The sequence below is a fragment of the Setaria viridis genome, chromosome 3, assembly GCF_005286985.2.
Source record: "Setaria viridis chromosome 3, Setaria_viridis_v4.0, whole genome shotgun sequence".
Lineage (NCBI taxonomy): Eukaryota > Viridiplantae > Streptophyta > Magnoliopsida > Poales > Poaceae > Setaria > Setaria viridis.
This window is the reverse complement of record NC_048265.2, coordinates 13,745,682-13,882,322: the sequence shown is the minus strand read 5'-3', so window position 1 is coordinate 13,882,322 and position 136,641 is coordinate 13,745,682. Positions and strand designations below refer to the sequence as shown.

The 136,641-nt window shown below is 47.1% G+C and overlaps 17 protein-coding genes and 1 non-coding gene across 20 annotated transcripts in view; 11 read left to right on the top strand and 7 right to left on the bottom strand.

The window, feature by feature from the left end:
* The first annotated feature begins 8,238 nt into the window (after positions 1–8,238).
* Positions 8,239–10,608, top strand: LOC117847715 (transcription factor bHLH112). The gene is made up of 7 exons (XM_034728985.2): positions 8,239–8,769; positions 8,916–9,279; positions 9,384–9,503; positions 9,701–9,766; positions 9,902–9,967; positions 10,096–10,161; positions 10,306–10,608. Exons 1-7 carry the CDS (start codon positions 8,564–8,566, stop codon positions 10,453–10,455), a joined length of 1,038 nt encoding a protein of 345 aa, XP_034584876.1. The 5' UTR covers positions 8,239–8,563; the 3' UTR covers positions 10,456–10,608.
* A 16,180-nt stretch (positions 10,609–26,788) lies between these two features.
* LOC117847196 (NAD(P)H dehydrogenase (quinone) FQR1) lies at positions 26,789–30,248 on the bottom strand. The gene is made up of 4 exons (XM_034728357.2): positions 30,094–30,248; positions 27,762–27,855; positions 27,327–27,589; positions 26,789–27,217 (listed from the first exon to the last, which is right to left on the bottom strand). The coding sequence occupies exons 1-4, from the start codon at positions 30,114–30,116 to the stop codon at positions 26,983–26,985; spliced, it is 615 nt and encodes a 204-aa protein (XP_034584248.1). The 5' UTR covers positions 30,117–30,248; the 3' UTR covers positions 26,789–26,982.
* Positions 30,249–31,453: 1,205 nt separating this feature from the next.
* LOC117850689 (G-type lectin S-receptor-like serine/threonine-protein kinase At4g03230) lies at positions 31,454–37,745 on the top strand. 2 transcript variants are annotated; one of them, XM_072292714.1, is made up of 8 exons: positions 32,739–32,879; positions 34,992–35,113; positions 35,600–35,734; positions 35,864–36,033; positions 36,340–36,550; positions 36,626–36,863; positions 36,964–37,114; positions 37,216–37,745. In XM_072292714.1, exons 2-8 carry the CDS (start codon positions 35,029–35,031, stop codon positions 37,522–37,524), a joined length of 1,299 nt encoding a protein of 432 aa, XP_072148815.1. In that variant the 5' UTR covers positions 32,739–32,879; positions 34,992–35,028; the 3' UTR covers positions 37,525–37,745. The 2 variants fall into 2 exon arrangements, with proteins under 2 accessions (XP_034588438.1, XP_072148815.1); XM_034732547.2 differs by lacking the exon at positions 34,992–35,113 and having other exon boundaries at positions 31,454–32,879.
* Positions 37,746–39,942: 2,197 nt separating this feature from the next.
* On the top strand, positions 39,943–43,932 carry LOC117850723 (uncharacterized). Its single transcript, XM_072292361.1, has 4 exons — positions 39,943–40,065; positions 40,460–41,162; positions 42,412–43,078; positions 43,196–43,932. Coding segments are annotated over exons 1-4 (1,494 nt in total). The 3' UTR covers positions 43,197–43,932.
* Positions 43,933–49,726: 5,794 nt separating this feature from the next.
* LOC117847897 (protein ACCELERATED CELL DEATH 6) lies at positions 49,727–52,916 on the top strand. The gene is made up of 3 exons (XM_034729198.2): positions 49,727–50,516; positions 51,279–51,928; positions 52,014–52,916. The coding sequence occupies exons 1-3, from the start codon at positions 49,781–49,783 to the stop codon at positions 52,749–52,751; spliced, it is 2,124 nt and encodes a 707-aa protein (XP_034585089.1). The 5' UTR covers positions 49,727–49,780; the 3' UTR covers positions 52,752–52,916.
* A 2,063-nt stretch (positions 52,917–54,979) lies between these two features.
* LOC117851010 (universal stress protein PHOS32) lies at positions 54,980–58,519 on the top strand. Its single transcript, XM_034732909.2, has 2 exons — positions 54,980–56,007; positions 58,286–58,519. Exons 1-2 carry the CDS (start codon positions 55,197–55,199, stop codon positions 58,291–58,293), a joined length of 819 nt encoding a protein of 272 aa, XP_034588800.1. The 5' UTR covers positions 54,980–55,196; the 3' UTR covers positions 58,294–58,519.
* A 296-nt stretch (positions 58,520–58,815) lies between these two features.
* Positions 58,816–60,889, bottom strand: LOC117851009 (uncharacterized). Its single transcript, XM_072292360.1, has 3 exons — positions 60,053–60,889; positions 59,432–59,704; positions 58,816–59,281 (listed from the first exon to the last, which is right to left on the bottom strand). The coding sequence occupies exons 1-3, from the start codon at positions 60,815–60,817 to the stop codon at positions 59,075–59,077; spliced, it is 1,245 nt and encodes a 414-aa protein (XP_072148461.1). The 5' UTR covers positions 60,818–60,889; the 3' UTR covers positions 58,816–59,074.
* A 7,702-nt stretch (positions 60,890–68,591) lies between these two features.
* LOC117846882 (cyclic nucleotide-gated ion channel 4) lies at positions 68,592–73,594 on the top strand. The gene is made up of 3 exons (XM_034727996.2): positions 68,592–69,320; positions 71,789–72,004; positions 72,103–73,594. The coding sequence occupies exons 1-3, from the start codon at positions 68,709–68,711 to the stop codon at positions 73,405–73,407; spliced, it is 2,133 nt and encodes a 710-aa protein (XP_034583887.1). The 5' UTR covers positions 68,592–68,708; the 3' UTR covers positions 73,408–73,594.
* Positions 73,595–75,678: 2,084 nt separating this feature from the next.
* On the top strand, positions 75,679–77,813 carry LOC117849065 (peroxidase 40-like). Its single transcript, XM_034730668.2, has 4 exons — positions 75,679–75,837; positions 75,938–76,108; positions 76,185–76,416; positions 77,791–77,813. The coding sequence occupies exons 1-4, from the start codon at positions 75,679–75,681 to the stop codon at positions 77,811–77,813; spliced, it is 585 nt and encodes a 194-aa protein (XP_034586559.2).
* On the top strand, positions 77,094–80,608 carry LOC117851038 (probable 1-acyl-sn-glycerol-3-phosphate acyltransferase 5). The gene is made up of 4 exons (XM_034732936.2): positions 77,094–77,288; positions 78,326–79,054; positions 79,419–79,549; positions 80,030–80,608. The coding sequence occupies exons 2-4, from the start codon at positions 78,426–78,428 to the stop codon at positions 80,467–80,469; spliced, it is 1,200 nt and encodes a 399-aa protein (XP_034588827.1). The 5' UTR covers positions 77,094–77,288; positions 78,326–78,425; the 3' UTR covers positions 80,470–80,608.
* A 427-nt stretch (positions 80,609–81,035) lies between these two features.
* Positions 81,036–81,107, top strand: TRNAD-GUC (transfer RNA aspartic acid (anticodon GUC)). The gene has a single exon. It is a non-coding gene; the product is annotated as a tRNA-Asp (tRNA).
* A 500-nt stretch (positions 81,108–81,607) lies between these two features.
* LOC117851047 (uncharacterized) lies at positions 81,608–84,571 on the bottom strand. Of its 2 annotated transcripts, XM_034732948.2 has the most exons (6): positions 83,994–84,554; positions 83,231–83,308; positions 82,927–82,961; positions 82,795–82,850; positions 82,237–82,344; positions 81,608–82,047 (listed from the first exon to the last, which is right to left on the bottom strand). In XM_034732948.2, exons 1-6 carry the CDS (start codon positions 84,360–84,362, stop codon positions 81,989–81,991), a joined length of 705 nt encoding a protein of 234 aa, XP_034588839.1. In that variant the 5' UTR covers positions 84,363–84,554; the 3' UTR covers positions 81,608–81,988. The 2 variants fall into 2 exon arrangements, with proteins under 2 accessions (XP_034588839.1, XP_034588841.1); XM_034732950.2 differs by lacking the exon at positions 82,237–82,344 and having other exon boundaries at positions 83,994–84,571.
* Positions 84,572–89,507: 4,936 nt separating this feature from the next.
* LOC117848204 (uncharacterized) lies at positions 89,508–93,110 on the bottom strand. Its single transcript, XM_034729535.2, has 3 exons — positions 92,174–93,110; positions 91,651–91,728; positions 89,508–90,935 (listed from the first exon to the last, which is right to left on the bottom strand). The coding sequence occupies exons 1-3, from the start codon at positions 92,969–92,971 to the stop codon at positions 89,691–89,693; spliced, it is 2,121 nt and encodes a 706-aa protein (XP_034585426.1). The 5' UTR covers positions 92,972–93,110; the 3' UTR covers positions 89,508–89,690.
* A 1,602-nt stretch (positions 93,111–94,712) lies between these two features.
* Positions 94,713–99,836, bottom strand: LOC117848205 (secretory carrier-associated membrane protein 3). The gene is made up of 12 exons (XM_034729537.2): positions 99,675–99,836; positions 98,766–98,864; positions 98,415–98,477; positions 97,823–97,856; positions 97,260–97,382; positions 96,880–96,942; positions 96,683–96,776; positions 96,536–96,581; positions 96,366–96,433; positions 95,590–95,638; positions 95,256–95,321; positions 94,713–95,112 (listed from the first exon to the last, which is right to left on the bottom strand). The coding sequence occupies exons 1-12, from the start codon at positions 99,723–99,725 to the stop codon at positions 95,026–95,028; spliced, it is 843 nt and encodes a 280-aa protein (XP_034585428.1). The 5' UTR covers positions 99,726–99,836; the 3' UTR covers positions 94,713–95,025.
* Positions 99,837–105,841: 6,005 nt separating this feature from the next.
* Positions 105,842–106,958, bottom strand: LOC117849064 (uncharacterized). Its single transcript, XM_034730666.1, has 2 exons — positions 106,185–106,958; positions 105,842–105,862 (listed from the first exon to the last, which is right to left on the bottom strand). The coding sequence occupies exons 1-2, from the start codon at positions 106,956–106,958 to the stop codon at positions 105,842–105,844; spliced, it is 795 nt and encodes a 264-aa protein (XP_034586557.1).
* Positions 106,959–115,360: 8,402 nt separating this feature from the next.
* On the top strand, positions 115,361–116,737 carry LOC140222359 (uncharacterized). Its single transcript, XM_072292713.1, has one exon. It carries the CDS (start codon positions 115,597–115,599, stop codon positions 116,461–116,463), a length of 867 nt encoding a protein of 288 aa, XP_072148814.1. The 5' UTR covers positions 115,361–115,596; the 3' UTR covers positions 116,464–116,737.
* A 1,930-nt stretch (positions 116,738–118,667) lies between these two features.
* Positions 118,668–125,466, bottom strand: LOC117848696 (sulfite reductase [ferredoxin], chloroplastic). Its single transcript, XM_034730208.2, has 8 exons — positions 125,229–125,466; positions 122,209–122,991; positions 121,811–122,107; positions 121,317–121,514; positions 120,890–121,024; positions 120,680–120,796; positions 120,404–120,562; positions 118,668–119,007 (listed from the first exon to the last, which is right to left on the bottom strand). The coding sequence occupies exons 1-8, from the start codon at positions 125,388–125,390 to the stop codon at positions 118,948–118,950; spliced, it is 1,911 nt and encodes a 636-aa protein (XP_034586099.1). The 5' UTR covers positions 125,391–125,466; the 3' UTR covers positions 118,668–118,947.
* Positions 125,467–136,003: 10,537 nt separating this feature from the next.
* Positions 136,004–136,641, top strand: part of LOC117849479 (uncharacterized) — an 8,111-nt gene continuing 7,473 nt past the window's right edge. Inside the window, exon 1 of the mRNA XM_034731042.2 lies at positions 136,004–136,314. The gene's annotated coding sequence lies outside the window, so the exon portion shown is untranslated. The remainder of the gene's footprint in view (positions 136,315–136,641) is intronic.

Below are 136,641 nucleotides of genomic sequence, written 5' to 3'. Positions count from 1 at the left end.
AACGTCATATGGTCCACCGGCTGCTGGGTGATTCTTCTCATGTAAAGGTTCAACCACAGATTGACGAACCACCAAGGCCCGCCTTGGTTACCGATCGGCTCTCCCTTGGATAGTCTTGTGCCGATTTGATGAAGCATATGGTATACAGCCCCTAACAGATGTTTCCCGAGGGGGATACGGTTTCCTCTGGACAGTGCTTCAGCTAAGGCTTGGGTGTTGGTCGTTGGGCCGGCGGCTCTTCCGCAAAAGAAGTGCTTTTCTAGCCACATCATCAGGAAAGTCGTGTGCTCCCTGTTCTCAACGATCCCGGTCTTCTTATTACTTCTGATGAAGCCCTTCCACCCGCCGATTCCTCTTGTGTCCAGCCGATGTGATGTTGTGGTCAAAAGGCGGAAGGGTGTGTCCGGGGAGGATATGTCAAGGCCGGTCAACAGGACCACATCGGCCAGTGTGGGGGTCATAGGACCGTGCCCAAATAAGAATGCATTAAGTGCATCAGACCAAAAATAAGAAGCCGCCATCACTAACGGCTCATTTTTCTCCATTTGAGATAAGGAAAGGTTGATGCAATGGCCGATTTTGAGCTCTTCCCATGAGACGCTCCTTGATGCGGCCACCCGTTGGTACCACTCCCTCCAACCTGGGGTTTCATTCGGCCAGGATATAAAAGTACCCACCCAGTGATCTAAGTTCATATCAGACCGTTTGAAGGGTATCCGGTCAGTTTCCAAATTTATGAGATCTATTGGATCTGGGTTTCCCATGGGACCGAGACAAACAAGGCCGGGACTTCCCGTGAGGTGAATGGTAATTCTATGCCTAACTGCCTAGAAAAGAAAGGGAGTGTGGATCGGCGCCAAGAAGAAAGGGAATCGGAGAAACACAGTTGGGAATCGGCCAAATGGCGCTATAGTGCGGGATCGGCCGGTGACTTTTGTCTCGCTTTAGGTCGAATGCACCAGAGTTCCAATCGGTAATCTTTTGCCGATAAGGAATCGGCCGATTAGGAGGGTGGACTAATTGGGCCTGTATGGGCTTGAGAAGGGATAGAAGGATAAGGTGGGGGTCAGCCCACGAAGCGTAGAGTAACTAACCTAGCACGAATCGTGCTTGTAGATATTCGTTTTCTGTTTGAATTAGGGATAGAATTCTAGTCGGTTAAGAAGATATCTGTACGGGGGCTATAAATAGCTACCTTTGTAAATCTGTAATTATCAACCAATCAATACAACAAGCTACTTTTTTCCTCGTACTTACTTTCAAGCGACTTCGCTACTACTTTTCTCTTTTCCACGAGTTCGTGCGGGTTGGCAGGGCTGCATCATCTTGATCTCCGGCCAATTCTGTAAGTTCCGTTTATCGAGTAATATCTAAGCTTTAACTTCGGGCGCATCGCTGTTGTTTCGTTTAGATTTATTCACTAGTTATCGATATTTGCTAGATTCATAGGTTTTTTACCTGTTTTTCTAGTCTTTATCACCAGTTATCCAGCTAGGAATCGGTAGTGTCGGCTTTCTCTATTTTTTTTATCGTCAGATTCATCTATTGCCGATTAGATCTGTTCCTAGTGTTGTTATCATAGCTTTGTACCGATTACTTTAGCAATTTCCTGTTTACAAGGCTACAGAGATCGGGTTGTCCTATAGCCGATTTCGTTTTCATAGTAAATCGGCCGTCTTGCTGATAAACTCTCTCGAGATCGGAACATAGCCGATCGCGACTTCTGAACCTGACACGTATTCTTCCTTGCCAATCAACAGGTCAGATTGGCTGGCACGCCGCGTGAACCGCACCAGGGCATTCACCCGAACAGGAGCTAAGCAGATTCTCCCGGGTCGTGTGTCGGTCGTTGGGATTCGGTTGACCGATTTCTAACGCCAACAAGTAGATTGTTTGGTTAGTAAAAATATATTTGGTATGAGCCTCTTTGGTAGGGTTGTGCCTAGCTCCGTCTCGGACTCCCTCAACATTGTGCCCTATCGTATGCAATTGTAGTGGCTTCAGCTCTTGCTACAGAGGTGCAAAAATGAACTAGGAAAAGGAGAAGCCGGTGAATCTAGTTTTAAGGGGGTTTCAATGGCTCTCTAAAACAGTGCTTAATAGTACCCTACAGTAGTTGGAGCCGGATCATACGAAGCTGGAGGCTCCTACGTGACTTGCAGAAGTCAGTTAAACTATACAATTTTAAAGCCCGTTAGGCCCATCTAGCAAAACCATTGTAGCTTATCAATCTTCCTCTATGAATACTATTCAATATTTTCTTACACTATTCAACAATTCCTCTGTGAATACTATTCAACATTTTCTTATACTATTCAACAATTTGTAAATACTATGTCAACAGTTTGAATATGCTAACTCAACATTGCACGGTGATCGGATGTATATGTTTGACTTGTTCCCCTACCTCACCTAGATTTTCCCACCTGTGGTACATGCTTCATCATTTTTTTACAATTGATTCAACAATCTGTAAATACTATTTCAACATTTCGAATAGGCTACCTCAACGTTGCACGGAGATCGGATATGTATGTTTGACTTTTTTCTCCAACCTCACCTAAATTTTTCCACATACGATGCACGCTTCAACATTTTATTACATCTCATTCAACAATCCCCAGACCCTGATAAACATCGCATACCGTAGCATGGATCTCGACCACCGCGAGGCATGTAAAACTCGTGAAAATCATATAGGTTTTCCCGCACGAACCTGTGCTAAAGAGGCCCAATATAGACGCGTAGGCCCGCCACACATAGAAACAGCGCCCTCGGTACGGTACCGAACTGCAGGGCGCAGACACACGACATGTGCGCTTGCCCGGCCACGCAGCCCAGCTGCTTTCGTTGTCCTCGTGACAAATCGTACGTACGAAAGTACGCAGCTCCATGGCCCCGTCTGCCCGCGGAGAGAGAGACATGAGACACGTGCACGATGCACGTACGGATCGATTCGTCGCGCATGGTCCGCGGATTCTTTGGTTCAGATAAGATAAGGCGCCGTGACATGTGCAGCGTCACGGCTCAGGGATCACGGGAGCTGTAGCGTACAGTGCGGGAGCGGGCAAGTGGCCGGCACGGCAGATAGCACGCGATTCGCGACGCGATCAAGTCGAAACGGCCGATTTCACCTCTCAATTTGACAATTTCGCATACACAGCCAGCGCCCACATATTTTCCTCCTCCGCGAACGATTTGGAGTTGGGCCAAGCGTGCCAGGCGGCCGGGGCCCGTGTTAGACCTCCAACCACATCTCGTGTGGGCTGGTGGTGGTCGTGGGCTGTGTGGTAGGGCGGCCGGCCGGCCTAGCGAGAGCTAAAAGGAGAGAGAGGCCCAGCTGGTTTCTGAGCTTCTTCCGCCATTCCGTTGTGTGTGTTGCTGGACACGTACAGAATCCCTGTCTTTTTAAAAAAAATACTTACCCAAAAAGTTAAGATTATCATTCACTTCTGCGCTTTTAAACCATACGCAGCAGATTTTTTTTTTAAAATGAAAAGCTAAGTTAGCGACCAAGATGACCAACTTATGATTTGTGTTCGTTCCAAAAAGAAAAAAAAATCTTATGATTTGTGTTTACAGAGAAAACCCAAAAAGGAATTTGGACCACATATCACCCACTGACTGTATGTGTGGAATCTAGATTTATTGGCAAATGCCTTAGCCGTCGTACTTTCGTTCGACTCTTGGTATCGACTGATGGTGCTGTAATGTTAAAGCGAAGCATGCATAGCCCTAGTCAACTCCTCGAGTTGACTTCATGGACGTGTTGACTAACCGGCCAAACTAGTCCACTCACTTGCATCTCCAGGAAAATCAGATCGAGCTTGACTGAAAGAACTGGACGGCAATCAGTCAAGACGACTCTTCCTGAGAGTGGCAGTCATGGTCGCGGATCTTTAAAGGCGATCTCTGAAAGGACAAGAGGTTTCTGATTGCATTGCTGGCCATACTTTTTCTTCCCCCGAGAGGTCCTAACTTTGTGAGGACTATCTCTGTAATTCTGTATCTCTTATATAACCTCCTAACTGCATTGGTAGGTCTTCAGTTTGCAGTACTGTATAAATAAAGTTTAGACCTTGAGATGAATGGTTCACCTGAACTAAATGGAGCTCACAATAATCGAGTCAAACAAGATACCGAACTTGATCGCCGTATGGTTGATCAGTTGGTCACATCCTACCCTACCGGATAAAGCTCAAGCATATACAATAAACACTAGACATACACTCCAGCGGAAAAAAAATAAATGGCATAGATGTTTTTTTTAAAAAAAAGAAGCAAAGAAAAAAACGGCATAGATAACTAAGGGATTACATCAGAGAAGAAGGGTGGTTTTGGCACAACGATCTGATGGACTAGACATAGAATACTCCAGTTTGCAGGGATACGATGCGCAGAACGGTACAAGGTTCGTTGGCAAGGCTTATGGCGGCAGGAACAGGCATTCTCTGAAAGTGTGCAATAATGCACTTACATACAAAATCAACAGTCGCAACCACAAGAGCACAAGAACTTGTTGTCATGCTTTACTACTTGCCGGTGCGCTGTCGTTGACTCGTTGGGATAATATTCTGCAGCTAGCTAGTTCTCAGCTAGCTAGTTCTGCGAAGCAGCTAGCTAAACCCGTTGCGTTGGCTGGAACACTGAACTGACCGGGCTTAATTTCCTCATAGCAGTTGCGCTCTAGCCAGCAAGTGTCTAACTAACCCTGTCTGCTTGTATAGCCGCCATGAAGTAGTTAATTTGGTTGATTAGAGTCGTGGTCGTCGTCTCATCGACCTCCTATTGTTGTCTTGTCTTCTCCGGCGACAGCCAGTCCCCGTCCACGGCACCGGCCGCCAACCATAGCGGATTCTGGCGACGCGCATTGTCGAGAGCGTGCGATTTCCTCCCTGCTTTTGTCATTTGTGTGCAGGTGCATGTGTTTCTCTCGGTTTCGCATTGACAATTGACATGCTCCTGCACGCGGCTCTCGTTGACGATCCCTCTCCGATCTCGAGTAATTATATTAAGCAAGAAGTGGCTATTAGACCTGCTCCAAAAGTCCATTCGGTCCGTCAATTTCACCCGATCAGGCAAGCGAGTCTCGGATTGGTGCTGAACTCTGAATATCGTCAAGGCTCAATAACCAATATCTTTAGGGTTTTGTCAGGCAAAGCGGCGATACGTGCAGGGATTCCACGGCAACAGCTTGCTACAAGGTCAGACGGGTAGCAGACAACTAGTGCTGGATTAGCTGGGGTTGCAGCGCAGTGCTGTGCACTGCAGCTGGAAGGGTGCAGTGGACGGATCACGGATGGTGCAGGCGGCGGCGACGGTCGCTCTCGGGGCTTTTGACTCCGACCGGAACATATTGGTCGTCGGTCGCCGTCGGCGTCGGCCTGCCGGGCCAACGGGTATCGGCGACCACGGAGGCACGCGTGCGAGCCTTTGGGCCCCGCTCGCCGTCCCCGGCGCCACGCCATGCCGACGTCACGTACACGAAGGCCGCGATCAACAGTGCCGGCCTCATAAAGAAAAAAAAAAATGTTTGGATCCTAGAGCTAAAGTTTAGTTCGTGTCACATCGGATATTCGGATGTTAATTAGGAGGACTAAACATGAGCTAATTACAAAATTAATTGCAAAATCCCTAGGCTAAATCGCGAGATGAATCTATTAAGCCTAATTAATCCATCATTAGCGAATGTTTACTGTAGCACCATATTGTCAAATCATGAACTAATTAGGTTTAATAGATTCGTCTCACGATTTAGTCTAGGGGTTGTGAAATTGGTTTTCTAATTAGCCTATGTTTAATACTCCTAATTAATGTCCAAACATTCGATGTGACAGGAGCTAAAATTTAGCCCGGGGATCTAAACACCCTTGTACAGTCCCTGTACCCCTTTAGCTGATGGCTCGGTCTGAAAACCGGACACCCAGCAAAATATGAATGCATACATCAGCTGACATCTAGAGATTTTTTTTAAAAAAGAAAATGAAAGACACGTCTTTTTTATTTTTGAAAACGAAAGACGCGTATGAGGTTGACCGAATCTGAAGCTTCAATCCATGACCATAGTAAATCACCGTTGCTTTACACTTAATGCAAACCAGCGCGTCCAAACTAGCTAGCTTTGCTTGGTCGCAAGCGATACCATAAATCACGCGGAGCGGAGGCAAATCAAACATAAGCTACAATCATCTATATCCACGGACCATGGTCCACAAGAGAAAAGGAATAATGTTCATAACAACCTACAAAAGCTAGGTGCAAATCATCACACTGATGCTGTTTTGCTAGTCTTCAAGTGTTTGGATGGTTTTGGGTCTTAATTTGGTTCAAGTGGTCCACCATCTTACTATTACTAATTGGAGGTTCATGTTGAAACTTTCTAGGTGAAACCATCTAAGATCCTAGGTGGACACTCTAGAAAAAGAGAGAAATTCTCATAAAAAAGCAAAACATCTAGTCATCAATCGGTACACTCAAATCATCGTAGCCATTGGATATATTATATTTTTAAAAAATTACCCACCTATGCCATTATGAAAATAGTCTAAAGTAACCTCTAAATGTATATCTAAATTACCCACCTCTACCATTATATAAAATAAACTAATGTAACCCTTAATCTTCATACAAATTACCCACTTATGCCATTAGAAACAATATTTAAAATAACCCCCACATTTGAAACTAAATTGCCCACTACTAATACTTAAAAAATAACTTAAAGTAATCCTTAAATTTACATCTATATTACCCACATATGCATTATTAAAAATAACATGAGGTAACCCTACATTCGCTACAAATTACCTTAATTAAAACTATACACCAATATATGATTGTAAATTGTCCATGTCTTACACTGTTGATATATGATATAATAATTAAGGTATATAGGCATGATGTGTGTCACCATTTATATATAGAGGAAGTAATGAGAATATATATTTCTATTTAAAATTATAGATTAAACTTAAGGCCTATTAAACAAATTCAAGCGCATACCTGCGATGCAAAGCGAAAAGCTAAAGATTAAAAATATGGATGAAAATGTTATACAATAATTACTAACCAAAATCTATCACAATCAGATGAAGATTATAAGTATATATCTACATAGATATTGTGTTCGAATATTTAACAAACGAGAAATAGCTCAAGGTAATAGTCTTGTAGCAATGTGGCCTTTTTTTCATTAGAGACTCAACATTAGTTCTCACGAGACACGCCAGAAAAAAAGAGAAATCCTAGAAATTCTCACAAAAATCAGAAACATTAAATATCAATCCTGTAAACTCTAATAATCATAGTCACTGTTCTATTATATTTTCTTAAAAGTTACCCATGGCTATCATTATGAAAATATTCTAAAATAAATACTAAACATATATCTAAATTACCGAGCTATACCATTATAAAAAATAATCTAAAGTAACCTCGTAATCTTTATCCAATTTACTCATGCATATTATTATAAAAACATAACTTAAAATGCCATTCTATATTTGTATCTAAGTTACCCACGTATACCGTTATTACAAATAGCCTAAAATAAACACCTAAATCTTAATCTAATTATCTTCATGTGCATCATACGGAAATGTCCAAAAGTAAATTAATATATATATGATTCTAAATTACGTATTTATATCATTTCTAATATAGAAATACAAAGTTAAGGTATATCGACATGATGAGTGTCACCATGTAGACCATTTATACATGTATGTGAGGAAGTAATGAAAAATATTGATTTTTATGCTAAACATAATGTATGAAGGTGCGATTCACAATGAAGAGAGTGTGAATGCGGATGAAAAAGTGTATAGAATTAATCACAACTGGACAAAGTTAAATATTATGTTGAAGTATTGAAAAAATGAGAGTGTAGTGGGTAATTTTTTTTATTATTAGCGAGAAATTTAATTTCTAAATAATTTTAAAATACAATACCTTCTAAAAATATTGGTCCATGCAGGAGCACGGGTTGACAGACTAGTATATTAAATTAAAAATAAAAAATATTATTTGAAAACATTTGAAAAATAATCGCACCCTCCCCGATCGGCAATACCACGTTTGGTTATGTTCTTGTGCTCCGACCAGTAATGTCATTCTTCTCCTTCACCGGCAGCGCCATCTGCCACCGTCGCCATTGGGGCTGGCCTCATTCCCGTTCCAGAGCGTCAACTTAGCTAGGGTCCCAAAATGTCGCCGGCCGCACTGTTCATCGACACGGTTTTTTTGCTTGTGGCTACACCATGAGTGCGTGGCTGTACACGCACAGGACTAGCTAGCCTGATACCGTCCCAATCCAATCAAAAAAGGTAAGGGCCTCACGACCATAAACTATGTGTTTACCTATAGAAGTAGTCCAAAGGTCAGACGAAGTTTCAGAACTCACGAGTCAGAGACCCCTGTGCTCTCCACAAGCTGATCGATCAGAGTCCACCGTGTATGGCACGTTAACTTACTTCTGATATACACACACACACACATCATCGGCGACGAGATTCCACTGCTGCGTACAACAAGGAGCTGGCGTGCCCTCTAGCAAGCTCTCCTCATGGCAGACGAGTGGTGGAGCTCCGTGCGTGCCGGCGACGGCGCGTCGGCCTGCTCCACGGACCAGGACGCTGCCGAGCCGGGGGCGACGAGTGCCACCTCGACGGATTATTTCCGGTCAGGTTTGCACGTCGATGCCGCGGCCTCGCCACCATCGTCCTTCCTCGCCGATCCACCCCACATGGCGGATTGGACACAAGCCTACGTGTAAGTAGAGAATCTCAATTTGCCGCGCTGTGTCTGTGTGTGCCTTCGATCTTGGCGTGATCGCTTGTTACACCAAAGGCACACTGATGACTGATCGATCGACCTCTACCGTTTCTACGAGTGATTCATGGCGATTTGCACGGCAGGGGCGGCGGCAGAGCGGCTGCGGAAGCGACCGCTAGCTTCAACGCGCTCCTCCGACTCCACGGCGACGACGCGGGTCGCCACTTCCTGCTCGATCAACAGCCCGACGTCGTCGACGGCGCGGCGCCCTTGGCACCAGAAGCAGCGGCGTCGCGAAGCGCGTCCCTGTGCGCGGAAAATCAGTACTCCGGCTACGGCGACGTGCCGGCGGCGCCGATGACGACGACGAAGCCGTTCTCGCAGCAGCACTTCGTTTCCGGCTTCTTTGCCTCGTCGACGCGGAATTTCAGCGACGTGGCGTCAGAGCCACGGCCGATGACGACGAAGCCGCTTCTCTTGCAGGCCTTAGAGCAGAAAGCTTTCAGGGTACGACATGGGTTGGCAGCGGAGCCGGCGCCGCCGATTCTCTTGCACACCTACCGGATAGCTGCTACCTAGGGTTTCTTCTGACGACTCGGCCTCTGGTGCAGTCCCATAAGGAGCATGTTCAGGACGCTTGCTACTCGGCCACAAGAAGAAGCGTTCCCGACTCGCCGGCGGCGGCTAAGAAGCTCCGGATCGCGACGCCGTCTCCCATGCCGACCTTCAAGGTGTGCACCGGCCGGCTGGCCGGCCTGTGACGCAATCGATCGAAAGAGATTATATCATCTTCCACCTTCAATTGTTCGGACATCTTTCGATTTCCAGCTCAACTTGCAATTCAGGCTAGATATATGTATTCTCGTTAGCTATGATGATCATCGATTGGATTATGATTGCTTTAATTTGAATTCTTCTCTGCGGGCAGGTGAGGAAAGAGAAGCTCGGGGACAGAATCACCGCGCTCCAGCAACTCGTCTCGCCTTTTGGAAAGGTACCCTTTTCTATTTGTATTTTTTTTCCTCCTTTCGGTTTCTCTCATGTTCGTCATCCTTTGAATTTCGCTCGAGCAAATATCTCACTCCAAGTTGATCAAAATTTTCGATCCATCGCATTCCACGAAATTTAGACGGATACTGCATCGGTTCTTCACGAGGCCATCGAATACATCAGGTTCCTACACGATCAAGTAGCAGTAAGTACACGAATTTATAGCTCACGGTGATCAAATAATGACTGAACAAATTCATGGTTAATACTGGTGCATGTTTTCAACATGCACAATTTGTGTGGTTCGAGCTAATAATGAACCAACCGCTGCAGTCCCTGAGCTCTCCGTACCTGAGGTGTGGACGCCCTGTGCAGGTGCAGCAGCTACAGCAACAACAGGTAATATACATCTGCCACTTCTTAAGCATCGTTTTGAGTGTCATTATACTGTCAGAATTGTTTCCCTCACTATATTATTCAGAATTTTGTTCTTTATTTACTCTTACCATGTAAGAATCACACTTTCCCCCGTGAATTAACAAGGTTTCGTATCACGCCAAAGACGGTGGCGAGGCGAAGGAGGACCTGCGAAGCCGAGGGCTGTGCCTTGTCCCGGTGGCGAGCACTTACGCGGTGGCGAGCGAGACGGCGCCGGAGTTCTGGCACCCTAGCTTTGGGGGAACATTTCGGTAGAGACAGACAGGCTAGAAGCTTATAGCTCTAAGGTAGAGACATGTTAGTAGTGTTGAAGCAAAAGCAAATGAAAAACCTGAGCTGTAACCTGTTTATGAGGATGTTTAGTTGGATTGAACACAAGAAATACACCCACAAGAGGAGATGCTGAAAGACCACGTGCACTTGTGCACACACGCCCTGCATGAGTTCCAAAGGTTAAGATGGATATATTTGTTGGGGGCAGGTTCAAGAGAATGATATGCTAGCGCTATTATTGATAGGTTGGGGGTGGAGGATGGTGGAATGGTGCTAAAACATGGAAGCAAAACGGAGAGGTTAGCTTTGCAACCATAGTGAGCACTGAGCAGTTGGTATTTTTTAAAAAGAAGTTATCACGAATTATTAGACAAGTTGCACATTGAGTAACTTATTCAAAAGCGTACCTAGTACCTAGATACTAACTCTAAATTGGGAAAGTATTTTACTACCACCCCCACACCCTACTGATGTGTTTCTCAATTGGATAATTTATTGAAAAGTATTTGCAACTTGAAATCTTTCCTTTCAAAAAAAGTCGAAATCTTTCACGGGATGAATATGCATGTACTCCACGCTACTCCTCCGCCCTTAAGTACGTGTCACTTTTGATTAAGCGTTTAAGCTTCGACCGCCAATGCCATTTTTTGGAAGAACCACATATGTCATTTTCAATATTTAAAAATAAACTTTCAAAAAAATATCATGATTAGTTTTCTTTTAAAATTAGTTTTGATGGCACTCCATCTAATCACAAATATAAACTTTTAAGATACTGACACAGTCTATAAGGTGTACCAAAAGGCATCGATCACCAGGCGGACCCACTCCATGTGCTTTCCATTTGTTGACATCGTCATTTTGTAAAGTATGCTTCGATAATTACTCGTTACTTGTAGATAAATCTTGCATGATAATTGGTTAAATATATAAGTGTCTAAATATAGATAAGGATGCATATAGATAATTATGAAAAACAAGAGATAATCACTCTTCCTGAAAAGACCAATTGGGTAAAAAAAACCTATCTGCACACCGACCCTTGCTTGCAATCACCGTCCTTCCAAATCACATTTTCCTACAACAGGTGGCCATATCAGATGTATATATCTGACCATGCAGAGTCGCTAACAAAGTCAGGCGTTCCATTTCGTTGCTGTATCTCATGGACCTGCATGTTTCCATTCTCATACTATGATAATGTGCTAATCCTATCATCAGATTTTTAAATCGATGGATCACTTACATTTAATTTTCATTACATTTTGTTGATTCAGTTTCTGAACAATGCAAAAGACTGCGTGGCTCCACCTGTCAGATGCTGTCGGGGTTTAGACCCGGCAACCTACCAAGGGGTACCCGAGGTAGTGTTTTATGTGTGGGGCTCGCCGATATCAGGAACTCGAAGGTGAACTCGAACACACGATTTATACAGGTTTGGGCCGCTTTTATCGCGTAATACCATACGTCCTATGTGTTGGTTGGATTGTATTGATTGAACTTGTTTGGAGGGGTCCCTGCCTCGCCTTATATTGCTGGGGGTAGGGCTACATGTCGGTTGTTTATAAAAATACTAGTCGAATTCGACTAGAGAGTCCTACTCTAACTGCTACGAGTAGTTTCCTAATCCTTGACTAGTTCTTATCCTCCACGTAGACCATGCCATCCTGCACTGTAGTCTCTATATCTGACACATCTCGGTGTACAGCCCCGTACGCAGGACTGTCCAAACCTTCTGGTGGGCCCATAGATGTATAGACGACAAACCCTTGAGTACTTTTTAGTTAAATGTAGCAGTCCCGAGTAGTTTTGTAGGCTTCTCCGACTAGTTTGTGGTACTCTTTGAGTACTCCATCGGATCTTAGTCTTCAAACGCACTCGAGTATTGCTATGCGGCTAGAATGTGCTCAAGCCTCATTTAACTTGGTCTTGCTGTAGCATCCCTAGTTTTGGGTTAGTCTTTAAAATCCTAATTAGAGTGTTTAAGAGTTTGAATTTAGCACCTAAGTTTTAATTTAGCTCTAATTAAGTGCAAACTTCACTTAAACACTTAAAACATCGCAATTAGAGGGCTAAGTTGAACCAAATCAAGTCAAACCAAAGGCTAAGTTGAAAACACTCACACTAGGTTTGTTTTGTAGCAGACATACCAAAACCCCAAAAGACCAAATTGAATTGAAGTTCAAACGCTAAAAATTGCCAAAAATACGCTCAAAAGGCTTAAATTAGGGGCAGTTAATAAATTCAAATTTTATATAACAACTTTAATTTTTGCTAATAGAAAGTTATAGAATTTTTCAAAACAAACAACTTTTCTTATTTGAGATTTTACTAGTTTGGAGTGGAATGCTTTCAAAATTTGAGTCAAAGATCAGCCAAATTCAAACTCTTTTCAATTTCCTCTAAGTCCTGAAAATTGGTGTTCCGCCAAACTTTGCTGGCTTATATCTCCAAATTTATACCAGTTTTGAACTTGATGTCTTTCTAAGATTAGAGTTTGAAGTGTGGACAACAAGTTTTAGATTTCAAAATTTTCAAGTTTGGTTTAAAGTTTTTGCGCAAATCTCGTCCGAATCTTGCTGCCCCGCACGCCACGCACCTGCCCACGTGCGCCGCCGATCCGATGATCGCGAACGACGAGCCGTGGCGTGCCACGTGGCACCACCCTACCGGAATAGCCCCGCCGGCCAACCTCGCCGCCGACGCGACAGCACAGCCCCGGCCGCTCACCCAACCCGCTCACGAGCTCCGCTCCGCCCCCTGCAGCGCATCTCCTCCGGCCACTCCCGCGCACGCGCCCTGCTGCTCTGAGCGCGCTTGCCGCCACGTCGCCGCTCCCCACCCGCCGGCGCAGCTCCGCCTCTCCCCGGCGTGACGGGACAACTCGAGCCCCCCCTCTCCGCCCAACCCAAGCGCGCGACACAAAGCATCCTTGCACTTCGCAATCCTCCACAACCAATGGCCGGAGATCGCTCTCAAGTGCTCGCATCTCCACCAGCCAACCGCCGCGCTCGCCCGCCACTCCACCAGTGGCATTCCGCCCGTCCCCTCGCGCCCAACCGCCGCTGAAGCTGCCTTGAACCATTGGCTCTCCTCCTCGCAACCTCGTACCCTCTCCCAGCTATAAAAGCCTTCAAACTGCACTCGTCGGCGCTCACCCAAGCTCATCTTCCTCCGCCGCCCAAAAGCAGAGCGCCGCTGCGCCCCTCACTGTCGAGCCCCACCCTCCGGTGCCCTCCGCTGCCCTCCACTGCCCGCTAACACCTCTAGCGCATCACCGGCACCCCACCGCAGCTCACCAAGCCCCAGCCAGCTCTTCTCCGCTATCGACCTTGCCGACGCAGAACCTTCCCGCCGCCGTGACAAGCGGCGCCGCGGACAGCCATCTTCCGGCCATCTCCGCCCCTGACTCCTTCAGCGCACCTCACCGCGGTGAGCAGCACATCACGCCTGAGCCCTTCCCTCCCGCCGGCCACCCAGGGACCTATTTGAAAGGCTTCAATTCCTTTCGAGGGCCCCCACGTAAAATGTTTTATCCTTTTTATGTCTTAAATGGTTTAAATCGGCTGAAGCTTTGAAAATGTGTAGAAAAATGGGAACAATGCAAAACCAACTTTTTTAGACTCCTTGTGTTGTGTAGTTTCACTGAAAAATAATTTTGAGCATGTCACTGTTGTAATTTTTTTCTCTAGATTTTATTTTGTGTTTAAGCCAACAAATGCCCCTTTAATCACACAAAAATGATAAAAAGCCAAATCCACTTTTGTTAGTTTGGTTATGTTGAGCTTGTGTTGAATGTACTTTTTGTGGCACTAGTTTAGTCGTGAACCTCACTAAGTTGAGCTAAATGCTTGAACGCTAGGTGTGATCTTGTTATTTGGTCTACAAATGGAAGGAAACAGATAAAATGCATGATCACTTTTGTTAGGTTCTTGATGCCTCTGTGTAATTTGGAAAAATACTAGCTTATGGTTGCTACATGTTTTGCCTTACTCGAATAAATGCATGTAGTTAAATACACTTAAAATATGATGATTTGAGTTGTTTAAAAATTTAGAAATAGGATAACTTTCCAAATGAGTTTTGAGCGACCCTAAAGTGACCCCACCTTTTCTTTGTGAAATCTAAGTTTCTAAAATCTTATATGTGTACACAATCATCATCAAAGTCAACCCCTGGTTTTAAATCACAACACACCTTACTATGAAGAAAATGAACGTTGGGAATCTTGTCTGGGTGAATGTGTTCCAAAATACACCATATGCTTGTGCAATAATTAACAAGATGAAACCTAAGCATAAAAGCATGTAACTGAAATCTTGCATATGTATCTCGTCTAGAAGCGAATCTCGCAGACGGGACGTACGAACTGCTCCCGACGACCGAGGAAGTACCTGCCGAGCTACACCACGTCAAGGCCAAGCAAGACCCGAGCCAAGCTTCCAACGAGCTCCTTACTAACTTAGAACAGGAAGGCAAGCCCCAGAGCATAACCCAGTTTTCTAACTTCATGCAATATCTATGATACTTATGCTTGTGCATTTACATTCATAGGAGTTGATTGAAAACCTAGTTGCATGATCTTAGGTACCTATGGTTGAACACTAGTATGGTAGGCCAAGTAGCTGCAATGCTAAAGTAGGATTCGGTAAAAGTCGAGTGATTTCCTGTAACTCGTGAGTTGTTGGAGTTGATTGCTTACTTATGCTATAAGGATGATGGGCGGAGCTGGGATTGGTTCCGACTTGGTGGATTTGTCCCGTCTGTCTAGCGATAAATATGCTAAGGCCGGAATGTGTCAGCATTCGTGGTTAAGTGTTTGAAAGTACTAATCTTGTACTTAGTATGGGATGGGGAAGCCTAGTACTTGATCGAACCGGGGTGTGGCTTTATCCCTACTGTCTGTGGAACGGAGTTTCCCATGGTGCATCATGTGGGTACAAGTGCAGTCATGGTATGGCATCGTTCTGGGACTGTGGGGCCTTGTATCCAAGGGAAGTAGGTCCTGTCCACGTGCTCAGGGATTGACGGGGATGGCTGACATATGTGGACCCATCGTGGTACGCAATGCCGTGGGATTAGGTTCACCTTTGCAAGGTTAAGAAACTCGATTCGAATCGTTTGTGTCACACCCTAAAATTTTCAAATTTCAGGATGTGATTAAGAAGAATAATCAAACAACGATTTTCTATCATTTAAATTTTTTTCCAACATTTTTTTTCTTTACAGGAAATTTAGTATAGGAAAAGTAATTGTTTGTTTTTGGAATTAAATAGTGTTGTTCTCTGTCTGTGCATTCATGATGATATGTCTTGGTGTTTCATGAGTGAAAAAGTTTTAAAAATACGTTTAGATGTTGTCGAAGTTCTTCTGAGAATTTTCCAGCTTTTTCTGAAATTTATTCTCCTTTTCTTACAGCTAAATCCAATTTTTGGATGGTTGTAGAATCCTTTTCAAGAGCACCAAATATTTTATTTGGTTCCTCGTGTCCCAAATTGTCTCTGGAATTTTTCCTAGAACTTTTGGGATTTTTAGAGTATTTTTTGTGGTTTAAATGAATTATCTAGCTTTATCTAGATTTTCATTTACATGAGAAATTATTTCTAAAATCTTTTCTTTCTTCTTATCTCAGCCCGGCCCGTTTCCCCTTTGTTTTCCTCAGCAGGCCACCGGCCTCTCCTTTCTTCCGCCGGCCCGGCCCACTTCCTCTCCCTCTCTCTTGCTTCGCTGACCGGTGGGCCCAGCAAGTCGGGCTCATCCTCTACCTCCAGCGCCGCCCGCTCGGTTTCTACCAGACGCCGCGTCCCTCATCTCTCCTGTGCCGCTCCGGCTTCCCGAGCCCCCTCGGCTCCCTGTGCCCGTCTGCCTCCCACGCGCATGAGAGCTGCCGCCCCCTCGTTTCCTCTTCGCAACAGAATCTGCCGCTCCACTCCCAAAGGCCATTAATGGCCGGCCGGACCGTTGGCCTCCCCCGGGCGCCCTCTGCGCTCCTCCCTACACCCTATAAATCCCCCAACACCTTTGCCTGGAGCTTCCTTTTCCATTTAACCGCTCGCTCGCCAGTCTCTCGCACCAGAGCACCCCGCCCAAAAGCTTCGCCGCCGCCGGTTCCTGTTCACTGGCCTTGCGCCTCTGCTTCCTCCCCTTTGTCGCCGGTGAGGCTCCCTCCTTGCACCTCTCTCTTCTCCCTCACTAGTACCGGTCCCCCTCCTCACCGCGCCAAGCGCCAGTGAGCCGCCGGTTCTAGTGCCGCCGGCCAGAGCAGTGCAAGCCCCTGCGCAAGGAAGAAGAAAAGGATAAGATGCCGTTTTGCGTCTTAACCCTGACAAACTATGTAATTCCTTCAATATCTTTGTGCTTTGATCAATCTTTAGAAAACCCCCTAAACTTTTTAGTTCCTTGCAATCTAATCCAGCCTTATCCTTTTGTAGATCTAACCCCGAGTTTTCAGCTTTTCGCGGGCTTTGTTCTTTGCGTCTCGGTAATCTTTCTTGCTAACCCCTGTAGTCTACGGTTAATCCTGTTTAGGTCCCTAGAACCTTGTTTAGTCCGTAGATTCCATGTTTTAGCTCCGTTTAACCTCGTTCCAGTTGCGTTAGATTCTTCACAACATAAAGTACACGTTAGTAGTGATGTTGAACATAATTTCCTATCTTTGAAAATAAATTTATTGTTAATTTGATTAATGCCTATTGGAATTCCTTTTCCTAATAAGAATATAAGTAGGATTTACACCGGTTTTTCATAATCAATATTAATTTGACTAATTATTATTCAATTAGTTTTGTAAATAAAAGTGAGTAGGTTCTATCCCGATTTTCATAAACTAAGGTTTAATTGGTTAATTCCTAATTATAACTAGCTTTTCTAAATAAAAGATATCTAGGTTATACATCGATTTTCATAAATAAAGTTAAGATGCTTAATGATATCATAAATGAATTTTCAATAATAATATGTTTAGTTGAACAGGGAATACATGCTTTGAATTTCTAAAGTTATTCGATTAGATGTCTTATACATGCTCTGAATTTCTAAAGTTAATTGTTAAATTGGCATAATTCGTACTTGAATATTTACAAATAAAATATGATTAAGTTTACCGCATTTTCAATGATTAAAAATGACTTGCTTTATTCCAAATAGGGTATTTCTCTGAAATAACCTATGTTCGTGTTTTATTTAATTAAAATGGATCAAGCATATAGTCTCTTTATTTCTTTGATACATCAAACTTCTCGATAGTTCCGATCTCAGCGTTTCCTGCATTTGCATGACCTTAGATCAAGCCTTGTCCTTTAGTACGCTCTTTTAAAGCCTTTCTTTTGTTTTGGTGTATTGCTCTTAGTTGTACTTATTTGTTTGCTTGTATGTTTGTGCCGGTGTTTGCTTCGATTAGAAGGATCGCCGTTCGAAGCTTTGAAGATTAAGAGTTTCAACAAAGCAAGATCTGAAGAGGCAGTAAAAGTAACTTTACGTTGGAGAAAGGCAAGTGTCCCTAACCATCCTGCTACCTATACTTTGTTCATAATATCATGATAATGTTAATTAGAACATGGAGAACCACCCAGGAAAACAGTACAATCACAAAAACTATCATGGCTTTGGTCTTGGCTAATTAATTAGAGATCTTAGTCTGGGGTAACCTTACCGAAAGGGCAAGAGGGGTCGCAGCAGATGGGGTATAACTCGGTCCTCTTGGGAAGTGGACTTTGCTAAGACACTAAACCCACTAGGGAGGGTTTATGCCCTGTTACTGATCCAGAAACCTTAGTAGGTTACCACTTACTAGGGAATCTTTGTAAAGGCCTCGTAGCGTCTCTATGTAATCATACCTCAGAAGTGGGGTATTGTGCCTGATCAGCACAACATGGTTGGGTCCAAAGTTCTCTAAATTTTTACGCGACTTGTGGGTAAAGATGTACAACCTCTGCAGAGTGTAAACTGATACATCAGTCGTGCTCACGGTTAAGAGCGGCCTGAACCCTCACATGATTAATTAAACTTGAAGATGGACTTAAATCGTTATTCTGGTTAGTTCCTATGGCCTTGCTCAGTACCAACCAGAAGTGTACTCACCCTTGCTTACTGCTGCTTAGAAGAAGAAGCTGCTATGAAGTTGCTATGAAGATGATGCTGAGTTCTAGGCATACGCAACCCCCAGTCATTTGCCTGTGAAGTTTAGAGCCTCCGTTTCTAAGGTTTAAGATGTGTGTCTCTGATAGTCTTGTAAGTCTGTTTGTATCTTTTTACGTGATACTGTTCCTGTTATTCACTTATGATGTCACTATATGTATAAAACTTGATTCTAGCATACATATAGGTAGCACTTGGTTTTGTTTTCAAACCCGGTGTGACAGAAGTGGTATCAGAGCTGTATCGACTGTAGGACATAAGCCTAGATAGAAATGGTCGCTTTCCAAGGTCTGTTTTGCTATAATAACCATCCCTACCTTATCCTTGACCAATTTGATGAGTATTCTCACTTGTACACCTTAATTGCTTATTTCTGATCAACCTTGACTCTTAACCCTTTACCCCCACCTTGTTTTGCTATTGCTAAACCCTCAATCCTTGTCTATTGATTTACTCTCTACGTAAAAAAACTTATTTTTTCTACTCGCACCTTGATCCATTACCTTTCTTGTTTTTGTTAAATCCTCAACCCTTGTATACTTAATCTTTCTCCTTGATGCCTTTTGATCTTAATGCATATCATATCCTTGATTCATGGGTGATATTGCTACCCTCTCATCTCTTGCTTATTTATCTCCTTGACGACCTACTTATCCTTGCAAGTCTGTCTCCTTGATTTTATTTCCAATACACCCATTCCTCCCCATTGCTTTTCAAATACCTTGGAATCTTTCCCTTAAATTTTGATTTCAAAGTGTCTCTTTTATTTAAAAATGTTTAGATGATTCGCGTCACCTATCCTGAAGCCTATTCAAGTCATCTTAAGAATGAAGCTACCAGTTCACCACCAAAAGTCAAGCCTCGGCAACCGAAGAAGCCATCCCTTCTTAGGAGTACCCCTTTGCAGCCTTACTAACAACGTTTCGCGTCGTTCCTTGACTATTTGGTTGCTGGTGAAGCTCTGTGTTTGCATGATGATGCCTGTCTTTATAACTTTGATTGAGTTGGTACTTTGTATTGATTGTTGGTGTATTGTGGGTCTTCTACCTGCGATGACATCAGTTGCCTAGCTGGGTTCTTCTTTTGAATCTCCCATATCCTTGTCATCCATTCCTTTCTACCCGAGCCAGTGGAAGACATCAGAAAAGAGGGAACTGAAGTCAACACCAATGACAACAAGCAAGAGTTAACATCGCCACCACCGTCTTGCTGGAAGCAAGTTGAAGATTTGAAGGCTTTACCCTGATATCCCTAATCTTACTCTAATGATGATCACAAGAACCAAGAAGATGAAGAAAGTAGGAAGATTCTACTCGAGACAAGCAAAGATGAAAGACTATCAACTCTGCCATAAGAATCTTGTTGTCTCCCTCCTCTTCATTTCCTTTTCTCTCTCTTCGAATCTGTTTGTACCTCCCACATCCTTGTTATCTTTCTATCTCTCAATTCTGATGGACATCAAGAAAAGAAAGTGAAGGCAACACTAATGTCAACAAGCAGATGCTATCGCCACCACCACTATCGGAAAGAAGCAAGTCGAAGAAAAGAAGGCCGTACTCCAGTTTCTTTGCTACCTTGTTGCTTTCTATCCTCCCATCTATCTCACTCAGATGACAACCTAATAAAAGATGAAGATATCATGAATTACTCTACCCTGTTCTTCAATTTTGTTTATTCTCTTCTGATCCTATCCTTATCACCCAATCAGATGGCGAGTCTCAATGAAAATCATGAAGATAGAGCCAATGAAGGTGACCTCAACATTCCATCCGTAGCCTCATCATTTGAACGCAAGATGTTAGAATATGTGGCAACACAAACTCACACTTTACAAGCAATGGCTCAAACCATGGTCAATATCCATCAGGATATCACAGAGAGGGCCTCACTTCCTTGGAACTGCAACCCTATCAACAGTCATGACAATCAAGTTCTGTCTGTTCCACCACCGTTCGACAAAGAGAAGCTATTAGCCATGCAAGCTCAAGTCTTACAAGAAAGGATGCAGACTAACATGGAGATATCCAAGGATGGAATTCCCACTGAACCAGTGAAGAGACAAGTTGCTGAAGTAGGGAACTGTCAAAAGAATAAGACAGGTCGTGTAGCGCCAAAGCTGGAAATGGAAAGATAACATGAGGATGTTAAGATTCCAGGAACATGCCAATGTTGTAAACACCATGGACTTCCATGTCTCTAGAAAGAAGATAGTCTAATGACAACTGAAGTAAGACAATGTTATTATTTGAGTTGTTCTCCTTTGGAAGAGATTAAGAGTACCCCTATGCCGGCGCCTTCGAGCTTGAGTAATCCATCAAAGTACATGATCCAATGCGCTGGGCACATAGCTGGTGTTGGTACTTGATTTTCCTGCCACTTTACCATGAAATCGACTAATGCTTGTGACTTGATGGCAGTCCTTGACTTGAATTCTAGGGATAGGGCTCCGAGTTTTATTGCCCACTTGGAGATTCTTCCTGTTGCATCTCGATTGTGGAGGATTTCTTCCAAGGGGAAATATGTGAAGATGGAGATGTTGTGTTCTTGGAAGTAGTATCGTAGCTTCTGTGAGAGGAGTAGTATTGCATATAGCAGTTTTTGAACTGGCGGGTACCTGGATTTGGAATCCAATAACACCTCACTAATGAAGTAGACAAGCCTCTGTACTTCGTATACATGGCCTGGTTGTAATCTTTCGACCACGATCACCGTGCTGACGACGTTAGTAGTCGCGGTGTTGTAGAGCAACAAGTCTTTATTGGGATTAGATGCCGTGAGGATCGGTGGCTTTGATAGGAAGTCCTTTAACTATTGAAGGGCTTGATCTGCCTCCTCGGTCCACTAGAGTTTATCTTGCTGCTTGAGTAGTTTGAAGAAGGCTAGTCCCCATTCTCCCAGTCTTGAGATGAATTTGTTGAGAGCCGTCACACACCCAGTCAGTTTCTGGACGTCCTTGATGCACGATGGAGCATGCAAATTTGTGTTAACAGCGATCTTCTCGGGGTTAGCCTCAATTCCTCGGTGACCGATGATGAAACCGAGTAGTTTTCCGGAGGGAACACCGAACACGCACTTTGTCATGTTCAGCTTCCACTAGAACTCTCGTAAGTTTTCGAAAGTTTCTTCAAGATCCACAATCAAGTCATCGGGATTTCTGGTCTTTACGACCACGTCATCCACGTACACTTCTATGTTGAGGTGTAGTTGTTTCTTCAAACACTCCTGGATGGCTCGTTGATAGGTGGCGCCTGCGTTTTTCAACCCAAAGGACATAGTAGAGTAGCAGAAAGCTCCATAAGGGGTGATGAATGTGGTTTTGATTTGATCTTCTTCCTAGAGAGCTATTTGGTGATACCCCAAGTAGCAATCGAGAAAGCAGAGTAGAGCGCATCGAGCTGTCGAGTCGATGACTTGATCAATCCTAGGGAGCCTGAAGGGATCCTTTGGGTAGTGCTTGTTAAGGTCCGTGTAGTCTGCACACATCCTCCACTCATTGTTGTTCTTCTTTCGCACCAAGATAGGATTGGCCAGCCACTCTGGATGATAGACTTCTTTTATGAAGCTAACCACGAGTAGTTTGGCCAACTCTTTTTTGATTGTTTCCCTTCTGTCTTGAGCGAAACGGCGTAGTCGTTGTCGCTTTGGCGTAGCTTTAAGATCCACATTTAGTGAGTGCTCGATCAACTCCCTGAGCACCCCCGGCATATTTGATGGTTTCCATGCAAAGATGTCTCAGTTTGCCCAAAGGAAGCTGACGAGCGCGTCTTCCTTTTTGGGGTTCAGTCCTGAGCCAATCAAGGATGTCTTTGAGCTATCACCAGTCTCAAGGTCAATGGATTTAATATCAACTTCACTTGCCGGTTTGACCTTGGTTGTCCCCAACTTCTTCTCTAGAATTTCGAGTTCTACCGAGGACAATTTCTTGTAGGCGGCAAAGACTTGCATCACTGAATTAGCACTTGAGTAGTTGCTGCTAGCACCACGGCTTCTGTGTCGCAGTCATATGATCGTTTCAAGTCTCCGCGTAGGGAGAGTACTCCATTGGGTGCTAGTATTTTGAGTACTAGGTACACGTAATGCGGGGTGATCATGAACTTGGCCAGTGCAGGTCTTCCAAGGATAGCATGATATGAAGTTTCGAAATCCGCTACCTCAAACCGGATATACTCTGTCCGGTAATGTTCTTTGGTCTCAAAGCTAACTGGCAAAACCATCTGACTAAGGCGTACAGTCGCGTTGCCTGGGACAATCCCGTAGAACGGAGAGTTCGTCGAGGTGAGCACATCCATAACATCTAGGCCCATCTTCCTCAAAGTCTTGGCGAAGAGTACGTTGAGACCACTGCTGCCATCGATGAGGACCTTGGTGAGTCGAGAGCCAGCGACTACTGGGTCTAGGACGAGAGGATAGCATCCTAGGTCGGAGAAACTAGTCCACTGATTGTTCCTCAAAAAGGTGATTAGCACCTCGGACCACTTGAGGAATGTAGCCGTTGCAGGTTAAATGGACATAATCTCTCGGAGGGCTAGTTTCTGGACTGCCTGGTAGTAGTACTCGGTGTGCCGCCAAAGATGACGTTGATAGTGTTGGACAGGTTCTGGAATTTGCCGTTGTTGCCATCGTCTTTGTCTTCTTCAGCCTTGCCCTTGTCCTTGGCTCCAAAAGGTTCCGGCAGATCTTTCATGACTCTGCGCAGGCTATAGCAGTCCATCGCAGAGTGCTTAGAGTGTGGGTGCCGTGCGCAAGCCTCGACCAGGGCCACCGTCGTGGAGCTCCTTGCTCCGATTATGGTGAGCCTTGGTCTGGGAGCGCCCTGCGTAGCTTAGGTCCTACTGAAGCCTTCAGAGCTGCTTGCGGTCGTCAGGTCGCCACCATCGAGCTTCGTGTCGTCAGTAGGCCTAGCGCCGCCCACTTCGCCGCTATCTTCCGCTGCTCGCCACCGTTGTTCACCCAACCACCACTAGAGCACCATCAATAGTTGTGCTAGGTTAACGCGAGTCGAGTCATGGTATTCCCATCGCCGGAGGCCTCGCCGGCGACAAGCCATCGCGGTTACCCGCCGGTAGACCCACGGTCAAGGCTGGGAAAGCAGTTTGTTGACCGGGCCCGTGTGTCAGTTAGAGTGGGTTAGGGCGGGGATGAGTAAGAAAGGTTCCATAAGGGGGTTTTCGGGATAATGTTGATTTATAGTTTTAGAAATTAGATTTAGATTCTGTTTTCTTATTTAATTCATTATAATTTGTAGAATTGTCCAAATCTAGTGAAACCAATTTTATTAGGTGTATTTTATTTTCTTTATGCATTAGAATTTTTTAAACCCTAGGATAAGGTAATAAAAATTTAAGTATTTATTTAGTGCCTTTAATGAAGGCATTTAAATAAACACTTAATCTTTATGAAATGTATAAAATTCTAAATAATATTTTATTATTCATAAATACTTATTAATCCATAGGAATTAAGTTTTTCAGATTAGAAATTAATTATAATGCTTTTCTAAATAAAAGAAAAGGCTTAAGTTAGGTTAGTTAAAGAAATTAAATTATGGGTTAATCTTTTATGGGTAGATTATTGTTGGCTTGCAACTTTATCATGAAGATAAGTTGTATAGTCTTTATTTCCAAAAACTGTACATATCTAACTTTGGCTTGCATCATATCGTAGAAATAGAAGCCCCAGAAGTGGATATCTTGGATTTCTCAGAAGAACCTCAGGAAATTGAGGTTATTGAATTGATTCCTTGTGTTGAAGGATCTTCAGAAGAAACTATTGTTTTTTGAACCAAGGCAAGCCCCGATGCATCCACACCTATCTAATTTCTGAAATTCTTATTCATGGTCCAAATTATTGGTTATTTCCTCATTTTGCATTAATGTCTAGGAGTTGATTGAAACCTACTCTTATGCATAAAACAACCTTGTTTCTAGGACATCTTTGCCACCTGTTCAAATAATTAGTAACCATCCTATGCTTAGAAATGCTTAGATTCTCCCTTGAAGTAACTTTTGTTACTCAATCACCTAAGGTTAATATTGTCATACATGTTGATCAAGAAAAAAATAGCTTTGGATCAGTCCAATGAATTTAATCTGTTTAAGGCCCGTTCGTTGTTTTAACCGCTGATCAAGTGATTTTCACCTGGCAGCAAGCTCGGCAGGTTAGTTGGTTCTCTGATTGGAAATATTCTTACCCATGCTTGGCGTGCGGCAGAAAGGTAGGGGCGTAGCGTGAAACTCACATGGAGATTAGACCAGACGTGGGATCCCATGTGGAGGTGCGTCCTTGGGTTCGGGTAATTATAATTCAAATCTTTGGGTACGGCTAATCGAAAGGTTGTTATGCGCAACCCGATCAGTTGTGCATGGCTGGTGATTAGGTATCTTCTGCAGGATGTAAATCAGTCCAGATCGTTGCAATTCTCGGTTATGAATGCACTTGATCATCATTTAAGCATCGTAGAGTAATCAAGTTGAATATAGTATTTTCCTTGAATTAATATTGATGTATGATGTTAGTTACACTTGATTGATAAAAATATTTTGTCCACATGGACTGGTTAGGTAAAGAACTAATCTTGAATAAAATAACAAAACTAAGGTTCCACAAGTAGTAAGCTTTCGAAAAATGTGAGTCAACTAGTACACTAAAAAGCTATCATATTCCTTGAAAAGTTATTTTCAATCTACCTATTCTGGTTAGTCGGGTCAGTCTTGCCGAGTACCTTTGTACTCAAGGGATCCCTTGTTATTGTTTTCAGATGCACGGCAAGAGCCGACTGAAGAGGATGGCCCGAAGAACTAGGGTATTTACGGGTCTCGTAATACCCTAGAGTGAAACCTAGTTGTATAATCACTTTACCCCTCGGACTTGTTTGATGTTCGAAACTTTTAGAATAGTCTAACTTGCACTTTAAGTTTGTTTCAATATATGGTTTGTAATAATTCGCACCTCCAGTATATATGTAAAAATGTAATATTTGTTGATGCTTTCCCTTCGTGGAAGTGATCCTAATGTATGGCTACGATTCAAGTCGTAGATGATTCGAGGCGTCCTAGGGACACTCGACAAACTAACGGATTTAAACTGTTTTAAGTGTGTTTCGTATAATTGATGTTTTGACAGCGATTAGGCACACTTAAGCTAGTTTAAGTCGGATGGTTCCGCCACATCGTTCAACGATTAGTGGACTATATTAGTTAGTACTCTGTTGTCTTTATTAACAAAAAAAATATTAGTTATAACAAATGATTTTTATGAAATAATTTGTTGCAAACAATGCATGAGTATAAAACTAGTGATAATACAGAGAATAGAAACAACTCACGATTGAGGTTAAAGTTGTTACCTATCATCCGGCTATACTACCTAATAATAGAAACAAGTATGCATACATATGTCATATACCTTAAGGGGTTAAATAGGTGTGTGTGGGGGGGGGGGATGGTAGGGGTCTTTACGCCAAAATATTTTGGGGAAAAAATCTTAGGGTGATTTTTTATGGGGCTCCTATATGGTTTCTGGAAGGTAGACAAGTAACTTATCTTTAAACCCATATTAAATCTATGTATAATATTTTTTTAACATCTATCAATATTTGTTGACATTTATCAATATTTTTTTTAAAAAGGATGGTTTAATTGTTACCAACATTTCTTGATGTTACCAAATTTTTTAAAAAACTTTTTTACACTCATCAATATTATTACTCAACAATTTTTACATGCACCATTTTTTTTGCATTCACCAATATTTTTTTTAGCGTCTGCCAGCTACGTAAAAAAAAGAAAGAATAATGTAGATAGGAAGGAGCGAGCCCCAGAATAAATGCTGAGATAGTTCAGGTAAATGTTGAGATAGTTAGTTGGATTGTTGTGGGTTAGGCTACAACCGGGCTATAATGTTTAATTATGTATCTACCGGAAGAATATTAAAGGAAATCCAATTTTCAGGTGTCTTTTTTCTTGGGCCGGCCTGCGTATGCAGGCCGACACTCGCACGCTATATATATGAACACTTGGGCCGCGCTAGCTTCGGCTGCCTACCGGATTGCGCCCAAAAAGGGTAGTAAGTAGGCCGAAACCAAGGACTTTTGTTCCTTAGCCCAAGCAAGCGGGGGTGATATTAGAGCACAGGGAGTCAGTGATCCTGTCAAAAACGAAAATAGAAGCACACAGTGGTATATCAAGCACAAACGCACAATCCGCGTACCAAATTCACAAGCAGTTCAATCCAAACCACAACAATACCGGCCGAATAACACGCCATCGTAGTGTAGAGTAGCGAACGAGATCCACAAGAACAGCTATATATGGATGCTGCACAAGGTGTATATGTAGGTGCAGGTACGCGCGAGCACTGGCATGGCCATGGCGCTCAGGCGGATCCACCCTTGAGCCTCTTGGCGATGCCGGCGAAGTACTTGCCTTGGTGGAAGGCGTGCTCCAGCTCCACCTCCGTCGGCCACCGCGAGCCGTCCCCGGCGAACGTGCCCGCGCCGTACGGGCTGCCGCCCTGCACGCTCTCCATGCCGAACATCTTGGCGCCGAACGTGTACCCCACCGGCACGAACACCATCCCGTGGTGCGTCAGCTGCGTCACCGCCGTCAGCCTGACCAAGGGAAAACGTTAGCATGCACATACATATTACCGGCTGTCCTTATCACTCTCTGGACGTGATCGATCAGCTTGTGCGACGCGAGGTGTGCAAGACAACTCACGGCGTGGTCTCCTGCCCGCCGCCCTGGGTGCCGGTGCTGAAGAAGATGCCAGCGGGCTTGCCGGCCAGGCTCTGCTCCCGCCACAGGCCGCCGGTGGCGTCGAAGAAGGCCTTCATCTGCGCGGCCATCATGCCGAAGCGCGTGGGGAACCCGAAGAGGATCCCGTCGGCCTCCGCGAGCTCCTGCGGCGTGATGATCGGTGCGTCCGTCTTCGGGGGCGCGCCCATCTTGCCGAGCACCTCCTCGGACAGAGTCTCAGAGACCTATTGGCATGGGTTTTACATGGCTCGTCAGAAGCAGAGTGACAATTGCCAAGCATGCAGGCTGGAATGCCCACTAGAAACACGTTATTAGCTCTAGCTTTCGACAGGCATCCAAACCAGAGATTATTGCAGTGTTGCCAACTTACGACACTACATGGATGTTGAGACTGACCTGCCATATCTTCACCTCCACACCTTCGACAGAGGCGGCGCCTTTCTTGATCTCCTCAGCTAGCTTGGAAACATGCCCGTACATGGAGTAAAACCTATTGAAAAAAATGGGTACAGTTTTTTACTGCTTTTACGATGGATGCGAACGACTGTGCAATAACTAAAATGATTGAATATCGATCACTCTTACTTTCGGTATATGCACAATTTACACTCAGGGAACTCTTTAGGAAGGAAGAACAGAGTAAAGCTTACACCGAAGGAATGAGGGTATCATAAGCCAAATTGTATTGGGGATGTTTATTCATGATAAAAAAGAGGTTACATGTAAGTCCATAACTTAACACATAATATATGATATAGTTACTTCAGCAAAGATGGTATCCTATGGATACAAATTTTTGCCCCAAGCTTCCAAATGGTGTATTCTTTTTATGTAAATTACTGCTCCGCAATAACATTACTGAAAAATATTTCAAGTGTCAATTAGGTATTTAGGTGTAAAGATGTACTAGAAAGAAACACGTGCTCCCCATCTTTTATTGAAAGGTTTCTAGACGCTCTCACTTTTTCGGTAGTTGGACAATCTCATTCGGGCAGAAAAATCTAAGTGAATTACTGTTTACTTATATTAAATGATATTAGAGTGGTTGTTTACCTTTTCAAGCTGTCATATACATGTGACTTCAACTATAGAGATGTGATGTGGGCTGACAGATACACTGTTGTCTGCCAAAGTGCCAATAACAGGATCCATGCACCCAAAAACTAAACAGTCAAGTATGCCAAGTTCAAGTATTCAGTAAGACCAATGAACTTCATGGTCCTAATATTTGGATATTAGTTAATGCAATTGTTTGGGTTTGGGATGCAAATAAGAAGAGATGAAAAAGTGTGAATCAAGTAAAGGGTCCATGCGTTGATTTGCAAGTGGGAAGCAACAAGAGGTAGCAAACATGCATGCCCATCAGAAGACAGAGTGGGATTGTACTGTTGTAGTGGAAAATCCACATCAACATAAAAGGGCATATGTGGATTTCATAATTGCCCACGAAAGAAAAGTAATGTATCATTAAGGCTTTCTAGAAGTTTTGCATATACAGACAGAAACAACGGCATCAAAAGTTTAATAGGCATACAATATATGTAAGAAGCACCGATGAATTTTGATCATTGAAAGGAATAGAAATTGTAACAAGCTAGATTATTAAATCTGAAAAAAACAAAAACAGTTCTTAGGATATGCTTTAATTGTAATTTTAGGTCAGTTTGCAATTGAACTGTAGTTTCAGCTCAATGAGCAGATAAAATTTGCTCCTCTACAGAAAACAATTTTAGGACACGCTTAAAACTCCCTTTAGATGGAGACAATGTAAAATTTAATGATTCCTTCTAATTTTAAGCCAGGTTTTATTTTGCTAGGATTTTCATCTTGAATGACTGATACAAATTGGACATGATCTTGTATTGATAGATTAACCTTGACAGCAGTTAACATGTGGATTCCATCTTTTTAATGTTGAGTACTCTAACTTCTTGCAGTATGATAAAAATAGAAAATGCATCGCTATTGCTAAATGCTAAATGTTTCCGGCTCCCAGCATTGAAAAAAAATAAGAAGATGGATTTGTAATTGGTCATGACCAATTAGACTTGGTAGCTGGTGGGGAACAGGGAGTCGGTGAAGCTGTCATACATGACTAAATCAAATGTCTGTCAAAGCAGCCGTTCATGATAATAGAAACCTAATCAAATCGCCGTGAGTCTCACTATCAGTGATGATGTGAGCCACCAGTATAAAACTAGAAATCATTGCAAGAACGCTCGCGGCAACGCCAATAACTCCATCGGGGCGAAAATCTATCAGCATTTCCCACGACAAGAAAAGGTTTCGAGTAAAGCCAACCGGCCACGGCCATGACTAAACTAGTGCAGGATACGTTCCCACCATCAGGGCATCACGGAGGGGCCATTGGCCTAACCCACCCCCGTGATGGAGACATTGACAGCCAGAAACCAAATTATTCAGTAGCCTATCTAAACCCTTTCCCAACTGCCTCAAGTTCATTGATCCTGGACACAACCGGAGTGATCGAAACTGAAATTAAACCTTCTTGAAGCATCATCGAAAGTTGCAGAGCAATTTTGAAGGAAAAAGAAATGGCACAGCAATGGCCTGCGAATTCTGATTACGGGACTTTCGATTTAATTCCAAAACAACTGAGTTCAGCACCGCGCGGTCTAATTTGATTCGAAGGCATCGGCGGCTTTTTATTCGTAAAGGAAAGGAAAACAAACTATGGCAGTAGGCGGGTGGTGCGGCGGATACTTACACGACGTAGACCTTGACCGCCATTGGAGCTCTTCGGATCTGAGATCTGGAGGCAGGGGAAGGAAGGATCGAGGACGCTGGCGTTTTCTTTGTTTAATGGGTTCGAGATGCAGACGATGGGGAGAGGGAGGGCAGAGTATTTATAGGCCGCAGGTGCCGTGGCGCCAACTGTGATCCAGCGTGGCAGACGCCACGTCAGCCCATCTGTACTTCAGGGTTGCATTAGAATTCAGAAATTTGGCCTCGTGAGAAAGGAAGCAAGAAATTCAGGATCGAGATTTCGTGGTTGTACGTAAACACTTTCGGCAGCAGTTAATATTACCGCGTGCATTAGCTAAGCTTGACAGCCCTGTGCAGAGACCAAATAGCATGGAGAACCACGAATTTTGGAGCTTCCTTTGCAAGTTCGGAACATAGCAATTTCGTAATGGACCAGTTCAATCTCTGCAGGGTTCATCTCCAACCATGCCAAGATGCCTCCATGATCTCTCACTGTCGCCACCAACAACCCTGACGGCGACGGGTTCTGGAAGCTCCAAGCTATGGGCTATGGCAGGGTGGCACAGGCAGATTACTAGCTCGTCCATTGGTTTTGGCGTTTTGCAATTTCAGACAAGAAATCAGGCCGTTAAGCAGACCGATTACGTGCTCATGACCCTTTGATCGAGCCGATCGGAGGGGAGGATGCATGGATCCCGCGTGCAGGCGGAGCATTCATTCCACCTCTGAGCTGCCGTTTCACCCATCGTCCATCGCCTCCGGTGCCACGTTTCTTTGCTGTAAAGCAGCAGCGTCAATGATGGCCGTTGGAGGCGAGAAAGAACCCGTGCCGCCGACGGATTGGGCATGGCGCCTGTGCCTGTGTTGTTGCCCTGATGGATGCGACGCTCGTTCTGGTTCCGGTGTGTGTGTGTGGCTTCAACCTCAAGGCTGTCTCGCCACCCATCATTCGCGACGAGTTCTGCTCCTCTTTCGGCCGCCGGCCCAGAGGTCGGAGCACTGAATAATCGGTAGATCTCTAGCTCGTTCGTGGTCACCCACCGACAGAGAGGAGGGAAGGGAATGATGCCATCATTTTTTTTTTCAGGATTCACATTGCCCAACTATACAGTGGCCCAATTTGCTGAAGTGAACTCTATCATATCAGCACAAAGAAATAAGCACTGGGCCTATTTCTCCCAAAGAAATAATCATTGGGCTTGTGATGGCCCGCCTAGTTATTGAGATGCCATCAAAACTCGAGCAGCCCATCTTAGACTTCCTAGGCCCAAAGAATTTGTCCAGATGGACCGACCTAACCTCTCGGAGCCCAGATCTGCCTGCCACTCCGCTGGAAACAGAAGTGCGTGTCCTCCCAGTCTCCCATTGGCACTGACACGATAGAATCATAAGATGCTGTCAAGCTGCCGTCGACCAGCGACCTCGCTGCTGCTGCTGCTGCGCTAGTTCACCTCGCCGTGATGGCGCCCAACCACCGGCTCCCCCTCCGCCTCGCCGTGGTTCTCCTTCTTCTCCTGCTTCTCCCCGCGGCCTCCCGCGCCAGGGACACCATCTCGCCGGGCCAGCCGCTCCGGGGCAACGACACCCTCGTCTCCTCGGGCACCGGCACCTTCGCGCTCGGCTTCTTCTCCCCGCCGGGCTCCAACAACACCTACGTTGGCGTCTGGTACGCCAAGCTGCCCGTCCGCACCGTCGTCTGGGTCGCCAACCGCGCCGACCCTGTCCCCGGCGCGGTGTCGCACAACGCCGATGCCACGCTCTCCGTGTCCGCCGGCTGCGCGCTCGCCGTTGCGGACGCCAACGGCACCGCGGTGTGGTCGTCGCCGGCCCCGCCGCCCGACACGGCGGGGAGGCCGTGCACGGCGCGGATCCGCGACGACGGCAACCTGGTGGTGTCGGACGGGCGCGGGCGCGTGGCGTGGCAGGGATTCGACCACCCCACCGACACGCTCCTCCCGGGGATGCGCCTCGGAGTGGACTTCGCGGCGGGGAAGAACATGACCCTGACGGCGTGGGTGAGCCCCTCCGACCCGTCGCCGGGCCCCGTCGTGGCGGCGATGGACACGTCGGGGGACCCGGAGGTGTTCGTCTGGAACGGGCCCGCCAAGGTGTGGCGCTCCGGCCCCTGGGACGGCGTGCAGTTCACGGGCGTCCCCGACACCATCACCTACAAGCCCCTGGGCTTCAGCTTCCGCTTCGTCAACACCCCCCAGGAGGTCACCTACAGCTTCCAGGTCCGCGACGCCAGCATCGTGACGCGGCTGGCGCTCAACGGCACGGGCGGCGCCGCCGGGCTGATGCAGCGGTGGACGTGGCTGGAGACCGCCGGCGCGTGGAGCCTCTACTGGTACGCGCCCAAGGACCAGTGCGACGCCGTGTCGCCGTGCGGGCCCAACGGGGTGTGCGACACCAGCAGCGTGCCCCCCTGCCGGTGCCTCCAAGGGTTCGCGCCACGGTCGCCGGTGACGTGGGCGCTCCGGGACGGGCGGGACGGGTGCGCCCGGGCGACGCCGCTGGACTGCGGCAACCGCACCGACGGCTTCGCGGTGCTCCCGCACGCCAAGGTGCCCGACACGACGGAGGCGGTGGTGGACTACGGGTCCAGCCTGGAGCAGTGCCGGCAGCGGTGCCTGAGGAACTGCTCCTGCACGGCGTACGCCAGCGCCAACCTCACCGGCGGGCCGGGCCGCCGCGGGTGCGTCATGTGGACCGGCGGGCTCGACGACCTCCGCGTGTACCCGGGCTACGGCCAGGACCTCTACTTCCGGCTCGCCGCCGCCGACCTCGGTACGTTACTTACACACCTCCTCACTCGGATCACTTCGTGTCTTTTGTACGTACACATGCACAATCTTAGTTCCTCTTTAGTCGTCATGAAAAAAAACTTATTTTATTCTTCATTGTCCTGCCGTACGATGATGCACATGCTGGTTACTGGTTAGTGGAGAGAGGACGTTAACTTCTTCAGTTTCTGCCGTGCAATGATGCAGTTTGGTAGTTTCAAAAAAAAAATGATGCAGGTTGGTTGGTGACTGAAAACTGAATAACTTGGTACCAGCCAATTCAGCTGTCCACCCTGACCCCTTTTTACAGCGTGCACTGAATTACTTAGGCTATATACCACCTAAAAAAAGACTAGCCTCATTAGCAGCATGATCTGGGTTATCTTTTAGTTTCTTCAATAATTCCAGCATCTGTAGTTCGTCCCCGTCAAACAGTAAAAGAAGCATCAGCGTATGTATCGGTAGACAGACAGACCCTTAAGGCTTGTCTTTCTTTTCTCCTTCAGTTCGTGTCACTGTCATTGGGAGGCACATCCTCTGCCATCGACATCAAATGCCAGAAGACGGTCGTAACCTGCATTCGTGGATCGTAGCCATACCAACAATGAGCAAAATCCTTTACAGTTTACACTACCCCAGTAAAGTTGAGTCTCTGCACAGGAAGAGTTCCGGACCACAATCCCGGAACAGATTCTCTCAATCTCTTGTGACCTCGTTGCACGAGGTACACGTACTTGCCATACAAAATCGCGAGTCCACTGTTGACGGAGACGGGTCGAATGAGCACAATCTACGGACGAAATCGACGTACACTGACCAGTCAGCAGACTGGGTACAAGTTGAACTTCGCTACCTGAATCCGGTAGGGTTCCAATTTCCAGCGCAATGATGTTCAGGCAGGTCTCCAGGTCCCTAACCACATGTAGAAAAGCATCCGCGTCCCGTGTCTTTCAGATGTTCTGGGCACGTCTCGCACTTCCATCCCCCGATGTCACCTGATGGTGCAGCCCAACGAACTCAGGATTAGTGATGAGATAATAGATTCCATTCCAAGCAACCCTGGCCCTCTTGAGAAGACCTTCATCTCGGTGCCTGTCGTAATCAGGCAGACACGCAGTTCATAATCCACACCGCTGCACATGAGAGCACAGTGAGATTGACTTCGACGAAACTAAACAGCATCTCAGCTTCACTTTATAGCAGTGTGCTGCTGCTAGCTCTAGCTGCTGGAAGACTGTTCCAGCAGCATCTTCCTCCCAGGTCCAGTCCCACACGCGGTTTCTCGTCTAAACCCCCTGTTTTTTTTGTTTTTTTTTTTGGTGTGGAACATGATAGTGTGGTGCACGAGTACAAATTTGGCAACAGCGATGGTGACCAGATGGTAGGTTTTCTTAGGTACCATGACGAAACAATAATGAGACATTGAGAACAACGGATCGACAGCAATGCATCAGATCAGCTAGTCAACAATGTCCAGGTCGCGTGCATGTGGATGTGGTCCTGGATTGTGAATGCAGATGTGGTTTTCGCATGAGGTTGGTGTGCGGTAGACTGCAAGGCATGAGGAATCCATGGAGAAGTGTTTTAACTCTATGTTCTCTTTATGGGTCAATCAGATAAATAAGACAACAAAAGAAACGCAGGGAAGAGGAAACATCCTTATAGATAGCGACCGAGGTTCTGTTTTTACTAGATGTGCATTATATTCAGCTAGAAGATAGATAAAAAAAATAGCCAACTTTTGCATGTTCTGTGACCAAATAAAGATGCAATAGATTGGTAAATGACAAACCTGAAACATCTCCTCCTTTGCTTGCTGCAAGGCTGCATCAAAGTTAAGTAGGACTAAACCATATGCATCAAAAGAAAGAACACCAAGTCACACAAGTAACTAAGCTCCTCTCTAAGGAAATATCACAAAAGTATGCAGCAATCGTTAATAAACATACCAAGACTAGTTGTTGACATAACAAAGGGCGTCGTTTCCTTTAGAACTAATCATGGTACATATGAGCATTAACTGCAGATCACCCCCTTGTTGCATGGACATTGTAGCATCTGTTAGACTGTTGCCACTATTAGTGCCGTTATGTATGTGGATCAATCCTTCTTGCAGCTGGTAAAATTCATCGGCATGCGACTTGGCGCACCACATGGAGCTGGACCCATTCCATCAGTCAGGGCCGGGACATCATCGTGCTGATATTTTGGTTGCGAAGGACATCACTGGACCAATGGGTGCCAACAGTGATAACACTCGGCTTCTCTTTCCCCTGCAATATCATGAACAACACCTTTTCCATATGAACATAGATCGAGGCATCCCCTACTCATACTGCCATGGTCCAGGGTGGGCATGGGCCCTGTGTGCTGTATGCTTTTTTCCATGATTTAACAAACCTGGACCACATATTTAAGAGCTTGGTAATTTGGAAGAACAAGACCACCAACTGTAGTTGATCCCATGATATCCTGTTATCCACAAGCAAAATTTACAGTAAACTGATGCGACAAAATTACTTCATACATCATTACGAATGCTTCACAGCAATGAGTGAGCACTTATTTCTGCAAAATTCAAGAGCCCCATGAATGTTTACATGTCTATCAGAAACTGTAACACTCACAATTCATAAACAGCATTATATTATTGTCTACACTATTTTCTAAGATAGGTGCAAGCAAATCTGTGATCAAACTAATATGTTATGATTTGTTGTGCAGCTCCAACAAGCAAGTCAAAGAAGAAGGTCAATATTGTGATTGCAGTTGTTGTCAGCATAACTGCACTGGCAATTCTTCTAGCAGTCGCAGGGTTTTTCATTTGGAAAGCAAAGAAAACCAAAGCAAGAAAACCAGGTGACATATAATCACTACAGACTGTTGACCTCCTCTAAAGGGATCTCTATATTTTACAGTACAAATGTTAAAAGACAAAATAACTGACAACTTTATGGTTGATGCAAATTTAACTCGGCATTTTAATAGGATCAAGCACATGGAGAGCTGGTCCACGCAGTAAGGAGGGGAGTGAAGGAAAGGATCATGGGGATGATCTGGAGCTGCCAGTATACGATTATGAGACAATAGCAAAAGCCACAGAGGATTTCTCAACTGAGAACAAGCTTGGTGAAGGCGGTTTCGGGCCTGTATACAAGGTAACAATCTCAACCTAAATGATAGGTGTAGTGCCGTCGCATCATAAATTTTAGAAACAGTTCAAAGTGGCACCAGGATGGCTCAACTGCTGGCTAAATGTCTAAATGTTATATCACCATTTCAGCAAGCACAAGATTTTCAAGCATTTCCAAATAGAATGTTCTTTTATGTAATGATGATGTATTAAACATACATCACTGGTAGTCCCAAAAACTAAAAATGTGCTCTATTTTTTATATAAAAGAACTGTAGACTTACTGTGACTTTTATGTCTGATTAAAAATGCATGAAATTCATAAATACAGGGCAAGCTCGAGGATGGACAAGAAATAGCTGTTAAGACACTTTCAAGAACATCAACACAGGGTCTTGAGGAATTCAAGAATGAGATTTTGTTGATAGCTAAACTCCAGCATCGGAATCTTGTTCGATTGATTGGGTGCAGCATTTCTGGACCCGAAAAGATACTTATATATGAATACATGGAAAACAAAAGCTTGGACTGCTTTCTGTTTGGTATGTACTAACCTTTCTGAGAAACAAAATTCAAAATCTATCAAGAAACAAATAACAACCTATCTTTGTTACCAGACACAACCAAGAGCAAACTACTTGACTGGCAAACACGATATCATATAATTGAGGGGATCGCCCGAGGTTTACTGTATCTTCACCAGGACTCGAGATATAGAATCATCCACAGAGACCTCAAGACGAGCAATATTCTTCTGGATGAGGAGATGACTCCTAAAATTTCAGACTTCGGCATGGCTAGAATGTTTGGCAATGACGATACAGAAATCAATACTCTCAGAGTAGTTGGTACATAGTAAGTAACTAAGAGTTTTGACAGATCAGTTAATCATCTATTATGTTGACCGTGCAATTAAATCTCCTGATAATGATGACATTTACATGGTTTTCTACAGTGGTTATATGGCTCCTGAGTACGCAATGGATGGAGTGTTCTCGGTGAAATCAGATGTATTTAGCTTTGGTGTCATAGTGCTGGAAATCATTACTGGTATAAGGAACCGAGGTGTCTACAGCTACTCTGGCCACCTCAACCTTCTAGCACATGTGAGCATCCTCCACCCAATTCACCAATTCTATACAAGTAAACAGCCATTAATTTAACTTAACGCCTATTTGATTTGGTAACTTTTCTGAATTTTTACCAGGCCTGGAGCTTGCTGAATGAGGGGAAGGGCCTAGATTTAGTCGATGAAAATCTGGATGGCTCCTTCGATTCAGATGAAGTGCTTAAATGCCTCAAAGTAGGGCTTCTATGTGTGCAAGAGAACCCCGACGACCGTCCCCTGATGTCCCAGGTGCTGATGATGTTGGCCAGCACTGACACTGCCTCGTTGCCAACTCCCAAGCAGCCGGGCTTCGCTGCAAGAACAGCTGCTGCCGAAGACAGGTCGTGGAGCAAGCCCGACTGCAGCATTGTCGACAGCATGACCATCACCATGGTTGAGGGTCGGTAGGAGGCTGGGTCTCCTACTTATCATAGCACGAGATGAGATGTATATCTTAGAGTACTAGAGTGGCATTGGTTCCTTTGCTATCTTGTCGGCGAATGCAGGAAATGCAGGGTATTATAGTTTTGTGGATTGTGTGTTTACTTTTAGGAACAAATATAGTGTGCAAAAGATGTATAATTGGTCCTAGTATAGAGTGAAAAGAATTCTAGAGATTTTAGATCAAACTGAATGGGTGAACAGACCTTGCATTATTGCAGGCGGCGCCGAGAACCTTCTCCAATCCGCCGCAGCGGAAGTCGTGGCCAGAGAGGACGACGGTCCGGGCGGTGGCGAGGCAGGCGTTGCTCCCCGAGTCCCCGGCGCGCTGAACTGCTTGCCGCAAATCTGGCGGCGCGAGGCCGAAAAAGATCGCCGGTGCAACAGAAACTGAAATCTGCCAAAAGCCAGCCCACAAATCGGCTTTTGGCAGCTTTCCTTGGGCCGGAGGGAACAAAGAAAAGCCCACTAGAATATTCGCAAGCGAGCCCTCAGGACCAAACCTAGAAATGGCTTCATTGAAATCTTTGTGAGAACGTTTGTTCCCTCCGGCCCACAATTGAGGAGTAAAATGAACCACATGTGGAAATGGAACAATTTCAAGAAAGTTCAGTAAGGGTCCGCCTGTAGAAATGGTTCAGTTTCCTATGGCATTTTCCCAAGAATGGTGAAATACGGAAGCAAGGAAAAATCATATGGAAAAAAATATAGAAGGCTAAAGAAGATTACCGTACAGGTCAGTTCCGATATGAGCCGAGCTAGTTCGCTCAAGGAACTGCGCGCCATAAGACAAATTGACATCTTGGTTTTTGGATAAGGGCTACGACAAATTCAACTTGGCTTGTCCTTGAGGAAAAGTATCATGCCCCGCCCACCAGAGCACCCACAGACCGTAAAGGGAACGTTGCTTCGTATACTGTCACGGCGCGGCGGCTATGTATATACGAAGCTCGCGGCGGCTTGTCGCGGTATACGCCGAGGTGGCCTCTTGTTATACGCCGAGGTGATCTCTTGCAATTCACGAAAGAATAAAGACCGTATCCATTGCCACATTTCATCGATCGAGCACCACGTGGCCGCGAGCTCCGGCTGTAGAAGTACATTAGAGTTCTATAACAGTTCTATTATTTCTTGTAATCGTCTCCCATTAGGAGTCTACATTGTACCTGTTATGTCGGGTTCCTCCGACCTATGTAATCAACACCATCGGCGCCATACGGGGTAAGCCGTTCTACAACATCTTACGTGGTACAAGAGCCACTCCTCCTAACTCCTCCTAAAGGATTATTTAGTTGCGACTTTCTTTTTCCGTCGACTTCATGGCGTACGAGTTCTTCGGCTTCGACAATGTTCAATATTCCTGTCTCGTCTCTAAGAACACTAAGTAGTAGAGAACTCACCTTCCATGCGTTCCATTTTGTTCCGATTTAAAATTGGTTCGGGACAAAAGTTTCACCAACCGAAACTAAAGTTTGGTCACTGGTGGGGGGCTCACCAATCGGGACCTTTTATCCCGATTGCAAAGGCTAGTGGAAAAAAAAAACCTCGAGAGGCCTTTTATCCCGGTTTGAAACACCAACCGGGGTAAAAGACCCCCCTTTTATCCCGGTTGGTAACACCAACCCGGATAAAAGGGTCGAGAGCCTTTTATCCCGGTTTGTAATACCAACCGGGATAAAATGGGATCTTTTATCCCGGTTGGTGTTTTAAACCGGGACAAAAGGGTCCCCAACGGGGTGGTTGAAAGAGGACTAAATCCCTCGAACCCTTTTATCCCGGTTTGTAATACCAACCAGGATAAAAGAGGGTTCATCCCGGTTTGTAATACCAACCGGGATAAAAAGGTCTCCCACGAGTTAATACAAAAGGATTGCATCCTCTATATAGTCAGATGTGTTGTGTAGGTGGGATGGCAAGAAAGCTACGCGCGAGGCTGGAGGTTGTGGGTTCGAATCCCACGCAGCGAGCACGGGCATATTTCGCGTGAAAAATTGCGTGACTTTGTGACTTGCGGCGTGCGCGTGTGGGAGGGCCCTCCCGGGAGGGTTGAGTGACCCGGGACTAAAGACTCCCCTTTTGTCCCGGTTAGTTTATTCCGGATGGATTTTTGGAAGATTTGCATCCTACCAACCGGGACTAATACCGAGTTCTCTGTCAGTGAAAGCTCACGCGGGATAATATTCTTGTGTGGCGAGTACAAGTTCCGCCTTCTATTCACGATTCCCACATGCTGGAGATTCTCTAGATGGTTCCTTAACTCATCAACCGGCCGCTACTTTCCGCATCAAGAAAGTTGACAAGACTACAAAAAGGGAAGGAGAATCCAGCCTGCATGACCTGGATTGCGCAAGATCAGCAATTGCTTGCGTATCTCTGCTGTCCTCGATGACCAAGGAAATCTTGGTGCAGGTCTCCTCTTATGCCCGCCGCTCGTGTAGACTTCACGACGGTAACAGGTTAGAGATACTGCTCACCCTCCTTCTTAGTGCACGCCAAGAAGAAGAGCTGGTGAGATTCAGCAGCTCAATACCACAGCACACTTCACCGGATGCAAAAAGGAGAAAAGAAGGAATTCATGGGTGTCTCCAGGACTTCTTATAGAGAACACGGCAGAACTCTGCTGATCATTTCTGCTATAAAATCGCCCCACTAATCGGTAGTAGTAACCATCCAATTAATTCGGGATTAAGGTATCGACTGCGTGATTAACACCTCTAATGATTGTTGTCAAAAGATCATATGCAAACGGCAAAAAGGTTACACCAACTTAGTTTGGCTGTTCGCTGCGTCACAAGTCACACAGTTGGTTACACGAAAAGGAACGCAAAGACGCGCCCACGTGCATTGTATAAACCAAGCCGTATTCGGAGAAGTGGGAGTGCTATCCTATTTAAATTGACAGCGGTATGGAATTATTGAACGACACTGCACTTTCATTGCCTCTTCGTGGGCCATTTTCCGACAGCTACAAGAGATCCTCACGGGCAACAACAAGCAGGGGGAGGCGGCGCCGCCGCCGCGGGCTCCTCATGAAGTTGTCATCGACGTCGCCACCAGCAGCAGCAGCAGCGAAGCCGACGCCGACGCCGCCCCAGCCGTCACGGAGGACGCGGACTCCGCGCTCCACGTGGCGGCGGCCGCCGGGGACGGCGGGCGCTACCTCGAGAGCGCGGCCGTGATCTGCGGCAGGGCCAGGCGCCTGCTGGCCGCGCGCAACGGCGGCGGCGACACGCCGCTGCACTGCGCTGCCCCGGCCGGGCACGCCAGGATGGTGGCCCGCCTCATCGGCCTCGCCCGGGGAGACGACGGAGGCGACGAGGCGGCGGCGAGGGCGGCTCTCCTGAGGATGCGGAACGCGCGCGGGGAGACGGCCCTGCACGAGGCCGTCCGCTTCGGCGGCGACGAGATGGTGGCGGCGCTCGTGGGCGCGGACGGGGAGCTCGCTCGCGTGGTCGCGGGCGACGGCACCTCGTCGCTGTACCTCGCCAGCACGTGGGGCCGCCACCAGATGGCGCGCGAGATGCACGACAAGGACCGTGGTCTGTCTTACTCCGGCCCCGATGGACAGAACGCCTTGCATGCTGCTGTTCTCCACGACGACAGAGGTGAACAACTCTGGTTTCTTACGTGTCTGGATCTTTAGTCCGAACTAAAATTCATATCATATCGAATATTCTGAAGTTAATTAGGAGGACTAAATATGAGCTAATTATAAAATTAATTACATAGATGGAGGTTAATTCCCAAGATGAATCTATTAAGCCTAATTAATCCATCATTAGCACATGTTTACTGTAGCAGTCAAATCATGAACTAATTAGCCTTAATAGATTCGTCTCGCAAATTAGCTTCCACCTATACAATTGGTTTTGTAATTAATCTATGTTTAATATTCCTAATTAATATCTAAATATTCGATGTGATATGAATTTTAGGAGCTCCTAAGGAACCAAACGGGACCTATATACCAGCGAAAATGGCCCGTGCAATTTAATATATTCTTCATTCTGATGTATTTGTATTAGATTTAGCATATTCCTCTACGATCGTGGTGTCCACTATGGCATTTATATGTTTTCATTCTAGCATAAGGTCTCTGCTTTATGATCTGAAAAAAAAACTATCTGTTTGAAATTTATCTGCTGATTCTACGTGACTCTCAGCAGCAATATAGATGATGCAACGATGTCAGTCTGGTACTACGTAAGCCACCCGCACATTTAAATTTTTATGTACATTGAGGCAGGTTTCACATCTAGAGGTGCTTGCTTCTTTCTCCTTCATTTCTATCTCTTCTTCCTCTTTTCCTTCCTCTTTTCCTGTCTTCTCCTCATCTCCCGCATTTGATTCTAATGGAGCTTCTGGGCAGTCGGGCCCCCTAGCCCCGGCCCCTTTTGACCTGAAAGGCTGGTATTGATCCCTTATGTAGTTATGGCGATGACATTTGGAAATAGTAGTGGCTTTGAAATGAAACTTCCAATTTTATTCATCTGTATAAGTATGTTTTCCATGTGTTCATGAGTGTTCATTTTTTTTAACTTCAAAATCTTTATATTTTGATAGGAGACGTCACAAAAGTTTTCTTAGATCAATTCTTCCCTGGGGAACGTCCTAAATATATTTATAAACTTCAAAAACTTTATAATAAATCTTAATAATTTCCATGTTTCTCCGACCAAATCATTTAAACGCATTTATCTTTTGAAAAAAATATTATCATAATATTATGGATCATTGGATTTTTATAAATGTATCCTAAGAGAAAATAATTAATAGTAAGTTACAATTGGCTGGTTCAAATTAATAGTAAGTTACAAAAGGTTTCCTGAAGCTGATTTTTTTTTCTAATATACTGAATCGCAACCGCAGAAATGACAAGGTTATTGCTAGAGTGGAACAGAGACCTTATCAAACAAAGAGACATCAACGGGAGTACTCCAACGCACTTGGCTGCATCAGCAGCAGACCCCTCCCTCCAATTCACGAATTTTGTTTTCTCCGCGAGCAACCTGGAGCATTGTTCCTTGGGCTCCTACTTTTTACTATCTCAGAAATGCCTAACCAGACTCTACGAGCACATGAACCTTGCACTCCCCCAGGTGCTCCGAGCCGATCCCTCCTCCGCGTTCCAGCCGGACATCCACGGGTCGTTCCCGGTGCACGTCGCGGCGTCGGCGGACAGCATGGCGTCCGTCATCGTCCTGCTCACGAGGTGCCCTGGCTGCGCTCGACTGCGCGACGCCAGGGGGCGGACCTTCCTCCACATCGCCGTCGAGAAGAAGAGGCAGCATGTCCTGAGCTTCGTGCGCCGCTGGTGCCAGCAGCCTTCGACGTCGTCGGTGCTGAACATACAGGACGACGAAGGGAACACCGCCCTGCACCTCGCCGTCCTTGCGGGGGAGTGGAACGTCGTCAGGTGCCTCATCGGCAATCGCAGCGTTCACATAAATCTGCAGAACAAGGGAAATCCCCCATGGATCTCACCCAGGGACAAGTTCAGTACGGATTTTACTTTGGACTGGTAAAAAAGAAGAATCACACTCTGCTATTGTTCTTGCATACCCTGATAACTATTTGTTTCAATCAGAAATTTCATATGAATGAACTTTTTTGGGGTGTTAATTCTTGCTTGCTGCAGACTGCACCTCGGAGGATACTCGGCATGCTAACCTTCGCGAATGCTCAGACCGCCAACCGTCGGCGCGATCAGATAGAGGAGTACAATCCGCATCAAATAAACGAGGAGGAAGAATCGAGGAAGATAAAGGAGTTCCCGCAGATTGTGGGCATCGGCTCCGTGCTCGTCGCGACAGCGATGTTCACGGCGGCTATAACCATGCCCGGGGGCGTCAGGACCCCAGGCGACGTAGCGGCGGCGGCGGCGGGGGCCAAAGCCGCAGCCGGCGTCCCGGCGGGGCCGCCGTGCTACCCGCCGGGACGCCTGTGCTCTCCGGGAGGTACGCCTTCGACGGGTTCGTCATCTCCAGCGCGCTGGCGTTCATCTGCTCTGCCCTGGCCACCTTCAGCCTCCTCTACTGCGGGGTCGCGGCGGTGGACATGCAGCGCCGGATCAAGCTCATGCCCTTCTGCGCCGCCTTCGGGTTCTCCCTCTACCTGCTGCTTGCTCCGGTGGAGTACCGCACCGCCGTCGTGACCTGCGTGATCGTGTCCTTCGCGTTGCTCGACGGGCTCTGGTTCCTGCTGTGGAGCTTCAAAGATTTGACGGTGCTTCTGAGCAGAAGGGTTCAGAGGACGTGGCTGAAACTAGGAACCGGCTTCGTAGCCAACATCGTGTACATGTTCTGGCCGTACCTCATAATATTTGGTTATGTGTTTGTTGACTTTCTGAAAAGAAGATACTAGGGCACTTAGCTAGCACTGGACATTGTAAGAGTTTTTGTTTTTTTAATTGTCTGTCATATGTTGTTCAACCTTAAGCTCCTGCTGTATTTAAGTATTTTGTTTGTGCTTATATGGATGTATTTTTCTTTACACGACCCGTACATTGCAACAAGAAAACAAATATCCTTGCATGCACCAATGCCATTAGACATGTCTAAGGGTATCTTTGGCAAGACTTCTTGAACAGCTCCAGCACCGGCTTCTTAAGAAGCCCTGCCAAACGAGCATCCCAAAATGGCTCTGGTACATAAGCTCTAGAAAACCCGCTCTCTAGAGCAGTTCGACAGAGGGAGAGCTAAAAAACTGACTCCCCGCGGCTTCATCCTCATATGTAGGGGCCATCTTACCCTTTTGCCCACCAAGTGTTCAGTGCGCGGCAGAGCACCATGGCTTGCAGCGAGCGGAGGTGGCAGCATGGGGGTGGAGCGTCGTGGAGGTGGAGCGGCGATGGTGTGTATCAAGGCTGGAGAAGGATGGCTTGCGGGACCAAAGTAGGGCGACGCCCTGGGTGACGCGGTGGTCAGGCCGAAGCAAGGCGGCGATGTGCGCGGCGTGGTGGGGTCAGAGCAGGGCGGTGGTGTTGGCGGATGTGGTGTGGCAGCGTGGGGGGCGTGGTGGGGCTGGAGAAGGGTGGCCGCGGCACAGGCTGTAGTAGGGCGACGGCGTGGCGAGCACTGGCAGCGGGGTCGGAGCGCTGCGACCCATGTGCAGCTTGCGAGGGAAGAGGAGAAGCGGATATGGAAGAAAGAGAAGGGGCGAAGAAAGGAAGAGAAAGAAAAGAAAGAGATAAGAATGGGGAGAGGAAAGAAAAAAGGAAAAAAGTAATAAAAAGAAAAGGGAATCGATTTTAAGAATATAGCAATCTTCTCATTATTGTTAACTAGCAAACATGCCCGTGCTTTACAACGGGAGAGAAGAAAATATTGCACTTTCCTTACCTCTTAAACATGGTCCGAAGCTCAATTGATAACTTGATTTATAAGCCACGCTAATTGCTCCCAAAATTGCTCGTAATCGTAGCAGAGGTGGCTCATGTTTTCTAGTTATGTTAATGCTTCTTTCTTCTCAGATTCTCATATCTAAATGTTTTCCCTTCATTCCTTGCATTTGAGATGGTTCAGAAATAGATAGAGATTGAAACAAAGACTTTGTGACATAAGAACATCTATGTCTTATTCAATTCACTGCGAAATAGCTCGGGCGGCATGGTCTGGGTGACTAATTTTCAGCAAGGAAGAGAAATAGCTTCTAGATAAGAAATAGCTGGGGCAGCAGCTAACTTAAGGATGCTTACTGCTCACTTTGGGGTGATAGATTTTCAGCGGGCAGCAAGGTCCGGATGGTGGCCGACGGGGAATTCCAGCACTGTGCAGACTAATCCAATATGGAGTACCGGGCACACCACCGGATGTTCACCACTCCCTTCGCCCATGGCCGCCCAGTATGCCGAGCATCTACGGACACCACCTTCATTTGTGCATCTTTAACGGTATTCTGTCGAACGGCTTACCTACACACGCCATTGTGTGGCAGTTTCTTCTTGCATGCAGCTCCTCATGGTCTACGAGGCTGACACAAAGCCACAGCCCAGCCAGCGGCCGTCCTGCATCCGCGCAGCACAGCACCGCATGCCGTCCTGCCCCGTGCCACACTGTCACAAGTGCCCACAGCGCAGCAGCGCCGTGCCCTGGCCTTGCGTTGCGCATCATGGCGCTGAGCCTGGCCGCAATACCCTTGCTGCCTGCTATGCGCTTGTGTCGCGCCGGCGTGCCGTGCTGCTTGCTGTCAGGCACCGCTCGTGATTTGCGCATAGCCCACTCCGTTTGCGCTGTCGCCGCGCCTGCCTGTTGCCTGCGCCGTCGCCGTGCCTGCTACAGCCGGAGGATTGCCGCTAGCCGCGCGCGCGCCTTCGTGCCCTGCAACCTTTGCCGTGCGCGCCAGCCTTCCACGGGGCAGCCAATCCTATTTCTTCTTGACAATAACAGAACAGTATGGTTTGCTCTTGATCGTCACGGCATGTCTTTTCTTGACAAGAACGATCGTACGGAAGAAAACTCGACCTTGTCGCATCCGATGAGAAGAACGGAGAAGGAGAGAGCCATGACTGGCGAGAACTTCGATCCTGCTCGATTTCGATTCCACTTCCGATGAGAAGAACGGGGAAGGAGAGAGCCATGGCCATGACCGGTCCGATTCGCCAGCGGGCTGGAGAAGAAGGAATTGTGTACGGGAGGAGAGGAAGGAGCATTGCATAGGAAGGAATTGCGTGCGGGAAGGAGACAGCCGCCGCCGCCGCCGCCGTGCTAGGAGCGGATTCCGCTTCCAATGCCACCGCCGCACCAGGAACAAAGCCGAAGAGAAATTGCGAAAAAGGCAAAGGAAAAATCGAAACTGGTCCACTCGTCAATGGCATAACTTGGACCAAACCAACTCGTCAATAGCATAAGTTGGACCAAACAAAAATTTCAAGGTAGAAGTGTTGCTTACTTTATGGGTGTTTGGTAGCACTCCATTTCAGAAAAATTAACTCCACTCCATCAACTTCACAAAACTCACAGTTAAATATGTGTAGCTTCACCAACTTTAACTCCAGAAAAAATGTGGAGATAGGGATAATCAGATTCACGTTTATTTTGAGTACCTTAATTTAATTTAATTGCCACCCGTTACGCAAACTACCGGTGACAAAAGAAAAAAAACATCGGAGGAATCCCGTCGGCCCCCCACCCTCCCTCCCGCGAGCCCTAGCGGCGCCGCTGGTCGCCTTGGCCGCCGCAGGCCGAGTCCCCGGCGAAAATGGATGGCGATGGCGACCCTCCTCCACCCAATCCGGCGATTCCTTCCTCAACCAGCTCGATTTTGGCCTCCGCCCATGCCGCCCAGAGACAACTCGCGCTGGGCCATGGCGGCCTTGGTGGCCTGGGCGCCGCCGGCCGTGCCTCTTTAGGTTTCGTGGCGTCGAGCGGCGGCGCGCTCACGCTCGCGCTCCTCTGCAACAAGGCGCTGCTCCCCGAGAGGGTCCCCATCACCATCGCGCTCACGCCGCCCGTCGCCAGGGCCCTCAGCCGCTGGAGGCTCGTCAAGAGCTGATCTGTGAGTCCGTCCACTGATTCGGATTCTTTGCAATTCTAGGACGAGAGCAAAAATTGATGCAACCTTCACCTACTTGTAGAATGATGTGGCTGTTGTTTAATTCGAAAGAGTTCCTGTCGAATAATGGTGCTGTGAAGCTGAATTCTGTTCTAGAGAAACATGAAATTGGAGAGCAACAGATCAAATTTTTTGGCCTTGTTAGTGATACTGTCATTTGTCACTCTGTTGTTATACATAGTATTCACCATAACTGATTGGATTTCTGAACAATTATCTTTGGATCATAGCAATGCTCCAGATGTCTATGTTTACTTCTTTTTTATAGTTTCTGGGAACTATTTAGTTGATGTCCAACAAACCTTCAGCCATCTATTGGCCAATTTTATTCCTTTTATGCAGAGTCTATGGGGATGAGATGCTTGCATGACCAGAGCCCAAAGACTGAAAATGCTGTAAAGTACTCGTGCTGCTATGCGGTGCTGCAGATGCGTTTGTTAAATTTTGTATCTTATCACGGATGAAAGCCTTGGAGCAAATGTCTCGTTTTATATCTTGCCATGTTCATTGTTGAGCTAGTTTTTATTTTTTTTCCCCGAAGTACTGGCAATAATACTGTAGCAACAAAAAAACAAAATAAGAACTCTCCAAAATATTTAAAACACAATAGCCATCCACCATGGGCAAAATAGAACATTCCCACCAAATCCTCGTATTTCTGGAGCTGAACCACTACAATCTGTCAAACACGTACAACAGCTCCATATTTTTCTGGAGTTGGTTGAGTGGAGCTGGAAAAGTGTGGAGCTGGTGGAGTGGAGCTAATTTTTATGAGGTGGAGTGCTGACAAACACCCCTTAATAATAGGTAAGATAAGATCTAACTTCTATTCGTTAATTTTTTATTTCATATGAAAATAATACATTATAATTGAGGGCAAACATGTACTTATGTGTACATCCAAATCACATAGATGAAGGTATAATTGACATTTGATCACTTTTATCCATTCATGAAAAGATGTGGGAAATCGTTTTGCAAACGCTATTCAAAACAGCCTCAGCTCCACTGGAGAAGTTGCTCCACCGGAGGAGACACAATCGGAACCATTTCAACCACCGCCAGTCCTACCAAACAAGCACTAAAACTTAAAGGATAACTTGATTCCACATAGATTATTCCTGAACATAGCCAACATGGGTTTTATTATTGCAAATTTACCTTCGGGCTTGTCTGTCTCATTTTTGAAATGTCTCTGGTCTAAGTCGGGCGATGACTTCATTATTTCACACGTGGCTTGAGCGCCGTTGGCCCGTTGCTCAGCCCAAGTCGCAGCCATCGTGTGGCTGGCCCACAAAACGCTGCGCGGCATGTGTCAGCCATAAGCTACCACTTTTAGAGGTACACACAACATGCAAGATATGAACCTAAGAATCAGCCTCCTTCGTATATGGACATCAGTACTGATGTCTATATTGGATATGGAAATCGGCATGATTCACTTACCGGCGATAACTTTATAGGTTTTTGCAATGTTGGATGTTGATTAATTTGAAATGACATAAAATAAAATAACCGAGACAGTTCAAAGAATTTGATCTCATTTGGAGAGAATTATGGGCCTGAGGTTCTATATGGACTTTGCAAGGTAAGGTTCCTTGATTTCTTTTAGGGCTAGATGATTACAAAGAGGAAATAAAGAGGACGAAACTCCTTATTTAACACCGGAACATAACTCAATTTCTTTTGTGACTCTGAAATTATTTCCTTCGACACCAAGTTTTAACTTTCATGACTCTGAAAATTTTTCCTCTGACACCAAATTTTAACTTGCATTCCTTATTTGAAAGTTAGTTAAGTCAGCTAAAACAGTCTTCCAAATCACCTTCAAAATCATAAAACTTTTTGTTGAAAAGAACAAATTATGAACCCATTCTTCTTAAAAACATACACATGGCACATGCATGTTTCCAGTTTTAATAAAATTAAAATTCACCAGTTTAGACTACGTTTAAAACTTATTTGACACACATTCTGCCTTGGATATGTTGGGTTTTTCTTGATTGTCTCCATGTGCTCCTTCGACTCCGACGACTGGGTGTTTGGATCTTTAGTCCGGACTAAAGTTCAAGTCACATTGAATATTTGAAGGCTAATTAGGAGGGCTAAATATGAGCTAAGTATAAAACTAATTACGCAGATGGAGGCTAATTCGTGAGACAAATCTAATAAGCCTAATTAATCCATCATTGGCACATGTTTGTTGTAGTATCACATTATCAAATTATGAACTAATTAGGCTTAATAGATTCATCTCTCAAATTAGCCTCCATCTGTGCAATTGATTTTATAATTAATCTATATTTAATACTCCTAATTAGTATCTAAATATTCGATGTGACAGCAGCTTAAAAACCGGGCCTGCATCATAAGGCTACTGGCGCATCTCCTCTTGTTCACGTAAGAATAAAGAAAGACTGCCGTACCTGTTAGATATGGTCCATGGGCATCTAGTCCTGCTGTCATTGCCTACTCTCATCGCCGGAAGCAACGAACATATTTTATGAGAAGAACAATCGAGAAATAGCTTATGGCCATACGCAATGCACAACGGCTTTACGTGGTGGCCATCTATATATACACACATGCATACGCAGCCTGCTGTTGTCCTGGGACGGTGTGGTATAGCCTCGATCGATCAGGCCATCATACACATACAAAACCTGCAGCCATGGAGTCGAAGCCAAGCATAGCGCCGTGGAAGGAACCAAGGGAGCTGTGCGCGCGAGACGACCGCGCCTCGGCCGCCGCGCGTCGAGCCAGCATGCTCATGGCCGCGAGCTCGGGCGACCGCCGGCAGCTGTGCCTGTGGCGGGGGGACATCCTGGCGGCGGCGGCGGCGGCACCGCCAACTCATGAAGTTGGCATCGACGTCGTCGTTGCCGACGATGATCCCGCGCTGGAGGCCATCGTCACGGACGAGACGGGCTCCTCCCCGCTGCACGTGGTGGCGGCCGCCGGGGACGACCGGCGCTACCTGGAAAGCGCCAGCGAGATCTGCCGCAGGGCCAGGCGCCTCCTGGACACGCCGAACCGCGACGGCGACACGCCGCTGCACTGCGCCGCCCGGGCCGGGAACGCCGGGATGGTCGCGCACCTCGTCGAGCTCGCCGGGGCCGAGGACGAGGCGAGGGCGCTGGTGCGCGCGCAGAACAGGCGCGGGGAGACGGCCCTGCATGAGGCCGTCCGTTTTGGCGGCCCGGAGATGGTCCGAGCGCTGATGGCCGGGGACAGGGGGCTCGCCTGCGTCGTCGCGAACGATGGCACCTCGCCGCTGTACCTCGCCTGCTCGTTGGGCCGTGGAGGTATTGCTCGCGAGCTGCACCAAAAAGCCGACGGGCACGGGTTGTCCTACTCCGGCCCGGATGGACAAAATGCCTTGCATGCTGCTGTCATCCACCATAAAGGTGAACTGCCCCTTGTTTTGTTGAAGTACTGTATGTCTTCTTTCGGAATGTTATATGCGCAAACATTCCAGATACACGCACACACCTAACCCCACACCACAATTGAATGTATAAGTTGTTTTATGATTTTTGTCGGTCAAACTTTTTTCTAACTTGATAGTCAACATGGAAAGAAATAAGAAGAGTGAAAATTAATCGCATAAATGTATACTACATTACTACTTATCATTCTGAATAATCATTACTCAAATTTCACCTTGCATACTGAGTTACTATGGGGTGTTTGGTTCCTCCCCCTAAACTTTAGCTCTCGTCACATCGAATGTTTAGATACTAATTAGATGTATATTAAACGTAGACTATTTACAAAACCCATTACATAAGTGGAGGCTAAACGGCGAGACGAATCTATTAAGCCTAATTAGTCCATGATTTGACAATGTGTTGCTACAGTAAACATTTACTAATGATGAATTAATTAGGCTTAATAGATTCGTCTCTTCGTTCAGCCTCTATATGTGCAATTAGTTTTATAATTAACTTATATTTAATTCTCCTAATTAGCCTCCGAATATTCGATGTGACACGGACTAAACTTTAGCTCGAGAAACCAAACGTCCCATATATCCTTTCGATCTAATGGAGCATATTTCGTAGTAGTATCATTCTAAAGGTTTTCTAAATAATGCAGTGCATTGTATTTATTTATTTATTTTATTTCTACTCTTCCTTTATCTAATGCACAATTCATTGCAACTGCAGGTATAACAAAGCTGCTGCTGGAGTGGAACAAGGACCTTGTCAACCAAAGAGACATCAACGGAAGCACACCGATGCACTTCGCTGCATCAGCCGCAGACCCTTCCTTCCAATTTACAAGTTTCGTTTTCACCACGAGCAACTTGGAGAGCCATTTCTTGGGCTCCTCCTTCCTTCTACCTCAGAGATGCTTAACAAGATTCTACGAGTGGAAGGAGCTCCCTTTCCCCCTGCTGCTCGACGCCGAGCCATCCCTAGCGTTCCAGCCGGACGTCCAAGGGTCGTACCCGGTGCACGTCGCCGCGTCGGCGGAGAGCATGGTGGCCATCATCGTCCTGCTCACCAAGTACCCCGGCTGCGCCGGGCTGCGCGACGCCATGGGACGGACCTTCCTCCACGTCGCGGTCGAGAAGAAGAGGTTCCATGTCGTGAAGTTCGTGTGCCACCGCGCGAGCTCTTTCAAGCCGATGCTCAACGTGCAGGACAAGGATGGGAACACCGCCTTGCACCTGGCTGTCAAGCAAGGGGAGCTGGACATCTTCAGATGCCTCATCAGGAACCGCAATGTCAAAATAAACCTGCAGAATAACCAAGGGAACACTCCCATGGATCTCGCCCTGGGGAAAGTCCGCTCTGGATTTTACTTCGGACTGGTAAAAAAATCACCAATTTGGCCGTATGAGAGAAGGCTTTTTTTTTTTTTTGCTGTGTCTGTTAACTAATTCTTGCTTGCTGCAGACTGCACCTCGGAGGATACTCGGCATGCTAACCTTCGCGAACGCTCAGACTTCCAGCGCCAACCGCCGGCGCGATCAGATGGAGGAGTACAACCCGAGCCTGAACGAGGAGGAAGAATCGAGCAAGATAAAGGACTTCGCGCAGATCGTGGGCATCGGCTCCGTGCTCGTCGCGACGGCGACGTTCGCGGCGGCCATAACCATACCGGGGGGCGTCAGGACCCCCGGCGACGCCGCGCCGACGCCCGCCCCCGCCCCCGCCCCCGCCGGGACGCCGTTACTCACGGGGAAGTACGCCTTCGACGGGTTCGTGGTCTCCAACACGCTGGCGTTCATCTGCTCCACCCTGGCCACCTTCAGCCTCGTCTACTGCGGGGTCGCCGCCGTCGACATCCAGCGGCGGTTCACGCTGGTGTCCTTCTCCCTGGCGCTCCTGCTCTGCGCGGCGCGGAGCTTCTGCGCCGCCTTCGCCTTCTCCCTCTACCTGCTGCTCGCGCCGGTGGAGCGTGGCACCGCCATCGCGGCCTGCGTGATGACGTCGCTCGCGCTGCTCGACGGGCTCTGGTTCCTCATCACCAGCTTCCACGACACCACGGTCCTCCTTAGCGGAAGAACTAAGCTGACGTTCCTGAAACTAGGTACCGGATTCGTCGCCAATATCATATATCTCTTCTGGCCCTACCTCGTGATCTTCGGCTACCTGTCCATCGATGATGCAAAAAATCTAGGAGACTTTTAAGTCGTTCTAGCTCGCCACGACCATTATGCTTTTTGCAAGCACCAGGGAATTGACTCAAAAGATGGGTTAAGAACTATTCAAATTAAATTGTTTTGTTTGTGTATGTGTGTATTTTTTTATATACAACTATGTTACATGGAACTTGAACGATTGTTCTTTCCTTCACATGTGCTTTAAATACTACTGCCATTTTATTTGATATAAACTTATCTCATACAAGAAACACGGTGGAACAACGAGCATCTGTCTTGTACGTGGGCATCCAGATGTTCAAGCCAGTGCTTAGTGCTACTTCACAAAGTTTCGTTGAACTTTTTTCTTCAGGGACTAGTTTGAACTGTAGTACATGCATCGGTTTCGTTTACTGCTTTTGTTGGAGGCGACGAAAATTATCGATTTATCGAACAAGCTTTTTTCTTAGTCTAGCGAGGTTTTCTTTGCCCGTGCGGGCATGTAAAAATCGACGTCCTCACTTATCCAATGTTTGCTCATTGTCCACTGCTCTCTTATGCTTACTTGAATCATCACCTCTCTTGGTGGAAGTACTCCTCGCGTAAATTTGCATCTTTTTGGTCGGGATCGAGCTTCTACACACCTGAATCAGCATAATTTTCATTGGGGTCGAGCTTGTTCTCGCTAGCTTCTTCGTTGGTGAAGTGGAGAGCATAGCTCAGCGAGCGGCAATTGTCAAAGACCTTAGAGTACTGAGACATGCCTGTAAAGGACCTCAATGCAACCTCTCTATGCAAGTTTTATGCGATCCAAACAGTTTAAACTTTCCATTCCCATGTTTTAGAATCCCGTAGTTTTTCACTTTTCACTCATCCTTCTTATTATGTTCTGGATTTCTTTGTTCCAACAGATCTCTACTTTATTTTTAAACCTGCCTATGAGAGGGAGCAGCAGCAAAATCAAATGCATATTTAGGAGGTGTTTGGTTCCAGCCTCCTAAAATTTTAACTCCTAAAAGGTGACTAAAAAGGGACTAAATAGCCAAACGCATTGACTAAAATTAACTAAAAACTTTTAGAAGGCTCCAACTTTTTTATTCCCTCCACCCCTCCTAAAAGTGACTAATATCCTCTCTGGACTCCCACTGCCCCTCATTTATTGCCCCTCTCTCTCCCTCCCACCCTCCATCCCTCCCACCCAACCTTTCATCGCCATTCAACTCGCCGCCGGCGTCCCTCCCGCCCGGCCTCCACCGGCGGCGTCCCTCCCGCCACCCACCGCCGCCCAAGGCCGTGCAACCGGTCCAGCTCCACCCCGTTTGTGCCGCCGCCCTTCGCTACTCGCTCTCCGGGATGGCAGTCAAGTCGGGGGAGAACCTCGTCGCCGCCCTCCCGCCGCGGCACGCCACCCTCTGCGGCGTACTCATCCTTCGCCGTGGCGAGACGGGCGAGACCGGGTTCGCTGCCGCGTACTCCTCCTTGGGGACCGCCTCCCTCACGCCAGAGGGTGGCCATGGCAGGCGTCCTCCCCCGCCTCCCTTCATCGACGGGCCGCCCCTCTCCTCCTCCTCCGACGGGTCGTGCTGCCTCTCTCCTACCTCCCTCCACCGGCACGGAGGAGGACAGGAAGCTAGAGCACGGCAGGGAGGAGGCTGAGGCTGGGAGCCGCCAGGGTTGCTGCACCTGTGCCATCGCCGCAATGCGATCGGAGGACCGCTGCCGGCCGCCACACGCGCCTGCCTCTCCATCACTGAGGGGCCGACGGCGGGGTGCACCCCAGCGGCACTGCCGCTGCAAATCACCGGATCTGGTGGGGAGAGTGGCGGTAAAGGCATAGGGGTAGCCGGATCTGCTGCCACCGGATGTAGGGGTAGCCGGCGCGCGCATTTGAGGAGTGGGAAGGAGACTGGAGGGAGAAAGAGAGGTGTGCGGAGCTGAGTGGGATGCGACCAGAGGGAGAAAGAAGAGGGCAGGTAGAGAGTAGCGCCAGGGGTAATTAGGAAGGGCGATATGGTAATTTTCTCACAATATTTATGGACTTGACTTGAACCAAACATCTTTAGTTCATTTAGTCCATTCATTAGTCCATGGACTAAAGTAGCACTAAAACTTTTTAGGCTGAACCAGTACCTTAATTAAAAAAATCCGATGCAGACTACTAGTAGTATTTCATTGGCGAAAGCACAAAGCGACGAGTGAGCGCAGGCAGTCGGCAGCCACGTGTAGCATCGGCACCGTCCATTCCCCCAAACCAACACCATCATTAATCACTAACAAACCACGCTCATCAGAGACAGAGTCCACTCCACTGGTCGCTGTCTCCGCAAGTCCGCGTCATTTGCAGCCAAAACCATCGCCGCCTCGCCTCCCCTCTCTCCCCGTCCCCGTCGCCCTCCTCGATCGACCGCAAGCCCGATTCGATTCGGTTCGAGCCGCCGCGGCCGGAAGGAATCTCGCGGGCCAGAGGAGGAACAACCCCCTGGCCGAATCGGCGATGGCGACCCACCCGGCCTCCCCGACCGCCGGCGCCGGCGGGGACAGGTCGCCGTCCGGGCCGCCGCCGGTGCGCCTGTCCGCGGCGCAGGCGATGGCGGCGATCCAGCCCACCTCACCGCGGTTCTTCTTCTCCTCGCTGGCCGCGGCCTCAGCCGCGGCGTCCTCCCCGCACCGCCGCATCGGCATCGCGGTGGACCTCTCGGACGAGTCCGCCTTCGCCGTCAAGTGGGCCGTCCAGAACTACCTCCGCCCCGGGGACGCCGTCGTGCTGCTCCACGTCCGCCCCACCTCCGTGCTCTACGGCGCCGACTGGGGCTCCATCCCGGTCTCCGTCGACGACGAGCCCGACGCCGGCATCGCCGAGGGCGCGGCGCGCGCCGCGGCCGCCTCCGGGGAGGAGGAGACCGAGCCCGAGGAGGCGAAGAAGAAGCGGGAGGAGGACTTCGACGCCTTCACCTCCACCAAGGCGCAGGACCTCGCGCAGCCGCTCGTCGTCGCGCAGATCCCCTTTAAGATCCACATCGTCAAGGACCACGACATGAAGGAGCGCCTCTGCCTCGAGGCCGAGCGCCTCGGCCTCTCCGCCTTGATCATGGGCAGCCGCGGCTTCGGCGCATCGCGCAGAGCCGGCAAAGGGAGGCTCGGGAGCGTCAGCGACTACTGCGTGCACCACTGCGTCTGCCCCGTGGTGGTTGTGCGCTTCCCGGATGATGCTGCGGGAGCTGGTTGCGGCCATGCTTTCGGGGATGAGCTGCGCACGGTGCCTGAAAATGAACCTGTGTACCATGAGGCCCCAGAGGCGCAGAAAGGTATGTCCATTTGCTTATCTTTCCCGTGCAATAGTTAATGGAATGGTTTAGCATTGGAGTGTATAATGACATTCACAAGGAGAAAAGGGAGGTAGAGTATCTGTTGCAAACTAAGGCATTGCATTACAAGAATAGAGCTAGTTTTAGCAAGAAAGCCTAATCCGCAATGGTTTCCTTTTGTCTTCATATTATGTTACAAGTACCTGGTGGTAACCGGCCTTGCTGTACTGCTGGCCAATAGTAGGCATTGTTGTGTATTGATGGTAAGGAGAGGGAATTGCATTAGAAGTGTTGAACTAATCCAGCAAGAACGTTCCCTAGAATGTTTGATCCATTTTGTGTTGATATGGCAAGTGAGTACCCAGTCTGAGCATCTTCCCTTGTCGCATAGCTTTCCACTAGAGGTATAACTTTCTCATTTGTTGACAAGAAGTTCAGGCAAAATCAATTGACAGCTATTACACAGACATTGCGATGTTTATAGCAGGACAAATTCATAGCCTGGTAGAATTTCCTTATCGTGGAAACAATCACCCATATATAACTGTGAACATAGTGCGTGAAATTATAATTTCAACCATGTTCTTCTTGATCTGACATTTGTTTCATTGTAGGATTGATCCGTAGTTCTTTTTATGTTTTTGGACAGAACAATGCTAATAATTGCATGATTGAGCATTGATTTTCTGTTTATATCCAAATGTACAATAGTCATGTTCATATATATGACGTGAAAGGGAATTGCCAAGTACTCCCTCTGTTTTTAAATATATGAGATTTAGGACTAGCTAACTAGTTGAACTAATTAGCTTGCCCTAAATGTCATATATTTAAAAACAGAGGAAGTACTAATTGCAATTGTCAAAATAAGCATTAACATAGAATGTACACGAAGTGATTTTTTCCTGCTCAACATTTGCATAATAATTGAATAGCTATGAAAAGTATTGGCCGCTTGACATTACTAGTCTGGTTTTATGTTCACCTTTATCCCCAAGAGAATTATTCTCAAAACTATTTTTTATAGGATATAGGGAGGAAGAATGAATGAGGTATTGCATTATTTTGTAATGTTTAGCTCAATGGGACACAAAAGCACAGCTAGAGAACTTTACTTTAAGTTCCCGCATGCCATGGTATTATAAAACCCTTTTATGAAGAAGCTAAATTCTGTTATGCTTATAAGCTTGCAAGAGCTTGCGTGCTATTTGGAAGAAGTTTGAGGTTTTATGTAATTAAGTACCTTATTTTCCTGACAAATTTACTCATAGGGTAAGTCAATCTAGGTCTCCCTAGTCCTGAGATATTGAGTGTGGAGTTCTGATTCTGCACCACCAGCTCAATGTCATAGCCACAATTGGTGCATTCAGGCTAAAACACACCAGCTCAATGTCACAGGCACAATAGGTGGATTCATGCTAAAACATGATGGATTAGAAGTGCTGTATATCTATGTATGTGCAGCTGTGCACTCTTTTGCCTTGGCAGATGAATTTGTTCAATATTTCCATAGATGACTTATTTTAGCTTTTTAAAATGTAGCTGCACTATGCAAATTGTTACCTTTTGTTTGGCATTAGATAACTTCCAGTTCAGATCATGTTGCGTTCTTTCATTTATTAACATTTTGCATTCATATGCCTCCGTGGCCACTGTTTCAGCAAATGCTTGCAGTATATGCACAAACTTGCCTCACAGCTTCATTCCAAACAAATGCTGGACTGATTGATGTAGCAACCAAGATGCATGAGCATGACAACTTCTGCATGCAGCATCTCTGGTCCAACATGAAAGTGAAACTGCTGACTTGACTAGCCTGAGTGCTATCTTTCACATGTATAAGTCAGATCACAAAGTTCAAACTTGGAAGTCCTTTCCATGCATGGAGCAGAGCATGCTTTGGCCATGTTCCTTTGATTCTAAATCCTATGAACTATGATTCAACGTGGATACAGGAAAACAAGAGTTATTCAGTTATTCCAAACACTGAACATTGTCATATTCTGCATGGTGCTACAGCATGCTCTATTTTCGTCAGTTCTGGTGTCATTGACATTGTAAAAACTGCTCCTTAACATTTCCAGGCAAATTATTTCCAGCTCAATTTTTTTTCTTTCCCTGCTTTTTCTTCCTTAAGCTATTGGCAGTGTTTTGCATGCTTGATTGACAAGCTTTTTGCTACCTGCATATATGCTCCTGTTTGATTGACAAGTTGTTTATTACTGTACTTGCACATATGCTCGGATCACGCCTTGATGTTTTCCTCGTTTGTTTGCAGAGAAATGAGGGAAAGAGCAGGGCACCCGGCCACGAGAAGGAGGAAGCAGAGGCCTTCACGTCGGCAGCTAGCCCTTGGTGTATTATGAGTGCCCGCTCCGGTGGCCACCCATGCTCCTCTGCACCTTTGCGTTTGTAACAGAAACTGTAGATCATGGACGATTCCCCGCTGTTTTTGCTTCTTGACGTGTTTCGTGTGTTGTTAGTAAAATGAAATGACTGTTTGCTGAGTGCATCGCCGCCGTGTTCCTTTGCCTGTCGGGGTGGGGTGTGTTGTGTTTCGGCTTGGCTCTCTACGCCACCAGCTCTTGCATAGTGCTCCATCTGTTACAAATTGTAGATTGTTTTGATTTTTGTCATAAATTTTTCTATAGAGGTTTTTCTAGATAGTCAGATGCAGAAGGTGGTGCAAATACCCATGCCAGAATTTTCGTCATGCTTGTTACCGCACCATGGCGTCTTGTGCTGTGAGCCTGTGATTGATGAGTGGTGACCAACGCCTAGCCTGGTCAATGATCATTGGCTATTGGGGTCTCACTGTCGGTTAAATTAACCCTCATGTAAACAGTACATAAATACATATTTGATGTGTCCATCCATGATCATAGATTCGGCAGCATTTTAGCAAATCAAAAGAACGGCAATAGCACGACGTGTCTAGAATCCAAAACTACAAGAACAAACCAAATATCTAGAACCGTATTATAGCACAGTAGGATAGAACCCATTTAAGCAACAACACAAGCTAAAACCCTACGCCGCCGAACAGGTACAGCGATCGATCGACCCCCTACAGCCTCAGAGACAGGTCCAGCTTCGGTGGGGTGCGGCCGGCGGCGGCGCCGTACGGGGAGGAGAAGGGCGCCGCGAGCTCCGACACGTCGTGGGCGGAGGAGACTCGGCCACCGCCGCCAGCGTGGTGCGCGCTTGCCGCTGGGAAGAACTCGATCTCCCTCACCTCCTTCTTCGCCGGCGCCTCGGCCGCCGCCGCTCCGCCCTTCCTCTCCAGGGCCAAGAACGCGTCTCCCTGCACAGAGCGTACATCGCAACTGAGTGAAGCTTTCACCAAGCAGGCAAATACAGTATTGTGCGCACGAGCTGATGAGCGGACTAGACGAGCAATTGCATTGTTGATAGACGTTGTTACCTGGCGAGCGGTGGCCATGGCCGCGGCGAGATCGTAGATGGAGTAGTCTGACATGGTGTTGGTGTTGGCCCCGGTGTTCGGAGACGCAGGAGGCGTCGGTGCCAGTGCTCCTCTCTCTGCCAAGGCCCTCATCCTCTGTGGAAGAGTCACGAAATGCAGATGCAACAGAAACAAGGAGACCAGATTAGTTCTTGTCAAGATAAGGGATCGTCGCGTGACAGGGTTCACATTATCACTGATAGATTTCCGATAACTCCGATATATCTGTTTTGCCTGTAGGATCCGATAGAATTAGTTTATCACCCAAAAATATTAGTGGTTTGAATTTAGCCTTACTATTTGCTATTTTATGAACGCTCATGTACACTTTTGGCCTACTACCGGATCTCCGACCCTTATTTTTCTACATTATTATGTGTGTTTTTCAAACTACATAGTTTGGAGAGAATCTATATTTATTTCTGCATAAATTGAGAGTTTATTTTAATAAATTTTGTCCGAAAAAATTTCTCTATCACCGATAGAATTCCGGTATATCCGAAAAACGATATTTTTTATCTATCGATAATGTAAACCCAGCGCGCGTGATCACAGGGAGGAATTCAGAAGTTTGCAGCTTACCCTGCAGCAGAAGTCGCAGCGGTGGCCGGTCTGGAGGCAGGAGGAGGAGGAGGAGGGCACAGCAGGACGCCAGATGGTGTTTTGGCTTGAAGGGTGCTCTGGCGCCGGCAGCAGCAGGGGCTGGTGGTCGGCGCCACCGCCGGAGCCATTGCCCGCCGGGGAGAAGCCCCCCATGCGACCCCACCGGTCCCTGAAGTACTGCTGCTCCGGCGCCACGAGCGGAGCCCTCTGGCAGCCGGCCGCCGCGGGCGGGTGGAGGAAGCACACGGCACCCGGTGGAGTCGGAGGCGCCGGGGCCAGCAGCTGCGAGCAGTAGCGCGCGCCGCCGCCGGTGGCTTCGAACGCCGAGGGTGGCATCTGCAGGTGGTGATGGGGGTGGTAGTGGAGCAGCGGGTGTCCCTGCGCGCCGGCGGCGGCGTCAACGACCACGGCGGAGAGCTCGCGCAGCGGGTCGCCCCCGCAGCGGAGGCGCTCGAGCTCCGCGACGCCGAGCCCGCGCTGCGGCGGCTTCCTGGCCCCGCCGCCCGCCTGCTGCTGCGGCTGCTTCCCGGACCCGGACGAGTTCCGGCGCAGCCGCGGGCGCGCCACCGCGGCGGCCCCAAGCTCCTGCGAGACAGCGGCCACGTCGCCCGCCGCCGTCGCGGCCGCAGCCAGCAGCGCCGTCTCCGGAGCGCCCGAGCCGAAGACGGCCGCGAGGTCGGGGTCGGATGCCGCGGCGGAGGAGGCGTGCGTGTCCCCCCAGAGGAAGCAGGGCTTGGTCGCCATGGGAATGGGAGGAGGAAGGCAAGGAGGTTGCGGTACTTTGTCGGAGAGCGGGCGGCGGCTGTGTTGCGTTGCGTGCTGTGTCCTGTGTGGGCTGTGGGGCAAGAGGGAGTTGTCTCCTCCTGGGAGGTGCTGCGCTTTATAGCCGGAGGAAGAAGGGGAGACCATGAACAAAAAACCGAACCGGTTCACCGGTTGAACCGGGAAAACCGTTAACAGGTGACCAGACCAGTTCGCGTTGGTGCAATTGGATCGGTGTGAACCTTACAAACCATTCGAACCGGCCGGTTTTTATCGAACTAGAACTAGTGAACCAGTTGTTTTAACCAGTGAAGAGTTTGACATTTGCGCATTGGTTTTGGAACTTTGGGGAGTAGACTATTACGTTATTTCTCTATAATCCCATCTATTATGCCATATATGATATGCTTTGCAATAAAACTTGCAAAATACTCATATAAATCATGAGAAATAAGTATTATATTAACAAATCATGAACTTGGACCGAAAAACCATGAACCAGTAGCATGATCGGTTCGATCTCTGGTCCGGTTTTTCGTTCTATGGGGGAAGACAGGTGGTCTTGGTCCTCTGGCAGATGGGGCCGTACGTGGAATCCCAGGGATGTACAAGGACTAGCGAGTAGCAACGTAGACGTACAGGTACAATATACGGTTTGCACATATTGCATGCAGTATACGTATCCATCCAATATACCTATACGTATGCCATGGACAAGCCTGGCAAGTGGGCCCTAAGATTTTGTACGCTCCTGTGTGCTGCGTCTCCCAAGCACTCTGGCGGCCGTTTGCCCGTTTGTCATTTAGCTACCCACTGGATTCAATCCTAGCCGTCCATTTGCACCTTACCTTTGCCACCAAGCAAGGACATCCAGAGTTCCCGACCCTTTTCCATGAACATCTTGCAGTAACTCACCATTGCTCGATTTTCATTTCACCACGGACAAAGAAACCCACTAGGGGTAACAAAAACAAACGGCATGGCAACGTGCCCAGTGCACCCCAAAATCCATGTGTGTATAGCTGCGGTATCTTTGACCTGAAGCGAGGGGGTCCGGCCGGGGCAGGTGACGCCGCATATTGCGCTCATCATCGTGTCCCGGCAGTCGGCACCACGCCGCCGCGCAGTAGTGCTGCAGTAGATCACGAGCCGGGTGCAGAAGGTTCAGGGCCACCTTGTGCTTTGTGCTTGTGCATGCATGCACACAACAGAGCACACCACCAGGTTTTCATGGGACATCATGGCCCGGATCACGCGTCTCCAGAGAGAGTATCCGGTAGGTCGCATCACAGGATCAAGCGTGCTGCGTGCTCTAGATTGGGTGCTGCTCTAATAGATTGCACGCGCTTCATTTTCTCTCCCTCTATTTTGCTTGTTTTCTTGAATCACATTTCCTTCCCCTTTTTTAATGTTCGAGTTAAAGAAAATAGTGATTAGTGAATGATCGATGGAAAGAAGATTACAGTGGTTGGTTTGCCTCAGTGTGCAGAGCAGCAGTTGGTGTTCATTTAAGAGGAGAGGATCTCTGTTCTTGATGCCTTGTTCCCATTCGCAGCCATGCACACTCTGTACTTGATCGTCTGCTCATTTGGATCCTACCTTACAGTGAATGATTGGGTCTACCCTACAGAAACGTTGTTGTTTTTCTTGTTACAAAGAAATGGAGAATCACGGCGACAGGGAGACGCGTCATAACCTTGCAGGCTTGAAGGTTGAAGCACGGCAGCAGCCTTCATCCTGAGTCAGTAGTAGTCAGTACAAAGATGCCCCTCCACCCAGCATCTCCCTCTTTTATGTGGGGACAACTATTTTGCATGCATATTTTGCAATAAGTTGAAGAGGTAATCAGGTCAGAATGTCAGCTCATGGATACCGCCCGTATCTGCCCGCTTCATTTTTCGTCTCTAGACCCGTAGCTCTTGAAGAGCCTGGGATCTCAATTTACTCTGGCGCAGATGCAGTGTTTGCACAAACGTAACGCGGACGCATGGCAAGATCACTGGAGCAGATCATCCATGCTGGAACAGGCACGGTAAATACTAGCAACTCAAACTCAATTATGCCCTAGCTACCCTAGATTTGCTTGGTACTAGTAGTATGAGTCTATGAGCTATGACACGGAGTATCTCTCGGCATCAACGGCAAGCTACAGTCCAATTTGCAAGCCATAGGTTCCGGTGAATTTGGTGATAGGAGGCAGGAGGCAAGCAAAGCAAAAGGGGCACCCCCTTTTGCACCTGACACTGGGGGCAGGGCAGGGCTCACAGGTCAGCTTTCCTCCCCTGGAGTCCCTCCTGCGCTGCGCTGCCCAGGCTTGGAAAAGCAAACGGTAGCCGCCCCAAAAGGAGAAGCTCCGGCCAAAGCGCCAGTGCCAGATGGTTAAAGCAAAGCACTGGCGAGAACTGCCACTGCTTGCGCGGCCTGGGCCACTGCCACAGATTTCGCCGGCCGGCCGGACGGGCTCCCTGGCCCCTGGTGTGATCAGTTGCAGGCTTGGCTTGGCCTGTGACCCCAGCGATGAACGCGGAGTGGACTCGTGGCCTGTGAGAGAGATGAGGAGGGAGGAACTGCACGAGAGGGGTGGCCAGAACCAGGAGGGCACCTATGACCGTGCTGGAACGGGGAGGGGGCAGGGCCGGCTTTAGGCGCTGGCCACGCGGGCGCAGGAGGCCCCGAAGAAGAAAACGCTAGCTGCTGGTGGCGCTGGGCCACCGCCACGGGATCACGCACAGATCACCGCGGATACAGGCAGCCAGGCGTGGGGTAGCAGCAGCAGCAGTAGTGGTACTCGAGAAGATCGGGTGCATCTGAACTGGGATTCGCGTCGCATCCAGCAAGGCCGGGCAGCCGGCCACCCATCAACACTTTTGCTCTGCCCTGCCCCTGGAGGCCGGAGCATGCCATCCGCGCCGCGGCACCGTCATGGCTGCTGGCCAGTAGTAGGCTGTAGGCTAGCGTTGCGTTGATCAGTCGGCGCCCGGCATTGGGGATCGGGGGGTCTCGAGGATCGATGCCGATGCTGCTCTTGCTCATAGGCTTTGGCCTGGTCCCGCTCTTCCACGGGGAAAGAAAGGCTGCTTTTGTTTTGTCTGCCGAGAAAGGCTGCCGTCCTGCGTCCGTGACAACGGAATGCATGTGGCTGTTGCGACGTTCACCTTGAACGTGGACCGTGGCTCGTCGATTTCCTCTCTTTTCCCACCTTTGTCCGAAAAGAATCGTGTTCTTAGAAACAGAAAAGATTTTGAATTTTGAATTAGGAGGAGGAGGAGGGAGGTGACAGCGCAGCATTGACTGGAGTTGGAATCAGAGGCGCGCCGTAGAGACCACATTGACTGTTTGACGCGGGAGCGAAAGTGCCGATAAATACAGCACCAGATCGGAAGGTGCGGGTGCAGGCACCGTGGCAGCAGGATGCTAGCCGCTGAACCAGTTTTTGGTGCCCTGACGTTTACGCGCACGCCGGCCGGCCGGCCGAAAAGGAGGGCGTATGCTCAATGGCGCGGATCGGTCTCGATGTCGATAGTTACTGCTCCGGCAGCCGGGCGAGGCACGGCCGGCATGGCTGGTCGAGGACGCAGTGATGGCCGATCCGCGCGCAGAGGATCTTTTCCGGAAGAAGAAACCGCATCGGCACATGGTTAAATTTCCTTGCGGACTCGCGCATCGGGGATGCCAGGGAGACAACCCGCGAGAACCTAGCGGAAGCGGTGCACCGGCGCCACCGCGTCGCCCCTGGCCGAGATCACATGCCAAATTTAAGGTGGCTGTCTGGCTGACATGCCGCCGGGGATCGGCACGCATTTATACGTGCAGGCCGGGAGCATAGTGGGATCAGAATTTTTCTGTGGTGGGCTGAAATCATAGTGGTTGGGCTTTGCAGCAGCCCGATGATGCGTTGAGCTCTTTGCCGAGGCTAGTTCATCCATTGTAGTGGTGCACGACGTTTTCTGCATTACTCTCTTCTGCGCCTCGTCAGTTAAATCTGTTTGCCGAGGAACCTCATCAATTTATTATTCTCCATTTACGCATCCTCTCGGTTTCCCACCGATCAAAACCGCTACATCCACCTGTAACCCCTGCACGTTACAGCAAAAATTGATGCCTTGCTTGCTCCGTTTGCTGCTCGTTCCGGGCTAGCAATATATAAGCGCGCGCGCTCCTCCGACCAACCCACCCACCCCAGCATAAGCTAGCTCCACATACAGATGGCGGCAACAAAGGCAAGCCACCGCGCCGTGGCCGCGATCCTTCTCCTGGCTATTGCCGTTGGCACGGCCCAGGCGGCGGTGAGTGAGCCAGGCGCGGGCGGCCGCGGCCAAGGGGCGACAACGACGACGACGAGCGCCCGGGTGCCGCTGCCGCTGGCCGTCACGGTGCGCTGCACCAAGGTGCACGTCGTGAAGGCGGGCGAGACGTGCGCCTCCGTGGCTCGGGACTTTCGGTTGACCGTGGCCCAGTTCATGGTGCTCAACCAGGAGTACACCTGCACCGCCGCGCCGCTGCCCCACGGCCGGTGGGTCTGCGTCCGCGGCTCCGCCATCGGCTGACGACCTGCTCTCCGCATGCACACCGTGCGTGGACTATCTATTCCGCTTGCAGTACTAGCTGCTTTGTTTACCACGCCACATGGTTATATGTTGTCACCTAATAATAAAACGATCTGATGACCACGTGTCAACGTGCGTGATTTTTACAGTAATGTTTCTACGCTGTTGCTGTCGATCTGCTGGAAGCCTGAAACCGTACCAATGCAACCTCACAGTCACGGGGATCACCACACGATGAGAACAAATATGCCGTACGGAACCGCGACGCGACCAGACCATCAGGCTCGGACAAAGCGCATGCCACATGCTATCTTATCGTGCTTCGGTCGCCGACGAACCCTGAGTGGCTGTGACTGACTACTCGTACGGTACATTCTTGCTCGCGCTAGACTCCACGGACACACGGCGATCGACCTATCACCCCCAAATCCTAACTTTAGCACTATGCAAAAAGAAAACTTCCCATCACATCAAACTTGCGGTACATGCATGGAGTAATAAATGTAGATGAAATTAAAAACTAATTGCACAGTTTTGTTGTACTTTACGAGATGAATCTTTTAAGTCTAATTAGTCAATATTTGGACAATAATTTACAAATACAAACGAAACGCTACAGTGTTGCTACAGTAATTTTAACACGTTAAAGTTGGGCTAAACAAGGCCCTAACAAGACGGCACGCGAAGCTGCTCAGAAACTTCCCCTGATGTCCTGTCCAGCGCCGGTTACGGTCGTCGTCTCATAAAAACTTTTGCACAGCGACGTTCGGTGACTGATAGCAAAAGAAGCCCTGGTTTTCCGTCACCTAAACATGGAGTATCATCTAGATGTCGTCTTCTCTCCAGCGACAGATCAGGTCATCGCATCACCGAACGTCCCTGTGCAAAGGTTTTATGGGAAGTGAAATCCAAGTGCCCACACGGTGGCTCGTCGTTTTCCAGTGCAAGTACACGCATCCCCACGCAATGGTCCTGCACCCCTGCCCTGCTTCTTGGTGGTGTGGTGGCTTGTACTTTATTTTTTTTTTAAAGATTTGCAGGAGCACTGCATTGTCGCTTGTATTTTAAAGTGTTTCTGGTACTAGCAGGGAGGCTAGTGAATTGGCGAATCCGGACGTCATTGTCCTAGGAGATTTCTGGAAAAAAGGAATTACTATAGTTAGGTGCTGCGATTGCAGATTAGCTAACGAGTCTCGGAGCGACACATGTGTCGATCCCTCTTCCCGTATCTTCAGATAATATAAAGATTAGCGAGCTCCAGTAGACGGGATCTCCAATAATGCGGCTTCGATCACAATGTTACATGGCACAAATGACAAATGTAAACGAGCCACATTTGATACTGCTCCAATATTCTGATGTCCCTCTTCGATCTTTTTTTTTTCTGTTTCTTTATGAATTGCGATCGGCATCTATCTCATCCGTGAATGATCACGCTCCTGCTTACCTTCCGGCCGGCGAATAATTTAGTCTCGAGGTTTTGTCAAATTTTGCTAAGACCGGATTTTTTTAAAACGACAGAAATAGAAATCAACTTTCAGTTGTACTCGTTCACGTTCATCGCCCAATAATTGGCCAACCCTGCAGGTCCAAATGCGACTCCTCAGGTACGGAAGGGCGCCGCTCAGGTTCTGATGCCAAAACCCCGCCACGTACTCCCAGTACGTACGTCGATCGGGCCGCGGTCTCCGAGCGTACTCCCAGTCCTAAAATACTCCGTAAAATGCAGTTGCTTGGTTCTTCATTTTGTTGTTGGCTTGTTTGGAACAGTCATTATTTCAGGGAAAAAAACTGTTTGGAACGCAAAGAATTCATATAACTGAGTCTGAGAATTCGGACTTCAATACTTGCTTAGTAACATCCGAGCATGCATTTCTCCGTTCTTCTTCTTGTTGTTTTTTTTAAAAGCTCAAAGTGCACAGGGGAAAGGGGGTGATCAGATCAGACCAGATCGATCAATTGGTGAGCAGAGAGTCAACCAGTGACCCAGTGTGATGGGGCGGGGGTGGCACGTTAATCCTCAGACGTCGGGCCCAATGCCCAACTGCTGACAGGAGCCTCGTAGGCCTTCCATGCACGTTGTCACTGCTGCCCTGCACAGCACAATTATGCAAGACGTCCTCTCCTTTTATCCGGAACAAGAATATTCGTTTCGCGGGTAGGGAAATTCTGCTTTATGCAGAACATCACTGTGCGAAATTGCAAACAAATTTCATGGCTCTTTTACTTTCTCCATCAGAAGGACACCGCTGGGATTTGGAATAATTAGTATTAGTGCTATATATTATGAGACAGAAGAAGTGCAATTATTTCATCTGGCTTGACACCCATGTAATAGTGTTCACCGCACCCATATTTTCAACCCATGGATCCAAAATCCATCAACTGTCTCCCCTGTCCGAGTGTCCCGATGTACGAACCTCCCATCCGTTGCCACCAATCCAGACGTCACAACTCACAACCACTCTCCTCCTTTCCTACCGAATGACCACCTCTCAGCTTCTCACTACAATGCTTTGAGATTGCATGTTGTTAGCCTTTCAGGCTCCTTTGTTTTATATAGCATCCGCCAAATCCCATCTATTTATACATAACATATAAAACCTATTTCTTACACGAACTCTAACTTGTAAAACAAAGGATATCGTTGTTGTTGACGAAGAAGCACAACATTGAAGATGTTGAGGAATTTAGCGCTACATCCCACCCATCTGTCTGTCATGAAACTTCCATCTATAGTAGAGAATAAAAGGAAGGAGAAAAACCCTCGCTTTTCCTTCTAGGAGGTTTTGAAGGATTATAATCATGTGGTGCAAAACCCATTCCTTACGTGAGGAGTCTTCACAGAGGCTTTAGGGGTGGATGCGGCACCCATACCGCATCTATGCCCCCGTGTACCACATCCTTGTGTAGAATTTTATCATCCTAGTCATAATTTTTCGCTAAATCTGCTTGGATCGTGTGTTGCACGGCACTGCTTTATCGGCCAACAGTTTTTATCTTTTGCCCAACACAAGAGGAGCTGAGCTTCGTTGTTTTGAAAATAAGTGATTGCTTCTCTGGAATTCTGCAAATTAGAATTCATGTTTGCACTTGCACACAGCCAAACACAAGTTGCAACGCAAAACGGTGAGGGCAATCTGGTCATTTCAGGCGCTGTACAGTAGCACAGTGCACACCACCAATCCGTCATCTTATATCCGTCCACCTCACCCCGTTGCTCCGAGTGACGACACGCCCTTCGCCGCTTCCGCTGCTCTGCAGGCTCATGTCCACTGCTGGTGCGGCATCATCAACGGCCAAGCTCGCCGGCGAGCTCCACCGCCATGTCAAGTGACCCCTCCGCGCGCTCGTCGCCTTCCTCCTCCGCCGCGTCGCCTCCCAATGACGCGCGGCGGAGAGACCAAGCAGGACAGGCGACGCCGCCGCCAGGGGGAGAGGCGATCGACACCAGCGGCAAGAGCCGCCGGGGCCGGCGGCGGCGCGTGCCCTGGTGCCCCCCCGGCCTCGGCGCGGCGTGGCCGCTGGACCCGCGGGCGAGGTGGGTCCGGCAGTGGAACCGCGCCTACCTCCTGGCCTGCGCGGCGGGGCTCATGGTGGACCCGCTCTTCCTGTACACCGTGTCCGTGAGCGGCCCGCTCATGTGCCTCTTCCTCGACGGCTGGCTCGCCGCCGCTGTCACCGCGCTGCGCTGCGCGGTGGACGCCATGCACGTGTGGAACATCGCGACGCAGCTCCGCTTGACGCGGGGCACGGCGGGGAGCAAGCGCGCGGAGGGGAGCTCGGGCGACGAGGAGCAGCAGGCGGCGGCGGCCGCGGGGGAGGAGGAGGACGACGACGAGGAGGGCGCCGACGAGGTCGCGCGCAAGCTCCCGGCGGGCGCGAGGTCCAAGAAGGCCTCGGTGCTGGACTTGTTCGTCATCCTCCCCGTGATGCAGGTGCACAACTTGTTTATACTCACTAGTCAATGTTGAAACCGTTTTTTCCCAAGATTTAGGAGTGCTTGTTAAACCGTTGAGCTAGCTGCTATTAGAAGTGAATTAGTGATCCCAGTCTATTTACGTGTTTGTCGATGCCATCATCATGCTATGGCATCACATCTCAACATATTTTCCTAAAAACTATAGGATATCTTGGCAACTGATCAGATCGAACACATATTCACATATGCTCTGTTCAGTGATGTACGCTTTGATCTACTAGGTTATTATGTTCATTTTGCTGAGACAAAAGTGCATGATTTCTCCCTCTTTATTGCAGTCCAACTCCTGTTGTTTTTAAGTGCTTATTAAGATTGTTGCTTCACAACTCACATACTAGAATATAGTACCGCATTAGGTACTAGTCGGAAGTGATTATTTTCTCCTCTCAATAATAGGCCATGTGATTGATTTATAATCTGCATATAGTTTGGTTTGTTGTTTTTTGTATTTAAGAATGGCACATGCGATACACCTGCCGATCCTTGACTCGGTTCGCAGGGCTTGTCTACTTTGCACTGGTCACCTATTACTCTGTTTACTGATCATAATAAGATTTGAAATATTTTTTTAAAAAAAAATCAAATTATTTTTCTGCACAAAATCGAAATTGGAACTTTTCTAAACAAGGGTCACATGGCTAAGATAACTAGGAGTACCTTAATCATAGTTAGTAAGATTTGAACCATAATATCCTTATAATTTTTCAAAATGGGAGATGATTAGGCGCTGAACAGACTAGCCACTACACAAGATCATCTCTGACTTTTCCCCGATGGTTATTTCTGGTTGCCTACAGTTTAGTGCACTCCTAGTGTAAACTAGGCATCCCGACGATGAAAACAAAATCCAATGATAAAAACATGAGTTTTGCTACACATCTATCGACAGATTCTTGGGTCAAAATCTGTCAAATTCCATACCTTCTTCTCCGGCGTGCTTCATTCCTCCTTCTTCATGTCCGGTGACCTCCATTAGCAACCTGGCGATGATGGCGATGGGTGGGTGGGGCGGCAGGGGTGCCGCCCGTCATGGGTGGTGGGAGAAAAACGGTTGGCCTACAATGGCGGCAGAGGCGAGCGTCGCCGATGGGTTGGCGAGGGAGCGGTCGTGGGGTGGCGGCTCCGGTGGTGGCGGTGCCGCCGGAGACGAGCTAGGTAGTGGTGGAGCACGATGAGATGGATGCCAATAGAGAGAGGAGAGAGAGGAGGGAGGGGCGATAGCGGCGGGGGTCACCGGTGGGCCACGCGGCACCAGACATGGCAACGGCAAGGTGGCAGGGAGGTAGCGCCGGGGCAGAGCAGGAACAACGGCGGGACACACTCAAGGAGAGAATGAGCGATGCCATGATGGAAGTGGACCTGGAGAGGATAACGTTAGGCCACTGCTGTTGCTGGTGACTTTTGGGTGTTTGGTTCCCAGCCGCACCAAATCTTAGGCAAGTTTGTCCAATTTGGTAAGTGTTTGGTTGGACAACTAACCTTTGGCAAGATTTTTTGAGCTCCACATGTCATAGAGACAAAAAGTGTGGCAAGATTCCTTTTTCCATGGCAAAGTGTGGCTTCAAATTTCTTTGCCATACTTTTTGTGGCTTGCCACACTTGCCAAAGGTTAGGCTAGCAACCAAACACGCCGGTGAGTTGATCTGGGCCATATACTATCGATCTAAAGATCTAGAATTTGACAGATTTTGATCTCCCTTTCTGGCGACAGATAAATAGTGTATCCAAAAAACATTACAAACTAGAAATATCCAACAAGCAGGCTTAACAATGATCATCAGTAGATGCACTGAACTTCGGGTCACTGAAAAATATAGGTTTCGGCAGACAGAATGTCGAAGCAGAAGAATAATTCAACATAAGTGCCGCACAGTCGAGATCGCCAATTTTCTGGCCCATTGCCCATGCATCATAAGTGCAAGATATGAATGATCTTTGCCCAGATCGCTGTCCACAGTCCACGCATAGGGCGCAGCTTGGAGCTTTCCGAGTTTATTTGCATTACCTTGTCCGAAATGTTCTCTGCCAGCCAGGAACGGTGCCGCGTCGCCTTGCGTCGGTCCCAGCACTGTTGCAACCGCATACCGCCATTGATCTCACGTCGCTAGCACTGCACAGGCATACTGGCACGGTTGCGTGATCCGCCGCCCAGGCTGCACGGATTGGTGACACGAGTGGGGCACGCGTGCCTTAGCTTCTCTGCTTCTGCTTGTCCCGACGCGCATTATTTTGGTCCTGCGCCTGCCCCGTAGTAGCTCGCGCAGCGGCCATTGGTGGTGGCTCGTAAAGCGGCCGATGGGGCCAGCAGCCGGCCACGGCCAGGACCCACGGCTCTTCACCTCGGCCACCAGACTGCCATTTCTGTTCGCTCCTCGTCGGCGCTCGAGCAATCGTGTCATGTGCTGATTGGATAGTATAATGCAGGTTGTGGTGTGGGTTGCGGCGCCGGCGATGATCCGCGCGGGGCTGACGACGCCGGTGATGACGGTGCTGCTGGTGGCGTTCCTGCTCGAGTACCTGCCCAAGATCTACCACGCCGTGCGCTTCCTCCGCCGGATGCAGGGCCACTCCGGCTACGTCTTCGGCACCATCTGGTGGGGCATCGTGCTCAACCTCATGGCCTACTTCGTCGCCGCCCACGTACGTCTCAGTCCCTCTGATCACTGAAGCGCGCGCACATGCTGATCGATTACTGAACTGAACTGAACATGTGCCTCTGTGCTCGTCGATGCGTGCAGGCCGTGGGCGCGTGCTGGTACCTGCTCGGGGTCCAGCGTGCCAGCAAATGCCTCAAGGAGCAGTGCCAGCTCCAGGCGGCGGCCGGGGGGTGCGCGCGCAGCGGCGCGGTGGTGGCCTGCGCAGCGCCGCTCTACTACGGCGGCTCCCCCTCCGCCGCCGCGGCGGGGCACCTCGGCGCCGGCAGGCTCGCGTGGGCCCGAAACGCGCCGGCCCGTGCCACGTGCCTCGCCAGCAGCAGCGGCGACGGCAGCGGTGGCTACCAGTACGGCGCGTACAAGTGGACGGTGATGCTGGTGGCGAACCCGAGCCGGGTGGAGCGGATGCTGCTCCCCATCTTCTGGGGCCTGATGACACTCAGCACGTTCGGCAATCTGGAGAGCACGACGGAGTGGCTGGAGATCGTGTTCAACATCCTGACCATCACGGGCGGTCTGATCCTCGTCACCATGCTCATCGGCAACATCAAGGTGTTCCTGAACGCGACCACCTCCAAGAAGCAGGCGATGCACACGCGGCTCCGCGCCGTGGAGTGGTGGATGCGTCGCAAGGGCCTGCCCCGCGGGTTCCGGCACCGTGTGCGCCAGTTCGAGCGGCAGCGCTGGGCTGCCACCCGCGGCGTCGACGAGTGCCAGATCGTGCGCGACCTCCCCGAGGGCCTCCGCCGGGACATCAAGTACCACCTGTGCCTCGACCTCGTCCGGCAGGTCCCGCTCTTCCAGCACATGGACGACCTCGTCCTGGAGAACATCTGCGACAGGGTCAAGTCCCTCATCTTCCCCAAGGGGGAGACGATCGTGAGGGAGGGCGACGTGGTGCGGCGGATGCTGTTCATCGTGCGTGGCCACCTGGCGTGCAGCCAGGCGCTGCGGAACGGCGCGACGAGCAGCTGCACGCTGGGGCCCGGCAACTTCAGCGGCGACGAGCTGCTGTCGTGGTGCCTGCGCCGGCCGTTCCGGGACCGGCTGCCGACGGCGTCGGCGACGCTGGTGACGCTGGAGAGCACGGAGGCGTTCGGGCTCGACGCCGCCGACGTCAAGTACGTGACGCAGCACTTCCGGTACACCTTCGCCAACGAAAAGGTGCGGCGCAGCGCCAGGTACTACTCGCCCGGGTGGCGCACCTGGGCTGCCGTCGCCGTGCAGCTGGCGTGGAGGAGGTACAAGCACCGCAAGACGCTCGCGTCGCTCTCCTTCATCCGCCCGCGGAGGCCGCTGTCGAGGTGCTCCTCGCTCGGGGAGGAGAAGCTACGGCTCTACACCGCCATCCTCACCTCGCCCAAGCCCAACCAAGACGACGACTTCTAGGCTTCTAGCCTCTAGGCCGGTCGAGGCTGGCTGGCTGGCTGGCTGGCTTCATCATGCAAATTAGTACACGACATTGATGCCCGATGCCCTCTGCTGGTGGGCGGGGTTGTACAGTAATATGGTTGGACGGTCCAAGCATGTTCCGATCATCACGGAATTCCTCGGCAGAGAGAAATATTGGCTAGTACCCCCTCGTTTCAATTTTTCTAGATACATAGTCTTAGACATGAACCTAGATATATATTATATCTAGATACATAGTAAAAATTATGAATTAAAAAATTAAAAATCAAAATGAATAGTAATTTAGGCGGAGGGAGTGCCTGTGAACCTCAATTCATCACAGTCCCTCGGTCCCTTTTGGTAGGATCAGCCCTGTCCGCGCTCGATCTCTTTCCCTGTGAATACATGCATATCATCTAGGGATGAACAAAACATTACTATAGGCTATCCTGAGCTACTCTCGAGACTGGCGATGCTACAAGCTTCCCGGATAATCATGCCAACGCGAGTTCAAACGCTGTTGGGGTCAACAACAACACGTCACTGGGAGAGGGCAAGTTCACCGTGAAATTTTGCAACAAACACGGGCCCGGGGACATTATTTGCTACAGTGCAGTTTTCATTTTTTTGTTGTATCGTTGTATCTCAAATTTTGCATGATAGTAGAAGATGACATGAGCTATCCATTCATATTTTTGTTGGAATTCATTTTGATGATAATATCCTAGTGGGTTGTTCTTACAGGTGGACCCGAGGGTAAAATGGTATTTTTACTCCTCTTCTTAGCTAGAAAAGATTAATTTATTCAGTGCAGTGTGTTACGAATCAACAATCGCACGATACGCTGGAGACTAAATCAACATTGGTGACGTGCACATGATAAAATAATACTCCCTCCATCCCAATTATAAGTCATTCCAAGAATCTTGGAGAGTCAAAGTATATTAAATTTGACAAATTTATATGATAATATAATAACATTTATGATGTCAACTAAGTATCATTAGATTCTTCATCAATTATATTTTCATAGTATACCTATTTGATGTCATAAATCTTTATAATTTTCTCTATAATTTTGGTCAAACTTGAGATGCTTTTGTTACAAACGACGTATGGGAATATGAAGTAAAGAATCAAACCACAGAGGAGACACACGATTTAACGTGGAAAACCCCTTCGATGTGAAGGGGAAAAACCACGGGCACCAGCCAGCAAACCAATCTCACTATCTCAAGATTTTAGGGTTACACGCCTATGGCGGCTTACAAGAGAATCTTTTCTCCACGAAACCCTAGCAAGGGTATATATATGCTGTACCGACTCTTGGTCCCGGGCGAGGGTGGAACTCCGCCTCGCCCGACCCTGAGTCCTTGGTCCCGGGGTCGGATGCGCCCGACCCCTTGAGGGTGGAACTCCGCCTCGCCCGACCCTGAGTCCTGGGGTCGGGTGGAACTCCGCCTCGCCCGACCCTGAGTCCTGGGGTCGGGTGGAACTCCGCCTCGCCTGACCCTGAGTCCTGGGGTCGGGAGTGTCCGACCCCTGAGCGGAACGCTCCGGCTCGCCCGAGGCCTATATCCTGGAGTGAATTTGGAACAACTTCCAACAGCTTTGACTCTCCAAGATTCTTGGAATGACTTATAATTTGGAATGGAGGGAGTATTTTGGTGGTGTCCTAGGGACTAAAAACCCTAGGTTGCGTTTGGATAGACCTTGGGTTAAGGATAGGAAAATGAGTTGGGATATAGTTGGTTGGGTTTGGGTTGGGATATAAAGTTTTATCCCATTACCATGTTTGGGTATGCCGTTTGGGTTTGGTTATTACGTGGGGCCCACATGTTTATAAAAAAATAAAACTACACGAAGGTCCTGTTATCCACACCTAGGCACCCAGCAGCTTCCAGCAATCCAGCTCCGCGTGGGAGGAGCGTCAGCTCCGGCGGCCCAACGCGCGCGAGGCGAGCGCGGCTCCAGCGACTCCGGGCGTGCGGTTTCCAGCGGCCCCCGTGCGTGCGAGGCGAGGCGAGGTCAGCTCCGGCGCCCCCCGCGCATGCGAGGCCAGGCGAGGCTCCAGCCACCATGCGCGGTGGCGGCTGCGGCTTCGCTCCTGCCGTGGCTCCGGCCACGAAGCGGGGCGACGGCGTGTCGGGTCAACAGGGGCAACACGAACGGCAGCTCCGGCGGTCGGCTATCCGCGAGTGCGATGTCAGCAGCGGCTCCAGCCTCCGGGGGCCAGCGCGAGCAGTGTGGACGGTAGGCGGGTAGCCCATGCGTCGAGGTGAGCTGCGCCTCCCCGTGCCCGCGCGAGACGCGAGCGGCGCGTCCGGGGACCAGCGCGTGCGAGGGGAGCAACTCCTGCGACCAGCGCGAGCGGCGGCTCCAGCAGATATAACGGCCGCTCTGCATCTGCTGTGCCATTTCCCGATAGTAACTCACCGCTCCCGTAGGGATTAGATTGCGAGGAATTTTACGCACAGGTGGTAGTACAGAGTATATGCTCTTTTTGTATGGGTGAACTTGTAATTAGCACGACATATCGCCCTTCTTCGTCGGCGAGAAGACGGGCGTGCCCAATGCCAACTCGCTCAGGAGCTTCGAGGTCATCGATGCTATAAAGGCTGAGTTGGAGCGAGAGTGCCCGGAGACAATCTCCTGCGCCGAGCTCCTCGCCATCGCTGCCCGTGACTCCGTCGTGGTGGTAATAATCACATACATACATGCATGCAATTATCATCCATAAGCATCTAGATGATCATGATCGTCGGTGCATTCAGTCGGGCGGGCCGAGCTGGGAGGTAGAGGCCGGCCAGAAGGACGTCCGCACGACAAGCCTTCAGGGCGCCAACGTCAACCTCCCGACGCTGACGTCCAGCGTTGCTACCCTCGTGCAGAAGTTCAGGAACGTTGGCCTCTCCACCAAGGACATGATCGACCTCAGGCGCGCGCACCATCAGCAAGGCATGGATGGTGCACAACCGTCCAACCAGGCGCTAACGTCGCCGTCAGGTACAGCCGTGCCCGGGGTAGAGGACGACGACGGAGTCGCCAGCCTTGTGGCCGTCTACGCATTCGACGCCCTGTCTTCTTCCGGGACTTTGCGGAGTCCATGCTCGCTAGGCGCGGTCGACCTGGCATTGTCGACCTTGGTTCCTCTGGCCGGTCTCCACCGCCATCGACGAGCAGGATCAGTTTGTGCTCGCGTCCAGGCACGGGATTACAAGACACGCAGGGCCGGGGGAGTGGCCGCCGCCGCCCGTCCAGTGCCATTTTACATATTTCCAATCATACCACTATACTGCCCATACTACTCATGCATACTACATATACTACAGCTTAAGGTTTAATAGTATATAATTAATCTTAACCGTCGGATCCTTACCTACGAGTACTTTTCAAACGGTAATATAAGGTAGTATTGTGTACCGTAAAAGAGCTCTAGATTGTCTTAAAAAAAAGTTATACACATTTTCCTATTCCATCCATTTATCTATCCCACTAATCCCATTTCCCACTTCCCAAACGCCACCTATGAAAAACCACAAAAGTTCCACAAAGGTGCGCCGTGCCAGGTGCCACGCCTCTGTTGCTGTGTTGCTGTTTTGCGGCTCACCCACGCGGCCGCGCCACGCCCATCCATCCGCGGTTAAACGGTTAAACCCTCCCTCCCTCTCTCTCTGCAGTGGGAAATGGGATGCCCAGGCCACTCCCTCCCCTCCTCTCGCTTTCCCCTGGCCTCCACCGACCAGACGAGAGGGGAGAGCCCCAGACACCGCACCGCAAAACCCCACACCCCCTCCTCCCCATTCCCATCGGAATCTCCAGCCAGCGGCTCGCCCCCGCCCCGCCGCCCGCGGCAGCAGCCGGCGGTCCTGTCCCCGGTAAATCCCGCCCCGTTCCCACCCCTCCTCATCTCTCCACTGTTCGGGTCCCCGGACGGCGGCCTGGCCTGGCCCTCCAGCTTTGCGTGCGGATGCGGTTTCGTTTAGCTGCTTGGGGTGCCGCCGCCGCCGTCGAGATCTGATGGCGCGGTTCGAGGTGCGCGCGCTCCGGTTCCCCGGGGCGCGCTGGCATTTAGTATCACTGCTCTGTTTAGTGTGCCGTAGCGCCGTGCCACCGCGGGGGTGATGAAATGGGAAGCGCAGGCGTGCGGCGTGGCGGTTCAGGTGGCCGTTGGGGGGAGGTTTCTGTTCGGGGGTGCTGGAGTTGATTGACGTGTGGCTGGAGTTGAGCTCTCGCCCAACGATCGGTTGGCCGCCTTGCTTTTGCTTGCTGGAAACAGGCGGTTTTACGCTGTCGATTCAGGTGGGGGAGCTTGATAGTGAACTGCTGTGGTCCTGTTGGTTAAGCGTTAGTATCGTGTGAATGAATGTCCCTTTCCAGATTTGCTCAATGCGATAGTCTGAAAGTGCTTCGGACTCGCTCCAGTGGCACACAGTGTAGAGTGCGTCAACCTTTTGGTAGTGTTTCCAGATTTGCTAAATTTCCTAGTTGAATGGAATTGTTAGATGGTTCATTCTGCTTGCCTTCACACATGGAGGCATTTTTTTTAATTGTTGGCACTGACAAGTGTGCATTAAAGAAAAAATAAAGTGGAGACGTAGTCACGTAGCCCCAAAGTGCGAACTAGTCAAGAATAATCTAATCTGATTTTAGTAATCGTCGGATGGTGTTGTCTTGGACTGAGGGTTCAGGATACAGTGGTACGGTGGCAGACATAATATGGCTTTTCTTTTAAATAACAGCTCTTGCATAATGCATGTCTCAGAGGCTCAGACTTTAATTGTGATATATGTGCTTTTCGTAGTTCTCCCATTTTCTGTTATAGATTCGCATCAGCAAGCACAATGGAGCTTATTTATTTTGAGTTGTCCTAATACTGCCATACTTACAACGAATCTCTAATGACTTTGTTCAGTTCATACTTCTCCCATCATATGTGGAGCTTGAATGGTTCCATTCGTGCTGGGAATGTGAATTTCTTGGAGGGTTAAGGATTTTCATTCTAGCCATACAAAATGGAGTGTCCAAGTTCAACTAGTTCCCAAGGGCATCATGTTAATGGAAAGCAGAGCACTGATCCTCCTGGTCCTGCCATCTTGAAGAATGGACCAAGACACCGTCCACTGACCCCAATAAGACGATGCCGTGGAGTATTATGTTTGGTGATTATGCTATTAACAGCATTCATGATGATGGTTTACCTGTCCCCTATCACTACTTTCCTTGTACGGTTGTTCAGTGTGCATTACAGCAGAAAGTCAACATGTTTTCTGTTTGGTATGTGGTTAGCCATGTGGCCTTTTTTGTTTGAGAAGGTTAACAAGACCAGGTTTATTTTCTCTGGTGAAAGCGTGCCCCCAAAAGAGCGTGTGCTGTTGTTTGCTAACCACAGGACTGAAGTTGACTGGATGTACTTGTGGGATTTTGCACTGAGGAAAGGCCGCTTGCAGTGTATCAAGTATATGCTTAAGAAAAGCTTGATGAAGTTGCCTGTTTTTAACTGGTCATTTCACCTTATTGAGTTTATCCCGGTAGATCGGAAGTGGGAGATTGATGAGCCAATCATCCGAAGGAGGCTATCAGAATTTAAGAACCCTAGGGATCCCCTTTGGCTGGCAGTTTTTCCTGAAGGCACTGATTATACGTAAGATCTCTTCCCATTCAGTTTATTACCACATTTCTGCCTAAATAACTGGCACAATTGCTTCTATATTTTGGGCTTCTGGAAGGATATATCCAGTCATCACTTTTATGAATTAGTCCTTCTCGTAACACAGGTAGCCTAGACTCCAGGCATGGATTCTCTAAAATTGATTTTATGTATAGTAGATGCATGTACATTGTCTAGACTCTAGATACATGCTAATTGTCCCATCTCATGCACAACAACATTCTGCACCTGTGAGAATCTGCTGTACTGTATGCCTTCCTTTGTGAGAATCTGTTTTGCTTTGTGCCTGCCTTTTTTATCTATCAGATGCTAACTAGTGATTATATTAATGTCTCAGTGAGAAGAAATGTATTAAAAGTCAAGAGTATGCAGTAGAGCATGGTTTGCCTGTTCTAAAAAATGTACTCCTTCCAAAGACAAAGGGATTCAATTGCTGTTTGCAAGAGCTGAGAAGTTCCATAGACGCTGGTAACTGCTCGCACTTGTCCTTTGGAAAATTTTACTTCTTTATTGTAGCATCTTTATTGTAGCATTTGCAAACAACTATTTCGGCAAGCCGTGTCCTGGACTGAACGTTAGCATCTCTTCATTCATTAGAAGTTATAACATCTTATGTTGGACTCTTCTGGCTAGTTCAATTCACTTTTAGTTGGACCAGCTGGCTGGTTTGCTCAAAAACTCTATTCATGGTAGTTGCGAAACAAAAATCCAAATATTGTAGCAGTTTTGCAGTATCCTGGAAATTTTACTGCAGTGCATGAAGCCAAGAGCCCATGTTGCAAGTAGGATTTACTGTCAAAGGTAATAAGTTATGCACAAGTGAGAGGGTGAATTGCAGGAAGTTTTAGTAACAATATACTTTCAACTGGTTGAGTGTGAAATAGTTCGTAATATTTTGCTACAATGATTTGCCCATTTGGTTACATGACTTGTACTTGGCTGATGCAGTTTATGATATCACAATCGCATATAAACATCGTCTACCAACTTTTCTGGACAACGTCTATGGCACCGATCCTTCCGAAGTCCACATCCATATCAACAGCATCCAAGTCTCTGACATACCAACATCAGAAGACGAAGTGGCTGGCTGGCTGGTCGAGCGGTTCCGGCTGAAGGACGAGCTCCTGTCCAAATTTTCGGCACTAGGCCACTTCCCAAATGAAGGGACCGAAGGGGATCTGTCGACACTCAAGTGCCTTGTGAATTTCACAGCTGTGGTCAGCGTTACGGGCATCCTCACGTACCTTACCCTGTTTTCATCCGTGTGGTTCAAGGTTTTCGTAGCGTTTAGCTGTGCGTTTCTTACGATCGTGACCTGCTACTCTATACATCTGCCCCAGCTGATAGGTTCCCCTGGGTTGAGCTCCCGTGCGAAGTATGCTTGATTGTAACTTGTGTTGTAACTGAAAGCTGGATGACACAGCTTGTAACCACCACGTCCGGAGTGTATGTGCATATGTGTTCAATGTGCATCTGTTGCTAGGAACTTTGACTTTGGTTAAGCTTTTGGGAGTATTCTTTGCCTGGACTTGCTTGAGGCTTTATTGTTGCATTGCAGCCAATCTGCGATCGCTGAGGTCGCGGTGTGGTGATTGTTGCGCCATATATGATGTATCTGGGTGGTCTGCTGCTTGGGGCTGATGGTTCTGTTCGAGCTCATTTTGTACTTCGCCATTTCAACTTACTCTGATGGCTCGAATGGGGGTAAAACTGGGCGCCACAAGAATTATGCATGCCTGAACGATGACAATGAAAATGCTGTAGGCCTGTAAGCTGTAGCAGGATAGGATCCGTCATCTTCGGAAGGGATTATATCACGTTTTGCCGCATTTATCACATCCGCAACTTGCAAAAGCCCCCGATGAAGGGAACTTTGTTGGGTTGTTTGTTTGGCGCCTTCTTTGGAGGAGCTTTTCGTTTTAAATATCTATAAATTACAATAGGCATCGACGTCGTTGTAGTATAGTGGTGAGTATTCCCGCCTGTCACGCGGGTGACCCGGGTTCGATCCCCGGCAACGGCGCTTTTTTATGTTTTAGCTCGTTGTCTCATAAGTTCCTAGCCGCTCTGCTTCCAGTTGCCTCACGTGTTCCTACCCCAGTACCCCTGTTCCATTTTCAAAGCTGACCTATAAAGCAATTAAGGTAATAAAAGTACAGATCCGTGATACAAGAAATTTCATACTAGTATAATAATTTCGTTTATGCTCACTTCAGTATCTGGAAGACCTTTTCACAGTTCGGATAGTGCCAGCAAAAGAAAACTGAGCATGAACAGAACAGAGTTTCTTCTTTCAATTTTTTGTATAAAATAACGTATTTTTTTCTTACAAAAAAGATAACAGTAGTTTTTAATACTAACAAGCATCCGACCTCATCCCTAAGTAACTTTAAGAAACAAATGTTTCAAAAGTACAGAGAGTTATGTTAAGAACTTATTTTACATGTATAATACAAACCAATCAATTGAAAAGGAGGAATGGCAAGAATCTCCCTCAAACGGAAGCCGTTTCTGTAGAGCCTATAATTCCAAGTCTGGCGCTGTAATACTCTTGACCAAAAAAGCAATCTACAGCAAGTTCACCGACACGACAACTCATCTGTTACTAGCTATCGCACTCCCGTTACAGTTTATCATGTATACACACAAAACACTAAGCATACCATTGTCACGCTATCCTGCTACTATATCCATTGTCAATCTATATACATTTGCCAAAAGATGCCCACCCAGTTTCAGCTGCTTCTTAGTTTTGACATCGGGGACCCAATCTTTGCTTCAAACGTATATGAATGAGGCTGCAGGTAGGGACTCAGTATAGCCTGCGGCAAAACTGGCATTCAACTGAAAGGCAGAAGAGCCAATACTGATAAGCGATGATGCTGTGTAGGATCTGCGGAGATATCATTCAACATCCTTGACTTCAGCCTCGATGTCCACAATTGTTCCAGAAGGGGCCGTCCCTACATACAGAAGCACGAAGTGTGGTTATTGATGATTAGGTGGCCAGATTGCTTGCAAAAAAGCTCATTGACAATTGAGTTAGAAGAAATTCAATATGGTTTGTGTTTATTAAGCATAGGCAGCCATTGGTCACTTTGGATGGCTCAAATTCAAGAAAAAAAAAGAAGGGAAAAAGAATCATTTGGGACCTCTCATTCCACGGTTGAATAACTCATTGAACACCTGTCCATTTGTAGCAGTAGCACCCCTTCCAGATGAAAATCTAGCAGATTCTCTAACAAATTTGTTGCCCTGAACTGCATCATGTACACTGACCTCTTAGCTCCAACTCAAGTTCCACACAGACAAGCGTAATAAAGATGCTAAACAAAGGCGATTACACAATTCTCCATTCTTATTTGGCTAAGATAGCATAAATTGGCAAAGCAGTGATTCATGCCATCACCAGAGAATGTGGTTTTTTTAACTGAAATAAAGTATTGAAACCTAAGTTTTCAATTGCAACTTTATAACACATAAGTGATGACCATTAAAGTTTCGACCATAGGTTCAGCATAACTATGTTGTAATATCAGTCTACAGTACCTTAGGTTCGTCGTGATTTTTTTAGTAGCAGAATTACTAATGTGATTATGCAAAAACATGTGCATCGAAGAAGCAGTTCTTCTATGACATAAAAAAAGAGAGAGGAAGAGTATGACTAGTCATTTATCAGTAAGCAGGAAAGAGAAACAAAAGATGCATACCAGAGAAAGGCTGAGTGCAATAAGGACACAGTTGTGGTCCATCCTTCAAAGCAGACCTATAAGGAAATTAAGCTAATCAGAGTTCGTCTAAAGTACATATCTTTGAAGTTTATATAGTTCGTTTATTCTCACTTCAGTATCTGGAAGCTTTTTCCACAGTTCGGACACTGCCAACAAAGGAAACAGAACATGAATGTGGGAACATTAACAGAATGGTGCACACAGACAGCAGAGTTTCTTCCAATTTTGGGTAGGAATAAAAGATAACAATAGTAATGCTACTTGCCATTCAACCTGATAACCTTTCCCTAAGGAACTTTAAGAAACAATGTTTTAAAAGTGGCGAGGGTTATACAGAAACTTTTTCCACAGGTAGATAGAGGTCGATCATTAGAATTAAGGAATCACTGAATGCCAAATTTATGGGGAGACTTACATCGCCCTGGAGTATGTCTTGTCCTGCAAAGAAGAAAAATGCACCCAGAGCCAGAATAGGCAGCAGTATTGTGAGGAGCTGTTGTCACAAGAGATGTAAACATCCAAAGTTATTGTCAACTTAAGCAATTAAAATCATAAAATAAACGAAAAAAACTGAAGAATGAATGAACTTTTGTGAAATTTAAAAGCCAAATTTTAGTCATATAAACTTACTGATGTTATTTGAGAAGAGTCATTCCTTTTTGTGGTATGCAAATCGCAAGCCTAAACTTATCCAGTTACTAGCACCATAGATAGAGTAAAGCTAAATCAAGGTTTCAGATCGTCCAGGTTCTATGGAGTCTAACTGATCAAGGTTTCCATGAGCTAATGGTACAGTGCAGAATTATGGACTAGCAAGCCAATAGCAGCACACCTTAGCTCTACTAAACAACAATACTTGGTGATAAGGTAAACTGATAGGAAATTTGAGGTCAACTAAGAACCTATTACAACATACACTAGAAAACCATGCCTCGCAAAATCGCAGTGCATTCTTGGAGGTCAATTCCAGGCATCAATTTTAGCTGAGCTAACAATGGACATTTGTTTCCTACCACCAGGCATCGAAAAAGAAATATAAAGTCTAATATAACTTATTACCAAAAAAAAAAGTCTAATATAACTTAGTGCCACAAATCCAAATGTCCTCACCGAAACAAACTACACAGAAAATTAACAAGATGCCGCAAATTTCAGCAGCGGCGAGAGAATTCTCGTACCCAGAGGGAGACGATTGCGTCAAGAACCCACCGGAGCTGGCCGGTCACGGCGAGGTACGTCAAGACGGCGGCGAAGGCGAGGTTCCCCACGACCCGTCCCGTGCCCTTGCCCATGCGCCTCCCGCCGCCGCCAAAGAAGGGGCCTCTCCCGGCTGCGGCGGCGCCAAGCCGACGCCGCCGCCTCCCCGCCGTTCTCCAAGCCAACTTATCGCCTTTCCCCAAGAACTCGCTCCGGTCCAACGGCCTCGCCGTGGAATAGGCCCCATTTGAGAATCTCGGAGGCAATTTCCTGAACCTTGGGTAGAGCAAGGCGTGCGAACAGCAGCAGAGCGGGCGAGGAGTGAGAAGAGTAGGCTGGAGCGAGGCCATGGAGGCGAAGGGACGCGTGGGGAAGATTCTTCTTCAGGAAGTATCGCTCCGCAACTGTTCTTCTAAATTCAATCTTTTTCGAATTTTCCCCGTTGGGTTTGATGTTTCCAAATTTTTGTGGTCAAAACGCAGTAGGAGTTTGCAGCGGCAGAGATGGAGTTGGAACACTGGAAGCAACCGGAAAGAGAAGTCTCTGCAGCACGCAGTCTTCGTTCCAGACACGACGTTCAACTGGATGGACAGCCGGAAATACAAACTTGTCAATTCCATATCTCCGATGGTTGAACCAAGTGGATGGGACTGTTTGCTAGAGATTACTGCTTTATCAGCTTTATTTTTCTAAAGTCTCAGAATATTTCAATTATTCTTCGCCAGGCAAAAAACAAACATTTATGGTGAGGAACCTCCAAATTAAACTTGGGTGTTGGATACGAGGTGCTAAACTTTAGCAGGGTCACATCGGATGTTCGGATGCTAATTAGGAGGACTAAATATGAGCTAATTACAAAATTAATTGCACAGATGGAGTCTAATTCACGAAACGAATCTATTAAAGCTAATTAATCCATCATTAGCAAATAGTTATTGTTAAGCTTAATAGATTCATCTCGCAAATTAGACTCCATCTGCGCAATTAGTTTTGTAATTAGATTATGTTTAATACTCCTAATTAGTATGCAAACATCCGATGTGACCCTGCTAAATTTTAGCACCTCGTATCCAAACACCCCCTTAATTAAGTCATCACCATTGATGAGTAGAATAATTCCGGTCGTCCTTGAAACATGTCAAAAGCAATGGGCAGGATTTAAACACACCTAACAAGCACAACTATTTGAACATCATTACAACATAAGCATAACCATACATAATCCATCACATTACATAAAAAGTTCAACTTCTCATACATAACAAATTCATAAAGTTTTGCAGCGAAAAGTTAATCCATCACGCTCATACCATACAACACAAAATAAGAAGGTTAACACTATATGCCAATAGTGCCCTTCTCATAGCCATAGCCATCTACTTCTTCCTCGGACCTGTCCGCGGGGAAGAAGTACCCAAGGATGACATTCAGCTGCGGATCACCTGCAACAACTTATCGGCGGCACCGTGAGTACAAAAAACAGGTCTTATCCAAAATATGGGTATATACTTGCCTGACTCTTAAGGAGAATGCATTTGGTTAACTAGCAAGGAATGGCATAGGTATCAATTTGCATAAAAGCATCTAAATTTGATGAAGTTATAATAAGAAAAACACATGACATTTTATGATCTCCCAGTCAAGCATCAAGTAATTGCAATAAGTAAAGGTAATCATGAACATGAGCTCAATCTTCCATGAACTCCATTCGATAACTCTATGTTAAAGTCAAAGTACAAGAGCGTGCTCTTTAACCGGGAGCGCGGCTATTGCAATAGATCATAACACTGCAGGGGTGTACAACTTTTCCCACACGAGACGCAAGACCAACGATTATAACCCCAGCCAAGGATAAATGTTGATTCATGCCCCCACATACCCACACCTGGCTATGAACGAACGATCGGAATGGATAGGTGCACCGGACACAGTCGATCACACCTCATCTCATCCCGCACCGAATCCGGTCAAGGCAAGGTGCGACGTATGCTACTTGGCTTGCCATGCCCATATTAAGCATGTGGTTTGTATGGAATAGTGCTCAAGTATCAAAGCGATAACGACCGAGCCTTAACCAGATCAAGCAAGACTAAGCCAAGTGAGCTCCAATCTCAACATGATCCTACCATTCTTGCTCAAGGTCGATTCATCATTCATAGTCGCTCAATTTTAATTCATTCATAGCTACTTAAGTATTAATTAAGCAAAGCATCCTATAACTCGCAAGTGGTGGTGACCTTGCCACCTCTCGACTTCTATCGAAGCTAAGTATGGATAAGCAAATTTAATTCGTGATACCTACACAAGTATACTCACCTAAAAGGATTTATGATGGTAATGCATCAAGTAGGAGCTAAGCAAACATATACATAATATTAACTCATGTGCATACAAGACACATATAAATCCAAAATAGGGTTAAGAGATGCTTAGGTGCCTGCCTTGAGGTTCAAAGGAAGCGATGTCGGTGATGGGCTCCGGCTTGGGCTCACCCACCTCTTGCTCTGGTATTTCAATCTCTACACGAATGCAATGATGCATAATTAATAAAATGTATGAAAGGTGCAAGATGTATGAGATGCATGGAAAAGAAAGTAAACTATTTTTATCGTACTAGTACATCAATTAGAACGCTTTAGTACTACACAAAACAATGATGTATTCATGTTTTACTTAGAATGGCAGAACCGTAAATAACTCGTCAAGTTCCCGAAAATGGCATTGCCAGTGATTCCGGCGACCGATTGCAGTGGGATTTGATCCTAGAGTTTCCTTAGGTGATTGGGATTCAATGTTAGGTCATAGAAATAACATGCACAGAGGTTTGGATGACATGCAACATCAATGGAGATAAGCTTCCATGGGGATTAACGGAGGAGCTTCCAATGAAGGAGAGGAGGGGGAAACCATAGTCACCAAGTATAGGGAAGGATAATTCAGAGAACCGTAAGTTGGAGTAAAGCAGTGATGGAGGAGATCGGACTTAGACTTGCTTCACAAGAAAATGAAGAACAACATCCTGCAGCTTGGTTCTTGCAAAAAGGGAGGTCGACACTTGTTGGGGGGAAATGTTAACGACTCCTAATGCCGCTTAAATCAACAGTCATGAAGGCCCAGGCTCATCTAAGGTAGCGAAATTGCCGTCAGCCCAACATGAAAGGGAGAGGCCACGTTCCGTCTCGCCCGACCCGGAGTCCCGGGGTCGGACGCTCCCGACCCCTAGAAGACTAAACTCCGCCTCGCCCGATCCGGGGTCCCGGGGTCGGACGCTCCCGACCCCTAGAAGACTAAAATCCGCCTCGCCCGACCCGGAGTCCCGGGGTCGGATGCTCCCGACCCCTAGAAGACTAAACTCCTTGAAGACTAAACTCCGCCTCGCCCGACCCAGGGGACCGGGGTCGGGAGCGCCCGACCCCCACCAAAGAAACTCCGCCCCGCCCGACCCTGGGTGCGGGGGTCAGACTCGCTCGGGTCCACAAGACGAATATTCGCCTCGGGCGCGGACTGGAGGATCAGGATGACGATCTCGTGGGTCCCCCTATCGACCTCGCCATAAATGCGCCGCGGCCCTGTCAAGCCAAAAGGGTGCGGCATCCCCAACGTAACCGGTCCCGAATACCGGTGCGCGGCCGTGCGGCGCGAGCTGCAGTGGCCATGGCTCCTTCTGATTCGCCACAGAGTACTCATGAGCTGCGCCGAACGACACAGGAGGGCGCATCGCTTGCTCTCGCGCCCCGTGCGCCCAGCGGCAGTTTCAGGGATGCGACATCCGGGTCTTACGGTAATCGGCGGGGCAACAGAATTGGACCTCCTTCCCGGTGGGCACAGATGCCGAGGCTGAGGCTCATCATCACGCTCGACGGCGACGGTGACCAGGGAGATCATCGAAAAGATCTGGAAGGAATCGTCCTCCCTCGCCGGATGCGTTGACAGGGACCGGAGGCCGGAGCAAGAGCGGCGGCCTTGGGACCTTCCCCTTGTATTATTTTCTACTTGGCTTATCCTTTCTACCTCTTCTCCTGACGCCTGGCTCGACTGTAACCCCGAGCTCCCTCTTGTGCTATAAAAGAAGGACCGGGGATCCTGAGACGGGGGACTCGGACTCTTTTCCTCAAGCAAACAGTACACACTCACACTCCCTTAGAGCACTAGCATACTCAAGAGACCTGGGATCAGTTCCCTCTCTCGCCCATCTGTAACCCCTACTACAGAACCCCGCGTGGGTAACACGAGCAGCCTCGATACTGGACGTAGGGCCTCCTTTTGCCCGAACCAGTCTAACCCCGTGTCTCCCACACCACCATCCGAAGCCTTACGCGCATAAAAGAAATTTACTAGTCTAGAGTCTTGATCCGCAAATCTTGACAACAACAACACTGATTCTTGCAAAAAGGGAGGTCGACGTGGACGAGGAGGAGCTTGTCCCTAGCTCGGCCAAGGCCTGGCCAGCCAGCTCCTGCTCTGGGCGACGACGCTGGTGAGCAGAGGAGGCGGCACGCCAGGTGCTCTTGGAAAAGAACGAGTGAGGGAGAGAGAGAATCGGAGGGGGAAGTCTCGAGGGTTTTGTAGGAGGGGCGAACGGCCTGGTGACAGCAAGCATGCAAGCGATGGAAAACGGACACGTGGGCTAGAAAATCGATTGGTACGGAGATTCCAAACAATTTTACAGAGTTTTCCGAAAAAAAAGTTATGGAGTTTCCGCAAGTCTCCTAGAAAAAAGAAAATTTCGAAGAATCCACAAAATCTCCGAATACTCCGCAAAAACCTGCGGAATTAAAAATCTCCGGATACTCCACAAAAACATGCGGAAATTCCACAAAACTTTACAAAAACTCCACATAAAACATCAACAACAGCTATTCTAAGAGTTTTCGATGGATTTATGAAGATTAAATGAATAACATGCTGCCGGACCGAAACAAAACACAGATACCTGATTAAACATGACAATTCAAATTGGACCACCTAGAGATCTCCAAAAATCATGAAATAAATCAAGGAGATAGTATAAATCAAGGGTGATCCATTTTGCTCATAGCTAGCATCATAGCTATTGCAGGTTTGAAATAAAAATACTTCCCAAAATATTATTTTGGGGTTTTCAGGTAAGCTGTTTGGCCTCGTGATGGTCTCTAAAATCCGGGAGAAGTTACCTATTTGAAGAAGTACTAATTTATCGAGCTATCTCCCATCATTCACAAGGTACACGCTAAAAGCAAGTTTTTAATTTAATTTCGAGTACAATGGTAAAGCAATTGGACTCAAAAGAAAAGCAAGTTTTTGAAATTTTTAATTTAATTTCAAGTACAATGGTAAAGCAATTGGACTTAAAAGATGCAATGATGATGCAATGATGCTTGAGATGAGGCACATGTATGCTCCATGACATGATTAACTATTTTGGATTGTTACATTTATCATTTTCCAGAATAAATAACAACCCAAAAATCACAGCGTTTATTTTTTTTTCAGCCTAAATAAGATGGACAACGATGTGAGCATGCTAAGCGGCAAGCACAGGATTATATTCTAGCACTTTCTCGATGCAGCAAGCTTCATAACAAGAAACAACCTTCTGATTAATAGACAGGAACACGCATACTGAATCTAGCACGAGTTCGATGACAATGTCAAAATTACAAGGGGTCAGAATACCCCCGAATCTGGGTGCCAGACAACTACCTGCGATGCCGGCCACCTCTTCCACCACCTCTGCCTGAAGAATGCCGACCACCGCGCTGCGGCCTTCCACCACGGAAGGGCGGGCTCCCTTGATTAAACTGCCCAGAATTGAACTGTGGAGGTGAAAGCTCTGCTCCATCTCCATGGGGTTGCGCTTGGTTTGGGAATCCCGGTGAGTCAGCAGGGAATCCGGGACGGGGTCCCTGCTCGTGCCTATTCCCAGAGGCCATGTGTGGAGGTGGTTGACAGAAGTTGCCTAGCCCCATAGGCATTTGAGGTGCTGCACCAAACGAGTAATTCCCCACCGGGGGTCCACCACCAAATGGCAACTGATTTGCAGGCATTCTAGTCTGGGGCATGAATTGTGGGAAGGGCATAGGCATTTGGTTCGGGAATCCACCAAAGTTCTGGTTCTGCAGCTGTTGCTGGAATTGGTTTGCTCCAGCAAGGAGGTTCTGCATGATGCTGGCGGCGAGGGCGGCTCCGTCTACCCCCATGTTCGGATTGGGCGGTGGAGGAAGCCCACCAGGCCAAACCATGTTTGGCTGCTGTGGCAAGAACTGCTGTGCTGGATTGATGAAGCAGCCACCCATCTGATTTGCAAGATGAACTGGCGATGGCATGGGGGGATTCATTGGGCCAGGCGGCAGCATGGTTGGAGCATTCATAGGAGCGTCTTGAGGCCCCGATGAGCGTGCTGTATTTTCAGCAACTGCAGGAGCCATGTCTGAGCGGTGGAAACGGGGCTGTGACTGCTGACCTGGTGTTGGTACATCCCGGTTCCTTGGTGGCATGTCCTTCCGGAAGCCGCCACCTCTGGGTTGTGATCTCTTCTTGTCGCCAGAATGCTTCTTTGGCTCATGCTGTCTATCAGTCTGCCTTCTCGCTTGGCGTAATGACCTTTTGTACTCAACCTCCTTCTCATCATCAGAGAATTCAGGTTCATCTTCTTGTTCATCATTGTCTGCAGATGCATCATAACCTTTTGCATAGAGTTCCTTCATATTCAGAATGTGATCAGCAAACTCCGCTACAAAAGAGACACTGGTTCCTGTACTGATCCCCGCAGGAATTTCTTCCTCAGAGTTGTACCGCACCAGATAGTACGGATTTTTTACAGGTCCAAACAGCTCATCAACAATACCAAGGGGCATCCTGCTTTCCGTTATCCAAAGAATGGAGCCCTCATTCAGGGGATTGTGTTGGACTGATCCTTCAACAATCACTCTCTCACCCATAATCTGGATAAATAGCAGACAGGCAGACAGTCAAAATACTTGTAGATAGCATATCTGCATTTCACAAAATATAGTACTGAATCGACCATTCTATAACAACAATCTCAAACACCACAACTGAGAGTACATTACTGAAAATGCTAAAAACTGCAAACTAAGTTAAAGTAACTACCAAACTTCAGACACCTACACGCTTCACATTGCGCTAAATAGATAGTTACAATGCCTCTGCACAAGTGCGCGTACATTAAAGGGAAAAAAGTGTATCCAACAAGATTTGGTAGATTTTATCCGAGTCTGGGTGGTCATGACAACAGAGGGACTCAGTATATTCTATCTTAGTTTCTACCTCTCAGCCTCTCAGGGTGGTCAGGTCACCTCAGGGATCAGAAACAGGTCTGGTTATCAACAATTCAAGCAGCTAAATTTCATGGCTTTGAAGTAATGACAAATATCCAGGAGGGCCTAAAATCACACAATTGAGTCCTAAACAAAGTATTCAGTAAATTATCTTTAAAAATCCCGACTGCTTTTAGCACCTAAAAAATATGAAGTGAATTAGTTTTATTTTCAACAGATGACAACCGTGAGACAAGATAAGGAGATGGTCTAAGTATATTCAGAAAAGGAGAACACAGATTTTCTCCCCAAAAGGTATAGCTCCACGGATAAATAGATAAAACACAAAAGAAGGCTGGACAGGAGGTATAAGACTTACAGCTGAGATAGTCCCTACTGGAAGAGTCTGATGATGTGGCTCCAACTTTATTTCAATCTTTGGGACTGGAGGAAGGACCTGTGAGGTATATCTATGTTAGGTTACACATACAGCAAGGAAAAATTGAAAAAAACTTAGGAATATTGGAAATGGCAGCTTCTGTCCTTTTTGTACATCCTTGTAGCAACTAAATGTATTGCATGTAACGATTGACTTTAGCATTGGAACTACATAGCAATACAGTGGCATGTTGCCACTCAGTTTCTACAGTTACTTCCACAGCGTTAAAGACAACACAGGGCATCAGTAAGAACAAATTAACAATCACAACCATAAACTTATTTTCAATACAAAAGATAGGCGTAGGCTATTCAAAAATTAAACTATGTAACACAAATTTCTCTCAACTAGAAACATAATTGCAACCCGTTCACAAATGATTAACACACCACTGCAGCAAGAAAACTATCACTTAATGAGTATTAATCAAAGATGCACATCACAGGATAGAGCAACTTGTTACCTCTACTTCATGTTTTGACTTGCTGCGGCCCTTTGGTTCCTCATCCTCTTCATCGCTCCCAACCATCAATTCACCCTCCTCAAGGAGGGCCTCCAAGCTATTGCCCTCATCAGCACCACCAGGCTTCATGGCTCCTAGCTCTAACTCGTCGCTGCTTGATGAGGCTTCACTCGACTCCTCATCCTTCTTGTCCACCTGTTCTTCATCCTCACTGCTCGAGGAAGCCTCACTCGACTCCTCCTCTTCACTACTCTCCGACTCTTCCTCGCTGCTTTCCTGCTCCACCTTGCCGCCTGACACCGCGGTATTCATCTCAACATCAGCAGGGGCGGCAGCCATCTCCATAGCAACCGCTCCCTCTGAGACATCCTCTTTCACAGCCAAATCACCAATCCCTGACGCCAGAAGCTGATCCGGGGCAAGCAGCTCGTCCAATCCGCCGCTCACCATCTCAGCCTTCTCTCCGATTTCGCCGCCGCAAAAATCCCCGGCCTGGCGGAGCGATTCGTCCACCTGGACGGGCTCCGCCTTCACACCAAACTCGCAGCTATTGGGCGCCGCCGAACCATCCGAGACCTCTCCAACGCTGTCAGCGCAGGCCGTCGCCGTCGGCGCCGGCACGTGAGGAGCCGCCCCCTCCTCGGCAGATCCGACCTTGGCTGGGCTCCCCAGCTCGCCCGACATGGCCGGGTCGAAGTCCACGAGCCACTCCTCGACGGGGTCGAAGCCGACGCCGGTGTCGGAGTCCGAGGGCGTCGGGCGCGGGGAGGGAGACGGGGGCTTAGGATGCCGCGCCATGGGTGGGGGAGGCGGCGCTGGGGTTTTGGGGACGGAGAGGGAGGTGTTGCGGTGGCGGCGCCATGGGTTTAGGGTTTTCGGTTGTGGCGGCGGGTATGGATGGATTTTGGAGGCAGGGCCATATGGAGCTGGGGGGCTTCTTTCTCCTGTTTTTCCCTCTGTCCTTTTCTTTTCTTTTTTCTCTGGAGTTGGTGCGATTGGGCGCGCCGAAAAATTGGGTGCGAGACTGTGAGTTCAGACAACTGTTGGAGGTGTTTTCCTCGTTTACTCCTAAAATTAGTTTTGGTAGTAAATTTTGAATATTTTTGGAGATGCTCACGTGAGGTCAAACATCATTCTATATTTTTTTTTTGCAAGTTTCAACGTATCTCGTCTCGTTATCACGCATCTCCTTCGCTCTCTTGCTAATGAACATCAACATCCAAAGTTCCTAAAATCGCATGCGTATTCCTTATGAAATACCCAAACACCATATGAGCAATTAACAAAGGATTTATATCCATCATTCCTGAACGTGACAAGAGAGATCATAGGCGAGTTTGGTAGAGCTCCAGGAACAACTTCTTCACCATCTTTACGAGGAACCCTACCAAACATCCTTTTTCAAAATGGCTTCCGTGCCGGAGCCGGAGCCAAAATTGTACTAGGTGGCCAGAGCTCGAAATACTGGCTCCTCCGGCTCCATCTCGATCCCTGCATTGACACAAATGGAACTGCCACCCAACTTCGACAAAATTACACCCCAATCTGCCACCGCCCTTTTCCTCCGCTCACCTGTTGGTTGACCCGTCAACGGTACATCGGGTGCGAGCGGCAGTAGCGCTTGGTACGAAGAAGCGGCCGCGCTAGGAACGGGGCTCCGCCCACCACTGCAGCCTCAGCTGGAGCCAGCGCCGGCATGCCCTGGGCTTGCGCTACCACGGAACGACCGCGGCTCCAGGACGAAGCGGCCCGACGAGACCGGCGAGGCCTCTGCCTGGGCGGGCAACGCTGAGTAGCAGCAATAGCAACAATGATGAAGACGAGCGGAGGGCTAGAGATTACTATAGCGAGACGGCCGAGGCCAGAGTGAGAAGGCAAGGCAGCTGGAGTCACGCCGCCGCTCGCAGGTAGGCGGTGGAGTGAAGCGAAAATGGATGAGTACCAACGGGATAAGGAGGGAAAAAAAGAAAAGATAATAAAAGAAGAAAGAATATAAAGAGGAGAACGGAGAGAAGGTAAAAACAGGAAGAGAAAAAAGAAATTATAGGTTAATCCATATTATACTTTTTAATCCTTTTTCATTTCACCCACCCAAAAAATATTTCTATTTACTTTTTTATTTTACATGAACTAAAATTATAAACCGATTAAGCTTAACAACCATGTCATATATCAAGGGGTATATTGGATATTTCACATCTCCAATCCATTCATTAAAAGCAGTGTGAAGCCGTTTTGCCAAACACTTTCCAAAACAGCTCCATCTACACTAGAGAAGCCGCTCCACTAGAGAAAAACAACTCCATCTACACTAGAGAGCTGCTCCACCAGAGAAGCTGAAGTCGCTCTATCTACACTGAGAAGCCGCTCCACCGGAGAAACTAGAGCCGAAGCCGTTTTAGAATCCGGATCCCTACCGAACTGAACCTACAGCGCAGCGCCGATAAAACATGACGACACAGCCGTTGCATTGAAGAAAGTTGCAACGGAGAGCATAAACCATCCTGTCTTGGCCAACAAGACAGCATAAACCATCCTGTATAACCAAGCGATTTCACTCACATCAAGCGTATACAAATACATCATATCCTACTATTCCACCAACAATCCACCGTTATGCCTATCAACCACATCTAAACCGTGGCAAGAAATGGAAACCAACGACACCCTGACGCATTAATACGAGGAATGTTCGTATCTTACAGTCTACAGAAGGACAAAAAGCGGATCAGCTGTACGCTTTCCAAGATCGAAATACGCGTACTGCCGCGATGTACAAGATCCCATGCCTCAAATGACACATCTGGTTTCCTTCTATCCATCAACTGGCTGTAATCAGAGCCGTATGTTCATCAGAAAGCAGAACTTAGAGCACCACGTGCCGCCTCACGTTTCATCTCTGCGGCTTTTCCACTTCCACGGAAGTACATGTATACTTGCTGCGCGTTGAGTGAAATAATTCAATAATCAAGAGATATGAAGAACATAACAATCTTCCTTACTGAAAAGGCCACAAGAGAAAATATCCCTGGGCCATAATAGAATGAAGGGTTCGTTTGAATAAAGAATAGATTTAGCTGACCTGAATGACAGCAATGCTCAGAAGTGATTCAAGGCAGAACAAGCCAAATCCAACAAAGTAAAATATCTGCCAAATGGAATAAGTAATTGCAAATCAGCACAAGACAAAATAAGCCAACCATCGTATGACTATCCAGTGCAGCAGCATTGATAAAGCACGCAGTTTTAAGAACTAAAGTAGGCAGAAAGGCTGCAGGTGCTTATGGGAGTTGATATGCATGAAGTGCTGAGAAACATGTCTACTAAGTAGTTCAACACCATACTATTTTGCCAGCAATTATAAACCTAGTAGCCCCATAGTATAAGGATAAATACTGGTAGAATTATGGACTTACCCCAACAATAGCACTCTTGCTTATGACATCAATTGCTGGCAAAATTCCACTGATGAAACAGCAAAGATAGTTAGTACCACAAAAGCCTTGTATAGTTGTATGCACTGTAAACAAATAGAACATACTGTGGTCGACAAGTTCAAGAATCTGATTTTGATTACACTCAAAAGCAGTGTTTTACCCCGAGAAAATTAGACGACATCAAGAGTCACAGTAACTGGAATTTATCAATGATGCTAACACCAACCAAACTTTATCAATAGTGCTGATAATTCTAATTACACTGTATGAGCAGTTCAGCACTTGTGACCTAGGTTCTTATGAACCAAGCGACACATGTCTTGTCAATCAATGATGGTGAAGCTTAAGAGCAGCACGAATAGCAAGAAATATAGCTATCAGAAATTTATCAAGGACATTATTTTAAGTTATATTCTAGTACTTGACACGTACACTTCCAGGATCACGAAATGTGTCTGCTTATGCTGAAAATTTGGGGCAACTGTCGTATAACATTGACAACAGGCTTTACGAAGGCAACGAGTGGGTTCATGGATTGTTATTTGACCACGAGCATCTACAATCATACTCCTGTTCTTAAGTGAAATAACAAATTAACTTTTATGGAGTAAAATTGTTGCTAAGAAAAACAATTATGACTAGAGATACATATGGTTCCTCAAAGGTAACTTCCTATAGAACTTACAACAGTTATGAGTTATGGCATCACAGGAAGTAAAAAAACAAGTATCATTTCAGTAACATAGCAGACTTACGCCAAGGATTTTCCTTTGAAAGGAAACGGAGGAGCCACAGCTGCCCACACACAGAAGATGATATGAATCTGGAAATGGAAAAGTCAGCAAGCCATGCAGTAATTTATGCATTATTAATGCTAAGATGCCATTGTGTAAAACCTTTACTATATTGTATGTCAATATCTTACCATGTAAAACAGAAAAAACCACCCAAACTTCAAAGCACTCTCAGTTCTGAAATAGATGTTCAAACAAAACAAGATATATGGCCATAAGGAAACAATTGAAAAGGAGAAAAAGAAAAATGCAGTATCGGGCAGATGTGCATACTCAACCTCATTGCATTATAAAGAGGGCGATACCATAACACATAAGCCCCAGGTGCACCAGATATGAAGTAGATAATGGCAAGCAACCAGATGATAACACCTTTTGAAGGAGAGTGATCACATTATTTTCAAGTGTCAGTAGACTAATAAGTGCTGATGAAAGAAGATATACTAGATGTCAATAAGGTGCATTTTAACTGTACCTTCCCCTTTAATCCATGCTGTTGTAGTTGCTATGACATTAAAAAAGAGGCATCCTATCAATCCTGCACAAGAAACAAGTACTGGATAAGAGAACCACTTTTGAGAAATCCTAAACCAAATTAAGGAAAAAGTCACTATCTATCATGATTCTTTTTTTTCTGTAGAATTCATCAGTCCACCAATCAAATGACCAGATAAATTCTGTATGCAATAAGCAAAGGAGTGGAAGCTTATTGCCATCGCTCCTAATTGGAAATAAAATTGTAGTGCATCATATGTTAAAAAAAAAATCAATGCCATATACTTAAGCCAGAAAGAAAAAAGTAAGGTAGCACAGCACACTAGTACTGACCAACAATTTCGGGCACTAAGAGCTTACCCAAAAATGACGAAAATGCAAGGTACTGCGTCCTTTGTAAATGGATAGGTATCTCATTGGAAATGTTATGGTGGATGAGAGGGAAAAGGGGAGGCCAATTCTTCTCTTCTATCACAATGCCAGCTGGGGAAATAAATGATCATAAAGGTTAGTGAATATATATAGCAAGCCAGATTTGTTGATGTTGCTTGGTCACAGACGGTCCAAGCCCATACAAGTAGGCAACACAATAAGTATCCAATCTAATCAGCTTTACGAAAAGAAATAACACTTTTTTAGAACAAGGACGAATATGCATACAGATTACATTAGAAGACGTACATATTGGTATTTGCAAACACCATCTAGAAAAGGTAATCTTCTCAGAAAATATCAGAGATAACTGAGCATAGAAGCATTAGATGCTTCACATAAGTTGAGCGACAGGCATTGGTTTCCCAGTACATTTCTTTAATAAACCACCTTTGCCAATACCTTTCTTATGAGTTCAAAAAATTATATTTACAAACATAGCAAATTGAAATGCACAGCTATTTAAAAACAGGAACAGATATGCAATGTACCTTGGGATGCTGCCTCTTCCTTCCTTTTCAATTCCTAGGCCAATGGAGACAAATAAAAAGGAATCAGATCAGCATTTTAGAGATAGAATCATGTGCAAAGTAAATAAACAGATGGAACATGGATTCAAAGTTTCAAACACCCAAGACACAGCGGAAACAAACAATTTCCTCTTTGACTCAAAATTCTCTGATATCTCAATAAAAGATCAACACAACACATAATACACATAAAGCAACATGGCTCTCTCAAATGAAATCTTTGAGTGCTGTATGGAGAATGAGTGCTTTAGTCATCAATATAAATCATATATAGAGGCATAGAGCAAACAAGGCTCTCAAGTGAAACATTTGAGTACTATCTGGAGTAAGAATGCTTTGGCAATAAGTATAATTCATGGTTTGGTTGGATACAAAAAATAATGTTTAATAAAAGCAGTGCATCAGGTAGCAGACAAATTGCACATCATAAAATAGTTTTATAAAACATAATCTTTTATGTTGCACATGACTTCCATTTTATTTATTAGAGCTGCTAGAGCTGGCAAAAGGCACAGAAAAAAAGCTGAAAATTCTGCAATTCATAGGCACATACCCTTTCTCTTTTGTTTAGCTCAGCCTCCATAGCCTGGAGCTCTTTCTCCTTTTTCTTCAGATCCTAAATGTAGATATCAAAGGTTGTATGGTGTGAGGAATCATCAGCAAATAAACTAATCAGATAAATAATCAAAACTAACTTGGCAAACAGAAAGTACAGTGAATGACTTACATGAGCTATTTAGACATTAAAATTCTAAAAAAAATCATAATGAAGAGTGCATGTACCCAGTTACAGAAGGAAGCTCAGTTAAGTCTATTTGTTTAGCCCTAAATGGCAAAAGGAGTTCTCAAAACTTTCATTTAGTGCAACTGTACAGGGCTCTGGATTCAAGGAGATTACATGTACCTTTGTTGAATCAAGAGGAATGTCTACATTGTAGAAATCAGCCGGTTCATGCGATAGAGGTGAGAGCCGAGAATTGGTGGCTGGTGGAACACTTCCTCCCTGAAGAATAGCGGAAATTTGGAAGACACATCAGTCATAGTTACAAAAAAAAAAAAACAGCTGCAAATTAGTAGTCTCTGAGCATTTGAACTTAGCAACCATTTTTTTTCTAGCAGATATAACTAACCTGCTACTCAGCATTAAGTAGAACAATGAAGACATAGCACCATAAAACGAAAAGCATGTGAAACAAACTGACTGTTAATGGAATCACCAATCATTTCAATTCAAGTGGGCTGAAGACTTGCTCCATGATTTTACTTGTAAGTTGTAAGTTAAACTTTGCACTAGGAAACAGTCAATAAAAAAAACGTGATCTATCTAAAACAACATGAGTGATCCAAACTTAGCAGGCCACATAAGATTGGGAGACGCTCATGCATCACAGCATCAGGTTCCGACATCCCATTATACCAAGCTAATGACACCAAATTCCAAGTTGCAACAACTAAACTAGCTAAATGCAGAACCGCATGTCAACCCAACCTCGCGGCACAAGCTATTGGTCATCCATTCTAGTTCCCCACAGGGGCACGCACAGATCTAGAGTTAAGCAGCCGCTCCACGAGCAGCCTAACACAGCCTACACAGGGCACATGGTTACCAAACTCCAAGCGCGCAAACCCACATCTCGCCCATCACGTCCCCCCTCCAATGCTCAGATCTGGCACACAATGAACCATGAAGCGGCTGGATCCCAAATGCGAGCGCAGCGGAAGCTAATCGGATCGGATGGGCACGCCGAGATCTACGCGAATGGAGAGGCCGTGGAGTCAGGGTGGTGCAGAGGCTGAAGCGAGGAGCACTCACCGCGAAGGGGTTGACGTTGTCGTCGTCGTAGCCGTTGCGCTTCCCCGCCATCGCCGCGCCGCCGCCTCCTCCTCCGGCGTCGGGTCGGGTGGTGGCCAACCGCTGCTGCGCTAGTGGTGTACTGCTGGCTGCTGCTCCTGCCGCGCTGCCTTCGAGTACGCGGAAAGAGAACCGAGGGGGTTGCTGTGGGGTTTCGTTGTCCATGACAGGTGGGTCAGGCAAGGTGTTAGGTGGGACCGAAGATCCCAAAGGCCAGACTGGCTCTGCGGTGCGGTACCGTCTTGGTGTGGCGTCCCTTTCCTCGTATTGGTGCGGGCGTGTTCGCTTCACCTTATTCAGTCTAACAAACAGTATTTTTCTCTCCTAACAAATTTGTTTTGAGGCACTCCGAGGGATAATTTTTTATACTTAGTCGATTTTTATATCGAAACAATTGAGGCCATAGGTTTTTAAGTTTAGCACTTTAGTTTTCAAGGAGTTGCTTATAAGGACTAAAGTGTACTACGAACATCCCCTGCTTCATTTATGATCTGTCCGTGACAACCTGCCCCCTCCCCCGCACCCCTCTGCACCCACCCATCCCGATCTGTTTCTGCCTCTCCCATTATTCCATTCCCCTCCGCCGCCGCACCCACTGCTTCCGCCAGCGTCCCCGCTCCTCCCCACACCTCCGCCGCCGCGCCCCCGCTCCTCCCCCTAGATCCGCTCCCACCGCGTCCCTACGCCAACACCGCCCCCGCTCCGAGCCATGCATCCGCCGGTTCCGCTCATGTGCGCCGCCACCTACCCCGCTCCTCCTCACGCCTCCACCGCCGCAAGCCCGCTCCTCCCCCCCGGATCTGCCCCCACCGCTCCTCCTCACCCCTCCGCCATCGCGACCCCGCTCCCCCCTCGATCCGTCGCTACCACCTCTTTGTTTCCGAAAGCCATCACCGCTCCTCCCCACGCCTCCGCCGGATCCACCATGGACAGCCACGGCAACGGCTACCGTGACTACTTCTCGCAGGGGGCATCTTCTTCGGCGGCTCCCGCCTTCCCTCCTTCCGCCGCTATCCCCAACCCTGACGACTTGGACCTCCTATCGCAAGCACCGTCGTATGCACCGGCGGCCCCAAGCCTCTCGGCTGGGAGGGTGCACATGGAACACCTTGATCTCAACTCCTAGGATGATGGTTTCCCCTTCCTCAAAGAGTACTCGGGTATCCTGTAGCGTGGAAGAGGTTGTGGCGATGGCGGTAGATTTGGCGCGTTCCAACCACCTCGACCTAGCAGTGGTGGTGCTGGATCCGGCCATGGAAGAAGTGTGGTTGCGTGTGGTCGTCGTAGCCTAACCATCAACACTGCATCCCATTCGCCGCCCCTGGGTTCCGGCCTCTATGGTGGAAGTCCTCCCCTCCGCGTTGGCGACTCGCCTCTGGGTTCCGGTAGTGGGATGGTAGGTAGAAGTCGTGGGAGGTTGTTTGTACGTGGAGCATCCTCTGCCGGTACAAAACGCCTTTCCTTCGGTCAGGAACCCAGGGGATGATGAAGCTGAGGACTCCTTTCCTTCGGTAAGCATCCTTTGCTTTGTATCTTTGTATGCTCATGTTCAACCTACTGCTATTTTGCTTAGTGTAGTTATCTGAAATGTCTAATTATCAAGTCTGTTAGATGTTTGAATTAGAAAACTTGGTGTTATGATTTAGTTATCTAGTTAGAATCTTGACTCGATCTGTTAGATGTTAGATTGATCTGTAAGATGTTTCAACTGAGATGTCTTGAACAGTTTGTGTATTAGAACAAGTTTCACAAGGCAAATTAGAGCGAAGAGAACACGTATATTTTTTTTGAACTTGCTGTTGAACAAATGCGGCTAGGGAATTGCCCTGGTAGGACAATGACCAGTAGAGGTTACAAGAAAGTAGCAAAAAAATCAAAGAAAGGACTAATCTCAACCATCAAGTCAAATAATTTAGAAACAGATGGACACAATGCAAGACATTATATAGTTTTCACACATGGTCCTTGCTACAATCAGGATTAGGTAGAGCCCCAAATGGAACAATAATCGCAGATGAAAATTGGTGGAAAACACACAGAGAGGTATTGTTTTGCAAGTGAATTACATTCTCATTTTTGTATGCATTCCTGAAAAGAGCAGAGTGGCTTACAAAGGTCCTGTTTTGTATGCATTTCAAAAAAGAGCCGAGTGCAAGAAATTCAGGGTTGGCATACCAGCCTATACCGATTTCTTATAGGAGATGTTCCATGGTGTGGTTATTGATGGAAGGACCTCATGCATCCCTGAAGGTGTGAATGAGCAAGATGGCGCGAAGCGCCAGGAAATTCTGTCGGGAGGGAAGTAACCTAGGACGAGGGAAAAAAAAGGGAGGGGTAGCAATAATTAGGGGTAATGTGGTCATTGTTCAAGTCATTAAATGATGTTTAGTCCCTACATCCAAACAGGGGGACAAAACTTTAGTCCTGGATTAAAAGGGAGTTTAGTCTAATAAGCAAGGGAAACCAAACACAGTTGTACAAATCCGTTTTACATAAGGAACTTTTGAGTCATGACATGGAGCTTAATCTAAGAAGCTCGATCTAAGAAATGAAAAAAATTGAAAGAGCTCAACTTTAATATCATCAACAATACCCTCGAGTTCACATCTTAAGCCATACGCCTAATAAGATTTTGATACGTATATCACTTTCATAATCATACAATTTTCTAGTCTCAACTCTCGGACACATTGTTCCAACTAAATAAGCAATTTGAATATTTGATCATAATTTTCCTCAAGGCAGATTCGTCTACTGGCCCAACATGAAGCCACCTGCTCTCGCCAAGGATGATGATTCGCGCCTCATCGCCTACCTCGACATTCTCCCATAGTAGGAGGGGGGCTCCATTGTCATCCATCTACGAGGAGGCAACACCACGGAGGTCATCACCTCAAGCTCAGGAAGCCACTCTCCAGAGAGAGAACTCTTCGCCCTTATCACTGGGCAAGAAGACAAGGAAAACAGGTAACCAGATAAGAATCCGCGACACGAGCATCACCTAGACAACGTCTCGCAGGATGACCTCACCGCCAACATTGTATGAGAAGAGACTGAAGCTCAAAAAACCAGATGATGAGCAAGGAACGCTGCAAGAGTAGAGCATCGTCACCGACTTGCAGCAAACCTTCCAATCATGAACTTGAACACTGCCTTTGAAGCAGTTCAAAGGCGTCAACATCATACTCCCCTTGCCACCATCACATCTATTGATCTCATCACCCGTGCTATGCCACAAAACAGGTACACCAGACAGCTGGCTGTGCTGGCGGAACGTGCCTATGAACAACTCGATCAGCAGAATCCGATACAATCAGTTCAACACACTCCGTCCTAGTGAAGTCAACATGGCAGCAACTATAGAGGCCCTCAGTCCAGATAACTCGAAAGCGCTAGACCGAGCCAAGTTGGACATGAAGGTAGTCGGGCAGGACCCTCGGGAGGCTGTGGCCACCGTGGGCCTAAATCAGAGCATGAACATCCAGTTGGAGACCTCCGGAACAAAATCAACGCCAGCCGCGATGCTCGTACCATCATTGACGGAAGGCGCCGCAAGCGCGAGCAAGAAGTTGAGTACCAGAGGGATGACAACGACGGGTTTCCCACCTTCTCCAAGCGAGTAAGGTGTTGATGGCACTTAAGCACACCAAATGTTGTACCGCAAGCGCACCGATCATCATAGCTTTTTCATTAGAGTATTTCATCCAAGGTTTATGAATCCGTGGATCAGCAACAAACTGACTAAGGTTCTCTATCTAATCTAATGGATCTAATCCTAGCATGAAGCATAGATTGCATATGAAGGCAAACTTGATGTAAAGGTTGGTGTCATGAATAAAGGTAGATCGCATCCACAGATGTATATGATAACACTACCAATGGTACCAAGGGCCTATCATCTTCTAGTTGTAGTTCTAGCTAATAAGCAAGCACATCATGCATCTCATCCAAAATATCTTTAAATTCCTTAAACTCCTACATGACAACTTAGATGTTGTCTATTGCATGTAAAAATGTAATTAGGGGTATATAAAGTAATTATTTTGGACGGGCCGCAGAGGTAGGCTGCAGGTGGTGACAGCCCTATTTGTCCTTTGTAATAATCCATGTTCGAGTATGCTGTAGGAGTTCGTAAATTAATAGTAACTTTGTCAGGTGGAACCGGCACGTGTACTGTCTCCGCGCGTGTGCTTGGGTGCATAGGCCTGAGTTCTATACAATGTGTATGTATGTTATGCTTGTATGATCTGTGCAGTTTATAGGAAGTATATATGAACCTAGAGCTAACTCTTAGTCCTTCTCCCTAGCTTAGTTATCTTGATATGATTTTTGTGTGTGTCACACTATATATCTATATTATCTTACCCCTTCCTTGAGTATTGTCTCTATCCATGTATGGTATACTCATATGCATAGTAAACTCTTTTAACCTACCCGCATTACTTTGGGAAATACAATACCCTTAGGAATACTCTTGGATGAAATGCTACAACGGTATATCCGTGCGCTTGCGGATTTATTTGTAATCGTTAAATATACCAACAAGGGGTGGTTCATGGCGTCAAATCTCGATTTCTAGGGGTGGGTGATGTTGACACAAGTTTTTTTACTAGAGTCAACCAATGAAGATAAGGTTCTGACAGCCGCTGAACTTGCAGAGGAAAAGTATGTTAATGCCCGACGTTGACCAATGCCAACCACGGATAACCGGATTCTAGAAGTCGATGGAATCCGATCCGAAGTTAAATCAACTCCACCAAATAAGGAAAAGTGTGAAGATTTATCTTTAGTAGTTTTTAGATTCATTGTAACGGTTCATGTCGTAACTGATTAGGATTTTAGCTTGCTTTAGGGTATAAATATAAACCCATGAGCTTTGTACTGGATAATCCGCAATCAATCAATACAACCTTTTCGGCGCCACACCGCCAAACCCTAGGAGTAGGAGTAGAGTAGAGTTTCTTCTTGCGCGTAGGGCTACATCGGCTTCGATCTCAGGCGGGCTTGTAAATACCGTCACCCGATCATTACGTTACCTGTATCAGAACTTTCTAGGCTTTGTCTAATATTCTGATCTCTTAGGGTAATGCTAGTTATTGAGTTATCTAGAGCCAAATAGAACTTTTTAGGCTTTGTCCTATATTCTATTTATCTTCGAAGTTGCTCATAGTTATCAGTTGCTTAGATCTGATGAGGTTAGTTCGTATCGGTTGCCTAGTTGTTTTTAAGCTCTCACCAGTTATCCAAACGTATCGGCTGGTTTGATCTTGCATGCTTTAGTTATTGTACCTTTATTAGTTCCAATAGATCTTTACCATTGCCCCTCGTATCGCTAGCCTCTAGGTCTTTAACGCCATACTGTTGCTGTTGAGCCGATGCTATCTCGGTTGGGTCTGATCCATCCATCTCAGTAACAGGATGACATCATTAAGTCGATGGTTATGCATGCGAGGCCTTGTTGCCACGTTCTAGTCTTTTAGATTAATAGATCGAAGTTAATGCCCTCTTAGTCATACTATCTCGGTTAAGTTTAATCCATCAGCTCATGACATTAATTAGATCTACTAGTTTAATTAACGTGTGTGTGGTGAATAAGGAATCTTTTAATGGCTGTTGTTATATTTTGCAAATATCTTAGCCTGTCGGCTCATATAGCTGATGGCACATGCCATTAATGTTTATATTTTATTACACCATATGCCTACATTGAAAACATGACTCTAATGGTGTTTATTCAAAGTAATGCCTACCTATGAGCTCGAAGGCTTTTCTAGCTATCAGCTTAGGAATTTAACGTTTCCTTTATCAATTACAGGTCAAATTGACCAGCATGCCTTGTACCTTCGTGAGCCGATTTGGAGCCTGCACTGGAGTTAAGAAAACCTCTCAGGTCCTCCGTGTTGTCAACGCAGAAGCGTGAAGCCCAGATTTTGTGTCAACATGCTCTTGGCACGCCCGGTGGGACGATATCGACAAGTATACAATTTATATGAACAGTCGGTTCGTCAAGGAAGTCCTAATGGATGATGCAGCTTTCGACGTAGATGGAAAGTTGGGACAAGGATTTACGTCAGCTGACCTGTTAGTAGAGGTTGATATAGGTCCGGGTGATAGGCCAAGGCCGACGTTTATAAGTTCCAAATTATGTCCTGAGTTTAAGCAAAAGTTAATAGAGTTGTTAAAGAAATTGATGGCACCTTCAGATACTACCTTACCTTTGCTATTATCCCCGAATGTGATGTACTCCTTGGTCATCACGGGGGTGAGGCTGGAGAACCATCTGTGATCACGGTCATGTGACGAGAACAACCAGAGTTGATGCACCTCAAGAGTCTCATCCCTATCTTCTATTTCTATCATCAATTTCATTATTCTTTTAGATGCTTGTTTGCCTAACCCTTTTAAAACTTTTTCATAATCACTAGCACAACTATCATCATCATTATTATTAAAGGGGGTTTTGGATTCTACCTTAGGCCCTCTAGCCATGAAGCAAGTGTGGGTGAAGCCGCTCTCATCATCGGTAAGATCATCAAATAAAGATGACTTTGAGATTGAAGCTTCAAATGCCATTGTTGCCACTCCAACCTCCTCATCCGAGTCCGAAATTTCTTCATTTGAATCCCATTCTTGACCCAAGTGTGCTTCTCCAACCTTCTTCTTGTACTTGCTCTTTTCGTGCTTGGATGAGTCATTTCTCTTCACCTTGACTTCCGGACAATTTGCAATGAAGTGACCTTCTTTGCCACATCCAAAGCATGGCCTCTTTGACTTTCTCTTGTTTTTGTCCTTGTCTTTATTTTTGTCAAAGAAACCTCCCCTCTTCATAACTCTTCTTATTCTTCTCATGAACAAAGCCATCTCCTTCTCATCCATGCTCTCACTATCACTATCATCATCAATTTTCTTTGTGGTGACATTTGACGATGAGCTTCCTTCCTTTTCCTTGCCCTTGTGACTTGCTTTAAGAGCTACCTCATTATTCTTCTCAATTTGTTCATGTATCTTTGACATTTTTTGAGATAGCTTAAATTCTTTGACGGTGATAAGATGTTCTTCAATTCTCCCAATCACATCCGCCGGTGTGAACTTCTTGAATCCTCTCTTTTCTCTAATCAAGATGGGAAGTTGCACATCTCTTGCCATGTAAGCCGAGAGGATCTTGTCAACCACTTCTCTTCTCCCCCACTTATCACTCCCAAGAGATCTTATCTTGTTAACGATCTTGTTTAACCTATTGTACATCTCTTGAGGTGTTTCATTTTCCTTTATTATGAAGTGATTGAGTTCACTCTCCAAGACCCTTATTCATCCTTCTCTAACTCTTTTTGTGACTTGATGGTTGATGGAGAGAGTTTTCCATACTTCTTGTGCGGATTACAAACCATCAACTTTATCGAACTCTTCGGCACACAAGTGCGGGGTTGACTGCCATCAAATACTCCCTCATCGAGTTTTTCCACTTAGAATAGCTCACTGCATCAAAATGGGGTGGCTTTCCCAAGTTGATTGACCCGGATGAGGTATTAACATTTAAGCGATTGTAATTGAATGGAATTTGATGATACTCCCTTCTCGTGCCACAACGTCCGGAGCGGTTGGACCTGGCATCGTCATAGTTGGAGTCATCAGAAGAGGAATCATCACTTTCGTGACGCCTCCTCTCACTTGTGCTTGCTCCAACAACTCCTCCACCTTGATTGCTTGTCGTTGCCACTTGTGGTATCATGGGTGGTTGAGAGCTGGTTGGATTGGTGACATCACCTCCAACATTCACTTCTTGATTTCTCGAAGTTGACATCTTCAATACTCCAAGCGGTTAAGCTTTAATCCGGAGACCAAAGTTTTAATACCAATTGAAAGGATCTAAAGTGTCAACTAGAGGGAGGGGGGTAAATAGTCGAATCTGAAAAATTGACACTTAAAAGGAACTTATTAAAAAGTTCCGGAGATTTCCAGAGCTTGTTCCGGAAATTTCCGGATGTCCGAAGAAATCTCTGGAGAACTCCAGACTTCTCCAAAAAACTACTGCACCCCTTAGATAGAATTGCTGGAATTTAGATCGCTGAAAATAGATGAAGCAACAAGTGATTCTTAGACTATTAAGCAAGAAGGAACAACTACAAACACGCTATAAAGATAGATCGAGAGCAAACCCTAGATATGAGTTCTAAGCAAGAATATGAACGAACTTAAGAACAAAGAACAAGAGTGATACAAGGATTTGTTCCCGAAGTTCAGCTTCACACCACGAAGCCTACGTCTCCGTTGAGGACCCACAAAGGGTGGACTTATATCACCAAGTCACTTTCCTCTCTCTAGTGACCACAAAGATCGAACTAGAGTTACTTACCCAATTCTAGGGGTAATACAAACTTCCCGGGGCAGCCACAAGCTTGGATGCTCGTTCGGGCAACGCCTAGCCGGCTAGGAGCTTGAAGCTCCAAGAGTAACAAACACGAGTTCCCGACTTGACGAAGAACGAAGGTGCTCAAGAGTTTGAGTTGCAACTCACTAGCACAATCCCTAGCCCTCTCACCAATCTCTCCCTCAAATCCCCAACAAATCTCACTAGAAAGTCAAAGGGGGGCAAAGAGAGAGCTCAAGAGTGTTTCAACAAGTGTAAAAAGTGAAAGGGCCAAGAGAGAGGTGCAGGAGGGGGTTGAGGGGGTATTTATACCCCCACCCACCAAATATAGCCGTTGGGAGAAAGATTCTAGAAATTTCTGAAACTTTCTCCGAAGATTTTCGGAACCTCCGGAAAAATGTTCGGAAACTTCCGGACCTCCGGAGATACTCCAGAAGCAGTTAGTTCCGGAGAATTCCGGACAACCCTCCGGAGATCTCCGGACCACTCTGGTTAGCACTTCAAAAAATTCCCCGATGTGTAAGTGCAAGTGGTGTCTCTCATAGGTTTTGTTATATCATCTTGAGCACCTTTTTCAACACCAAGACTAGAGAACATGTATTCCTCTTAATAGTGTGGCATACCTTCAAACCGAAAATAAATTTAAATCACTAGATATTCTGCTAATCGTTTCATTTCCTTTTGAGGGATCCATCATAAGTGCTACAAGAATTTGAATCTACTCATGCACTTAAGATTTTGTTAGTTACTTAGGCTTTTGTCATTAAATCACCAAAATCCACTTAGGGGGCCAAGATACTCTTCATTATGAGGTGCGGTATCTCTTATCATCATCATCATCATCGCACGAATAGAGTCCAGATCATGCAATTTCCCTTTTTGTGGTGCATGTATGTTACATAATAAATATTTCGGTTGGTCATATGTATTCCAATTTGCTGCATCTTATCTCTACTTTGATTATTTCTTTCTGATGATTATCTCTTGTGTAGTTATCTGTGGATAGGAAGTTGGCTGAACTGGATGATGTAACTCTTGCACAACACTACCCTCCACCTATTCTTTATGATGAGGATTACTTTGCTCACTACAAGGAGTATCTTGAATGGTACTTCGATCCTGAACTCTACAAGTATGTTGGCTTTAAGGATTACCAGCGGCTAGTGCTTCCTAATGATGTAAGTGGTAACACTTCTCAATGAAAACCAGCTTATTTTGAAATGCTCATTTTTTTATTACTTTGTATAACCAAACATGTTTCTATAATCTATACCATGCTAATGCATTGTTTAGTTTACTTTTACGGGTTGGGAGTGGGCTACTTCCTACTTGTGTTGCATTCTATGTTAGTAATTTTTTCATTCCTTAATAGCTTTGTTCATAAAAATATTTTGAAAAGCGTAAAACTCAAGTTTGTTATCTGCTACAAGCTTCTTTAGTATGTCATGGAAATGACTAAACCCGGTCAAACTGAATAGACGTATACTCTGATTTCAAATCTGGTTATTTGCACTAAATATACAATTCAGTAATATTAGGTTTTTTGGATGCTGATGATTGACCAATGTTCAATTTGTGCTTTGACCTGTTTTCCCACTTGGTCCCTAGTTTATGGTTATCAACTTAGGATTTTCCTTGCAAGATATCATGCAAACATAATCAAGCTTGCATTCATCTATTACTTGGAGAAACAGAAGCAAGACTAATTTTATTTTGTTCCCCACAAGCATTGGTTTTGTTGAATCCATATATTTGTTGTTTTCATAAGCAACTTTTGAAGTTTGCTATTACCATTTTCATGTGACTAGATGTGGTGGAACCGTCCGACATAAACTGGCTTAAGTGCGCCTAATCATTGACGGAACAACAATTCTTCAAAACGCACTTAAAACAATTTAAATCTGGTACTCAAGGGTTGGGCATTTGCTTCTGGTTGGCATGCCTCCGTGACTTCGCCTATCCTTGTGCTCGAGCACTAGGACCTGCTTCTAGGATCAAGCTTTTCTTCTTTGACCATTGGACCGATTATACTAATCACTTCAATGCTCGGGGGCTACTCCTATGGAGTGCATCTTGCGACGCCTTTCATGTCCTTCACTTTGACCTGCTGGATGCCTGGCATCTATGAACTCGGCACTTGACTTTGCTCTGCGCATATGACTTTGCTCTGCGCATATGGCTTTGCGTTCGCTCGGATTTTCTTCTTTTTTGAGCACTGCGCAACCTTTCCGTCACTATGACGCCATCGCAACTTCAACCAACCACATTCCAAGCTTCACTATGATGACCTTAGGTTTCTATTCGTCTACACATCGCTCGGGAGCTTGAGGGATATGGGTACCCTATGGGTCCCCACCGACTAGGGTATGGCCGGTCCAGATAATTGGACCCGCCCGATCAGGGCGTGCGGGCCGAGAATATGAAGATACTTGGAGTACACGCCAAGGAGGCCGAGGAATTCAAATCAACCCGGATATTGTGGGACACGTATTGTAGTCTGACTCAGATTACCTTCCATGTAATTACCAAGTAGGTTAGATTCAAACCGACTTGTAACCCTAGGTCGTCAGCTTATATAAGACGATCAGGGACACCCTGAGGGTAACGTAACACATCTCATATCAGCAATACAATCCACCAAAACACAAGACGTAGGGTATTACTCCCCGGAGGCCCGAACCTATCTAAACCTTTGTGTTCTTGTGATTACCTTCGAGTTCTTGGTCTCACAATCCTCCCAGCCAACAAATCTACCACTTCGGTGACCCCTTGGTCGACTGCCGCACTAGTAAATCCGATATGTGGAAATCCCATTCTAGATATCGAGGCTGCCCAGACAATTTATTTTCTATTAAAAGAATAAAGAAAAAAGTCCATTTTGTTACCGTCACGTATCCAGTTTATCCGATTAATCCCCTAACCAAATTTAGGCTTGATTTAGTCCCATCAACTATTTTAGTTTGTCCGATCTACCCCATAATGAAATTTGTCTTCTATTTTCTAAATAAAAAAAGTACAAGTTGAATTTTAAGTTTAAATTTTGTTAGGTGACTCATAACATGATGCCCTATATTAAAATTATATTAGAAAATTTTCCCTATTAATTTTCATGCAATTTTGTATCCATAGGATAAAATTTGTATCAAATATTTCTAACACATGAAAATAACCATAAAATTTCTTAATATATTTTCTACTATAAGCCATCATTTCTCTATCTACTCACAAAATTGAATTTAAAATTTAGGTTCTATGTAGAAAAATAAAAAATGAATCTCATTAGAGGGTATATTGGACCAATTGAAATAGTTTGGGGGAGTAAATTAAGCCTAAATTTTGTTTAGGGGTTAGACCGACAGGTAGATAAATTAAGGTAGTAAAATAGACTTTTTTCTTTATTTATTTGAAAATAAATACTTTCTCCATATTTTATTTTGATTTGCCCCTAGGGGTTGTACTCTTCTTCTCTACCAATAGAAATTTGGTAGAAACGGTCGTTGTCTTGTGCCTTGTCCAAAAAAAAATCAGAATGTTTTACAAGCTATGGAAGTCATTTTGAACCCCTCAAGTGAAACTTGAATGACAAATGTCCATTTACTGGGGCCATGGAGCATACATAGGAGACAAGATGGCCACTTTGGTGCGGCTCTGAGAAACTAAGGCGGAAGGTTCAGTGGGTTTCATGGGACACCATGATCTTGCCCAAGGGGTATGCCGGCTCTTCTGACCAAGAGGATGCAGCATCAGCTACTCCTGAGAGGATGCAGCATCAGAGGAGTGAAGGCGGCTCGCCATCACCTGGTGACGTTAGGCCGAAGCGGAGGCAGAAGAACAAAATGTGGATACCGACTAGGCTCCTGTGGAGGTTCAATGGTAATGTGCAAGCAGCCTTAAAGGCCTATGTTGAGGAAGAAGGTATTGTGCCAGTACCCTTAAGGGAGGCTGGGGTAGAATATTGGCTACACTATGATTCCAGCAGCAGCAGTCGCTGGTCAGGAGATGCACAGGAAGAAGCCCCATTTGATGGGGAGGAAACAAGCTTGCTTCTTAAGATGGACAAGAAGCCGGAATCAACTTGTTTAAGGGAACGTGGCAAGATTGCAAAGGATGAAGATAAAGATGGACAAACTGATAAAAAACCTTGTTCTGCAGTTGAAGATGAACAGCATTCTGGCAAGATTGATGTCCATGTCATTCAAGAGCACAAACAAGAACAAGGGAGTGCAAGTGGACAAGCGCAGGCTCTCCTCGACATGGATGATGAAACCGTTCGAAAAATGATTTGTTGTTTCATCAAACGTTTGAACTATCAATCTCCTGAGCGTTGTGATTATAGTGAGGGGGTGTTTGGCACACTAGGGCTAAAATTTAGCCCCTGTCACATCGGATGTTTGACACTAATTAGGAGTATTAAACATTGGTCAATTACAAAACTAATTGCACAACCCCTAGGCTAAATCGCGAGATGAATCTATTAAGCCTAATTAGTCTATGATTTGACAATGTGGTGCTACAGTAACCATTCGCTAATGATGGATTAATTAGGCTTAATAGATTCGTCTCGCGATTTAGCCTAGGAGTTCTGGTATTAGTTTTGTAATTAGCTCATATTTAGTCGTGCTAATTAGCATCCGAACATCCGATGTAACAGGGTTAAAGTTTAGCCCCTGTCTCCCAAATACTCCTGAATACAAGAAAGACCAGCTCATACGAGAATAGAATTGGATTTTTTTTTTGCATGGGACGTGATTTTGTCGACCCCTCACTATGAATCGGGCAGCGTCAGCAGCTCTAGCGGCCGCGGCCTCCAGCTGCCCAGCAGCGCCTGCTGCATGAGGGGGCCCGCGGGCTATGGCGGCGCCTGCTGCTAGAGGACGGGGATGGGAGGCAGCCGATGCTGCCAGACTGCCGGAGGGCTCGTCGAGCAGAGGCCAACGGGTAGGTGCGGTTGCTGTTGGAGAGGGCAGCCGCATGCTAGCTTCTGAGCGAGGCCACGGGCAGGTGCACGTCGAGCAGAGGCCAACGGCGCACAAGCGTAGCTTAGGGGGCGTTTGGTTCCCTTTGCTTAAAAATTATTTTTAAGCGAGTGTCACATCAATGTTTAGATACTAATTAGGAGTATTAAACGTAGGCTATTTACAAAACCCATTACATAAGTGGAGGCTAAACAACGAGACGAACCTATTAAGCCTAATCCATCATTAGCAAATGTTTACTGTAGCAACACATTGTCAAATCATGGACTAATTAGGCTTAATAGATTCGTATCACCGTTTAGCCTCCACTTATGTAATCGGTTTTGTAAATAGTCTACGTTTAATACTCCTAATTAGTATCTAAACATTCGATGTGACGGGTGCTTAAAAATAAGCAAAAGAACCAAACCAGACCTTAGCTTTTTTTCCAGCAGAGCTTCACTTCTTTTGTACAACGAGCAGCGGATGAGATGGGAAAAGATAAGGGGTGGGACCCACACCAAGGTCACTTTGGTCATTTTATCAGGCGCTCTCTCTTCCTAGGCTAGAGAAATATTTTTTTAATGACAAACGGTGTGCTCTGTGCACAAATACAAGATTTCATAAATTGGGAGAAATTGGGAGGTGCCAAATTGACATTTTGCCATAAATACGACACTGTAGCGTTTCGTTTGTATTTATGAATTATTGTCCAAATATTGACTAATTAGGCTCAAAAGATTCGTCTCGCAAAGTACAACAAACTGTGCAATTAGTTTTTGATTTCGTCTACATTTAGTACTCCATGCATGTACCGCAAGTTTGATGTGATGGGGAATCTTCTTTTTGCATAATGTCAAAGTTGGGAGTTTGGAGGGAAGTAAACAAGAGCTAAGAGCCTAAATCGACGAGTGAGGTGCTCCACGCAAAACAACACTTTCACAGTTTCCTGTAGACAAAAAACCCCAATAGAATATTATTCGATAGCAAATCTAACCAAGAGCCTACAAAATTGTGAAAAATAGATCACAGTTAATCTGGAAAATGAAAAAGGAGCACCGACAGAATACATTTGAAGGGAGGAAAATAAGATCCATATTTGTTCAAAGCAAAAAACTAATATCACAAAAATGAGCTAAAAGTGAATTGACATGCATATAAGACATTATAAGGAACTAGATCAAATATAATATTGTAACTCAGTATAAAACTTGCAATTCTTTTACATGGTAAGGGTATCATTTGGAGTACAACTTGCTTGATTCTCAAACTCAATTTCTTTACATTGTCGCAAATCTTACAACAATTATATCGAAATGCAGATACTTTGAACCTATATTAGATAAAATTTGAGTAAGATTTAGAGCCCGTTTGTTTAAGCTGCAGCTTTTGGAGCTTTTCTGAAAAGTTGTTGTTGGATTTTTTTCGAAAAGCCAAAAATAACGGTTAGAAGTTGTGTTTAGTTTTATGTGCTCAAAAGGCTATGAAAAGATCATAAAACTGAGCGTTTTCAGCATTCCATATAAACTCAATTTTTCTGGGTTTCTGACTTTTCGGAAGCTACACTACAAGTTTACTGTTTGTTTAACCTTCTGATTTTTCACACAGAGAAGTTGCTAGGAAGTTTAAATAAATAAGACCTTGCCATGGCACACTATGACTTCTTTGGTGCAGCTTCAACTAGCTCTAAAGTACTATAGTGCTGTAGTCGGAACCAGCGAAGCTAAAATTTTCATCTCCCTCGGTTCCCCCTCTCATCTGTTGAGTTGCTACCTCCATTTCTATTTTAGCTCATTGCTGCGGTAGTGAAGTACAGCTACAATTCATGTGTCCGGTGCACCTCCCTGAGAACTATCAACTATCCCTACCACCAAAACGATGGATAGTGGATGGAGATGGCTCCCGTTAAATCCTAAATCCCACTAATTGAGACACTTAAAATTTCTCTTAAGTTGATCACTTGACTATCCTACATTTCTTCTTCTTTTTCTTATTTTTAACTTAGGATATGGCTCTAGCTTAGAGATCCAAACAAAATGTGAAGTTTGCATGATGAAGTAGTTTAAACATAAACGTTAATAATCGATAATTACCACTAAAATTTGTTTACTCAAACGACTTATATGTCAACGAGGCTCTAGTTCAAGAATTTCTGAAGATATGGATGGTAATTGGTAAAAATCTTGGTGTTAGAGATGTGCCCATTCTCATCTGATCATATAAAAATCTTACAGACCTGTCTGGCACTATAGACTGCAAATCCATTTCACTAATGGACAGCCCGAGCTGATTAATTTTAAGCACGCTTCAGAGATAACAAACCCTGGTCGCTAGTAGTGACTGGCTCAGCCCTTTTGACTCCCGGTCTCCCACCACAGCTGCTCTGCTCCTCACACAACTCAAAGCACAACGGAGGGAAACCCAACGCCACACTCCCCTCGACTCTCTCGCCACTGCTCCCCAAACTGCCCTTCCTCCCGCTCCACACCAGCACAAGCTCGCGGGAAAAATGGCTGCCTAGCTAGCTCTGCAGGAAGCGTGAAGCGGGACAAGGGAGGCAATGGGTTGCTGCGTCAGCAAGAAGTGCGACGAGTCGCCGGGCGCCGTGGGGGAGGCTGCGCGGCGGCGGTCGGAGGCGCGCGACCCGCCGCCGCCGCCGGAGGAGGAGGAGACGGTCAAGGAGGTGCTCTCGGAGACCCCGAAGGCCAAGCCGAGGCCCAGGCCGAGGCGCGTGGCCGCGTCCGCGGGGCAAGAAGCCGGAGAGGCTGTGGCCAAGGCGAAGGGTGGCGGTGCCAGGGTGAAGGATGGTGGGGGTGGCAGGGCGCGTCGGGCGGCGGGGCCGGCGCGTTCCGGGCCTTCCTGCGACTCCAAGTCGGAGGTGGCGTCCGAGTCCTCGGCCGCGACCACCGCCGTGGGGCCCGAGCGGTCGCCAGCGAAGGCGGTGGCCAGGAGGCGGGCGGCAGCCGCTCCAGGCGAGCCAGCCCGCGGCGCCAGGCGGGACCGGGGCGATGCATCCCCTGCCCCAGGTGCCGGTCGCGCTGGTGGTGGCAGCGGGCGCGCGTCGCCCTCGCCGCCTACCCCGCCGCGGCGGCGCGACACCACAGGCGAGCGGCCGGGCCGGAGGTCACCGTCGCCCGCAGCGAAGCGGACGCAGGAGCAGCGCCGCGCGGGCGCGGGCGCCGCCACGCAACGTAAGCCGCCCGTTCCCGCGAGGCCGTGCAGCCGCGCGTCGCCGCGGCGTGGGCAGGAGGCGCCGGCGGCTCCCCAGCTCTCGCCGCCGGCGCAGCCAGTCGTCCCCCCATCTCCGCAGCCGCAGCCGCTGCTAGAGGAGAATGGCGCCGCCACCGCCGCCGTGGCCGGCGACGGCGAGGGGAATGAGTCCCTGGACAACCCGTTGGTGGCCATGGAATGCTTCATCTTCCTGTAGCGCAAATCCTCCCCTTTCCCCGTCTCAGGTGTCAGTTAATTACTCCACAGTTAGTTAGTAGGAGTAACTAGAGAGCAGCCACGTAATTTGGTGAGTAATCTCGTCTGGCGACGTTCCCCTGGGTTGGCTTTTTTATCCCCGGGAGAAAAAATTACTCCCAGGTTAGTTCAGTAGCGCCGTCTGAAACAGATCAGAAAGGCTCTGACGTGCTCTTTGTAGTGTCATGGTGTTCCAGTGCCCTTGATGTTTAATCTGTAGAGCATCTTTCTGATCAGTGGCCTGTCCAGTTGTAATGTTCGGTTTCTTTTGCAACATGGAGTCATTCAGAGCTGGAAAGGTACTCCATTCGTGTTGCTTTACCATTCTCATTCTCACGAGCCAGTGGCCACCACGTCGTTTGCTCAATTTGCAGTGCGGTTCAGAAGTTATGTTTGCTGTGTATCAGTGTATTGATCTTTTTCTTTCAGATAATTCCGCATTCTTTCTTTCTTTCTTTCTTTCTTTCTTTCTTTCTTTCTTTGTGTGAGCCAGCCAGCCAGTCAGGTGCCCAGAGGTTTCATGAATCAGGACGTAGATGTGGTATGGTCCATCACGATTTTCGTCCATGTCAATTCAATGACTCCTTCGAGCGCACGGGCCAGTTCAATAAGGGCACTGCTGCAACCTGCAAGCAGCGGCAGCTACTCTACGCCGATATATATAGCCAACATAAAGCCTCTCTTGCATTGCCCTGTGCAACCGAATTGCCGATCCAATGCGACGGGATCCCCCGTGCCCGCATATCCAATGGCGTGCCTCAGCTTTGCGAAGTTTGCAGACGAGCCGAGCCCCTGCCCCGTTCCTTCAATGCTGCAGCAGGGGCCATGCGTCAAGAGCACATCGCGACGGGCAAGAGTACGCGAGTGCACCGCGAGCTATCGCAACTGTAGTAAAACTGTAAAAGTGCTCTGCCAGTCTACGACTCTACGCGGTCTACCTACACTGCAACTTACTACTGAATTCAAGAATGTTGACATTTTGTGATGTCAAAGTGTCGCTTGATTTTTCGTTTGGAACCTTTGAGCTCGATGTCAGTCTAGATCACAATTCACACGTAACGTAAGCGTCATGCAAAGCTCGGCCCAGTGCCCATGCTCGGGATGTGGTTCGTTCGTTCGCGCGTTCCTGAGACGGCATGGCACCGAGCCACCGACACACACCAGACGGGGTCGCGCGAGTAGACCCATCGGCAGCAGCGACGGCACACGCGCACCCCGCGGCGCGGGTCAGGGATACATCATACATGCACCGATCACACGGGCTCCGCGCGCGGCCGCGCGCACGCGTCGACGGCTCGGCGTGCACGCGCGGCCGCCTGTCCGCCTCTCGTGTGCTCTCCCGGGCTCCCGGCCTCTCTCGTTTTCCTGCTCCGATCGCGCCCGAGGCGCGTCGCCGTTGTGGCCGTTGCCCTCCCGGCCTGTCCGCCGCCCGTGCCTCCGTCGTCGTAGACTTCAACCAACCGTGCAGATGGTAGCCCGGCAGCAGCGCTACCCTGCGACTTGGCGCCGTGCTAGTTGGCCCCCCTGCGCTGCAACTAACGAGAGGTCTCGCTCGGTCGCTTTCCACCGCGCGTACGGCGGGGGAGATCCCGCCGTCCGTCCGGCCGGATCTTTTTATCAGAAGTCAGGACCGACCGAAACGGTTGGATGCGGCCGGCGTGCGCGCAGCGAGCGGGGCGGGGCCGCGGCCGCGCTTTTGCCCGCCACTCGCTCGCCCCAGCCTTTGACGGGTGCAGGCGCGGCAGCTGCGGCGAGCGCCCCGGTTCCAGCAGGCAACAGCAGTGTGGCAGTTTCTCGATCCAGACGACGCGAGGAAAAGGTCACTCGCGTGCCGACACGCGCGCAGGGGCACCGAGCTCGTCAGGCACGGCCTTTTGCTCATTGCGTACGGCGTACCAGCTTTTCCAGTGCAGCAGGTCACCCTTTTCGATCCTGGGATACCGCGACTCCACTGCATGTGGTGCGATGGTGATGCCAGTGACTGCTGCTGCACTGGCAGTGCACTGCACGCAGCAAAAATACGAATGTTGTTGCACGGCCCCAGCCCAAACCAGGTCCGCATTTCATGCGGGCCAGGCCCGTTAACAACCGCGGAATTCAATCAAATGCGCTTCCCAGAACCACAGCAATACAAACGTGGGCAGTTCCAGTCTGTGGTCAGGACGATGGCAGAACTCAATGCCTCGGTCGAATTTATTCTGAGGCACAACTTTGCGAGGAATTTATTCAAGTCGACATAGGTTTCCTTCAAAGCACACGCAAAAAAATTTTGATCACTCAACCCAACAAACATAACGACTCCAAACCGAGCCTTCGTTTTCTATTGTCAACGGGGTTGACAACCTCTTTATCTCGTTTATCTGGAGAGCCTTTCGTCGCACACCGTGAATGTCGGAGACAAAATTGTGCTGCGAGCCCGGGATTTTATCCGACAAAAGCGATCCTTTTATGCGGCTGATGGTGACTCTACCCACTTGTCCACCACCTCTTTCAATTTGTTGAATCCCTGGAATGCGAGAGATGGGTAAGATAACCGACTAGAAGACACTGCAGAGAGCAATAATGGACAAGACCAAGACAGCAAGAGCCAAAAGATGATATGCAAATGAGGATTGCAACATGCCAACATGTATGCAGTCAGCTTCAGTAGGGGGAAAGTCACTGGTATAAAGAACGCAACAAAGCAGTCAGCTTCACTAGTTTACTGAAAAAGCTTGCCACAATCTAAGGCCCTGTTTGGGAAGGGGGTTTAACACCCCACTTTTAACACTTTTTAACACTTTCCTATCCAAACACTTATGTTAAAAGTGAGGTGTTAAAGTTTAACACCTCATTTTTCATAAACACATGGAGGGGGTGTTAAAACTTGCTAAAGATGTTAAAAGTGGTCCCCCTCTCCACTTTTTCCCAGGTTACCCCTTCTCTCTCCTCCCTCTCTCTCGGCCGGCCATAAATGAGAGGGTAATGGAGTCATTTCCCACCAAAAGTGTTAAAGTTTAACACATCATCCAAACACCCCAATGTGTTAAACTTTAGCACTCTATTTGAGAGTGTTAAAACTTTAACACTTGTTAAATTTTAACACAGGGTATCCAAACAGGCCCTAAGTGTCTAACGGACACAATGTCCATTGACCGAAAGACTTGCCATCCAAGGATGCAATCCCGCATTTGTGAAAATTTCAACTGAAACTCACCCTCCACCCCAGCAAAATCAATTAACATAATCGAAGACAGATGTGCTACTAATCCAAAATGATGGCAGACATGGGCTAATCATTACATGCTGCTTATCTACTTTTTTTGGTTGAAAACACAGGATTTGTTGACGGCATAACTTATCATGTGGTTGATGATACACAGCTTGGTATATAACCATATATTACTATCAATTCATATCGAGGTGCAGTAGTGCTGTAAACTTTCAATTAGTATTCACAATTCCACATTCATGTAGCCCTTCTCGGCTTCTCCTGATTAATAAGCTTCTCCTGATTAATAAGCGATGATTAAAAGTGCAGTCTCAATACATTTACAAATGGTGATGATAAAAAAAATCTAGTTGGTTTTCCACTTATTGACTGGTACTAGTGGTAAGGGAGTTTGAGCATCGCATAGGGAATACTACTCTGAAAGCTTGAACTGGTGGTCCTGAGTCAAACCCAACGGGCCGCAGCTGCGGCGGACAAATCGCCCGCCGCACTTTTGGCGTCGATTTGTGCAGCAAACTGCGGGTGACGTGCCTAGTGTTTTGCAGCGAGCCTAACCTTGGTCAGAAGCCAAACAGCTGCCTAAATAACTGCAGCACGCCACACCTCAGCGCGGCAAGTTGCGGCTACCATCCAAACACAGCCCAAATTACTAACAGGAACAGTATATGCAGAAAGAGTAGTATCCACTTACTGTTCGGTTTGTGAAGCTTCCAAAAGATTCACCTTCCAGGCGCGTGCTGTTCCAGTAGGAAAATAGAGGTTCCAAAACCTTCTCAATGTCATCAAGCTTCACTTTGTTCATGAATGATTCTGCTAGGGTACTCTGGTTTGGTGTTCCACCCAGCCAGATCTATGGTCACAGTAGAGTACAATAAATACAAGAGGAACACAAAACTAAAGTAGAGTACAACAAATACAAAAGAATGTAATCAAAATGATGTCTAAAATATGCCACTATTCTTACTACCTGGTAACTTTTCGGGCCATCACCAACAAAACCAAGCTCTGCCATATATGGTCTAGCACATCCATTAGGGCAGCCAGTTATCCTCACAACCACAGACTCCGAATCCTTGATACCAACCTATTAAGCAGATGGAGTAATATCAAATGACTAGTCTCGAATACATACTGTGCATCTACTAATGTAATTTTTAACAACATAACAGATAAATACCTTATCGAAAACTGCTCTAATTCTTTTAAGAATAGGTAGGATCCCACGTTCAGCTTCTGTTTGTGCCAAAGGGCACAGTGGCAAGGCAGGGCATGCCATGGCAGTTAAATTCAGGGGGTCCACATCCTTTGGTTCCTATATACATGAACACACCAACTTCAGTTATATTCCACCAGCATACCACAATGTTGCAGAAATTAAACGTATACAGAAAGTAATACTGCATCCTCATATTTTTTTTCTTGGGATTTTCAGAGTGAGAAAAGCCTCCGTATGTATTAAGTAGTTATAAGAAGAACAATGGTTTCAATCAGGGTGGCAGAAAAAGCAAGGAGAACTGAAAGAATTTTGTGTAAACCAAAGAAATAAAGAAGATGTATTTGGACATCTCAAACCAGTTATATCAAATAGAGAAAGTAAATCTCACCAGCAGGCCAGCTTGTGCAAGAGCTGTAGTGATGGGTTCTCTCCATGCCTGATCGATCCCACATAAAATAAGATTTTGGTTTGGGGTAATACTAACATCCAAATTATACTTCTCAATTATCTCCCGTAGAGTTTTCTTTGCTTGCCCACCAACACGACCATTATCAACATGCACTCCATAGAATAATTTCCCATCACCCTATAACAGACAAAAACAGAGATAACTTAGATATAGCTAATGTAAGTCCAATAATATTGTGATTGATCAAGCATGTAAGTGAATTAACAAACTTATCATATTTGATTCTTATGAAGCACAGCGTAAAGGCAAATAATATAAGTGTGTCATGTCAAACTAGAAGAATTAAGTGAGTAAAATAACCTTTGACATTGATCATTCCTACAAGGTAACATCAGTTTTTTTTCTCTTTTCTTCTTTTTTGGGGTTGCAGCTAGTGTAACAGTGTATTGCCCAAGACAACGAAAGAATAATACCTGTTCTTGCCAGCCAAGGTAGCTGTTAAACTGCCACTCAGGCAATGGCCGGAAACTTTCAAACTTCTTCCCGTAATATTTTTCAACTTCAGCCCGGAACTTGTCAATTCCCCAATGGTCAATCAAATACTTCATCCTACTATACTTGCGGTCATCCCTTCTTCCATTTTCCCTCTGTGTGACGACGATGGCCTTTATAGCATATAATATATCTTCTTTTGGAACATAACCCAATGGATCAGCCAGCCGAGGGAATGTAGTTTCCACTCGGTGTGTCCTTCCCATGCCACCACCAACCTGGAAGATAGGGTAAGAGAGACATTATAAAATAAATTAACATGTAAGAAAAATGTTATCAAAGGCAGAAATGGGTTGCAGAATGTTTTTGTAGGCCTTACATAGATGTTAAAGCCAACAGGCTCTCCTGCATCATCTGAAACAACAACAACACCAATGTCATTGGTCAGAATATCAACAGAGTTATCACCAGCCACAGTAACTGCAATCTTGAACTTCCTCGGCAGATACTGGGTGCCGTAGATTGGTTCCGGAGAGTCAGGGAAATTTGTTCCATGTGAGTTGTCATTGCGGGCTTTTGTGACCTCAGGAGGCTCTTCAGCTGACATTATCTTCTCTCCATCCACCCACAGGTCATAATAAGCTCCAGATTGTGGTGTAAGGAGTGCTGCAATGTTCTCTGCTGTTTGTTGAGCAAAAAGGATATCTTTCCTGACATAAGGCGCTGCAGGTGCAAGCACATTCCTATTCAGATCTCCACAAGCACCCAATGTTGAGCCCATATTCTTTATGACAGTGCTGAGAACAGTCTTCAGGTTCTTCTTAAGAACACCATGCAGCTGGAATGTCTGCCTGGTGGTCAAACGGAGTGTCCCAATGCCAAACTCATCAGCAAGTGTATCCATAGCCAAGTAAAGCTGGTTCGGAACTTTCCCACAAGGATTCTTTGTCCGGAGCATGAAAGAGTAATTCTTCTGCCCGCGGACATCTCGATCAGTCTGTTGGTAGCTTCCATGAAACTTGATCAACTGGACAGCACTATCATTGATATTTGGGGCCTCTGAGACCAACTCCTCGTTCAAGGGGTACCGGAGGAAATTGCTCTTTTCCTTGATGATCTCAACCTTGCTTCGCTTCACTTCAGCTGCATCCTTCTTCAGAGGCTGCAGGCACGAGTGACAGACTCACGAGTTCAGAACTTCAGGTAACAACAAGTGTTGCTCTATCATAGAATTTTTTGTACTAAGTGAAATATAAAAAAATATGTACTAGTGCATCAGTTTGTAACAAACATTGCAAGGAATAAAATACTACTAATACAAGAGATCTTGTTTGGGGCAAACAAGTTAACCAACGTTTCGAAATGGAACATCTCACACTTATCGCAGAGCTTATCTGACAGCGTTCCCACAAGCTACCCTCACACAAAATGACAATAATTCTGGAAATAACAACTACAGTAATTTAATAGAATCTCTCACTTCCTTGCTAGTACTTGGATTCCTGAGAATCATAATAACAATCCAACAGGCGATCCAACACTACCACCACTGAACAAATTTACTAACACCATTAAATAATCCTTAAATCATACTCAAATTTTAACTGCAAAGTTGGAAAGCTGCCAATGAACTACCTAGGAATTCCCATCAGCAACAAGCACCTGGGGGCGCGGATTTTTGAAGGGGTCGTTGGGAAAATGAGAAACAAGCTACAGCCATGGAAAGGGAGAAATATGTCTTCAGGTGGGAGACTGATCCTGACTAACTCGTCTCTGAGCAGTATCCCTAGGTACCTCATGGGGATGTTTATGTTAGGCGAAAGCACTCAGCAGCAAATGGATTCAATAAGATCAACATTCTTTTGGAGAGGGGCAAGTGACAAATTCAAGTATCATATGATGGAGTGGGAAAATCTGTGTTTACCCAAAGATTATGGGGGACTCGGAATCATAAACACCAGGACCATGAATGAGGCGCTGCTGACAAAATGGATATGGAGATTATACACGTGTGATGATAATGACCCTTGCTGCAGGCTGCTAAGAGAGAAATATTTGGCAAATGCTTCGGTGGCCAAAAAGTAATGGGTTGAGAGGTTCCCAATTCTGGAAAGGTATACACAAAGTCAAACATAAATTCAAATGGGGGGCAGTTTTCAAAAATAACAGCGGGGGTGACACTCTGTTTTGGGAAGACACATGGGCAGCTGATGTACCACTAAAACTCCTATACCCCAACCTATACAACTACTGTAATGACAAACAAGCTCTAGTGGAAGATTGCTACATGGATGGGGTCTGGCAGTGGAGTTTCAACAGAACATTTGGACAGTTGGAGGTGCAAGAATGGGAGGATCTGCAGAGAAGGCTGGAAGAAGTTCAATTGAATACGGAACGACACCATGTGAAATGGGTGTTAGAAAAATCGAGCAAACACTCGACTAGATCGATGTACAGGTACATAACATTCAGAGGTGTAGCAAATAGAAGAATGCAGAGACTATGGGAGAACAAGATGCCACTAAAACTTAAAATCTTTATGTGGTTAGCTTTCCAAAACCGGCTGCCAGCAGGCTGTGCGCTAAAGAGGAGAAGATGGAAAGGGGATTATAGATGTAGGTTATGTGGATGCCCAGAGACGGTTGACCACATTATTTTTAACTGTGTGATGGCTCGATTCACATGGGCATGCTTCAAAGAAGCATTAGGGTGGGATAGAATACCAACAAGCATGCAAGATTTGCTAGAGAATTGGCTGCCATTGGGGTGTGCCAGATACAACCTTAAGCTCTTTCTCTTTGCAACTGTATGCTGGGGTCTATGGACTACTAGGAACAAAATGGCAATGGAGGGGGTGCTGTTTAAGAAACCTGCTGAAATAATTTTCAAAATTCTTTCTTTCATACAGAGATGGCGTATACGGTTGAAGGCTGCTGACAAAGGACGTGTGGAGGAAATGGAGACCCAAGTCAAGACGTGGATGCTGCAGTTCGTGAACCAATCAAGAGAATGGGGCGTTCTGGAAGACTTCATGTGAAGATGTGCTACTTCGTGGAGGACAGTTTTTATTTTGTCTGTTTCAATTTCTGGTGTCTTGTAATGGTGCTTGTAAGCAAACACTGGAGTCCCCAGTGCTAAAACTTTGTCCTCTTATATGCTTTCTATAAAAGCAGGGTGAAGCCTTTATCGAAAAAAAATCATACTCAAGTTAAACCCACAAAAAATTCACCCAAAACCGCAGATTCGAGTCACATTTCGTCGTTTCATTTTGAATAAAACACCTCCCCAAAACCCTCAAAAAAAAACATGATCCTTTAAAAATGATGCTGTTCCAAACGTCCCAGCGCGAGGAATCTCAGGTAAAAGCACGAATCTAGAAACATACACACAGACACTCACCGCGGAGACAGCGCGTATGCTGCCCGAGGACGCGCCCCCGCCGGCCGGGGCCGCGGCGGGTGGCGCCACCCGGAGCGGCCTCCCGAGCATCCGCGACCTGGGGAGCTGCGCCGCGGCGCCCCGGAACCCGTGGAACTCGGCGCCCCCGACCGCCGCCGACATCGCCGGAGACGGAGGAAGGAGAAAAGCGATCGGGCGGAGGTGCGGCGGCGGGCGGAGTGGCGAGCGAGCGTGGGATATGAGGGGTCGTGCCGGAAGGGACGACGGGTACGGGGCTTTATTGGGGAAAATGGGGACGAGAGACCTGGCCCCACCGGGGTAAGTGAGTGGAGATTGTCCTCCTGGACGTGGTCTATGGAAAGACTTTGTTGTTGTTGTAAGTGGACCCACATGTCAGTTGAAACGAAATGGTCGCGGTGGATGCGCGCGGTGCGGGCGTGCGAGGGTGGTGGATTCCAGTGGGGAAGACGGGAACGGCAGTGGTGAAGCATCCCCCGTGGTCCACACCTGACGCCTGTGCCGACCACGCGTCGTATGCAATAGATTGACAAGTGGGCCTGGGCACTCTAGCCCCACATGTCAGTGACACGTTGGGAGCCCGCCAGTTGTCTCGTAGCGTTTGGGATTTCGACGAATTTTTTATGTGCGCGCATCCACTGCGAGGCGGCCAAGATGCGGCTTGCAGGCGTGACCGGGGATGGCTCTGGATTTGGCCCGGGATTTGTGTGGGTTCATTGAACGTGGACGTCTTTTTCGTTGCCAAAAGCTGGATTCCCCTCCTCACTTGACTTCCCCTATCCCTGTCCGCGCGCAGCCGCCGCAGCCGCACCGCTCGCATGAACGGAGGCGGGGTGAGGTCAGAAATGAGATCAGAGGCAAATCTCTCATTGGTGGCCCGTGGACCTGGATCTCGTGTGGCAGCTTGCCTTCTGTTTCCGGTGTGATGCCGCGGTGCAGTGACAGCGCTGACAGTGAGAGGCCGCCTCCTGGCCTTGTTGCTTTGTTGATTCCCCCTGCTTGTTCGGTCCCTTGGACTTGGATAAAGCCGCGGCATCGAATAACTTGCAGCTCGTTTTGAGAAAACTTTGGTGTGGCGGCTTATTGGCAGAATATCACAGTCGGTCGCGGCTGAATGCGTACGTACGTGCATACATGCGCCGTGCCGATTCTCTGTGGCACGAAGCTCCATGTCCGCAACTTGTTGCTTTCTTTCTTTTTTTTGAAGGAAACTTGTTGTTTTCTTTTCCATTTGATGGGATGCCCAGGGCTGTCGAGGTTTCTGCGGTCGACGTCACCCTCGTTTTCGCTTTCGGAGAGTGCACGTCAAAATCTTCTTGGCAAAAAGTGAAGAGTATGGATAAGCACTGTTTGTTGGATTGTTCTTGGAGAAAGAGCATCTGCTCTGAGCAAACGCTTCTTGCACAGCTACAAATTAAAACTATCTAAAAAAGCTACAAATTAAAACCAGGGTCAAACTGAAATCTGACAGCTTAGTAAAATTGTTGTCACGATCAGAGGCATAAAATTGCCACAAGGGGCACCTTGGAGTAGCCCATGGCCCGCGTCAGTTAAACTGCGGACCGAAATCCGGAACAAAAAAAGCCCCCTGCGCATCCGGAAACTCATTGGGCCGCTGAGGCGCCGGCTGATTGATCCATACAGTATGGCCCCCGTCCTCCCCCCCCCCCCCCCCCCCCCCCCCCCCCACCCGGCGCATCCGGGAACTCATTGGGCCGCTGGCAGCCCATGATACTCAAAAAACAAAGGAAAAGAAAAGGAAAAGCTAATCCAGTTCTCATGGGCATGTTTCTACCTCATTTTTTAAAAAAACCTGAATGAATAAAATAAAGGTGTTTTAAATAAACAAAAAACGTAATAGTGCTGAATGCTGCCAGCGCAATCAACATCCAAACATGAAAATTCAGCTCAAATTTACCGGCAAGAGTCTATGGCTGTGCAGCACGTCAACTATCGGAGGTCCGTGGTCGCATCTGATCGATCTCACCGCGCAGCCAGATCCATCAGCTAATGGAAAACCGTACATTGACAGCCGGAACAGCGCGCAGAGTCCTACACGCTGTCAAGTGTCAGCACGGCTCAGCAGGATGCAGGCTGTCAACCCCTCGCGCGGCCAAACACAGGCCTTGTTCGGTGAGGTTGGCGTACGATACCGTAGCACACTGTAGTATTTCGTTTGTATTTGTGAATTATTGTTCAAATATTAACTAATTAGGCTCAAAAGATTCATCTCGCAAGTACAACCAAACTGTGCAATTAGTTTTTAATTTCGTTAACATTTAGTACTCCATACATGTACCACAAGTTTGATGTAATGGGAAATCTTCTTTTTGCATAATGCCAAAGTTTGAATTCTGAGGGACTAACCAGGACCACAGATCGAACGCCACCAACAGCACAGGACGAATGGCCAGCCGAGCCAAGGCTCCTCCCAACCGCCCCCGTATTTTAAGCCAGCAGCAGCTAGCCAATCAAGCGCCAGCGAGCGCGTCACGCACTCACGCAACAACAGCGAGGCAGCCAACCAAACCGGCCATGAATTCCGAAAGAAAGGCCGCCGCCAGCGAATCACCGGGGAAATGCCAGGCGGGTTCCAGCCGGAACCCTTCGTTTCCAAGGCTCGCCTCCGCCTACCAACCTTGCCCTGCCTTGCCGTATATAACAACCCAAAGTGATCTCTTCTTCTCCATCCAACCAAGAGCACGACAAGCTTCTCACGCAGCCTCTGCAGCTTCTCGCTTCACTTGCAAATCCGCCGGCCGTATCCACAAGCCTCGACCGGCGTTCCACCAAGAAAACGCGCACGGAGCAAATGGCGGCCACCCTCAAGCTCAGGATCCTGGCCGTCGTCGCCGTCGCCGCGTCGTCCCTGCTCGCGACCGCCTCCGCGGCCGAGGGCCCCGCGCCCGCCCCGACGTCCGGTGCGTCCATGGCCGCGCCGGCCGTTGCCGCCGCGTCCCTGACCGCGCTCGTCTTCGGCTACCTCTTCTGAGTGTGCCGTGGACGAGCGCGCGTGCACGGACCACGGAGTGGTGCTAAATTGTCTGCCTTCGCTCAGATTTTTTTTTTCTTTCTTCTCTTTCTTTTGCTCTTGCTGGTGTGGATGAGTATGTAATTACGTGTTCATTTTTTATATGAATCTTGTAATCAGCACATGGACATATATATAAATAGAGAGTTGCAGTTTGGTTCTTTTTTACGCTGTTGTGAAATGCTAATTGGATCGAGTCTTAGATTTTTTTTTTCACTGCTCTCCTTTCTTAGGGGCAAAGCCGTGCCTGCATCCTCAACAGCTCATACATACAGCACTAGTTGGCGCAAATGCCAGCCGGAAAGAAAGACCCTCTGTTAGGCAGCGCCAGTCTGCATGAAAGTCATTATTGGTATCTGAAACTAGAGGCACTTGCATAAAGAGCTATATGTATGGCCCATGACTACACACGCTGAGGGCGAGTTTGGCAGGGCTCCTCGCGAGGGGCTCCTCGTGCGGAACCGGAGCCGGAGCCGCGGAGCCACTTTTTTGGGCTCCTCCATGCAGGCCTAAAACGGCTCCGGCTCCTCCCAAATGTGCCAAAAAATGGCTCCGCGGTCAATGCCGTTTGGTGCGGCTCCGGCTCCTCCGTGCTTCGGTAAGCGCACGGAGCCGGAGCCGGAGCCCTGCCAAACTGGCCCTGAGACGTTTTCCACCCTTTTATTGAAACTAGATTGATTCGAATTAATCAAGATATTATAGGGGCCGTATTGTTTAATTCGAATCAAGATTCACCACACCCCAGACCTCAATCATTCAATCTTACAAGCCCAAAGAGACCATGTGCAGATATCAATGTATCGGTTGATTGCCATCGATACGGAGTACATAGCAGGTACTTGAAGACATGATAAAAATAGACTACGTGTCCTTTAGTGAAATACTTCATTTCTGTCACCCATTTACTCGTCCATATATGTATGTATGTGTGTGTATGACTGTGGTCGAAATGTGCTTCCTATTCGTTGTGTCCATAATAGTAGCTCAGCACTTGTAGTTGCTGGGCTACCAGGATATATAAATGAATGGAGAAATACGGAAGGATGAGGAGTAGTAGTATGGCACGAGAGCCACGGCAAGGCGAGATCTTTTGTGTGAGTGTGAGGCATCAGAAATCAAAATTGGTGAAGCCAACCTTTTGCAACAAGTTGGTAGGCTTAAAAGACAATTTGCACCATATGTACTGCTTATAAGAGCTAGCTCCCATGTGTGGAGCACGTAACAGAGTACACACCAAATAAATAAGGGGTTGGAGGATCAGTGAAGCATCGAACTTGAACATGGTATGGTAGGCAGCTGGCCTCCAAATACAAATAATCAGCACCCTGAACAGTTAAGTAGCCAATGGATGGAGAATTTGGGAAGAGAGGGTGGGGATGGAGGTGGGGTTGTTCAACATAGGACTAGGAGGCATCGTGATTTGAGTTGCGGAATCAAATTCATGTCCCGTGGCCTACCGTATTTCACATCGTTTGGTAGAGAGGGAAGTTTTATACCACTTGTGGACAAGGGTCTCTGAGTTTTTTGGCCGGCTGTAATATAAATGGTGCGATATCAATCAATGCATGGGCACAATCCTAAACATGTAATTTGTTCCTATTATACTATTGAGAAAAAACTGTAGCTAGTCTTTCTCGGATCATATTGGTGGCTAGGGGGGTGTTTGGATATGGAGCTAAAGTTTAGTCCGTGTCACATCGGATATTTGATGCTAATTAGGAGGACTAAACATGAGCTAATTACAAAACTAATTGCAAAACTCCTAGGCTAAATCGCGAGACGAATCTATTAAGTCTAATTAATCCATCGTTAGCCAATATTTACTGTAGCACCATATTGTCAAATCATGGACTAATTAGGCTTAATAGATTCGTCTCGCGATTTAGCCTAGGGATTGTGAAATTAGTTTTGTAATTATCCTATCTTTAATACTCCTAATTAGTGTCCAAATATTCGATGTGACAGGGACTAAAGTTTAGTCCGAGGATCAAACACCCCTAGGTCTCCTGAGCAACTGAATTTTCGGCATCCTCACGTAATTCCTAAAGAAGGAATGAGAGATTGACACATGAGTGTTGGAACCAGATGGATGGCAGAGGAAGAGAAGAAGTAGAAAAATACTTTTATAAATTGGAGCAATAATTAAGTTATATTTGAAGGCCTTGAGTGAAACACAAATGAATTGTGAAGTGTGGTTTACAATACCTTTCACCAACTGGTTTTCGACGACAAATATACTGTATTGAAGAGTTGGATCATGTTAATTTAGGTCCTGTTTACAAAGTGCAGGAAATTACCGGAAACAAAATGTGCCCTTCGTTCAACAAGGGAATCACAGTGTAGGAAATTTGTTCTGGTCATATTGGATTCCTTCCTTTAAAAAATTAAAATAAAAAAGCTCAACTTTCAGTGGAATAGAAAAATCCTCAACAGCTGTCCAAGCGCAGCCTTAATTAGTTATTTAGTTTTAAAAAAATCAAGATTCACCGCATGCCAACCTACATTTTGCAAGCTCAAACTGCATCAGATGGGTCCATATGATGTCTTTGTTCCCATCTTGAGGGGGGAGTGTTGGTGTAAGTTGTAAATATATTTAGAGTTAGGGATCAAAATATAAAAACAGGAAAGATATAAGATGGAGTACCTAAGAAGAGTTTTCCCCATTGCCGGTTATTCATAGCTACTGTTCCTCTCTCTCCTTCCAATTTCAAGTCCACCACAAATCCACTCATTAAACTTCAATATCCAGGCTCTTGATAGACAATAAGCAAACACCAACATGCCAACGACTATCGAGCATACTTGAAAAAATAGTGTCAACTATTAGGTAAACCATTAAATTCTTTGGATAACTGGTGGCAGTTACTTTCTCCACCTACATACAGAATATGCACACAAGGCTATGGTTGAACAGGCTTCTTTCTTGGCCATGTCCATATATATTTGATCACCTCTTTCAGAGTTTCAGTTGCTAGTTACGAGGAGAAAAAGTAGTGTGGCAGAGTAGCCACTAGCCACGCAACTGCGGCAGCTCTCCTCTCCTGTTGAACTTTTGGACTTTTGTGCCGCGAGATCGGCTTGGCGGCCTCACCTTTTACTTCTCCGGATTTTTTGTCGGATCCTGCGACCGGCGATTGGGAAATTGTAAATCAAACACAATGCTAGGTCTCTTAGACTGTTAGAAGGCTAATTGGGAAATTAGGAATGAATTGTTACTATGATGTCGAATCCAAAGCTTGAGAATGCATCCATGGATGAGACATCGGGCTACCACCAACGCCTTGACCCCAGCCTGGTGCAATCGTTGGGGGAAAGAACCCCATGGATGTGGGGGTGCCGGTGAGGAAGGAAGACGTGGATTGAGGAGGGGCAGCTCCTTCTGCCACTGCTGCACCCTTCCCGTGCAGTGCCGCCGCAGGTCCTTCTGCGCCCTTGCAGCATCCCCGGCGCAGCTCCTTCTCTCGCTGTTGCGCCCTTCTGTGCCCTTGCAGCAGCAGTGCCGCCGCCGCCCTTCTTCTCCCAAGCTGCCGCCGCCGCCGCCGCCGCCAACAGATCCCGCGTCGCCGCCCCCTCCCGCTCCTCTTGTCTCATCGATTCCAGATGGAAATTGGAGTGGCGCAGATGGAAACTGAAGGGGGACCCGGGAGGAACCTGATTTTATGGGGGAAATTGGCGCACAGGATGGAGATTTTGGCACCATGCTTCCACGCGGCACCCGCAAAATCTCCTCAGCCGCAGTCCGCCGCAGGGGATCGAGCTTTGCCGTCTCGCCTTCGCACAACGGTGCTGGAGCGGTCGGTTTAGCCTGGGAGCACAAGCCCCCATCGTCTCTTCGTGAGACGACGGCGCAGCCGTCTCTCCGCTCGAATGAGGACTCTTTTGCAAAATGGACAGCACCGAGACAACAAATAGACAATCGTTGTACGTGCCCTTAGTGAACCGGACAGGAGAACGAACTAGTAATGCACGGTTGCACGTGTTGACATGATGGATTGTTGGAGAGTTGCAGAGTGCAGACGGTTGCTGTTCCATGCTCAGAGCAGCATCAATAGTACATGATTTGCCTATGTACTCGTTCTAGATACTGAGCCCTTATTTAGTTCACCCCCAACTCCCAACTTTGGCACTATGAAAAAGAAGATTCCCCATCACATCAAACTTACGGTACATGCATGGAGTACTAAATGTAGATGAAATTAAAAACTAATTGCATAGTTTTGTTGTACTTTGCGAGACGAATCTTTTGAGCCTAATTAGTCAATGTTTGGATAGGAATTCACAAATACAAACGAAACGCTACAGTGTGCTACAGTGCTGGCGCAGTAATTTTGGCACTCCAAATTTTGGCAACTAAACAAGTCCTAATACAGTAACAGTAAACTTTTCCCAATTTAAAATACGGATAATTCTTTAAAATTTCGGCAAAAAGTTAAAAATCTTATTTTGCAAACATATATATGTACAGACTTGTTCATTAGGAAATTAATTTATTGATTTATAGACTTACACTTAATGGGTGTTTTGACTTTTTTTACTACAAGAAAGGTTTTCTTGTTGGCCACATGGAACACAAAATATTGAGATTTGCTTCCATTTAAATGTACAGGGAGAAAAAAAGCAAAATGCTTGACTAATAATTAGTAACTATAAGGATGTTTACTCTACACTCACATTATATCAATTCAGTAACTACAGCTGATACTGCATATTTTCTGAGCAAGTAATGGTCCAAATGAGACATGCCTTGTAATATGCTATTAGATAGGGCATCCCCCCCCTCTAATAGTTGAACTGCATGCATAATTAATTCAACAAGTTTACAATGGAGAAGATAGATGCCTTCCTCTGGGCTTATATATACTTCCTTATATATACTTCATGCGCTATAGACAATCTTGCTCGACTTATGTCTCTCCACTCTGCATTATTCAAAATCCTAATCGAAAGCTCTTATTGATAAGTAGGCATATAACCTTTTTTATCTGACATTAGGGATAAGCCCTTGACACAATCAATCCAATTCAATTCATTCCTTCAAATTATTTCCATGGATGGTATCAATCCAAACTGTATGTATTACCGACGCATTTTTAGTTCAAACGTGAATAGATAATGATCAATATTAATTTGTACTTAGTCTTACTTTGTTCTGAGCAGTCTATAATTAATTGGCAGTCTTCATATGAGCAGTTCTTAATAAAACTATAAAAATAGGGGTAACTTACCTATTATTGGCAGTGATTAATTAGAGGTGTAAATGGGGCACCTGTAACATATGCCCTAGTTCATACTAGGTCTTGGAGCTACTCTTTAATTTCTTCTCTTCTCATCCCTGATCCCACTGATAACGAGTAGGTCCAAATAATTCGATTGGGGTAGTTGCCGATCCATACCACATAGTTCCGGCAACTACGAAAGCAGCAAAAAAAATAGCAGCAATACTACTGGAAAGTACAGTTTCAATATTGCCCATACGTAATCCTTTGTATAGACGTTACGGCGGACGGACACTAAGATGGAATAGGCCCGCTAATATGCCCAATGTACCCGCAGCAATATGATGCGAAGCTATTCCTCCCGGAACGAAAGGATCAAAACCTTCTGCAACATGTGCTATACGTACGAGGCACTCGCCTTCACTCAACGGACACCGGATCATTCTTCTTCGGAGCACAAATTAAAGAAGATCAACGACCAATGGGGTCTTCACGTAGGAATACCTTTGCATCCGCCGCCGCGGTCCTCCTGCTTGTCGTCATGGCTACTGGTACATGCATATGCGTGAGATACATGCATGAGAAGCACTGAAGCAGCATCTCCATGTTTCCATGGGTTATCCTGTTTGATGCTTTGGCTGATGTTTGTTGCGTGTGCGCGTGTGTTTTTCATGCAGAGATGATGCCAGTTCAAGCGGATGATAAATATTGCTATTTTCTTAGCCGCAACTTTAAAGGGTGGTGCTCAAAATCGAGCAGCTGCGAAAGTGTGTGCCTCGACGAGGCTCCCTACAACAACACTGGAGGACAGTGTCGCGGCTGGTTCCCAGCTCGTTGCTGGTGCAATCGCGCTTTGCACACCGCCACCACCGCGTAAGGTCGTTGCACCTGAGAATGGTCATGCTCCCGCAAGTGGTCCGGTTATGCATGAATGACAGTTTCCTGTCGAGTTTATGTTATCTCCTCTTTCGTTTGTTATTTTACCGATGGTAGGGTGTAATAAAATTATTTGAAATTTGAATCAAAAGAAATTCTTTTTGCTCAAGCGTGCATGTTTGAGTTGCTGAATTTCTTGACTAAATTCACATGTCAGATCGAGCATATAATACAGCGCAAAAGGACCCTTGTTCTACGATCCGATTATCCACTTTTCTACTGGTCCTTTTGTTTCGGCACAAGTTATTTGGGCCTGTTCGCTTCAGCTTATAAGCCGGCTGAAAAGCCAAAACGGCTGATTTGTTGTGAGAGGAAAATACTGTTTGGTGGCTGATAAGCCGGCTGAATAAGCTGAAGCGAACAGGCCCTTTGTATTTTTGGGGGCTTTTGACGGGGTTGGGGAAGATGAACAGCGGCGGCCGCAGCCGCTGCGCCCGCCCGTGAGTCCCTGAACATGGAAGGGGTCCTAATGCGGCTGGATGAGCTAGTGTTAGGGGGTGTTTGGAAAGGGGTGGTAAACTTTAGCACTCACCTTTTAGCACAAAGTGAGCTAAAAGGTGAGTGCTAAAGTTTAGCACACTTGTTTTCTTTTAGCATCCCTAAAAGGTGCTAATGGATGCTAAAAGTGGTCCCCAAGCTACTTTTTCCCTAGTTGCCCCCTCTCTCTCCTCTCCACCTTTCCCCAAGTCAGTCATAAATGAGGGCAATGTAGTCATTTCTTACACAAGGTGCTAAACTTTAGAATTGTATCCAAACAACCCCAAGTGCTAAACTTTAGTACTTTATTTCAGGGTGCTAAACTTTAACACTGTGCTAAAGTTTAGCACAAGGTTCCCAAACAGGGCCTTAGATGTTTAAGTGGGCTTCATTTTTTGCCCCAAAAAATACGTGCCGTTTTGATTATGAGCTTGAATAATCCATATGTAACTAGACTTCTTTTTTGCGGGTAAATGTAACTGGACTTTTAAAATGAACATATATCTTAGTGAATAATCCGTTTGTCATTTGCATTTTCAAGAGCCAGAGCGAATCCTCTTTCGACTTTGCAGCGGCAGGCCGGCAGCCAGCAGGGTGCTTGGCGCGACTGAATGAGCCTGGACGGAGCTGGAGCTCTGCTCCTCTCGCGTAGAGCGCGTGCCGGTGCGCTCTGGCGCTCTGCGCAGCTCTTGTTTGGTTGGGGACGAGGATAGGCTGGACGCCTCAGGCAGCGGAGGGCGGCGCGGCTCTGGGGAGCAGAGACTACATGGTGTCCGGCGATGGCTCGCGTCTCTCTCCTCCACGGCATCCCGGCCCTCCTCCCTCTTCTCCGGCAGCGGCCCGGCATCGCGGCGCGGCGCGGCGCGGGAGAGCAGAGGCAGAAAGTCCGCGCGCGGATGGGACCCTCTGCACCTGCTGAAAACGAAGTCTGGGCTATGTTTTCGCGGGAGCCGTTGGATGTGGAATAGGCGCTCGCGATGTAGTGTAGTAAGCCACACGGCGTCACGGTGACTCGCCGAATCTGAGTCAGCCCCGGCCGCGTCCGACCCAGGCCGCGGCGCCCCATCCCACCCCCCCGCGGCCGCGCCCCCATCTCGCACGCCACTCCCTCTCCGCCCCTGGCCGAGGCAGTCCCGCGTCGCCCCCATCCCCGGCCGCCGCTCCACTCGAGGCCGCCGCCCCCATCCCCGGTCGCCTGCCGTGGCCGGCTTGCCGACGGCGCAGGCGTCGTAGCGTGGTGGCCGCTAGGGTTCTGCGCCGACGACTTGCCCTTGAACGAGGTCGCCGCCGCCCCCCTCCCCCTGCTGCTGCCCCCCTAATCGAGACGCTGGATAGGAGCCCGTGACGCCGACCCCTGGAGGAGCTTGCCTGACGCCGACCGGTGCCGCTTGCTTCCAATCCGGCTAAGGTGACAAATCCATGTTTTTTCCCCCAGAAATTTTTCTGTATGCTGTTCTGTGCCTGGTGTTTCCAATTGAACTTCCATTTCAAATACAGTGTTTCTGTCCTGTCCAATTTAGGGTGCCATGGTAATCGAATAAGGAACAGTGAGAGAATGAAAGAACACGTGTTTGGTCTGATAATTTCGCTTGTCAATTTGTCAGGTCAACAGGCCTTAGAACGCGTTGTTTTAACACATTCTCTTCTAGTTTAGGTCACTGAAAAATTGCTTGCGGGATTGGGGCGTTTGCCTTTGCTTGACCCGCTCATTCGATGGGGTTTGGTTGACAGTTCA

What these genes read in the sequence shown, in the direction of transcription:
- LOC140222359 (XM_072292713.1), top strand. Translation starts at nt 115,597, where the DNA reads ATGGGTTGCTGCGTCAGCAAGAAGTGCGACGAGTCGCCGGGCGCCGTG.
- LOC117849064 (XM_034730666.1), bottom strand. Translation starts at nt 106,958, where the DNA reads ATGTACAATAGGTTAAACAAGATCGTTAACAAGATAAGATCTCTTGGG. An exon ending in TCATGGCTAGAGGGCCTAAG is followed by an intron (nt 105,863 to 106,184) that starts GTAGAATCCAAA and finishes GCTTAAACTCAG; the next exon opens with GACATAATTTGGAACTTATA.
- LOC117847897 (XM_034729198.2), top strand. Translation starts at nt 49,781, where the DNA reads ATGGAGTCGAAGCCAAGCATAGCGCCGTGGAAGGAACCAAGGGAGCTG. An exon ending in TGCTGTCATCCACCATAAAG is followed by an intron (nt 50,517 to 51,278) that starts GTGAACTGCCCC and finishes TTGCAACTGCAG; the next exon opens with GTATAACAAAGCTGCTGCTG. An exon ending in CTGGATTTTACTTCGGACTG is followed by an intron (nt 51,929 to 52,013) that starts GTAAAAAAATCA and finishes TGCTTGCTGCAG; the next exon opens with ACTGCACCTCGGAGGATACT.
- LOC117850723 (XM_072292361.1), top strand. Translation starts at nt 39,943, where the DNA reads ATGACCAAGGAAATCTTGGTGCAGGTCTCCTCTTATGCCCGCCGCTCG. An exon ending in CACGCCAAGAAGAAGAGCTG is followed by an intron (nt 40,066 to 40,459) that starts GTGAGATTCAGC and finishes TTAAATTGACAG; the next exon opens with CGGTATGGAATTATTGAACG. An exon ending in TGTTCTCCACGACGACAGAG is followed by an intron (nt 41,163 to 42,411) that starts GTGAACAACTCT and finishes TTCTAATATACT; the next exon opens with GAATCGCAACCGCAGAAATG.
- LOC117848204 (XM_034729535.2), bottom strand. Translation starts at nt 92,971, where the DNA reads ATGGCGCGGCATCCTAAGCCCCCGTCTCCCTCCCCGCGCCCGACGCCC. An exon ending in AGTCAAAACATGAAGTAGAG is followed by an intron (nt 91,729 to 92,173) that starts GTAACAAGTTGC and finishes TATACCTCACAG; the next exon opens with GTCCTTCCTCCAGTCCCAAA. An exon ending in CAGTAGGGACTATCTCAGCT is followed by an intron (nt 90,936 to 91,650) that starts GTAAGTCTTATA and finishes CTATTTATCCAG; the next exon opens with ATTATGGGTGAGAGAGTGAT.
- LOC117851009 (XM_072292360.1), bottom strand. Translation starts at nt 60,817, where the DNA reads ATGGCGACCAAGCCCTGCTTCCTCTGGGGGGACACGCACGCCTCCTCC. An exon ending in GCTGCGACTTCTGCTGCAGG is followed by an intron (nt 59,705 to 60,052) that starts GTAAGCTGCAAA and finishes CGGATCCTACAG; the next exon opens with GCAAAACAGATATATCGGAG. An exon ending in CCATGGCCACCGCTCGCCAG is followed by an intron (nt 59,282 to 59,431) that starts GTAACAACGTCT and finishes CTGGAGAGGAAG; the next exon opens with GGCGGAGCGGCGGCGGCCGA.
- LOC117847196 (XM_034728357.2), bottom strand. Translation starts at nt 30,116, where the DNA reads ATGGCGGTCAAGGTCTACGTCGT. An exon ending in GCGGTCAAGGTCTACGTCGT is followed by an intron (nt 27,856 to 30,093) that starts GTAAGTATCCGC and finishes TTTTTTCAATAG; the next exon opens with GTTTTACTCCATGTACGGGC. An exon ending in GGCGGGCAGGAGACCACGCC is followed by an intron (nt 27,218 to 27,326) that starts GTGAGTTGTCTT and finishes TCCCTTGGTCAG; the next exon opens with GCTGACGGCGGTGACGCAGC.
- LOC117849065 (XM_034730668.2), top strand. Translation starts at nt 75,679, where the DNA reads ATGCGTCGAGGTGAGCTGCGCCTCCCCGTGCCCGCGCGAGACGCGAGC. An exon ending in TGCTGTGCCATTTCCCGATA is followed by an intron (nt 75,838 to 75,937) that starts GTAACTCACCGC and finishes ACTTGTAATTAG; the next exon opens with CACGACATATCGCCCTTCTT. An exon ending in CCCGTGACTCCGTCGTGGTG is followed by an intron (nt 76,109 to 76,184) that starts GTAATAATCACA and finishes CGGTGCATTCAG; the next exon opens with TCGGGCGGGCCGAGCTGGGA.
- LOC117847715 (XM_034728985.2), top strand. Translation starts at nt 8,564, where the DNA reads ATGGCAGACGAGTGGTGGAGCTCCGTGCGTGCCGGCGACGGCGCGTCG. An exon ending in GATTGGACACAAGCCTACGT is followed by an intron (nt 8,770 to 8,915) that starts GTAAGTAGAGAA and finishes TTTGCACGGCAG; the next exon opens with GGGCGGCGGCAGAGCGGCTG. An exon ending in TAGAGCAGAAAGCTTTCAGG is followed by an intron (nt 9,280 to 9,383) that starts GTACGACATGGG and finishes CCTCTGGTGCAG; the next exon opens with TCCCATAAGGAGCATGTTCA.
- LOC117851047 (XM_034732948.2), bottom strand. Translation starts at nt 84,362, where the DNA reads ATGGCCTCGCTCCAGCCTACTCTTCTCACTCCTCGCCCGCTCTGCTGC. An exon ending in ACGCAATCGTCTCCCTCTGG is followed by an intron (nt 83,309 to 83,993) that starts GTACGAGAATTC and finishes TTGTGACAACAG; the next exon opens with CTCCTCACAATACTGCTGCC. An exon ending in AAAAGCTTCCAGATACTGAA is followed by an intron (nt 82,851 to 82,926) that starts GTGAGAATAAAC and finishes ATTTCCTTATAG; the next exon opens with GTCTGCTTTGAAGGATGGAC.
- LOC117848205 (XM_034729537.2), bottom strand. Translation starts at nt 99,725, where the DNA reads ATGGCGGGGAAGCGCAACGGCTACGACGACGACAACGTCAACCCCTTC. An exon ending in AGCTAAACAAAAGAGAAAGG is followed by an intron (nt 97,857 to 98,414) that starts GTATGTGCCTAT and finishes CCATTGGCCTAG; the next exon opens with GAATTGAAAAGGAAGGAAGA. An exon ending in GGAAGAGGCAGCATCCCAAG is followed by an intron (nt 97,383 to 97,822) that starts GTACATTGCATA and finishes TTATTTCCCCAG; the next exon opens with CTGGCATTGTGATAGAAGAG.
- LOC117851010 (XM_034732909.2), top strand. Translation starts at nt 55,197, where the DNA reads ATGGCGACCCACCCGGCCTCCCCGACCGCCGGCGCCGGCGGGGACAGG.
- LOC117848696 (XM_034730208.2), bottom strand. Translation starts at nt 125,390, where the DNA reads ATGTCGGCGGCGGTCGGGGGCGCCGAGTTCCACGGGTTCCGGGGCGCC. An exon ending in ACCTTGGCTGGCAAGAACAG is followed by an intron (nt 121,515 to 121,810) that starts GTATTATTCTTT and finishes TGTCTGTTATAG; the next exon opens with GGTGATGGGAAATTATTCTA. An exon ending in TTAGAGCAGTTTTCGATAAG is followed by an intron (nt 120,797 to 120,889) that starts GTATTTATCTGT and finishes TCTGCTTAATAG; the next exon opens with GTTGGTATCAAGGATTCGGA.
- LOC117846882 (XM_034727996.2), top strand. Translation starts at nt 68,709, where the DNA reads ATGTCAAGTGACCCCTCCGCGCGCTCGTCGCCTTCCTCCTCCGCCGCG. An exon ending in TCATCCTCCCCGTGATGCAG is followed by an intron (nt 69,321 to 71,788) that starts GTGCACAACTTG and finishes AGTATAATGCAG; the next exon opens with GTTGTGGTGTGGGTTGCGGC. An exon ending in CCTACTTCGTCGCCGCCCAC is followed by an intron (nt 72,005 to 72,102) that starts GTACGTCTCAGT and finishes CGATGCGTGCAG; the next exon opens with GCCGTGGGCGCGTGCTGGTA.
- LOC117851038 (XM_034732936.2), top strand. Translation starts at nt 78,426, where the DNA reads ATGGAGTGTCCAAGTTCAACTAGTTCCCAAGGGCATCATGTTAATGGA. An exon ending in CCTGAAGGCACTGATTATAC is followed by an intron (nt 79,055 to 79,418) that starts GTAAGATCTCTT and finishes TTAATGTCTCAG; the next exon opens with TGAGAAGAAATGTATTAAAA. An exon ending in GAGAAGTTCCATAGACGCTG is followed by an intron (nt 79,550 to 80,029) that starts GTAACTGCTCGC and finishes TGGCTGATGCAG; the next exon opens with TTTATGATATCACAATCGCA.
- LOC117850689 (XM_034732547.2), top strand. Translation starts at nt 31,553, where the DNA reads ATGGCGCCCAACCACCGGCTCCCCCTCCGCCTCGCCGTGGTTCTCCTT. An exon ending in GCTCGCCGCCGCCGACCTCG is followed by an intron (nt 32,880 to 35,599) that starts GTACGTTACTTA and finishes TTTGTTGTGCAG; the next exon opens with CTCCAACAAGCAAGTCAAAG. An exon ending in GTTTCGGGCCTGTATACAAG is followed by an intron (nt 36,034 to 36,339) that starts GTAACAATCTCA and finishes TCATAAATACAG; the next exon opens with GGCAAGCTCGAGGATGGACA.